Consider the following 142,756-nt stretch of genomic DNA (forward strand, 5'->3'; position numbering starts at 1 on the left):
ATCACGTAAATAAATGAGATTTTATTGTCTGAAAACACATGATTTGTTCCCAAAAGACTTCTTTTGGGAGATTGGCTAAATCGAGCAAATAATGCAACAAAAATCACCAGGACGCTCGAACCGTCAAACTTCCTTTATCAGCTCCGACACACTGGCCACGCCTCCAGTCAGACAGGCCCCGCCCCTAGCCGCTGGCAGACCCCGCCCCTCGGGGGGGTTCCTCCCCGGCCCCGCCCCTCCGGCCTAGCGCGCTCGCCCCGACCCCTACGCGCCTGCGCAGGGCAGGCCGCCGGCGGAGGCGATGAGGGTGCTGGTTCGTCGCTGCTGCGGGCGGCTGCCGGCCGGTGGCGGCGCGGGACGGAGGCCGAGCCCCCAGTGGCGAGCGCTGGCCGGGCTCGGAGGGTGCCCCGGCGGGGAGGACGGCCGGGGCGCTCGGGTCCGCGAGAGGCCGCCCTGGCGTGTGCTCTTCTTCGGCACGGACCAGTTCGCCCGCGAGGCGCTGCGGGCGCTGCACGCCGCCAGGTACCGGGGCCGGGGCTTGGGGGGGCCCGGCTGCTGGGGACGCCTATCTCGAGCCTCTGCGGGAGACCCCGAGGGTTTGGACTCCTTGTCGGGGAAAGCGGCGGCGCGGGAGAGTGTGGGCCCACATTTCGGCGTCTCCGGGCGCCCGGAAGGGGCGCCGCACCGGGCTGTCCGCCCTAGGGCGGCCCGGCGGGTCCCGTCTGGTCTACACCCCCCGCTCCGGGCCCTGTCTGTCCGTTCTTCAGGCGCTACCGGGCGCCCCGCGGAGCCAATCCCGTCCTCGCCGCTTTGCATATATCATCTCCGTCCAGTCCCACCACCTCCATGCACGTTTTGCCTGTAATGAAACCGGAGTTCAGAGAGGTTAAGCGATTGCCCAAGGTCATCAGCTGAGCTGATTGGGACTAAAATGGGGTCTGACTTCAAAGTCCCGTTTCCATTTCCTCGTACTGCTTCCTATTCATCTAACTTGTACCCTCCAATCCTTTGGGCTTCTTACGAGGTACTTGCATCCCTCTGCACCAAGGTCTCCTTTGCTCCCCGTCTCCTCCCCAGTTTTCTGGGACTGAGATGAGGACGGAGTCCAAAAACGAACTGTTTCCAAATGAGTAGATTTATAGATCAGAACTCTTGGTATACATTTAGTATTTCTAAAATTTAACAAACCTGGGAAAAAATTATTTGAGGTCCAACCTGTCCTGAAAGTCCATGGTAGGTGATGGTTATACCCGTGTATATCGCTCTGCGTACTTTCCCCCAACCTCCATTTTTTATCTCCCCACTCCGTTTTTTCCTGACGCACCCCCACGCTCGTTTCTGTCATCTCACTCCGTCAAGTCTTCCCTACAAATACTTCACAGCAGCCCCTCCTATTGACTCCCTCTTCAATCTCCTTGTATCATATTCCTCCCTCCACACACTCCCCTCTGTACACGCACCCTGGAACACTGCCTTCACACTTGTTCGCTTTGCACATCCTGCATAATGCGCTCTCCACTTGCTGCCTTCCCCAGGTTGCCTCCCGCATCCCTCACTCTTGTATCCTGACCCTTATGCTGATGCTTCCCTTGGCAGCTCCACGACTCCTGCACTTTCTCTTTAGAGCCCTCCTATCTACTCCTTTCCTCCTAACTCCTTAACATGTGATGCAATACCTGCTAAATAAAGAAATGAACAGCCCCTGGGCACTGGAATACTACGCAGCAGGTAAAAAAAATGAGGTAGTGCTACATGAACTGCCATGGAATGATGCCCATGGTATATATTTTTGTTTGTTTTTTAAAAAACATTTATTGTTTGAATAACACATGGTTATGGTACAAAATTCAAAAGATTCAAAGGATATACAGTGAAAAGTTAGTTCCTTCCTCCTGTCTCCTAGTTCCCAGTTCTTCTCTTCAGAGACAGCCACTGTTTTCAGGTTCTTCTTCTAGAAATGTTCGATGCATATACAAGCAAATGTATATTTAACCCATTGTTTTAAAAGACTCACATCATAGCTTATATACCATCATGCACCACATAACAACATTTCGCTCAACGACGGACTGCGTATACAACGGTGCTCCCATGAGATGAGTACCATATAGCCTAGCTGTGTAGTAGGCTGTTCCATCTAGGTGTGTGTAAGTGCACTCTGTGATGTTTGCACAACAAGGAAATCGCCTAAGGACACGTTTCTCAGAACGGATCCCGTCACTTAGCGACACATATAGTGTTGTTAAGTGGGAAAAAAAAAAATCCAGAGCAGTATATATTATATCCTAATTGTGTAAAATGTCTGTACTGTATATGTTTCTGTCTGCAAGGGGAAACTTCTAGAACCGTGCTATCCAAAGAGTAGCCACTAGCCACATGTGGCTCTTCAAATTTAAAATTAAAATTAAATAAAAAATAAAAACTCAGTCTTTCACTTGCATTAGTTTTATTCATTTATCAGAATGCTTCCTGAATTTAATCCTAAAAACATTGTAGAGGTCTGTGAAGTAGTTTAGCTTTGAGTCATTGTCATACTACTCTCATATTTTCTTTCGTTCTTTCCAACTTAGGGAAAACAAAGAGGAGGAGCTAATTGACAAATTGGAAGTGGTCACAGTGCCCTCCCCGTCACCCAGAGGACTGCCAGTGAAGCAGTACGCTGTCCAGTCTCAGCTGCCAGTGTACGAGTGGCCAGACGTGGGGTCTGGAGAATATGATGTTGGAGTGGTGGCTTCCTTTGGCCGACTTTTGAGTGAGGCTCTTATTCTTAAATTTCCCTAGTAAGTTTTATTTATAAGGAGATAATGGAATAGAGACCTTGGTCTTTATATACAGACCTGGCATCTAAAGTGTAATAACTTGAACTCTAATTCTGCTTTCTTTAATATTTTCTCTTAAAACATTATATTAGTGGCATGAATTGTTAATCTTTATCGCTATCTGTGGGCTTTCACCCCCATCATTTAAATTCCGTATACTGTATCTGCTGACAACTCCCACATTTGTCCCTCCAGTTCAGATCTCGCCCTGAACTCCAGGCCCTGGATACCCCCTGCCTCCTCCACAGCTCTACTTGGATGTCTGATAGGCACCTTAGATGTGAGATGTCCAAAACTACATTCTTGAACTTTTGCCCAAAACCTGCTCCTCCCCAAATCTTCATCTAGTAAGTGGCAATTCCAGCCTTCTAGTTGAATGGACCCAAATCCTTAGTCATTCTTGATTCCTTATCCCACACCACGCATCCAGTCCATCAGGAAATCCTCTTGGCTCTGCCTTCGAAATCTGTCTAGAAATGGACTGTCTCTCATCGCTTCCACTGTTGCTATTTCCATTGCTTCTGTCCTTGGCCCTCTCAGCCTTTTAACAGTCTAGGAGCCAAAGTGACCCTTTTGAAGCACAAGTCGGATCATGTCACTCTGCTCAGAATTCTCTGCTGGTTTTCCATCTCACTCAGAATACAAGTCAAAGTCCTTATATTGGCCTATAAGGACCTACCTACTTGGTTTGGTCCCCTGCTAGCTCTCTGGCCTCACCTCCTACTACTATTCCTCAGGTTCACTCCACTCCAGCCACACTGGCCTTCCTGCTGTGCCTTGAATCTGCCAAGCATTCACCTTGCTCGAGATCTTTGTGCTTACTGTTCCCTCTGCCTGGAAAGCTTTCTCCCATATATCTCTGTGGCTTATTCCTTTACCTCCTCATGTCTTGCCCAGGTGTCTTCTTATTGGTAAAACTTTCTTTGACCACTTTAAAATTGTAATCTCCCATCCAGTACTCCTATCCCCTTCTCTGCTTTGTTTTTCTCCATAGCTGTTAGCACCATCTGACAAACTTTTTACATGTTTTGGTTTTTATTGCTTATCTCCACTCTTTGCACATAAGCTGCCTGAGGGCAGAATTTTTTTCTGTTTGGTTCACTGTTGCTTGTATCCCCAGCACTCGGAACAGTGCCAGCACGTGGATTGTGCTCAGTCAGTATTTGTTGGATGAATGAGCCTGGGCTCAACAGTGGAACTTAGAATATAAGACTCTTTCATATATGCACACTCTTAAGTGCATACTCATGCTGATGGAGACATCATTAAACTAATGACAGATTAGTAAATTATTTAAATTGCTCATTAATGGGTGATAAGTGTATTGGGATAAACAGCAAAGGTGAATAGATCTTTTGATGGAGATTCAAGAAGCTTGTTTTAGGCATTCTGTATGCAAACTAAGTGAAGTGAGGATAATTATGTAACTAAACTATAAATATAATTTACATCATCCATGAGATGAACGATAGAGTTTGAATGGTTCTTCTCACATAGTTTCGTTTTTATTTAAAAACTTCCAGACATCATGAGCTTGTGTGGAACATCTTTGGAACAATGAATAGTTGTTCTTGCTCTGTTTTTAATTGAGTTTCATTGGTCTCTTATGGTAAGAGAGTGAACTTAGCTCTGGCTCCCTTTTCAGGTGGTACAAGCTAGAATTAACTGTTAGTGTTTCAAAATTTCTGGAAAGTTTAATGATGAAAAGTAGCATATTACTTTAGGTAGCAGTGACTAAGTGGTAAAGCCCACTTACATGCTAATTTCTGCCTTTTCTAACTCAGTGGCATATTGAATGTCCATCCCAGTTGCCTCCCGAGGTGGCGTGGTCCAGCCCCTATAATCCATACCGTGCTTCACGGAGACACAGTTACTGGAGTAACGATTATGCAGATCAGACCTAAAAGGTAAGAGCATAATTCTTTTCTTGAGACTTCTTGTGATTTTGAATGTTGGTATCAGTCTGTTTGGGGGGGAAATGGATGAATGGATGGTGCTCACCAATTTCTCCAGCTCCAGAGTCCTTCCTTGGCTTTTGTACCCTTTCTGTTTTTTCCTGGGTTCTAACATAAGCCATATGTGTTTTGGTATTTATGCAGTCTCTCTTTAAAGCCCTTGTGAAATTTTTAACTTGTTAATTGAAATAAATCCTATTAACAACTGGATTTCTATAAAAGACATTGTGTAAATGAGAGATGGATTTTTGTATATTAGTTATGAATTTTAGTTCTGCTGGCGTGGGTTTCTATGGTCAAACTATGGTCAAATAATTTTTGGAATCTAAAGTAAGAATATATTGTATATCAATGTGTAATATAATTGTCTTAAACATTTAATGTTTTTTATTTTACTTACAATCTAAGAAACAATTATTTAAAGTTGCTTCAGGAGTGTATTAAGCCTCTGCCTATTATTCACCTAATGTACCCCTAGAAACGAATAATTCAGGGGGCCGGCCCCGTGGCCGAGTGGTTAAGTTCGCACGCTCTGCTTCGGCGGCCCAGGGTTTCACCGGTTCAGATCCTGGGCACGGACCTAGCACGGCTCATCAAGCCATGCTGAGGCAGCATCCCACACAGCACAACCAGAAGGACCCACAACTAGAATATACAACTATGTACTGGGGGAGGCTTTGGGGAGAAGAAAAAAAAAAGATTGGTAACAGATGTTAGCTAAGGGCCAATCTTACAGGAAAAAGAAAAGAATAATTTTCAAGTTCACAAGAACAACTCAATATCTGGGATTTGCTTTAATTTACTTTAGAAAAAAAGAGAGTGGGGTAAATGAAACAAGAGTGGCAAAACTTTGATTATTTTAAAATCTGGGTGATGCGTATATGGAGATTCATTAGAGTAGTCACTCTGTTTTTGTGAATATTTGTGATTTTTCATAATCAATATTTTCTTAAAGTTCATAAGTTAAAAATAGAATTAACAGAACCACAAAGTTAAATATTCAAACTAAAGCATATTTCTAAAAAAAGCTGGCGGCCACTATAGAGCTTGATGTAAAATGTACGATTTGTGGGAATACAAATACACTTGCACCTATATAATCATCAATGATTATAATCCAGGCAAAACTCTTATCCTTTTAGAAAGGAAATATAGAAAGAAATAATTAGGGATTTCCTAATGGGACTTCCTTGGAAAATAAGTTCTTTGCTCTAAGCTTTCATTATACAAATAGAATATTTCTTTCATACTATTTATTACTGATGGTAGCATTATCTATTATTGCAGTTAAATCCCTGATACCCAACTTTATACTTTTTCCTTGAGGAAAAAATAAGTGTAAAATCTAAGCACAGGCCAGATTTTACTCTCCCTCCTTTCATGCTGACATTTCTCCCTTGCTAATGGCTAACAGTCAAATTCGTGACCAAGAGTAAACTATCCTTGTGGTATATAAACACTCATGTAGACAAACATTGTTAGTAAGAAATCGTCCCTAATCCTGTTATTATTTGCTTTTCCTTTTTTGGTAGGTTTGATGTAGGTCCAATTCTCAAACAGGAAACGGTTCCTGTGCCACCTAAGAGCACCGCGAAGGAATTGGAAGCCGTGCTGTCAAGACTGGGTGCCAACATGGTACAGTCCTCTGAGAGCCCACTGTTTTTTATTCATTTAGTAGGTTTCCTAAGTGGTTCTGATGAAAAGAGCAATTTTATGATATGTAATTTTAAGCTTCCTTTTTCCTTTTTAAGTGATTTCTATCCTTGGCTTCCTAAAAATTAGCTTGGTATTTGTGATCTCATGTAACTCTTTGAGAATTTACACAGAGTGGTTACCTAAAGGCTTTCAGATGAATCACGTGGTCCTACGTGGTCTCCTGCATTTCACAGTGAGGCCTTCTTTCTTCCCTGTTTCACTCTCCTTAGTCTCATAGACGGACCTTTCGTCCCTGTCAGAAGGCACCTATAGGGGCTGGCCCCGTGGCCGAGTGGTTAAGTTCATGCGCTCCGCTGCAGGCGGCCCAGTGTTTCGTTGGTTCGAATCCTGGGCGCGGACATGGCACTGCTCATCAGACCACGCTGAGGCAGCGTCCCACATGCCACAACTAGAAGAACCCACAACGAAGAATACACAACTATGTACCGCGGGGGCTTTGGGGAGAAAAAGGAAAAAATAAAATCTTTAAAAAAAAAAAAAAAAGAAGGCACCTATAGCATTTTGTAAGTGACTCTTAGCTTTTGTCCCCACTTCTGTGCCTGTGTTCCAGTCATTTGCATCCATACACACTGGGATTCTGTTGACCCCCCAGCTACAAATGAACTCTGTGGCGTTTTGTAGCTCATTGAATCTGCAATACAGTGGGGTCTGAGTAAATGCTTAATGAGCAGATTAATGATTTTCATTTGAACTAGTTAATTTTCTGTAGAGGAAAACTTTCCCCCCAACTCCCCTCAGGAATGCTATTATAATAGTAGCTGTTGTTCACTGAGCACTGGTTTGTGTGCCAGGACTGTTCTAGATAGCTCTGTAGGCTTATTTTTTTACCTTCTCAACAAACCTTTGAGGTAGCTGTTGCTGTGAACTGTTTTACAAATGATGGCATTGAAGGCCACAGACAAGTAACATAACTTTCCCCCAATGACACAGCCAGTAGGTGGTGGAACTGGGATTTGAACCCGGAACTGTGTGACTCCAGAGCACACTCTTCTTCTGTGAGGCTCCTCTGCCTTCTCCCCTGCGGGGTGCGAGTGTGGATAGCTGCGGGTAAGGCTGTTCTGACACTGAAGGCTCGCACAGTCAGGCAAAGCTCAGCGTCCTCTGGAGGCAGATCAGTAACCTGAACTCTGCAGAGACCAACATCGCCACTAAAGCTCTACCCAGCAGACACGCATCCTCCCAGCTTAAGCCAGTTTACTGCCTTATCTGCCACCCAGCTCTTTTAAAGCTGTAGCTCATTTCATGGTACTGAATTGCAATGTATTTCTGCTTTTGTTCTTTTTATCTTGAATATATAACGTTCTCCTTTTTTAGCTTATTTCAGTTTTGAAAAATTTGCCTGAAAGTTTGAGCAACAGAAGGCAGCAGCCAACTGAGGGGGTGACACATGGTGAGTAAGGGCTGCAGATTCTTACCTCTTCCCTAAGGTTTGTTTTTCCTGATAGCATCTGAACACTGTGCCTGCTTCACTTGCAATTTCCCTTGATTTTGACTGACAACTGAGTGCCCACTTGTGTGCCCTTTTCCAAAGAATGGTTGGGAAGCTCTCTTTGTCCCTCCTAACATGTAGCCTTTTGAAAGATTGGAAATTTTTTCCTATTCTTCATATTGAAAAGTACCAAACATAGAGATAAAAGACAGTGAATACCTCTTTCACCCAGAGTCAACAATTATTAATATTTGGTCCTATTTTCTTTCTCTCTCTATATATGTGGTTTATTTAGTATATATTTTTAAATTTCTCCTTAACCATTTAGAAGTATGCATCATGACCTTTCATCCCTAAATACTTCAACATACATCTTTTAAGAAAAATGTCCAGTTCCCTAATAGCATTTAATATCTAGTCCACATTTAAATTTTCTTAATTGTCTAAAACATATTTTATAGCTGTATATTTTTTCAAACTAGGATATAATTGTAATTAATTGTTATGTCTCTTTAGTCTCTTTAAACTAGAGTAATTCCTCCACTGTTTTTTTTCCCTCCATGTCATTGACTCTTTGAAGAGCTCAGGCCAGTTGTCTGTTTCCTTCTAGTGTTGTTTAACTTGTTTTTCTATCCCTTATATTTCCTGTGAGTTGGAAGTTCTAAAAGGTTGATTGGATTCAGGCTTAAAGTTTTTGGAAAGAATATTTCGTAGATGATAATTGTGTTTTAGTGATATTTGTGCCAGTTTGTTTTTAATTTTAAGGATTGCTTTTTACTTTTATCTATGATTTTATTTCTTGAATATGTAAACCATTTACATGATTCAGAAGCTAAAACTGGTTAAAAGGATATACTCAAAGAAGTCTCTCCCCTGTCTCCTCCAGGCTTAGGATGTCACATCAGTAAGCCATGATGCCAGATTGCATCAAGGCTAGTAAGCTAAGTTTGCTCACCTAGCTGAGGTGGTGATCACCAGATCTTTCCAGTGTAAAGATGTGTTTCTCCCTTTGCAATTGGCAGGTAATCTGTGGGGTACTTTAGCACCATGCAAATATCCTGTTCCCTAACAACCTTTCACATCACAATTTTAGCATGGATTGATGCTCCTTCCCTGAATGAATTATTTCATTAGAGATTGCAAAATGGTGATTTTCTAATTCCTTTTACTTTACTAGTTGGCATTGCTCTGTAAAGAAGAACTTTTCCTCATCAATTGATGAATTTTAGTTCATCCTAAAATGACAGAATAATTGTTTAAGCCTTTCTCTAATTACCAATTTTTAGAGTAAGGAGTTGGTGCCACAATTGCCTTCAATTATGGGTAAACAAGTTTTTTTAATTATCATTTGACTCGTGGATTCTCCTTTATTGTGTTTTACAGTTAGTTACATTCATAATGCTTATGCTGCTCAAGTAGTCCCAGATTTAGCCAGTGGGAGCCCCTTAAAGTTGGCTCCTGCATCTTTTTGACACTTCTCCACGCCAATTAGTTTTTGAGTGCTTTCTTGCTTTCTATTATAAGATGTCCCAGGCTCACCTTGTAAATTCTCTGTCCTCTGTTGGAATCAGCCATCTCTCCCTTGTTCATTTTAGTGGGGGGTGGTATTTAGAAACTATCTCGTACAACAATGTGTTCCAAGATAAGGTGACAATGGACAAGGCTAGGCATTATATTTTTTAAATAATACTTGAGTTCATATTGTTACTGATTCAAAGTTTAAATTACAGAGTTTTTCTTAGAGTATTTTCTCTTACACTGAATATCTTTTTTTGTATTAATACTAACCTATTTGTTTAATTGCTAAGCATAAAATAGTTTGAAAATTATGCCACCAATATTACTACAAAAAGTAAAACTACTGAGTAAGATTTAAGATTTCTCTGCAGGTTTTTTTGTCCTTAGAATATATCCTGCTAAGATTATGCAGTCAGAGTACTGTGTTCAAAACTTTCTGGAGACAATTCTTTTTTCCATGTGGTTTTGTTATCTAGTTTGATATATACTTAGGTTTATTTTTTTCCATTTGTGTTTAATTTTCAGAGTTGCTTTTTTCCTCTCTGATTAAATTTAATTTTTTGAATATGTAAAATATTTACATGATTCAAAAGTTAAAATTTGAGAAGGTGAACTCAGAGAAGTCTCTCGTCTATCCCTATCTCCTCCAAGCCTGTTTCCCTCCTTCTCTGGGTCAGTATTTTCCTTAGTTTCTGATTTCACCTTCTAGTTGGTTCTTTTTATCAAAATTAGCAAAAACACATTTTTAAGCAGATTTTTCTTTTCTTCCACAAAAGGTGGTATAAAATGTACACTCTTTTGTACCTTTCTTTCTTCACTCAGTGGTGTATCCTGGAGATCAGTTCCTATCAATAAGAGATTTCCCCCGTTCTATTTTTATGGTGGTCTAGTTCTCATTTGTGTGCATATATCATAATTTATTCAACAGAGCCCCTATTTATGGGCATTTGTGTCCAGTCTTTTGCTATTTCAAATAATGCCATTAAAAATAACTTTATGCATGTTACTTCCTAATCAAATAGATAAGAAACTGCATCTTGGAGTAGTTTTAATTTATATTACTTCTGTGAGGGGGGTTAGGATCTTTTCATATGTTTAAGGACTATTTGCATTTCTTTTTTCTGGGAACGGTTTATTATATCCTTTGACAATTTTCCTATCAGATTTCTTGATCTTTTTCTTCTCAGTTTTTAGGAGTACTTTATATAATAGATATAAATAAATCTATATAATAGATATAAAGTACTCCTAAATATAATCTAATTATATTAATATTATTATAAGATTACATAAATGTATATTTACAGATTTATATCTATATAAGCAGATACAGAGCACTGTAATACAAATTTTAAAAAGTACTTTCAGTTTGTCATTTGCTTTTTGACTTGTGACATTTTTTTTGTCTTGAAAAAGTTTTTTATGTAGTCATATTTATCATTCTTTTCTTTAATTACTTCTGTATTTTGAGTCATTGTTCAGTCATTTTTCTACTCCCAGGTTATAAAGAAATTCACCCATGTCTTCTTCTAGTACTTGTATGATTTATTTATTTACCTTTATATTATGGAAAGTTTCAAACATATTCAAAAGTTGAGGAAATAATATAATGAATTCTCTTGTATCTGTTCTTCAGCATCAATACTTATTAATTCATGGACATGGAACCTGATATTCATTCTTGCTATTGGCTTTATCTTGTAGCCCCTAAGATTTCTGCTGGTACCAGCTGTATAAAATGGGAGGAACAAACGTCAGAGCAAATATTCAGACTTTATCGTGCCATAGGAAATATAGTAAGTTCGAAGTCACATTGCAGTTTTACCTAAGAGAGTGTGTGTGTGTGCGCGTGCACGTGTGTAATTCACCTTTGAAATATTTTTATTCAGGAATGAATCTCATAAACTAAACCTAAGAATCCTGAAATTCATTTTTTTAAAAAATGGCTATTTTTTTAATGTGGTAAAATATACATAACATAAAATTTACCATTTTAACCATTTTAAGTGTATCGTTCAGTGGCATTAAATAAATTCACGTTGTTTTATAACCATCACCGCTATCCCCAGAACTTTTTCATTTTCCCAAATTGAAACTCTGCCCATTAAACAGTAACTCCCATTCCCCCTCCCCATAGTCCCTGATGAATTCTATTCTACTTTCTGTATCTATGAGTTTGCCTGTTCTAGGTACCTCATGTAAGTGGAATCGTACAGTATTTGTGCTTTTGTGTCTGGCTTATCTCACTTAGCATAGTGTCTTCAAGGTTCATCCATGTAGTGCTATGTATCAGAATGTCATTCCTTTTTAAGTCTGAATAATATTCCATTGTATGTATATACCTCATCTTGTTTATCCATTCATCTGTCGATGGATGTTTGGATTGTTTCTACCTTTTGGCTGTTGTGAATAATGCTGCTATGAACATTGGTGTACAAGTTTCTGTTTGAGTCACTACATTCAGTTCTTGTGTATCTGATATTCACTTAAAAAATATTCTTCAAACTTTAAGTTTTTGGAATTCACAAATCACTTTCAAATACATATTTTGCAGTTTCCCATAACCAAGTTCTATTATCCCATTTCATAGATTAAGGGAATGAAAATGAAGTGACTAACAGGGGTACCTAGTCACTAACTAATGAACTTAAATCGTCTAAGTCCTAATCCCACGCTTTTTCCAGTCTGTCTTTCTGCCTATGGCCCATGTTTTATAATTGAATTCTTAAATCCTTGATTACCACATATGGTACACAAAGTGGAGTTGTAATGTAACAACTCATTAAAATATCTGAGTTAAATTCTCAATTCTTTTGACAAATTTATTGGCTTTTTTCCTTCATGTTGGTGGCCTCTTGTATTGTTTAAACTCTGGGTCTAGCTTGTGTGGGTTTTTAATGGCCCTTCCCTGTTATTAATGTTGGGTAAAATGGAGAACTGCTGTTGAATATTTGTAGCATGCCAAGTTCTTCAGTGAGGATCACAATTGCATGTTGTGGGTATTATCCCATTTTAAGTTGAGGAAATTGAGCCTTAAAGTAGATACTCAGTGAATGGTTATGGAATGTTGTTCAAGGTTACATTGCTAATTAGTGAGAGTCAAGCTTTGAATCAGAACTGTGTGACTTCAAACCTTGTACTTTTCCTGCTACAGCAGAATGGCATAGGGAAAGCAACTTGGGACTTTACAGCCAGACAGAGCTGGGTTCCAGCTTGTCTCTGCTACTTCCTAACTTTGTAGACTTGGGAAGGGTACTTAACTTCCGAGCTTTAGTTTGTTCATTGGGAAATTAGGGCTGATATAATGTATATAAAACATCTAGTACAGTATCTGGCACAGAGTAAGTACTCATTAAATGATACCTATTATTATTCTTTTATCCATTAAACTAAATAGTTATTAAAGGCCTATTATGTGTCAGACACTGTTCTAGGTGCTAGAGATACAGATGGTGTAGGAAGAAAGACAATAAATAAGCAAATAAATAAGAAATAGTGTGATAAGTTCCTTGATGAAAATTAAAATAGGATAATTTGGGGCGCTGGCCCCATCGCCGAGTGGTTAAGTTTGAGTGCTCTGCTTTGGTGGCCCAGGGTTTCGTCAGTTCGGATCCTGGGTGCAGACATGGCACCACTCATCAGGCCATGCTGAGGCAGCATCCTACATGCCACAACTAGAAGGACCCACAACTAAAATATACAACTATGTACTGGGGGGATTTTGGGAGAAAAAGCAGGGAAAAAATAAAAAGAAGATTGGCAACCGTTGTTAGCTCAGGTGCCAATCTTAAACAAAAAAATAGGATAAGGTGATAGACTAACTGAAGGTTATTTTAGACTGGATAGATGGGGAATACCTCTCTGAACTGACATTTAAGCTGTCATCTGAAAGACGATAGCAACCAGCCATGCCAAGATCAGGAAAAGGGCATTCCAGGCAGAGGGAGCAGGTAGTATGAAATCCAAGGTAGGCTAATCCAGATAAAAACATCACAAGAAAAGAAAACTATAAGTCAATATCCCTTATGAATATAGAGGCAAAAATCTTCAAACAACATATAAAAAAGGACTATACACCATGACCAAGTGGTATTTATCCCATGAATGCAAGGTTGGTTCAGCATACAAAAAAATCAATCAATATAATACACCATATTAACAGAATAAAGGACAAAAGCCACATAATTGTCTCAATAGATGCAGAAAAAGCATTTGAGAAAATCCAGTACCCTTTCAAGATAAAGATTCTGAACAAATTAAGAATAGGAGGGAACTTCCTCAACCTGATAAAGAACATCTACCAAAAAATCCACAATTAACATCATATTTAATGGTGAATGACTGAAAACTTTCCCCCTAAGATCAAGAGCAAGAGAAGGATGTACTGGAGGTTATAGCCAGGGCAATTAGGCAAGAAAAAAGAAACAAACGGTAACCAGATTGGAAAGGAAGAAGTAAAACTATCTGTGTTTGAAGATGATGTAATCTTACGTAAAGAGAATGATAAAGATTCCTAAAAGATAAGAGCTAATAAACAGTAAAGAAGACCTAAATAAATGGAAAGACCTCCGTGGTCATGGATTGGAAGACTTAATATTGTTAAGATGGGACTATTCCCCAAACTGATCTACAGATTCAACACAATTTTTATGAAAATCCCAGTTGACTTGTTTGCAGAAATTGACAAGCTGATCCTAAAATTTGTATGGAATTGCAAGAGGCCCAGAATAGCCAAAAAATCTTGACAAAGGAGAACAAAGTTGGAGGACTCACATTTCCCGATTTCAAAACTTACTAGAAAGCTACAGTAACGAGGACAGTGTGGCAGTGGCATAAAGATAGATGTATAGCTCAATGGGATAGAATTGAGAGTCCAGAAATAAACCCATACATTTATGGTCAGTTGATTTTTGACAAGGGTGCCAGTACAATTTGATGAGGAAACAACAGTCTTTTCAACACATGGTGCTTGTACAACTGGATATCCACAATCAAAAGAATCGGTTTGGACCCCTACCTCACACCACATACAAAAATAAACTCAAAATATGTCAGAGACCTAAGTGTAAGAGCCAAAACTATAAAACTGTTAGAAGAAAACAGGGATAAATCTTCATGACCTCGAAGTAGGCAGTGGTTCTGGATGTGATGCCTCAAGCATAAGCAACCAAACTAAAAACTGAACTTCAAAATTAAAAACCGTTGGGCTTCAAAGTACACTATCAAGAAAGTGAAAAGGCAACCCACAGAATAGAAGAAAATATTTGCAAATCATATATCTGATAAGGGTCTAGTATCCAGAATATATTAAAAAACTTAACAGCTGTACAGTAAAAAAGACCATCCAATTAGAAAATGCTCACAGGATCTGAATAGACATTTCTCTCAAGAAGATATACAGATGGACAATAAGCACATGAAAAGGTGGTCAACTTCAGTAGTCTAGAGAAATGCAGATCAAAAGTGTCCTGAGACACTACTTCACATCCATTAGGATGGCTATAATTTAAAAAACAGACGACAACAAGTATTGACAAGGATGTGAAGAAATTTGGAACTCTCATACATTGTTGGTGGGAACATAAAATGGTGCAGCCACTTTGGAAAACAGTTGACAGTTTCTCAACGTTAAACACAGAGTTACTTTCATACATAATGATCCTTATCTTCTGCAGTTCACCTTTCCTCTCCACTGAGAAAAGCTTGTGCAGTAACAGAATGAGTACTTATCTTGGAGCCAGAAGGTGAGAGTTGATTCCTGGAGCTACCATTTACTAACCAAGAGCAATACCCTTATCTTCTCTGAGCTTCTGCTTTCTTACCTCTAAAATAGGGTTAATGAGCATGCCCACAACTGTCAAGATCAAAGGAGATAAACGGTGAATTTAAATCCCTGCCAACATATGATTTGGACAAGTAATGATGGTAGACACTGAAATGACTATATTCTCGCCATCATTTTCCCTTCTGCAATGCTCTGATGATAAGGTGAAGATGAGCTTTACCTCCTCAAGAACAAGAACTGCATATTCTGATTATATACCTAGCATATTTATCACTCTCAGTAAATATAAATCTTTTTTTAGTCAGTAAACATGTTTCAAAAATATTTTGAGTTCTGTGAAAGAAAAAAGTTACACATATGAAAATCATTTCATAATTTTTATTCGGAGCAGGTAAAGAAAAATAAATCAGCAAGTTATTGAAGAGGATACTGTACCAACAGAAGATGTTGTACCAATCTCCTCTTCAATATTGACAGATGTAAGGTTATGAACACTTGTGAACTTTTCAAATTTAATTTTTTTGATTTAATGTTCAAATATTTGCAACCACTTAACTCTTCTAGAAATTAAATGTCTTCTTTAAGGAATCTCATAAAAAAGCACTGAGCTGATAATGAGAAAACACAGATTCTGATCCTTGGCTCTGCCACTAACTACCTGGGTCTCACCTGGGAAAACACCTGCATTTCTCTGGGCCTCACTTTCGTCATCTATGAAATAGAAGATTGAATGAAAGTCTGAAAATAAATGTATTTAACTCAGAAATGTGACAGGACTTATTTCCTGGCATGTGTTAATTTTTATTAACAGTTAAAATCAAGTTGCAGGGTGTCAGGTATACTGGAAATGTGTTATGTGATAAAGGTGGCATTTCATACCGGGGGAAGGGGAGATGGATTAGCCAGTAAATAACATTGGGACAGCAGGTTAGCCATGAGAGGCCTACCTTTTAAAATGAAAATAAAATCTCGGGGGATCAAGAATTTAAATGTGAAAAAACAAAACCACAAAGGACTGGGGAAAAACACAGTTGAATACTTTTTTATAATATTTAATAAAGTGAGGCGTGGGCCTTTTTTTAAAATTTTTTTTTCTGCTTTTTCTCCCCAAGTCCCCCTAGTACATAGTTGTATATTTTAGTTGTGGGTCCTTCTAGTTGTGGCATGTGGGACGCCACCTCAGCATGGCCTGACGAGTGGTGCCATGTCCGCGCCCAGGATTCGAACCAGTGAAACCCTGGGCTGCCGAAGCAGAGCACGAGAACTTAACCACTCGGCCAAGGGGCCGGCCCATTGGAGTAGGTCTTTTTAAGCATGACATGAACCACTGAGGCCATGAGAGAAAAGAGTGATAAATATCACTCCATAAAAATAAAAAACTTAGACATGGAAAAAAAAATTACTGCACCCAAGTTCAAAAGTCAACATACTGGAAGAATATTCGTAATACATCCAAGAATTAAAGGGCTTATTTCCTAAAAATATAAAACACTTTTGCAAATTAATAAGAAAGAGATGAACAACTCAGTTTGTTTTTCTTTTAAACGGGTAGAGGGTATAAATAGGCAGTTTTCAGAGAAATAAATAAAATGTGCAAGAAAATATATGCAATGCTCCTTGGCCCCACTAATAATAAACAGCAATAGGTTGTCTTTTTCTTTTTTCTCTTAGCAAGGCAGTTTAACAATAAAATGTTGATGCTCTTTAAACTAGGTAGTCTACTTAAAAAAAACCATTATTCTCCAGAAATGTAAAAGTCCTCAAAGGTATATCTACCAGGCTATTTATTAGCACATTTAAAAATTTTATAATAGCAAGAAATTGAAAATGACTGAAATGTCCATCATAAAGGTATTGGTTACATAAACTATGGTACAGTCATAAAATGGAATGCTGTGCAGCAGATAAAAAGAGTGAAATAGATAAGCACGTACTGATGAAAAGGAGCCCATGGTTTATGGTTAAGTAAAAAGAGTTCCTTGCAGAACAGTATGTTCTAGATTTTTGAAATAATCTTTGTAGAAAAAATACAAGGAAATACACATCAAACTGTTAACAGTGGTTACCTCTGGGAATAGGAGTACAGAATACTTTGACTTTCTAAATTTTTTTAAACATAATTGCTGTAATGCTTGCATTTTTTTATAATGAACATATATTTTTAATTAGAAATATTAATAAAGATATAAACATTGATTTTAAAAGTGTTTAAGATCTTACAAATCTTGGAGGCTGATGTAGAGGATCATGTTTATGTGCTGTTCCATAAGATTCAGAGACTGAGTTCCAAATTCATCTTTAATTGGGAGAGAAATCAGACCAGATTAACACAAAATAGTAGTTGAAAAGGGTTTGGGGGCTGAATGTATTTCTTTATCACACCTTCTTTAATTTTGTTTGCAGATTCCGTTGCAGACACTCTGGATGGATAATACCATTAAACTCCTGGATTTGGTAGAAGTTAATAGTTCAGTCCTCACTGGTACTAACTTTTGAATAGCTGACATGGAAAATGTTTTCACTATAGTGTATTTGAAAATGTGTCTTTTACCATAGGTCACACACTAAAAATAAGGATTCTTTTAGTTTGTTTCAGTTCAATAATGATAATGCTTTACGTTCATTTATTGTCTTACTCTTTGCAGTGTCCATTCACATGTATTTTCTCATTTAATCATAAGAACCTGGGAAGTAGGCAGAGCAGTGGTACTATCTCATTTTAAGATCTGTGATTTCTTACATTAAGATTTTCAGGGAGTGCAAAATGACTTGGTTAGTTTCACTCTGGTGAATATCATAATGAAAATCTCTGGGAAGCTCAGCGAGAATCTTAGGCCCAGGTGTAGCATTCGTGACACAGATCCATTCTGAGGCCTAACAGTGCCCTCCCAACATGGTGGACTGAAGGACTCTGAGCCACAGAGGGAACTGGCATAGTTCAGAGGGTGTCCGAGTTCCTCAGGATCTAGGAATTGGGACTGATTTGGTCATGGATTGGAAGGGCCACCTTAGATCCTAAGCCTCCTGTATCTCTCTCTAGGAGGGAGACAGTTCTTTCCCCAAAATGGTCAAAACTTCAAGATTCAACATTTTAGGTTGATCTCTGGGAGACTGGGTGAAGGACTCATAGCTTCTTACGTGTACAGAAAGCTTCCCTTTGGGTTCGAGGTACACACAGAGCACCATGGCTCCATCATTAAGTTTTGGATTACAAAGTCGGGGCATCAGCAGATGTGTCTTCTCCAGCATTAGTACTGCTTCCCATGATGTTTTGATTTTTAAGAAGTGCCATGAAATTGCATGATTATTTATTCTCTCTCTCATATCTTTTTTATTTTTCCCCCATTCTTTAGATCCAAAATTAACAGGACAGGCTGTTATTCCAGGATCGGTGATATACCACAAACACTCACAGAAACTGCTGGTTTGTTGTAAGGTACATTCTCCTTTAGTTTCAAATTATCATACTTGTTGTACTGAGTTTATAGTTTATATTATTTATCATTTTTAGTTGGGACTTCACTCAACTGCCTGTCCACCAGATTGAGCCAACGGACAGTTTAATTTTCTTAAGAAATAGTAGAATCTCTAGTATAATGTTTTGAAAGTGCTGTTTTGCCAAGGCATTATTATTACTCAAACAATGAAAGAATATTCAATAACTTTAGTGCTGTCTTAAAAGAAACCTGAATATTCTCAGTAATCCAATTTAACAACCTCTTATTAATAGTGTTGTTTAATTAACGTCATCTTGTTAATATGACGATCATAAAAGATACTGACGTCCTATCGAAGTGTCTAGCTGAATTACTGCAGTGCATGTATCCTACTTACTGTTGAACAGTGGTTAGGAGATTTCTTAACTATTTAAAATGACTTTAAACCATTATTGTTTCATAACACCATGGCATTGTCCTGAGAAGTATTCCACAATCCTTCCATTTCCTGGGTATTTTCCTTCATGCAGTGTTTATGTGCAATATTCCATGCTCAGGAAAGTATATTTAAAATGTGTGATAGATTGATCTGAGCTACACAGACTGTAGATACAGAACTCCTACATCAACCTCCCTTCATCTCTCCAACTTATTCTGGAACAGCGTTGGGTGTGTATGTCTTGCTGTCCTTGTCTGTGGCTGTATATATCTGTATTGCAAATCTGGAGTTTGCTGTCAGAGAAGAAGCTGGGGTTGTCTGAACATGCGAGTTTGAGTCCCCCAGGTGTGTCACCTCAGACAAATCACTCACCCTCTCTGGGCATGAGTTTTCTCTTCTAAAATCAGTTTTCTCTGGGGGTGATATTGGATGTGCCTGCTTTTTAGAACGGCTGTATTTTGATGACCAGTAACAATAAGATACTTGGACATACTCTGAAAACCATAAAGCACTCTGGAAATATAACATACCTTCTTATTCTGCTCCCTTTGTGTTTAAATAGGCTTATATAGGTCTGCACATTTGTTATCACTCCTTGGTAATAAACTTTGAGAGTCAAAGAATCATATATGTCACTTAGTACTGTGCTATCTGCAGCTAGGCTATAGTAAAGATTTGTTGGTTTATTTGTTTTCACATTAAAAGTTTTGTAAACTAAAATTTAGCACCAGTTTTGCCACCACTGCCTGTTCACTATTTGTCTTTTGCCCTTTAGGATGGCTGGATTGGTGTTCGATCAGTGATGCTCAAGAAAACACTAACAGCTACTGATTTCTACAACGGATATTTGCACCCCTGGTACCAGAAAAATTCCCAAGCTCAACCAGGCCAATGCAGATTTCAGACTCTCAGACTTCCAACAAAGAAGCAGAAAAAAAAATTGTTGCTATGCAACAGTGCATTAAGTAGTTAGGAAGAAGATGGACAAGAACCTACTACATATTTGTAATTTATTAAAAGCCTTATTTATAAGGAATTACCTTTACTTGCAAAGAAGATGACACTGTTGGCGGAAGAGAAGATTATTGTCAAAGATGAATTACCTCACTTTCCACTTTTTGTTTAACAGTAGTTAAAAACAGCTTTTTCTATTTGAATGACAAAAGAAGCTTTAAATAAAATTTTTATCTATAATATCAAACTCAAGGAGATTGCATCTTTCCCTAAAAGCAAGTGCAGCTAACTGGTATGCTCATATATACTGAAGAGAGGTTCTTTTAAAAAGTGCACCTGTGGGGGCCAGCCCCATCGTCTGGTGGTGAAAGTTCCATGTGCTCCACTTTGGCAGCCCAGGTTTGCAGGTTTGGATCCCGGGCGTGGACATACTGCACTCATCAGCCATGCTTTGGAGGCATCCCATAAACAAAGTAGAAGAAGATTGGCACAGATGTTAGCTCAGGGTGAATATTCCTCACAAAAAAAAAATTGCACCTATTAAATTTTTACCATTAACTGTTATCATTTCAGCAGTATTTAATCTACATTTCTGATTTTCAACAAGTAGTAAAGTCAGCTGTTTAAATTTATCTACCATCTAGTTCTCATCAAGTATTAAGCATACATAATATTTAATACTCTGTCACATTGATCTGTACTATAAATTCACATTTTACATCTAGGTTTTCTTTTTTTTTTTAAAAGGTTTTATTTTTCCTTCTTTTTCTCCAAAGCCCCCTAGGACATAGTTGTATATTTTAGTTATGAGTCCCTCCAGCTGTGGCATGTGGGACACCACCCCAGCATGGCCCGATGAGCGGTGCCATGTCCGTGCCCAGGGCTGCCGAAGCAGAGCGCATGAACGCAACCACTCGGCCACAGGACCAGCCCCCTGGGTTTTCTTAAAGTAGGAAGATGCAGACATTCTTCAACTTATGTGTGCAGTAAAGGTTATTGAGCATCTGGTCTGTGCAAACTCATCTTCTGTGTCTCCAAGAAAGTCAAGCACTTCTGGAGAAGGAAGGAGGTGCAATGGACAGTTACATATCAGCTTTTCCTGCCTAGACTCTTATCAGTTAAAATCTTTCTCCAGGGGCCAGCCCCGTGGCCAAGTGGTTAAGTTCGCACACTCCACTTTGGTGGCCCAGGGTTTCGCTGGTTCAGATCCTGGGTGCGGACATGGCACCTACATACTACATAGTTGTATATTCTAGTTGTAGGTCCTTCTGATTGTGCTGTGTGGGATGCCACCTCAGCATGGCTTAATGAGCGGTGCCATGTCCACACCCAGGATCCAAACCACTGGAACCCTGGGCCGCCGAAGTGGAGCGCACAAACTTAACCATTCTGCCAGAGGCCAGCCCCCAAATTGAATCCTATTTATCAATCCTATTTATTGAACATTTGCTGTGTAACTAGCCTTTATGCTGGTTGCTGGAGATTCAGAGATTAAATAATATTTGGTATCTTAAATCTACTCTGGAGGCAAATATGTAAGCAACTAGACTGTTATAAATGCCATAATGGAGGGATAATGGAAGCATTAAGGGAGTCAATGCAGACTTTCCAGAGGTAAAGCTGAATCTGAGATTCCAAATGATGGGTTCACTATGCACACTAAGGCCTGGAAGGGCATTCTAGTATGTGCAGAGGCAAGGAGGCATAAAAGAACACTATCTTACAGGGGGTTTTGGTAATGTGGTTCCTAAAGTGGGTGGTGGGAGCATGATTGCTTTTTATTATCATTCTTTAAGCCATAAATTTGCTATAGATTCTCTTTAATGTATAAGCTAGTTAGATACTTAACATATGTATATGTAGCTGACCAGGGAAAAGCTAACAATGGATCATGGAAGAGAAACAAACATGTTAAACATGAGAAAAAAGAGCACAGTGTTTTGAAGAAACTGGAAGAGTTAATATGACAGGGAGAGGATGATGGAGTTGACGCTGGAAGAGCAAGACTGGAAGGTCAGATCATGGAGTGCTTTGAAAACCATGAGAATTTGGACCTTTGTTTTGTGTGCAATAGACTTAATCAGGGAAGTGACATGACCAGATTTGCATTTTGGAAAGTTAACTTTGGTAGTGGGATGGAAGGTAAGATTGGAGGTAAAACCTGGGGCAGGAAGATCTGTTGGAAGGTTAGAAATGTGGCGATCTGAACTACAACAGCTGTTATGGGGCTGGGGAAAAATTATTTAAAAGATTTTTGTTGTGGAAGTGAGAACTTGGGTTATCAGTTGGGTATTTTATTCTTATAGAGAGTTCTGGCTCCACCACTGATTAGTTCCTTGATCTCTAACAAGTCATTAACATCACTGAACTTCAGTTTCCTCATATGTGAAATGGGGCTATAGATAAAAAACAAATATGGGGCCAGCCCCGTGGCCGAGTGGTTAAGTTCTCGCGCTCCGCTCCAGCGGCCCAGGGTTTCGCCGGTTTGGATCCTGGGCATGGACATGGCACCGCTCATCAAGCCATGCTGAGGCAGCGTCCCACATGCCACAACTAGAAGGACCCACAACTAAAAATATACAACTGTACCGGAGGGCTTTGGGGAGAAAATAGAAAAATAAAATCTTTAAAATAAAATAACACTGCCAAAATAGTTTTGAGAATCACTTACTGTGTGAAAGTGCCTTTTTGTTGTTTTTCAGTTAATATGTATCGAGTACTTACTTCCCCCTCCAGGCACTAAATTCATGTTATGGAATTCAGAGAGAATGAGATTCAGTGCCCTCTGGGAGCTTATGGGTGTGCAGTATGCTGATTTCTGCAGGGGATCTAAGGAAGTGCCCACTCAGGCACTGCCATGGGAAGTGGGGAGCCTTACTGAGGGCACAGCTTTCTGCTCTTATTACCTAGTGGTTAATGGTCTCAGGTCTGCCACCCCATATTCTGGATGGAGCTTATCTGGTAGTTTAGCCAATTACCGTTGCCCTTGGTGGGCAGAATCTTTTCGTGCCAGACCACTTCTTGTCCTTGGCCAGACTGTGAGTCAAGGCCCACCCCAGTCCAACGATTTCAACTGCATAAAAAAACAGCCTAATACTGAGAAGGAGGCTCTAGGTAAGGCTGTGTGAGCTGGAAAGGGAAGCTGGTCATCATGACTGGCATGGTTGGTATACTTAGGATTCTATGAAACACCTTTCATACATATGAAATCTTGAGGCAAGAGTGCAAGGCCCCTCTTGTAGAGGGTAGTTTCCTGTCCAGGGAGCCTTAAGCCCGTCCTAGGACTGGAGGACAAACACCTGGTTTAGAAATGCCATCTTCATTTTGGCAGCCCATCCTCTGAAAAGTAAATGGTGCACATTCCAGATAGGCCTCGGGAAACTATATCACCCACTCTTTGTTCAGGCCCCCTATAGAAACTACAATCCAGTATGATTGAGCAATGTTTGTCATCTGAACCAGAATCACCTGGAGTACTTGTTTAAAATGTAGATTCCTGGGTCCTACCCCAGACCATGAATCAGAATCTCTGGATATGGGACGCTGCGTTTTATCAGATTCAACAAATAATTTTTATGCTAGAGTAGTAACAGCTTTAATTAGCTTAAGAGGTGGGTGTGGAGCCACAGGCTGGCCCTTAGGTCCAGGGTCCTCCCAGGAAGGGTGGAACAGCCTATTCTGTGCTCTGGCTGAAAGGATGGATTTGCAAACACATTTATTTCTTATGCAAGATTTTTCTATTTTGGTTCTTGTCCTTGCTGAAAAAACATCACACTCAAAACAGAATTCAGTTACTCATTACTAGTTGGGTGCCCCTAGAACAAGTACTTAAATTTTTTAAATTCTGATTTTTCAGTTCAAAAACATGGGTAACAACTACTTTGAAGAACAGAAATACATATAGCATATGCCCAGGGAAGTGCCTGGCACACAGTAGACACTCAATAAATGGTAGCTATTATTGTTACCACAGTCTAATACTGCGATAATGCTTTCTTTGGGCCTGCAACAATATTTTCTCCTCTGGATGGCAGCAACAGCTTGCTGAGATGCCTTTAGACTAACAGGCAGGGAAAGAATTTTAGCGTGGGAAAGGCTCTACGATTTAGTAACTCAAAAGTTCATTTTAAGGTCGGCCCCGAGCCCCGAGGCTGAGTGGTTAAGTTCGCACTCTCCACTTCGGTGGCCCAGGGTTTCACCAGTTCAGACCCTAGGTACGGACATAGCACCGCTCATCAGGCCATGCTGAGGCGGCGTCCCACATAGCACAACCAGAGGCACTCACAACTAGAATATACAACTATGTACTGGGGAGCTTTGGGGAGAAGAAGAAAAAAACAGAAGATTGGCAACCGTTGTTAGCTCAAGTGCCAATCTTTAAAAGAAAAAAAAGTTCATTTTAGGGGTGATGCAACAGGAGTCCAGCACAAGCTAGCTAGTGACAATACTAGGATTCGAACTTGAAGACTACAGTAGATTTTGTTTCAAAAAGATTTTCCTCTTGATTTGGCTTGACGGACAAAAGAAATGCTTCTGAGCATAAAACCAAGCTCTTGAGAAAAGCTGCCAAAAGGATGTTTACTGTTTTTATACTTTGTATTTAAGGCAGTACAACCTATTTTCACCATTTTTCTTTATATTCATCAAACAATTTCAGGGTAAAGATACATGATTTGAGAGGCAGAGTCTTAGATTCAACAAACACGGCATGAGCCTTGGCTCTGCCGCTGACCGTAATCCTGAGTTGGTTACTCACCCTCTCTGAATCTGTTTCCTTGAAATGAAATGAAAGTTGTACCTATGTTGCAAGGATTGTCATGAGGAATAGAAACAAAGAATGCACCTAGCATAGTGCCTGGAACACAGTAGGTTCTCAATACCATTACTAGCTACCATCTATTGAGTGCTAGCTACGTTTCTAAGCACTGGCCCTGAACTATCTTATTTTATCCTCATAATAACCCTGGGAGGAAGGTACTGTTATTGATAGTCATTTTTCCCGAATGTTAAACAGCTAATAAGTGGTAGAGCTAGAAGTCACAGAGCAGGAGTGGGACACCAAGCTGGGGGCCTACCCACTTTACTATCCTACGTGTACTTGCAAATGTTTGTATCCTCGATCAGGGAATTTACTGTGCTACGTCTTGGTGCTCAGAAACAAAGAAAGAGGAGCACGTGTTAACTGACTGCCCATTATATGCAGGCACTATGCTAGACAATTTCAAAAAGATTTTCTCATTTTGCTACTATTTAATCACTGTCTTCGTTACCTCTAAGAATTCATAAAGTCTTCTAGAACCCTACAGATAGAAGCTGCTTTATTTTGTAGTGTAATAGTGCAGCTCTTGTTTCCCAGGATTCTTTCTTGCAGCTCTTCTTCCAGAAGGTAGATTATCACGTTGTTATTTACAGAAGAAACATTAATGAAAGGCTAGGTTGGCACATGATACAAAAGATGTGGTACTTTTGCTTAGGAACTCCTATTTTAAAAAGTTAAAATGGATGAATGAACATGAACTTATCCAAGAAGTTCAAATACTGTCTCCATAAAGAGGCAGTTTTGTGTGCAGGCTACTTTTTTAAAGTTTGATTGGAAGGGAGAGGCAGTGAAGGGATTATCAGAGAAAAGGAGCTTTGAAGAAAGGCTATTATAAAGATTCCGTAAATATCTCTCATAAATATATAGAGTCTAAAATCTTAGACTTGGAAAGAACTTAAAAGATCATTTAGGGGCTGGCCCTGTGGCCGAGTGGTTAAGTTTGCGCACTCCGCTGCAGGCGGCCCAGTGTTTCGTCAGTTCAAATCCTGGGCGCCGACATGGCACTGCTCATCAAACCACGCTGAGGCAGCGTCCCACATGCCAGAACTAGAAGGACCCACAACAAAGAATATACAACTATGTACTGGGGGGCTTTGGGGAGAAAAAGGAAAAAAATAAAATCTTTAAAAAAAAAAAAAGATCATTTAGTCTAACCATGGACTCATTTTACAGAGAAGGAAACCATACCTAGAGAGAGGAGATGTCTTGCCCAAGGATAGAACTCAAATTTCTTAAGTCCTGGATGATAATAAATTATTAATTATAAATAACTGCATATAACTTGTTTGATAGGACTTTTAGGCAGCAAGCTATAGAACAGTCATGTCAGCATCTTTCTGGGTCAGTTCCAGAATCCCCACTCTGGATCTGATCCCTATAATCCAGTGTGGTGTGTATTTGACACAGATTGGGTCTGGTGATAAGGAAATAGCGTTCACTTCCAATCTTGGGGCTCAGCCTAATTTGATATGTAACACTGCAGCCAACTGTACCCTGGGAAGCTTTAAAAGGATGGTATTCCAAGAATTGGTATTAGTGTGAAAAACCAAATGTTTTATTCCTCTTTCGCTTTTTCACACATTCATTGTTTCTGGGGGTAAAATAGGGGTAACTCACTCTGGTGGGTCAAGTGGAGGGAGGCATTCTAAGTGGAGAGAAGAGCATAGACAAACGAGGTTTGAGACCTCATAGGGTGTCTGGGGCCCTTCAAGAGAGCCAGACCTGCTGTAGCATGTCGAACCTTGGACTTTAGCTTGAAGGCAGTGGAGAGCTATTGAAGGATTTAGAGAGAGTTTAATTATTTTTTTTAATCACGCAGTAATATATGAATACATTCTTACATAAATTCAAATACTAAATCTAGAGCCAAAGTTCTCCTTCATCACCCCTTCTATTCTCCAGGTTCTTCTCAAAGGTAACCACTGTTCTGTTTGGTGCGTATACATGCATAAGAGATATATCTAGGACTATCTTGCATGTGTATTTTAAAACAAATATGATCCTGTCAAAAGATCAATTTGAGGAATAGAGCTTGAGTTTCGGCAATTCTTAGGACCAGCTGGCCATCTGTTTACTTTGCTTGGTGTTCAGAGTATTTTGTGAACATTCCAGTTTTTAAGTGTGACTCTCACACAGGGATTGGTGCCGTGGGAACCATCTGGCAGACCCTAAACCTGACAGCTGCTTTAAACCCTCACAGCCGTATCCACCAGGCCTGCCTGCACTGTGGCCTGCCCTGGGTCAAAAGCTTGCTCCCTGCAGCGGTGCAATCACAGGACAGCTGGAATTCACAGCTATTGAATGTTCCTTGTGCAGCTTAGGGAATGGACAATGTGTTTGCCATGTGTTAGGGAGCAACTGAGGATCCAAACATAACCATGGGGTCCTTTTCTAAGAGAAACAAAGCATACATTCTTTTGGATTTGATCTTTTACATTGTAATAAAAGCACATAAAGTACACATGTAACAAAACATGTCTACATAGTGAAATGGGTTTTTATTATCAACAGTCAACTTAAAAATTACTATTACCAAACTAACAGAATTAGCACTTCTAATATATTTGGACATATCCAGAGCTTAAGTCTCATTAGGGCTGTCACTAAAGTGAGGTGTGTGGGTGTGTGATCTAAGGAATATAGTTTTAGGAATACATGTGGATAGATTTATTTATTCTCGCATATATTAATTCACTATGCATTTAGTACCTATTCCAAGCAAGATCACGTGCTAGGGCACCGGCTGAATCACTCTGTTCCCTGTGCTCTAAATTAAAGCTCCCAGCTCGCCTAGCGAGGCAGATACAACGTAATCAGCGCCCATAACGGGTTTACCTACAACCAGGGATTTGCCAGTTACTCCGTTCATTAAACTATACCAAAGTTTTGAGACAAAGCCCCAAGGTTAAAAATCTTCTGTGGAAACATGCTCTACACACCTATGTGGCACTTATAATGAAAGACTACTTCCCATGACTGACTCAAAATTCCAAAAGAGGTGGTTTGGGGGGTAGCGGGGAGGCATACGTGTTTCTGCTTGGAAATGCATTTGGGATTTGTGCAAATTCTAGACAGGGACCCTAGACTCCTGAGCAGGAGAGCAGAGGTCATGACCAAGGATGCAATTTCCCGAATTCTCCCCTGACCTTGATCCCATAGACAGTTGCCTGAATAAGGGCAAAATCCAAAGGCCTTTAAACAGGGTAAAAGCATCCCCTAAAACAGATTACGGAGAGGCACTTTCAACAGGACCTGGTTGCAGGATCACTAAAAACTCAAAACAAGGAGATTTACATATTTTTCAACCTTATACATTCTTTCAGCAAACCTGCATATTTTACTGAAGAGAGTCACGACATCTGCAACATCTTGCCTAAGAATAATGATTATGTTTATTAATATTCTCTATCCCTTTAATGGAAAGTGATGAAGGAGCGGGCGGCTCAGCGGGAGCTGTTCCCGGAAATCTCCCAGAACTTGAGCACAAGTCAGGAAAAGGAGGTGGGGGTGTTACAGTGGAGGACTACGGAGGGCGTCTGTAGTAGTGCCAAAGGAAAACAATCTTGCCAAGAAAAGAGTATACAAAGTCTTGTTCACCAAAACCTGGAAGCCAAAGGGGTCCCCTCAAAGCTTTACACGGCGGAGAGGGAACCTGCTTCCTCCAAGAGGGGCGAACCGAGGGCCGAGGCACGTCCCAAGGGGTCAGGCGCCCTCTTCTTCCACTCCCATAACCTCCGTCGGTGCCCATGTCACACAGGCGACCTGCTGCTCACCCCGAGGCAACTCGGGCCTCCTCCCCGCAGCCGCCACCACCGCCAGAACCGACGCCGGCTGCCCATCCCGAAGGACGCAGCAAGAGCGCGGGGAGTCTCTCACCTCTGTCTTCCACCCGCCCCGTCGCCATGGTGACCGCCGGAGGCACGCAGTCCCGCCCCTTCCTCACGACGTGGTCCCGCCCCCTCCGAACCCGGAAGCGCGAGGCTGGTGCCCGCTGCGCTAACAATTCAGAGGGAGCGAGCGCTGCGGCCCCGGCTCGCTTGGCCGCGCGCCCCGCCCCTCGGAGGCCGGTCTTGCAGCGCGCCCCACTGCCCTCTGCGCCTGCGGGTGCCGAGCGCTCTGGCCCGGGGTCCCCACCCGGGCCCAGCCGCCTCCACTGCCCGCGCCCGTCCTAGAGGGAAGAGCTGCCTTGGGGAAGGAAAGGGACGTGAGGGCGGACACGGCAGGTGAGGAGTGGAAGAGGCCCTGAGAAATGGGAGTGTGGATGTGTGATGTGTATGAAGTTGCCGGTGAGTGTGTATGTAGTGTACGTGGCTGCCTCTGTCGGTGTGACTTTGTGAGTGTGGCCCCGAGTGGGCTGGTCCATGTGACTATGCGCGTGATCTCATGTCCCTCTGTGTGTGTGTGTGTGTGTGCGCGCGTTTGAAGTCGAGGAGTTCCTGGGGGTGGTCTCTGACCCTGCCTTTATGTGGCTGCCATCGGTGGGACTGGGTGAGGGTGGGAGTCTATGTGTGGGTCGCCTGTGGGTGGGGGGAGGGGGCTTGACCAGGGCATCCTCCTGTAATTCCATCCTGGGGCTATGCAGCTGCACCCAGGAACATGTTTTTCAGTAAACTTTTAAGAACTCTGAGCAGAGGCCAGTTATTTTGGAGATTTCACCTCAGCCTGAAAGTGACAGATGTCTTTGTCATTGCTGAGCACGGCCCAGGTGGGAGGCTTGTGAATGGGGGATGAGGACAGTAGCAGGGCAAGTGTCTCACTTTTCCTCTTCTCTTTTTCCTGGGGAGTTCTAAATTCTGCATTTATGCTGCTGCTTTGTCTCCACCTACCATGTTCCAGCTCCTGCTGGCACAAAGATTCAAGAACTGAGGAGTAACTTAATAGCAGTGTGCAAATTTCCAAAAGCTTTTATACCAAGACAGAGCACAAGATGAGGTGTCACAGAAGAGATGTCAAGTAGGCAGCTTTTCCTCCCATGAGGTTTAGAAGATAATGGAATAAGTTCCTGAAGAAATGAGGGATAAATCTTGCCCTGAAGAGATCTAAAAAAAGGATAGCTGTGTCCTGGTGTGGTGAGATCTGGAGACTTGCATTGAAAAGCCAGTTGCATCGCCTAGAAACTCTTAGATTAGATCTAGAAACTCTAATATTTTGTTATTGCTGGTATTCACAGGTTGTCCATATGTGGATGAACCACAGATTGAGATAAAGGATCAGAAACCTCTGACTCATTAAGCTGGTTATGTGACTTAAATATTTGTAAAGGCAATTTCATTGACTATAAACTGGCAGGTTCTGTTGAAACCCTGAAGGGTAAGTGCGGGTCATTCTTGGCGCACACTTGCAGCTGGCAGTTTTATTGTTAAGCAGCACAAGGGCTGAGAAGACCAGGGATGCAAAGCACTCTCGGAGGAGGGGTTTTCTTAGGCAAGATTAAGGCTAATCTCTGCGCCTGTTTTCCCACCAGCAGGAACAGGTGCTTTTGTTTTTGTGAAGAGTTGAATTGTGAGAGATCAAGTCAATGTTGAGCTCATGGTCCGGATTCCTTCTTATTTAATACTGACCGACTTGGTCACAATCTCAGATAACCTTTTTTTGCTGCATATAGAATGTTTCTCTTGTGACTTGAAAAAGTATACCCCTTTAGTGGATAAAAGAGAGCTCGGAAAACAAACTTCCTTTTCATGCCGCTCACAGCTGCTTTCCCTTTGCAGCAGTGAGCTTTTTTCATTTCGAAGTCAGTTGGTCAGATGCAACATTTGGTTTCTGTCTTACCTTTCATGTACTGCCAAACTAGCACAAGTGTTAAACTCACTTGCCTCTACAAAAATTCAGTCACAGTTGGGTGGAATCTCTCCATCCAGCAAGATTAGTTATAAAATGTTGTAACACCGGGATGGTTGTGAATAATACTGAAGACTGTGGTAAGGAACATCTTTCTGTTTATTGCTATGGGAAGAAGTGGATGAATTTGTGTGCCTGTGTATGATGTGTATATGTGTATTTGTCTGGTAGTTTGGTTTGTACATTGCAACTGATTCCACACTGTGAATACTTAATCCCAAACTTTTATCCCAAGTTTGGTGAATCTAGAAGCAAACTTTCTGGCTTTAATTAGCTAAGGTGTTTTATAAATCTGTTGAGTCGATTTTATTTGCTAAACATGTTTGTGATATTTCCTCCGGTACAATAGAGTGATTGTTTATAGTAATGCAATACTAGAAAATATCACCATTAGGCAGTGGTTAGATGATAGAGGAATATTTCAAGTCTATCCAGGTAGAAGATATTCCAGAATTAATTATATGTGCTAGTTGCTTTCAATTAAAACTAATAAAATAAAAATAATAACCAGCTTAGCAAAAGGTTATATAGTTCAAATGGCTTAGATTTTTTAATATTTTAGTATTTGTTAAGAAAAAATAGATATGCAAAGAGTGATTTTCTTTATTTCAGTGTGATCATAACTACATCTGTGCACACTGATTTTCAGCATAAGACTAGCTAGTGATTTTCTTGGTACTTGAGAGCAACTTACGATTTTCACAAACTTTTCTAAAATTACCATCTTAGCCTTGAAAGAAGAGACTATTATTACAATGTCAAGGTTGTAAATCAGGTTTGATATTGGATGTCTACATTTACTGTCACCTTGGGGTTCAGTTTAGTAACCCCCCAAGCTTAGAGTTAACACTTGAGATCGCTGAGCGCCATGTTCCCGAGGGAGCAGATCTAGAGGGCCGAGGAGGAAGAGTTCCATTGGGTTTAGAATCCCCTCCTGGCCAGTCCAGAGAAGCCTCTCTAAAAGGACAGTTCAGAGGCAGCCCAGGAGTTCAGTCCTAGAGTCTTGAACTCATCCTAGCCCTCGTAGGAAATCCAGACTTACCCTGGGGTAGAGGGCAGGATGCAGTGCAAGTATTTGAATCCTTCCAGACCAGTGGGTGGAAGTTCCTCATTTGGCAATGAGAATCTGCAACAGGGAACTATAATTTCAGGTTCCTGTTATGACATAACACAGATGCCTGAACAAGAGGGGCAGCCTTTAAATTAAAGATACTCAACCAGTCCAACGCTCACAGGTGCCCGGGTTAGAAGGCACTCTAGGATTGCCTAGTTCAGCCTCCTTAGGACAGTCATTCATCTAGTCAACAGGTAATGCCTGCTGTGTGCCAAGCGCTGTTCTAGGCTTTGGGGAAACAGTGGTGAAACAGTCATAGAAGAGAGAAAAGCCCAAAGAGGATCTTTGACTTTTCCAATGTCACAGAACTATAAAAGCTAAAAATCGCTAATCTCACAACAAAAGACCACATTTTTTTCCTAAAGGCACATGTTTTGTGTTGTTGCTAGTTATAGTGTCTTCAAGTCTATTCTGGTATCTTCTCATACATCTTTCAGAGGACATTCTTTCACTTTTAATCACATCAATATGAACAGCAACTTTCGTGTATTTTCCATGAAGAACTATATGGGAGGTTCTGAAGTTATGTTCCACTAGAGTTAGATTGATGGCGTTTTGTGAATTGATCAGGAAGCAGGCTTACTTTAGCCCGCTTCTCTAGTGTGGCTTGTTCCCTATAATTCTATGAGAAAGGAACATCTTTATTAAATGGATTCTTAAGATATTGTCAAAAGGTAGGTGATGGGCCTGCAGTGTGGAATCGTTTAACTAGGATGGGCAGTCTAGCGGCAGAAAAGACTGTCCTGCGTGTGGTCCTAGCGTTGCAGTAGCCATGAGATCTCGGGTAAGTCATTTACATTTTCTAGACCAGATTCCTCTTCTGGAGGAACTAAGGGGGTTGGAATAATTCTCTCTCAGTGCCCCTTCCTGCTCTATGACAATAGAATTTCACCAATTTGTTTTCTGTAGTTTAAGACTATACCGACAAGGTAAAATAGCCCATTTCCTTGGTTTTACCCTTTAAAGTATTGTTGGTATAACTAGACTAGACTCTATATTTAGTTCCGATGTCACTGTGAATTCTTGACATGAAACATCACGTGCTTTTATTTCAGGATTAACCTCCATTTCCGCTAATCATGGGAGAGATTAAAGTCTCTCCTGATTATAACTGGTTTAGAAGTACAGTTCCCCTTAAAAAGGTATGTATTGTTTTATTATACCTCTTATTTGCAAAATCTCACGTTGTTTTTGTGTGTGATTTAGATGTTATGCCTTAGCAGTGCGTGAGAGTAAAGGTTTCAGTAGTTTAACCAAGTAGGTAGTGGTGTGCCCATTTCATAGATGAGAAAACTGAGGTTCACAAAAGTTAACATGTTAAAGGTCACACAGCCTGGTAGAGTCTGGATTAAAATCAAATTAGTCTGGCTTCAAAGCCGGAAGTGCTTGGCTGCCTACCAAAGGGAGCCCCCCCTTCCTTCTTGCTCCCTGGGAAACTACTGCCCAGGCTAAATGACACTTGGCTCCTGGGGTCCCTCTACTTTGTCCCATCCCCTCGGGTAACTCATGTGAGCGCCTCCTGATGGACTCACTCCCTCAGCGAACTGATCACCAGACCCCGAACAACCCAAACTTATCTACATTTTCTTAGTAATGGTTATAGGAAGTAGTTTCATTGATGTAATTTTCTTCAGTTGCTAGATCTCTTTGATCCACAAGTCATGATGAGTTTGCTTGAAATTTCGTGGTGCTAGATTTTAAATTATCAAATAATAGTGTGTCTTCTAAAGGAATTCTGACAAAATTGCCATTCAGAGAACTTGGAGAAAATTGAAGTGATAAACAACCTTTAAGTACATGGCTTAAATTCAGGAGCTACTATGTCAGTTATATCTCAATCAAACTGGGGGCGAGGAGAAATAAAGAATGTACCATTTTTGTTGCTTTTCTTCCAAGTGGGATTATTGAAATAATTTCCTAGAAAATTTTAGAGATCTGAAATCTTATCTCACATGAATTTTATTACTACAAGATTGGGATTTACTGTGTGCACTGTCAAAGGCCATTGAGATTTTCATCACAATCATAGCAAAAAGAAACATGAAAAGCAAAAATGTGAATGGGAAAATACAGAGGGCAGAACAGGAGCGTGAGATATTATTGTGACCATCCGTGACCTGGCGAAGACCCAAAGGGCATTGTCAGGGCCCTCTGGACTTTGCCTTGCCCTTTTTGTCTGTTCCAGTGACGTCAGTGGCCCCAGTTAGTGTGCTGCCACCCACAGTGACACTATGGGGCCCACAGCACTGCCAGCTAGGAGCTCTCAGAAAGTAAAACCTGGAGACCCTGAGCCTTTTAATGTAAAAGTAGGATAAATATTGATTTGTATTGGCAAAAGTTTGAGCAGTTAATGTACTTTCCCAAATACCACCAAAAATCAGCCAAAGAAAACAAAAATTAAGCTATGAGGTAGTGAATATTACTGATGGCTAACTCTTATTGAACACCCACTATCTGCCAAGCTCTGTGCTGAGCTCTGGGCTTGTCTCAGCTCACTTAATGCTCATCTTTTTCCCCTGTTGGGTCCAGAACCCCTAAATTAGGAAGGTTTCTGATGACTTCCTCTTCCCCACCCCCTTTTCCCAAAAAAAGCCAGTTTTTCCCTGCACCCACTTCTTACACCTGACTGAACAGTTTGAAACATTCTCCCAGGACAGTGACACCTACACCTGCCTCATCCCTCCTCTCTGGCAGGCTAGAGGCTTGGTGTTGGATCAGGTTTCTGAAGCATCTCCTGAGTGGTACCGTCTCTGCCCAGCTTCCCCCGTGAGCCTGCAGTCTTGTCTCCCCCTCGCCTGCTCTGTTCATACTCTGACCCCGCTGATCCCAGCCCTCCTCTGGGCCAGCACTGGAGGATGACTCTGCAAATTGCCTTCCTACACACACACACACACACACACACTCCCTGTCTCTCACACACACACACAGAGCCAGAAGTTTGGAGAAGAAACAAGATGCCATGTACAGAGTTTGCTGTTTAATGGTAAACAAAATAGACTTCCTATAATCGTGAGTGGGAAGGAAAATTAAAAACTGAAAGAAAAAGCAGCTCTTTGGAAGAGTATAAAGCAGTTCTGTGGAATATTTCCTTAGCACTAAAGAAGGAAAAGGAGTCTGAGGCAGTGTATTATACTTGCTAGTCTGGCTTGATCCAGGTCATCTTGTAACAAACAAGCCAGTGCTATTAAAACTGTCAGTGGAATTATAGTGTGAAGTAAAGTATAAAAACCAAATGCATACGGTTTCCATTTTTTTCTTGTAACTTTCCCACCAGATTATCGTGGATGATGACGACAGTAAGATATGGTCCCTCTATGATGCAGGCCCCAGAAATATCAGGTGTCCTCTCATATTTTTACCCCCTGTCAGCGGGACCGCCGATGTATTTTTCCGGCAGATTTTGGCCTTGACTGGATGGGGTTACCGGGTTATAGCTGTAAGTATTATTGATTCAATATTAAAATTCAGGTCCACATTTTGTATTTTTTTTTGTTCTTCTGTAGTAATGGGCACGTTTTTTATTGAGATAAGATATTTGTTTTCCTTTTTTTAAATGAGAATGAAGCCTTTTGAAGGAAGGGGGTATGTGTACACGGAGGTGCAGAGGGACATACCTCTGTTGGAAGCCTTCTCCACACCCGGCTTTTACTTGCTTTCTCTCCTTTAATTCTCCTCGCAAGTCTGAATAGTAGGAAGCATTGTCCTTGTTCACAGATGAGGGAACTGAAGTCCAGGCCATTTTAGTGATCCCACAGGTCACACAACCAGGAGGTGGGGGAGGGAGAACCAAGCTCAGTCTTCTGACTCCATTTCCAGGGGAGCTGAGCATGGAATATTAGACAGCAAAGGGATCTGCCAAAAAGTAGGCGACTGAAAGCTTGCTTTAATCTAAGTCTTTGACAGTTGAAGTTCATTGGTTAGCTCATATCCTTAGTATTTGGTTAAGAAATTTTTTGTTTTTAATTGTTATTTTATCTAAATCTAGTTCTGCATTGGTCCTTCTTGAATCACCTTCTCTGGGGGAAAGGCGTGGGCGGGGGGGGGCTCTGTTGCCTGCAGCTGAGGTCTTGGCGTGCCTTGACTTGTAACCACAGTGGAGGTCGGTCTCCTAACTTCGGAGGAAAAAGACTCCGGCTTTGGAGCTCGCAGTTGTTTCTGGGACCTGGAATATTAACATGTAAACGGACTCCCTGTGGAAGTACTGCTGTTATTATACATTTTATTTACTGTCTAAAGGAGAGAAAATGGGAGCCAAATCTCTTCTCTTGGAAAATATCTGGAAATTCTACAGCGGTTACCACCAACTGGAGCCACACAAAATGCATCCAATTCCTCTTCCTCCTGACAGCCCTTCTCTTTCTTCAAAAAACTAGTTCTTATTGGAGCCGCCTGCTGCCCTCCCCAGGTCGCTTCTTCTGTAGCTAATTTCTCCGGATTCTTTAACCCTTCCTCCTATGTCGTATGTGAGTCTCTGCAACATAATCCTCCCTGGTTCTAGGTTTTCAGTCATCCCTCTTCGTGGACAGCATTCCAGGAATGCAGGGTGGCATCTGCCCTTACCCAAGCCCTCTGCCGCCTAAAACAGGACAGTACCTTTCCTGGTGGCCACTGTTGATCAGCCAGGGGGCTAGAAACTGAGTGGCCCCAGGGTCTGTTTCACTTTAGAGTGCTGTTGAAAGCTGACTGTTTATTGCTCGAAACTGGCAGGTCACCATTGCCTTCGGCTGGATATTTCTGCTTTGCCCTCAGGCTTCTTGATGTGGGCTTTCCCCATTTCACTAGCTAGATAATGAATCAAGAGAAGACCAAAGGTGTCTTCAAAATTACTTTATCCTTACGGTTTGATCAAATGCTCAACCCCATGAGGTTTTGAAACTTACTAGGTATTTGTATCCAGCAGTTAAAATGCACAGATAGATCTTTTTTCATTTAAATTTTTATTGAAATAATTGTAGATTCACACACAGTTGTAAGAAATAATACAGAGATCCCTTTTACACTTTGCCCAATTTCTCCCAATGGTAACATTTTGCAAAACTATTGTATGATTTCACAACCAGGATTTTTTTTTTAAGATTTTATTTTTCCTTTTTCTCCCCGGTACATAGTTGTATATTTTTAATTGTGAGTCCTTCTGGTTGTGGCATGTGGGATGCCGCCTCAGCATGGCTTGATGAGCAATGCCATGTCTGAGCCCAGGATCTGAACTGGTGAAACCCGGGCCACCAAAGCAGAGCGGGTGAACTTAACCACTCAGCCATGGGGCCGGCCCCCGGGATCTTGATATTAATGCAATCCACTGATCCTATTTATTTATTTATTTATTTTTGATGAGGAAGATTGGCCCTGAGCTAACATATGTGGCAATCTTCCTCTATTTTGTATGTGGGATGCTGCCACAGCGTGGCTTGATGAGCAGTGTGTAGGTCCCCACCCAGGATCCAGGCCATGAACCCTGGGCCACCAAAACGGAGCATGAGAACTTAACTACTTTGCCACCAGGCCAGCCTCACTCATCCTATTTAGATTTCCCAGTTTTACTTGTACTCAAGTGTGTGTGTGTTTATGTATTAAGTTGTATGCAGTTTTATCACCTATCTAGGAAACAAATATTTTTAAAATAAGGCTTCATAAAAATATCATCTCCTTTCTTTTAGGTCATCATCTGCCTCCCATTCTCAAATTTTCTCTCCTAGGGAGGGTCTGTCCTCCATCCTATCTCAGAATAATAAAGAATAATTATCCACAAATGGAATTTTAATAGTACAACTAACATATTATATCAAATCTGAAATTATCCCATAATTTACATGGCAGTATCTATTCAGTAACAAAATGAGTTTAAGCGCTTAAAACAAGCCTGTCAGGTGGGTTTTACATATATTAAAGAGAGGGGAATTCTTAGATGACAAGCCTAAGTCCCCTAGAAAGGAGTTAGTGACTTGTATTTCTTTTTCCTCCTCCTCATCAACATTAATAGACTGCGTAGAGTCAAGCACCTGAATTTTTGGTCACAAATAAAAGTACAAGAAATCGATAGAATGACTCAATCAATTAAAAGACGAGGAACAATTTTATTGAATACTCCATTAAAGAAATGCTTCCAAGAAGAGAGGGAACTCTCCTTAGAACGAACTTTACTTCTAGTTCTCCTGAGCAATCATTCTGAATGAAATTGGATTTAAGGCGAAACAGAATTTCTTTACTTGGATGGGTTCTGCTCCGTTCACCCTTGAACCTCAGAGTTTCTGAGCTATTTAGAAAGGAAATTGATGTGAGTTGAAATTGTTATTCACGTAGTGTCACCAGAGTGTGCTTCCTTTTTATTCTTTTCTGATTGGTCTGTTAGGCAAAATGTGAATTATGAAGTTTAGGAGAGGGTGGGAGCTAATTTTCACATATTTTGAATAAGGAGCAGAACTTAAACACATGAGAAATGCTGTTGTGTGAGTCTTAAGTTTTTCATATATATATGAGTTGCATTTTACCTTTCAGTTTTTAAAGTAAATTAAAAATTATTGTTATTATTTCAGTTGCAGTATCCAGTTTACTGGGACCATCTTGAATTCTGTGATGGATTCAGAAAACTTTTAGACCATTTACAGTTGGATAAAGTGAGTACCCTGAGACTAATTACTTACGTGCGATTTTAATGTAGCATTTACATTGTAAAACCTGGTGTTGTCTTTCATTTTTTATTAACAGCTCTTTCAAGATATAATTTAAATATCATAGTGTTTACCCTTTTAAAGTCTATAATTCAGTGGTTTTTAATATATTCATAGATATGTGCAACCATCACCACAGTCAATTTTAGAACCTTTTTTCACCGCAAAAAGAAACCCCATACTCATAGCAGTCAGTCACTCCCCACCCTTCCCCCTACCCGCCCTGGCAACCTAATCTACTTTCTGTCTCGATGGATTTGCCTATTATAGATATTTGACATAAATGCAATCATACGATGTGCGGTCTTCTGTGACTGGCTTTTTTCACTTAGCATACATTTTCAAGGTCCATCTATGTTGCACCATACATCAGTACTCCATTCCTTTCTATTGTCCAATAATATCCCATTGGGTGGATAGAGTACATTTTGTTTACCAATCAGCAGTTGATGCACATTGGATTGTTTCCGTTGTTTAGCTATTATGAGCAATGCTACTGTGAACATTCGTGTCCAAGTTTTTGTGTAGACGTGTTTTCAGTTCTCTTGGATATTCACCTAGCAGTAGAATTACTCAATTACAGTTTTCTTAAACATAAACTACTAAGTGGTTTCGTTTTCTAATGTAATTTGTGAAGAATATTTTTTTTAACTTGCATCATTTGTATGCACAGTTATATTGTTTTCTTGACCGAGTATATAAGTTGCATTTAAATACAGTATTTCCTGTGTTCCTAACTGCTGTAGAACCATTATTCACTGCATAACAACATGTCAGTCAACAACGGACCGCATAGATGACTGTGGTCCCATCAGATTAGTACCGTACAGCCTAGGTGTGTAGTAGGCTGTACTGTCTAGGTTTGTACAGCCTAGGTGTGTAGTAGGCTGTACTGTCTAGGTTTGTACAGCCTAGGTGTGTAGTAGGCTGTACTGTCTAGGTTTGTACAGCCTAGGTGTGTAGTAGGCTATACTGTCTAGGTTTGTACAGCCTAGGTGTGTAGTAGGCTGTACTGTCTAGGTTTGTGCAAGTAACTCTGTGATGTTCGCAGAATGACGAAATCACCTAACGACGCATTTCTCAACATATTTCTGTTTTAAGCGATGCATAACGGTATTTTAGTCTAATGGCTAGTGATGCCATTATATTCTGTGGTTGAAGATAATTAAAACAACTTTTTTTTTATACTTACGTTCAGGATTGATCATTGTTTTGGGATCCTCCTTGTGTTTGTTTACAATTAGGTTCATCTTTTTGGGGCTTCTTTGGGAGGCTTTTTGGCCCAGAAATTTGCTGAATATACTCACAAATCTCCCAGAGTCCATTCCCTCATCCTCTGCAATTCCTTCAGTGACACTTCTATCTTTAACCAGACTTGGACGGCAAACAGGTAAGAATGTAAACATTCAACCAAAGTTATTATTTTTGTTCAGTGCAATTTTGAAAATGTTGGTTTTTGGTTTTTTGGTGCACTAGGGAGGGAGGGTCATATTTATTTCTGTCTTCTGAAACTGCCCTCGCTTTTAAAATTAGTAACAGTCACCTCTGCAAAAGAAAAGAATTGAGTGGGCTCTAAATTCAACTATTTCCATTACTCTAAATTATTCTTTTTTTAAATTTTTTGTTAAAGATTTTATTTTTTTCTTTTTCTCCCCAAAGCCCCCCAGTACATAGTTCTGCATTTTTAGCTGTGGGTCCCTCTAGTTGTGGCAATGTGGTATGCCTCCTCAGCGTGGCCTGATGAACGGTGCCAAGTCTGTGCCCAGGATTCAAACTGGCGAAACCCTGGGCCACCGAAGCGGAGTGCATGAACTCAACCACTCGGCCACGGGGCCAGCCCTGACTCTAAATTATTGTTTAGTTTTGTTTAATATACATTCATATGATTTTACAGTTTCTCTTCAGTGCATATGTAACTAATATTATGTTCTGCCTTTTCCACTTATTATTTTGTGTAAACAGTTCTGTGTGTTGACTGACAACAGTTTCTTCAGGCATTTGGCCTCTCCCAATTTTTCATCCTGTTCTACTGTAAATCTTTATACTAATTACATTTTTCCTTCTCTTTCCGGGTTATTTCCTTGAGATATGTTCCCAAAAATGGAGAGACTAGAGCCTTTAGTCTGTCAGCAGATGGTTTTAAGGACATATCATGACACTTAATGTTAGTCTGCTTTTCAGAAAGATGGAAATGGTGGAATGCTTTGTGGGGCAACCAGTGGGGTACCTGCTTCCTCTGAGCCATCCCTTGGGTGGTTTTATCATTTTAATTAGTTTGATAGGTGTCTAATGGTACCTTAAAGCTGACTTCATGTGCATTTCTTTCATTGCTAGCAAGGCTAGGCTCTACCATAAAAAAGCCCAGTGACTAAACATACAGTGTGAGCAGGTTGGTTTTCACATTGTTTTCATATCTACTTAAGATTACACTCTGATATTTTAAAAAACTTTTCCTGGGGGCCGGCCCGGTGGCCTAGTGGTTAAGTTCGTGCACTCCGCTGCGGCGGCCTAGGGTTTCGCTGGTTTGAATCCTGGGCGCGGACACAGCACTGCTCATCAGGCCATGCTGAGGCGGTGTCCCACATGCCACAACTAGAAGGACCCACAACTAAGAATATACAACTGTGTACCAGGGGGCTTTGGGGAGAAAAAGGAAAAAAATAAAAATAATAAAAACACAAACTTTTCCTGATCTTATCTCAGTAGTTTACTCAGCATTCCTGCAGCAATTTCTTGTATACATTAGCTAAAAATACTTCATGTCCAGATGATGCACTAAAGCTTATTGATTATTTTTGATGATTTTTCATGTTGTTTTAATTGTCAGAAGTCAAAACTGCCCCAGTTTGTTTGTGCTTTTACATATCGCCTACTTTTTTTTATCAAACATCTGAGTGCTTACTATATGGCTCACACTGAGGCTACAGGGGCGAGCAAAGCCAACGAAGTCCACCCCTCACAGAGCATACCTAGGCATCATGCCTTTAGAAGATAAGAAAACCTGGGGGTGGGGGGCGTGGGAGGCTGAGTGGAGAATTTAGAAAGGTAACTGAATGATGGCCAACTGGTCCTTGCGAGGGAAGCTCAACTTCCACCAAGCTATTCCATTGAGAATATGCATCAGAAGGCCATCTGCACCTCTTAAACGTCATTTTCAGTATAGGATTAGAGAAATTAGTCATTACCCTATGTAATGCCTCTCAGCATTTGTAATTAATAGAATAAATATCAACTAAAAATCACATATAGAGGGACCAGCCTGGTGGCACAGCAGTTAAGTTAGCACATTCTGCTTCAGTGGCCCAGGGTTTGCTGGTTTGGATCCCGGGTGCGGACCTACACACTGCCATGCTGTGGCAGGCGTCCCACATGAAATAGAGGAAGATGGGCACAGATGTCAGCTCAGGGCCAGTCTTCCTCAGCAAAAAAGAGGAGGATTGGCAGCAGATGTTAGCTCAGGGCTAATCTTCCTCAAAAAATAAATAAATAAATAAATAAAAATCACATATAGAAATCCATAAAGATGAAACTGCCTTGAATTAGCCCAGTTGAATCTAATAGAAGCAAACTTTGGGAGGTACAATAGCTCTTTCATTTTGCTATTTTGAAATCTATTTTGAAATAGTCAATCAAAAGGTGATATAAACCTGAAGGTTGATAATCTTAAATTTTCAATGGAAATAGTTTAGTCATTGGAAATAAGGCCAATTAGGAAAAAAAAATCTTGGGTTCATCAGAACGTCTACCTTATTAGTAAAGGTATTTTGAAATATTGCTTATAATTATTCCAAATCCTCAAATAAAAGTTTAATCATATTAAACTATAACTCTTTGGGAGCTTGGGAAAGATGCTGAGCTCTTTGAAAGAAGGAACTAGGTCTTTTTATCTCAAGATCCCAAGCTCCTAGCGAGTGCAAAGCTTCAGTGTTGAATGAATGTTTGCCATTTATGTCTAGTCTTGGAAATTTAAACCATCAGGTCTTTGTTTTACAGCTTTTGGCTGATGCCATCATTTATGCTCAAAAAAATAGTTCTTGGCAACTTTTCGTCTGGCCCAGTGGACCCTGTGATGGCTGATGCCATTGATTTCATGGTGGACAGGGTAAGAATCATGGCATTGGGGTGGAGACACCTTGTACCGGGAATTTTCACGTCTGCTTGGTTCCTGAAGATATGTCTGTCTCACTGAGTATGCATTAGAGGTGCTTGTTAAGCTGTCTTCCATATTAACTTTAATACATCCAAAGAGATATTCCTGCTGGAAAGTAATTCATCAGAATCACTTGGGGGAACTTTTAAAAATAAAGATTCCAAGGCCTCACACTAGACCATCAAACTGGAATCCCTGGGCGTGGGGTCTGGGAATCGGCATTTTTCGCCCCCTCCGCCACCTCCCCCAGGTGAAGGTAATGTAGCAGGTCTGTAGACGTGCGTTTAGGAGCTACTGGGCTAGATGATCTTTCTGAGGTCTCTGCCAGCAATGAGATCTCTTGAATGTTTCTCTCTCACCTTTGAGCTTCAGGAATTGGCCTGTTGCCCACAGGCACCAGGTTGAGGCAATTCAGGTTGAGGGCTATGGAATGCCAGGTTCCCGGAATAGAAAAATGCCACCACGTGAGAGGCCCAGTTTATGATCTCTCAAATACATTGTATTTCCTCACTGGTGACCTTTCTGGCCGCACCACACGTAGTACCACCTTTATAAGCACAAATATTATCTGTGGAATTAATGTAAATGTGAAAAACAAAATTAATTCCAAAACTTTACCTGCATTTCTTGTTGCAGCTGGAAAGTTTGGGGCAGAGTGAACTGGCTTCAAGACTTACCCTGAATTGTCAAAATTCCTACGTGGAACCTCATAAAATTCGGGACATCCCTGTAACCATTATGGATGTAAGCTTCCTTTCTAAATGTATATGTCAAGATCCTTGTTATAATTATTTTAGAATTTTTTAATGTGCCTCTTCAAATGCTGCCTTGGATTTTTTTATTTTACCTCCCAGCCTTCTCAATTCCAAAACAATTTGTTTATTAATTATCCTCTATTTTTCCTGGCAGGAATAACACCATTGAAATCAGAATAAATTTAAGCAAACATGGTAATCCTTACCCATTTTGGTGTATTTTTGCTATTCTCATCAATAGATATTGCACTTTAGCTATTACACATCTGAGCAGCAAAGAGAAGGGACCTCATGAGGGCAGAGAATCAAGAATTCCATAAAGTCTAATTAGCGCAAAACTTTGCTTCTTATATTCTTGAGTTATGGTAAAATATACATGACAAAATTTACCATTTTAACCATTTTAAAGCGTACAGTTCAGTGGCATTAAGTGCATTCACAATATTGTGCAACCATCAGCACTGTCCGTCTCCACAACTTTTTCATCATCCCAAACTGAGACTCTGTATGTTAAACAGTAGCTCCCATCCCGCCTCCTCCCAGCCTCTGGCAGCCAACATTGTACTTTCTGTCTCTGTGTATTTGACTATTCTGTGTTCCTCATTTAGGTGGAATCATGTAACACTTGTCCTTTTGTGTTGGTTTATTTCACTTAGCATGATGTCTTCAAGGTTCACCTATGTTGTAGCATGTATTCCTTTTTAAGGCTGGATAATATCCCATTGTATGGATAGACCATATTTTGTTTATCCATTCCTCTGTTGATGGACATTTTGGTTGTTGCCACCTTTTGGCTGTTGTGCATAATGCTATTCTGAACATTGGTGTATAAATATCTGTTTGTGTCCCTACTTTCAATTTTGGGGGGTATATACCCAAAAGTAGAATTGCTGGGTCATATGGTAGTTCTGTTTAACTTTTTGAGGAACCATGATATCATCTTCCACAATGGCTGCACCATTTTTACATTTCTACCAGCAATGCACAAGGGTTTCAATTGTTCCATAGCCTCACCAGCACTTATTATTTTCTGTTTTTTGATAATGGCCATCCTAATGGATGTAAAGTGATATTTCATTGTGGTTTTGGTTTATTTTTTTAGAAATCATATAACTACTTTATTTTGCCTCTTAATATGTATTCCTAAATTCAAATAACATGGTATTTTTAAGAACCGATTTTTTTCAGGAAATTGTCCATTACAAGCATATAAACAATATCTTCTTATCATTCTTCACTATAATTGCTACATTCCAACATCTACCATGACACAGAGCCAGCTTTTCAATACTCTTGGTGAAATATTTGGTCCTTATAGTGCATTTGCTCCACCTGCCCATCTTTCAAAGCTGTGCTCACCACTTAGGTACGTGGTCCCTGAGAACTGTCCACAAGCTTTAGCAAGTTGGAGATGCACTTTTACAAGTTTTTTTTTTTTTACTTTTAAATTACTTTTGAAAAACCTTCTTGCATAAAACATAAATTTGTATGGGCATTGAAAGAGGTCTGAATTCCTACACTCCAGACTGTTCCAGTGGCTCTCCCAGGAAAGGATCTGGACTTTTTATCTCATACTCTTTACAGTTTGAGGGAAATTTTTTTCGCTGAGCATATACTTACTACTTACGTAACTTTTTAACTAATAAGAAAATTAAAAAGTTCTTTTGGGGTGTCATGATCTTTTTAAAATTAATTGGCCTTTTCAATAATGATTGTTTATTATTAATATTTTGTTAATTTGGTCAGCCATGTTTGAGGAAAAAGGAAATTAATTTTTCCCCCCAAACAATGCCACAGACATCTGGCAGCAAAATCTGCAGCTCACGTCCTGCATTGGAGTTAGAGTCACCAGGGATCAGCAGGAGCAGGTGGCCCAGGCTGCACAGGGGTTTGGTGGTGTCTCTTCAGGAGAACGGAACACTTGGGGTGGCACTTTACATAATGCGAAAAGAACATAGTAAGATACTAGTAGGTTTCAGCCTTGTGTGTTTTTAAAGGTGTTTGACCAGAGCGCACTTTCAACCGAAGCTAAAGAAGAAATGTACAAACTGTATCCTAATGCCCGGAGGGCTCACCTTAAAACAGGAGGCAATTTCCCATACCTGTGCAGAAGTGCGGAGGTGAATCTTTATGTACAGGTAAGGCCCAGCCTGGAACCCAGAGCACTTTGAACCCAAAGTGTGTGGTTTGAAATATAAAGCCTTTTTTTGATGGTGGAAAACTACAGAATTCTCTGTAGGAATGAGGTATTGACTCAGTAAGGGCGGTTTACATTAATAATTTATAGGAGCATTCAGGCAGGTCTATGAGAGACACCCGCGGGACTCTGCCCACCATCCCTTTTCTGAGAACAGCAGGCCACCTCCATGCACTGAAGTAGCCACGTGGTATGACATGACCTTGCCTCCTGGACACAATAAATTCAGTCAGAGCAGGACTCCAGACCTCAATGGGGTCAGTGCGAGCCCCATGAAGCAACTTCTTGATCTATTTTTAATGCATTAAAAAAATAATATATATAAACTAACAAACACCACCTCTTCATCCTCTGTCTCAGTGGATTTTAGAATAGTGGTGAGAAATGATTGCTTTGGCACTTCGGCAAGAAGTATCAAGAACCTTAAAAAAGCAGTCACATTCTTTGATCCTGTCATCCACTTGTGGCAGTAGACCTAAGGGGAGGGTCCTAAATACAGACCAACTTGCTGCCCAGAGACATTCCTCACGGGGTGAGAAGGGCAGAGCAGGAGAAGGACCTGACTCGCAGCAGCAGAGGGAGGGTGAGCACCTGCTCGTGGAGCAGCGTGCCGCCATCTAAGATGTTTAGGAAGAGTTTGTAGGAACTTGGAGAGACCGGTTACATATTAAGTGATGAACAAAGCTCCCAAACTGGTTTTAAAAAATCCTCGACTTTTCTGTGTTTTCTAGTTTTTCTTTAATTATGTATCACTCTGTAATTTGAAAGTGTAAGACCTTTATATACCATGGCGACGTATGAAATAATGATCCTGCGTTCCTACAGATACATTTGCTACAGTTCCATGGAACCAAATATGCGGCCATTGACCCATCAATGGTCAGTGCCGAGGAACTCGAGGTGCAGAAAGGCAACCTCAGCATCAGTCAGGAGGAGCAATAGCTGCGGCTGTGGCTGTTCGCGACGAGTGATCCGGCGCGTCCTTGTACAATCAGTGACGTCAGCGCCCGCCAGGCGGCCTCTGTTGGGTTTGTCAGCTTCACCGGTGATCACTGTGTTTGGAAGCAGGACTGATTGTCATCTTCATGGCAGGCGGCAGCTCTTCTAAGCCAGTGTAACTGTTCCCTCTTCGGTTTTTTTAGCTTTTGAATTTGAAGAAGTACTTTTGAAGACTCCCATTTTAAGAATTGTGAAAATTTTGCTACCAACTGTCTTCCCCACTGAGTTCTTCAGTCAATGTTAATTTCTGAAGTTGGGGGTTTTGTGGGGTTTTTTCCGTTTCTTTCCTCTCTTCCTTTCTTTCTTTTTATGTTATTTGCTGCAAATGCAGCACATCCAGATTGTGTGTCAGAGGACGTTGGTTATTTTTACGCTTTCTGGGTTATAACCGTTATCCGAGTGCCAAGGCTGTCACCCCCATTTGCTCTCCTGCAAATCAACTACTTCTAATTTCCAGTTAAGCAAATTGTTTTCAGTTTTAGCTGTTGTCTTTCTAGCCATTACAGTCATTTGGAATAAAAATTCAATTTCAGTGAGTGATGTTTGTGATCATTGTAGCTGCCTGACTGGGCTCCCTAGACTTTCTGAGAAGCAGACCATGTTGCCAGTTCGGTGTGACTTTAGGTCAGTTACTTAATCTCTCTAAAGCGCAGTTTGCTTGCTGTAAAATAACAGCAGCTCTCATTTACTGAGCTGCTACTATGTGCCTGGAACTTTCCATACCTTAATGAATTGTGTCCCCACCACCTAGCTTCAAAAATTATCAACAACTCATTGATGGTCGTGCTCCATCTCATACTGCACCCTCACTTCGTCCACATACTCCCATAACTGGATTATTTTAAAGCAATTTCTGATACCATATCATTTATAGGTACCATCTGGCACCTATAAATATTTTTATAGGTACCTTCAAGAGATAAAATATCCATAATGCTATCATCATACTTAAAAATTCACCAATAGGGGCCGGCCTGGTGATGCAGCGGTTAAGGTCGCACGTTCCGCTTCAGCAGCCTGGGGTTCACTGGTTCAGATCCTGGGTGCAGACATGGCACCACTTGGCAAGCCATGCTGTGGTAGGCGTCCCACATATAAAGTAGAGGAAGATGGGCACAGATGTTAGCTCAGGGCCAGTCTTCTTCAGCAAAAAGAGGAGGATAGCAGCAGATGTTAGCTCAGGCCTAATCTTCCTCAAAAAAAAAAAATAATTCCTTCATATCATCTAATATCCAGTCAGTGTTCCCATTTGTGAGTATCTCACAAATGTCTTTTTATAGTTGACTTGTTCTAATCAGCTTCCATACAAAGTTCATACTTTATATTTGATTGAAATGTCTCAAGTCTCTTTTAAACTGTAAGTTCCTCCTCCCTCTGGTTTTTTTTCTTGCTATTTATTTGTTGAAGGAACAGGCTCATATGCCCTATAGAATTCCCCACAGTCTGGATTTGACTGATTGTAGCCTTGCGATGTCCTTTAATTTGCTTCTCTGTCCCTGGTGTTTCCAGTAAACTGGTAGTTACAGCTAGAGGTTCGATCAGGTTCAAGCTCAATCTTTTTGGCAGGAACGCTTCCTAGGTGGAGCTGTGTACTTCCCATCGCGTCACCTCAGGAGACACATAACATCTGATTGCCTCAGTTGTTAAGATTGTTCAGTGGGTTCCAACGCTGTTAGCCTGATCCAGTCACTGGAAGATCCCCCGATGGTTTAGCTGCCGCTGTTGGTCGTTGCACGGATTGGGGGCTGCAGAACAGTGACGATACTCGAATTTTTATCACTCTTTCTGCATTTATTAACTGGAGTTCGCTGATTAAAAAACCCAAAACACAGCTTTCCCTCATCAACTGTTTGGTTTCTCTAGGGTATAATTTAGACAAAATGAGCGTCGATGCTGCTTTCCCTGTAAGTTTTCAGAATATTCAGTTAACCATACTTGTTCAGATTTCGTCCCCACCACAACCCTGGCTAAACTGATTTCACAGGTGAGGTCCTGGAGACTGGCAGAGGTCAAGAGACTTGCTCAGCCTCACACAGTAAGGGGCCGAGCTGGGATGCCAACTTGGGTCTGGCCATCCCTGAAGCCTGTGATCTTTCCACAAAGGCCACAGTGTCTTCTCTGACCGCCTTCTGATTTGACAACTGTTGCAAATTATGGAAGCACTTGGTTGGGGCTAGCTCCGTGGCCGAGTGGTTAAGTTCGCGCGCTCTGCTGCGGCAGCCCAGGGTTCGGATCCTGGGCGCGGACATGGCACCGCTCGTCAGGCCACGTTGAGGCGGCGTCCCACAACCCACAACTAGAAGGACCTGCAACTAAGATATACAGCTGTGTACAGGGAGGGTTTGGGGAGATAAAGCAGAAAAGAAAAAAAAAGATTGGCAACAGTGGTTAGCCCAGGTGCCAATCATTAAAAAAAAAAAACAAAAAGGAAGCACTTGGTAAACCGAGAAGGTAGGGCTTGACATTTTTGACCGTTAGCATTGAGGCTTCCTTGAAACACACAGACGTTTCACTGTGTGTGTCCTGACTTCCCAGCTAACAGGGAGCTCTGTGGGCAGGGCCATGCCACACGTGGTCAGTGGTCACCACCTCACCTGGTGTAGTAATGAACCCTGGGACTGCCCTCCACTTTTTTTTCGAATTCTCCCTGTGTGAGCCACACCCGCTAACAACTTTGACTACTTCCTGACCTTACACCCTGATGACTGCCATCGTCAGCTCTGACTGATTTTGAGGGCTGGCCTTGAATGCCTATTCAGGCCTATTAGGCCAGGCTTCTACAGGCACCCCAGACTCTACCTGGCAAAAGCCACACCCATGTCCCCACTGCCCAAACCTGCCCTTTCTCTCCTAAACCCTATCATCTCAGTTTCTAGCGTCGCTGTTCCTCAGACTCCCCAGCTAGAGACTCAGCCGTCTTGGACCTCTACCCCCAGCCCTCCACTCCCATGTCTCAGGCTGAGGCAGATGCTGAGATGAAACTTTGGATGCAAGATGCTTATTAAGGATCAAAGGAAGGAAGCTTGTGAAAGGAAGATGGATTGGGCAGAGGGAGAAGTTGAGCTGTGACGCAGGCCCGACCAAGCACCGGCTGACGGGTGGGGAGCTCTGCAGCTGCTAGTGCCCGTTGGAATAGTCTCATGGAGGACGGAAACGTCCAGGCCTCTCTGCACACCAGGACTCTCAGCCCTCCTGCCCCACCAGCTCATCTCTCCTCCTCCTCCCATGCTTCCTGTGTTCCAGCCACACAATTCCCCAGATAGATAGGCCACACCTCTGTGCCATTATGTAGACTGCTTTTTCCTTGGAACATGCTTTCCCCACTTCTGTCTTCTCCATGAGCTTCTCAGACATTCCTCCCCCTTACCTTCCCAAGGAAGAATAAATCCCAAAGTTCTCTGCACACACCCATTACAGCACAGGCCACACTATGTTACATTTTGGTCCCCCCACCCCACCCCCCGACCACCAGCTTCTGGAGGACAGGAACCCCGCACTACTCAGCTCTGGGCCCTGGCTCCCAGCAGACAGCCTGGCTCTCAGTGAACATTGGCGGGTGGTGGCGAACTGAGTGATTGTGGTTACACAGAACCAATTCACAACAGCTTGTCGGATTTAAAATTTCGCCATAGAGCTCCCAAAAAAAGAAATGGATATTGAATTTAAGAGATGTATTTCAACATTTCTATTTTATTTAAGAACTTGCTTTTTTGTTGTGAGAAAAATACAAAATTCATTTTGCAAAATTCACCCAGATAAATGATCAAAGTCCCATGTGGTACAAAATACCTTTCCCAAATGGAATAGATGGAAGAGGAAGATTTCCACCCCACACAGCACATGCAGAGGAAGGATGCCACAAGGCACGGAGGCCGAGGTTGGGGGGGGAGCGTGGGAGAGTTCTGAATACAAGGCCAACTGTGAGGCCTCAGGCAAGACACACCTCTCAGGTCATCAGGTTAATGCCGGTAAAATGGGTTGGTTTCAAAGCCTCTTTTTCTTACCTTTTTTTTTCTTTTTGAGAAAGATTAGCCCTGAGCTAACATTTGCTGCCCATCCTCCTCTTTTTGCTGAGGAAGACTGGCCCTGAGCTAACATCCGTGCCCATCTTCCTCTACTTTATATGCGGGACACCTACCACAGCATGGCTTGCCAAGCGGTGCCATATCCACACCCGGAATCTGAACCAGCGAACCCTGGGCCGCCGAAGTGGAACATGTGCACTTAACCGCTGCGCCACTGGGCCAGCCCCAGTAGACTTTATTTTTAAAAAGAGTTTAAAAAAACTGAGCAGAGGGGCCGGCTCTGTGGCCGAATGGTTAAGTTCGTGCGCTCCGCTGCGGTGGCCCAGGGTTCGGATCCTGGCTGAGGACATGGCACTGCTCATCAGGCCACGTTGGAGCGGTGTCCCACATCCCACAACTAGAAGGACCTGCAACTAGGATATACAACTGTGTACAGGGGGGTTTGGGGAGATAAAGCAGAAAGAAAAAAAGAAAAAAAGGAAGATTGGCAACAGTTGTTAGCCCAGGTGCCAATCTTTAAAAACAACAAAAACAAAAAAAAAACTGAGCAGATAGGACAGAGTTCCCATACACTCCTCTCCCCAGCAGTTTCCCCTGTCTTAGCTTGATTTCGTGTTAGTACAATGTTCGCAGGTTTATCTGTAGGATAAATTCCTAGACATGGGATTGCTTTGGTCAAAGGGTAAATGCATTTGTACTTTTAGTAGATGAGTAGACGAGGGGATTGTCCCATTGTGAACTCCCACCGGCCACGTGTGAGAACGGGAGCCCCTTTCAGCTCTAGCGGTTTTTATTCTCTCTCCTTCCCAGGACTCAGGCCCAGTGGGTAACTTGGTGGGGAGTTTTTCTAAGATGTGGGCTCCTAAACTGGCCACAGCCAGCTGTGCCACATGCAGGAGAGCTCAAATCAGACAGAAACAGCTCTCAGGCAGAACTTCCAGGCCACCCTACACAGGCATCCTCCACGTTCTGTGAGACCCTGAGGCTTCCAGAATCATGTTTCCCTGGAACCACCCTCTCCTACAGGTGCAGCCGAGCCTCGCGATGACCTGTGCTTGCCTGGTACCTAAAAGCAAAGGGCCAGACCAGCTGTGCTGTCCACTACAGTTGCCACTTGCCCCAAGTGCCTATTTAAATGTCAAATAATTAAAGTAGAAACTCAGTTCCTGAGTCCCACCGGCCACATTTCAAGTGCTCAATAGCCACAGTTGGCTAGTGGCAAACATATTGGAAAGCACAGACCTGGAACATTCCGATCCTCGCAGGAAGTTTTACTGGATACTGATGCTCTAGAGAGGTGACCCTTTATTTGGGGCTATTAAAAACGAGAAGAATGACAACTAAATGCAAGGTGTGATCCTGGACTGGATCCTGGTCCAGAAAACGGACGTGAATGGCTCAACTGACAAAATTTGAATAAGGTCTGAAGATGGGTTAACAGTGTTGCATCAGTGTTAATTTTCTTTTGTTTTCTTTTGAAGATTGGCACCTGGACTAACAACTGTTGCCAATCTTTTTTCTTTTTCTGCTTTATCTCCCCAAACCCCCCTGTACACAGTTGTATATCTTAGTTGCATGTCCTTCTAGTTGTGGGATGTAGTGTTAATTTTCTGATTTTGAAAATTATATTGTGATTCTGTCAGATGTTAACATTGGGGGAAGCTGTATTGTGAAAAGTATTTGGAAATTCTTTGTACTATTTCTGCAACTTTTTTGTAAGTGTAATTTCAAAATAAAAAGTTTTAAAACTTCAAAAAATGTAAAATGAGAGAAAAAGGAGAGTGTGTGCCTCCTGGAACTGTCAAAGTGTACAGATAAGCTTGTGAAGAGAAACAGTGGTGGAGTAAGCGCAGCATTCATAAAGTCCCGTGAATGAGTTAAGGACGGTCCCTTCTGTAAGTGATGGGTGGAGCCCTTTCCCCAGGTCGGGGAGACAGAAATGCTGATGAGTTTGGCACCTGACCTCACCACCTGATTAGCTGCTTATCTATCCAGATCCCCAGTGTCTTCTCTGAAAAGAGGCCCCTTGCATCTCAGGGGACTGCTGCGAGGCTCCGAGGAGAGAATGGAGATGAAATTGAGCTGAGAGCTGCAAAGGACCATACCTGTGGGAAGGGATGAGCTGCAAAACCTGAAAGAGGGCCCTGGAGCAACGCTGGTGAAAAAGATGACGAACATGGGCTGCTCGTCCTGCATGACTGTGCGTTTCAGTAGAAGCAGCTGGAGATCTGTTAACAACGATTTTTAAAAAGCCCTTAAATGGTGGGCCTCTTCTGTTCGGTGGCCCCATTCTGAGGTCCTATGCGCCTGAAGGTCTGGCCCCTCCGGTTACATGGCTGTGCACCTCCTGGGGGCACTGGGGTCTGCATTTGCTTTCTTCCTGATGCTTTCTGCAAAAGACGAAAATCCTATGGCCTCATGTTGCCCAAGCTCTGCCTCACAGAGCTGGTTTTAGGTTTTAATTGCCTGCCAGATGTGTTAAAAGAAGATGCAACAATAATATTTAAGAACATTTTGGAAAAAGAAAAGAGTCATGCCCAACTCCTCCACTCTGAAATGACTGTTTTTTCACAGCTGCCGCAGGCAAGGTCGCCACCATGCAAGGGGCTTTCCATTCTCCCCTCAATAACAAGCTATCAGTGATTTTCCTGTTACCGCACGACTGCCACAGCCTTTATTACTATGGGTGACTGCCTAATACCCATCCTGTGGTCGCCCTGCAACCCACCCTGCCAATGGACATGATGGTGTTAAGGCTTTGTCATCATGAGCTGTTCTTCTTTAAAATGAGGGATTAGCACTAGACCCTTTTATCCCACTTGCCTGATGGTTCCATGGGATGCCCTGAATTCCAAGCCAGGATTAGAGATTGACAGACTCAAATAGGTTGTGGTGGCCTCAAAATTTTTATTTGACCAGATCTGATTGGTTCAACTGATATTAAGCTAGTTCTGGCCCATATGTCTTAATGTCTGTGAAAAAGAAGTCTGCTGGCTGTTCCAGCCTTACTCCAAATTGGAAGAAAAAAAAAGGTATAGAGGGCTGGAGAGAAAGAGATGATAACATCTGTGGCTTTGGGGCTATGAAGGTCACAGGTCCTCTGGGTCCTCTGGGCCAATACCTGCATTGCACAGATGGGGAAACCAGGGCCAGGAGGCACTGTGATTTCCCCAAGGCTCCGCCTGAGTTCCAGAAGGAGGTAGAACCAGGACTAGGAGTCTGGAAGGATCAGAGCTCACATCACATCACTGTGGTCTGAGGAGCCCTTTGGGGGCCCTGCTGCATTCCAGCAGGGCCATGCAGCTCTGACCTTGGGGCCTGGCCCTGCCCTGAGCAGGAGCCGGGCAGAGGACACTCTTACCAGCCAGGTCCCTCCTGCTAATGGCCACAAGGCCCTCGAACAGTGCTTTGCTGGGGTTCTCGCTGGCAGTGGTCACACCATGCAGCCAGATGAGCAGCATCCGGTGGCCATGCTCCCGGTAGCTCTTGGTGCCTGAGGACCATGAGAGGAAAAGGAGAAGGAGCCATCGTGGTGTGCCTTACAGGAGCCAGGTCTGAGCACGTGTCTTTGCCACCCTGTATGGCCTCCTGAACACCAGGCCCTTCTGAACATTAGGCCAGAGATGGGGAGGGGAGAGGAGGAGCAGCCTCAGATGGGGTGGGGGCAGGGGTTTTGTGTCAGGGACCCTAGAACCTCCCCTGCCCCAGGCTTTCTCTTGAGCATCCACCATATATCCTCTGGGTGTCACTCTGAAGAGAGAAAGCATTGGCATTCATTATGGTACCACGACGCACATTACTATACGTTTCACCTCTTTGGCTCCTCACAAAATCTGTGGCCCTATTTTACGGATGAGAAAACAGCTTAGAGACAGAGCTGGCCACATTCTTCCCCCTGCAGTAGTGGTTCTCAACTCTTAAATGCTCACTAGAAACGCCTGGTGAGTTTTAGAAAACACTGACACCAGCACCCCCTAGCCCCCGCCCGAGATTCCGATGTACTTGGGTCTGGGTGCAGCCCGGGGTCTGGGTGAGTGGTGCTAAAGCTCCCCGGGTGATTCCAATGGACAAGCATGTTTGGAAAATAAGCGCCCACACTCTTCAGAGTGGGTGTGGGGTTAACCTGCTAAATAAACTCTGCGACCAGGTCTGCTGTCCTGGCTGCGGACACACATGCTTGAGCACAGCTGTCAGGTCCACATCAGTCTGTTCACTGGTCCTCCGACCTTCCGCCACTTTTGGGCCCTCAGCAGACACTTCCTCATGGTGCTGCCCTTGGTGCGGCAGTCTCACTTGACCCAATTGTCTCAACTTCCATTTATTCACTAGCCCTTGCCCTCAGCCCTATAATATAGAAGTGCTCCTTTATCGTCCTTGAAAGTTCTTATCTGTTATAGAGCTTTTCTCACTTTTGGACTCCCTGCTCTATTCCACTAAGAGATTTGCATGTTGTTGTGTCAGGCGTCTCTCTAGGTTAATTATTTTAGCTTTCTAAGCAGTTAAGTCTGGTTGGGTTAGACGCTCTTCACTATTTTTCCCCAGAATGTTCATTTATATATTCCTTGTTTATTCTTTCAGAAGAACTGCAGAATCCTTTAGTCAAGTTTCAAAAACCTCCTATTTTCATTTGATTAAAACTGGATCAAAGTTTTAATCCAATTTGGGAAAAATCAATATCTACACGATATTTCTCTTAGGAATACAGAATGTCATTCCACTTACCCATCTTCATCTACAGTTCAACTAATTTTTATTGTATTATTCATATGTGGCATTCGTATTTCTTTTTAAGATTTTCCAGATGAAACTATTATAGATGGAATATTTTTTTAAATACCTTTATATATTTTGCCCACTTATTGATGGAACAGAGGAATACTATGGTGTTTGTATATTTTATCATATATTCAGCTATTTCATTGAATTATTTTATTCTGAGTTTTCACGACTCTGGACTTCCTATATATAATTATAGCATCTGAAATTAATAAATCTCTCTCTTGCTTTCCAATATTTACACTCCTTATTTCTATTTCTGCTTCATGCCTTAGTAGCAGGGCCAAAATTTCCAAATACATGTTAAATAATAGCGCCGACAGCAGCTCTTCTCCTCTTTGCAGGGAATGCCTTTAGCTTAGTGTGGGAATGATGGGTATCAGCTCGGGCTGATTCACAAGAATGTGAAGTTCACGGGTCAATGGGGAGGGAGAGGCAGAGGGCACAGCCTGCGCAAATGCCTGGAAGAGGGAACAGTCTCTCAGTGTGTTGGAAATGGCACGTGGTTTGGTGTGGCTGGGCTGCGGGTTGCACAGGCTTTTTCCACAGAAGCACAAAAACCTGAACCCACCTCGATCGCCCCACCCCTCCACCCTCCTGTTGCTCTGGTTGGGAGAGGCAAGGTGGTACCTGTCCACTGCTGCTCGATGGCGTGGACGTGGGCCTCGCTGAACTCCCAGCAATACGCGAGCTTCTTCCATTCATGGGGCCGCAGGTACCTGGAGGCCAATCGCCACAGTACCGAACGGAGCTGCTGTGTTTCCTGCCGATGGTCCTGCTTAAAGGTCAAGCTCTTCCCAGAGGGGTCACTGGGATCCCTGCATGAGAGGTGGTCCTGTGGGGCACATCCCAAAATGCAGTGGCCATCTGGGGGAAATCTCTCCCAGCCTCTCCCTTGTAAGCCTGGACAGAGAACTGGCGTCATCGCAGGCCTGGGGCTTAATGTCCACTACTCTGGTTTCTGACTCTGCGCCTTGCCGTGACCTCTGGAACCCGAGGTGCTCACACTGTTCCTCCATCCAGAATTCCTCTTCTCACCTCCCTGTCCTTAACCCCATTGTCAGAGTCAAAAGACCACCCACATGCCACCTCTTCCAGGAAGCCTTCCCAATTCCTCTCTTTTCTCTGTGTTCTTATAGCATGCGTGTCAGTAGAATGACTCAGAAGCTGTGGCTAAAATCAGGCGAGCAAGAATCAGGCACCGGACTTGCTGAACACCAATGAGTAGTAAAGGGTAGGCTACAGAATTCTTTCTATGCAAACCAGGTGATAAAATGAGAGGTTGCAAAAGGATTGTGTGATAGCATAAATTAAACCCACAAAAGCCTAAGTAAGCCCCTCTAAAGGAAGTGGATGCAGAGTTTGGGCTGTTAAAAAGCTTGGGATGGGGAAAATCACCATGGTGTCGGCAGCTCTGAATCTTACATCCTAGCCAACGGTGTCTGGCCAGTCACCTGTGAGGGGATGACCTGGGGGCTTGGCTGTTGCCCTGGGTGGTAAAAACCATTTCCCTAGAGCAGTGTTCTCAGCAGTGTCTACACATTGGGGTCATCTGGGAGCTTGAAGAACCACTGATGCTTGGCCCTCATCCCAGAGACTCTGACAGAATTGGTCTGGGGGTCAGGGGGGTGGGGGGGACTTCTGATCCTAACGTGCACCGCGGGCTCAGTGTGAGAACTTTTAAAGGCTGATGTGGTTTAGAATTAAGCACAGGGATAAATCATACGAGAATCTAGCATATCAGAGAAAGAGAATATCTTGTGATTCCTGTGGAATTTGTTATCGATAACTAATTTGGGGATAGTGATTTTTTTAATTTGAGAAGTGTAAGAGAAGTTTACTAAGTTTGTAAACAATATTGGAAGGTTTAAGAGATTTGAGATTCACTTTATTTATAGGTTTAATTTACTGGATTTACTAGGATAATTTAAGAATTTAGGAAGCATTTGAAATGCTTAAAAAATCTATTATATTAGATTTCATTCCATTTAAAATGTTCAGAGTAGTTTAATTAAGTTTAAACATGGCACTACACATTAATCAAAAAGCTTCCTTGAAAATAATTGTTATAATTTACTACTTGTGTAACTAGAATAATAAGATTTATAAAATGAATTTAAAAGTTTATGGAAAACTAGGTTTTGTAATTTGCAATTTAATATTAATTTTTAAAACTGAAGTAAATGCAAAAATTATTTTCTTTGTATAAAAACAACCCTCAAAGACACCAAAAAACTCCCCACCCAACCCTCATTGGCTGACAACTGGATTAGCAAAAGCATAGCCTTACATTCTGCCACTCCTCTTCCCCAACTCCACAGCAGACATCACTAATCAATCCCAGCACACTTTCCTTCTGGGCTCAGAAAGTTACCTGAACGCAACATCCCAAGCAGTAGTTCCAACCACCTGGAGATGGCAGTGAGAGGGAACCAACTAGCCACATCTTTATTCACACATGCATGCATGCATTCATCCACCAACTAGAAGCCACAGCAGTGCCCAGTAGTATCCCCACACTGGCATGGACCACAGTTGGCCTCGTTTCAGTGTGGTCTGGATGCTCACCCATCTCCAAATGCTCACAAACAACCCCGCTGCTAGATAAGGCAGGGATTATCACCCCCTTGGAAAGTGAGGGGCCCCTGAATTGGTCAGGGCTGCGGTCCAAAGCCAGTTTCACAAAGAGCCATGGCCGCTCCCTTTCCAACACGGAGAGACCAAGCTCAGGGTCTCAATACCTTCTCCCATCTGTAGAAACGATCGGCTTTTATGATAATGTCCACCAGGCTGACGTGGTTGCTGCGGGCGGCCACTGCCAGGGCGGTTTTTCCTTGCTGCAAGTAAGAAGAAGGAAGGGAAGCCAGAGTTTCCACAGGAGGAGGGTAGTGTAGCCTTTAGCACTGACTACAAACCCTCCAGACCAAAGAAAGTGGTCTCCAGCAGTCTACCCTGGAGAGCAGAAAGGCTTTCTGGGCATGTCGAGGCATGTGGGAAAGTCACAGGTAGAATAAGGCAATAACGATAATTCCAGCAACCATCTTGTGTGTTTCTGTAGAATTTAGGAAGTCTTAGAGCTTATGAAACTCAGCTCGCATAACTCTTCAACATCACCTGTGAAATAGGCATTACCAGTCCTATTTCTCAGATGCAACCAGAGCCCAGAGAAGGGGCTTGGGCTCATCATATCAAGTGTGCTGGCCTCCCCTCCCCTCAAGGCTCCCAGCCCTTTGCTCCAGGCCTCCTGCCTGGTGCTGGCCCCAACGACTCTCAGGGACCCAAGGGGTGATAGAAAGCTCCTCTTTGCATTGGGTCAGCTGCCCTGGGGCCCAGTTCAAAGCAGGGATCTCCTCCCAGGTCATGCAAGCACCCTTCTCCTCACGAACCTGTGACCTCTGTAGCCTCATACCAAGTCTTCACTCTTCTCTGACCTCCAGCCACCTGAGGAGGTAGCCACCCCAGAGGCACAGTGAGCTGGGAAGTTTCCCCCACCCCTGTCCCACCCGCAAGGTGTTGTAGGGTGACGTGCCCTCTTCCATTCCTTCTCCCCCGTCCCCACCTGCTGACTCAAGGAACTCAAAGTCTGATGGGGACCATGAAACAGAAGACAACCATGTCACACGCCTGGACCAGGAGAGGGGCAGACCGTGTGTTGAGGGACCTCAGAGGAGGCAGGGAAAGGTGGTGCAGGGGCAGGAGGTTTCCTGGAGGAGGCAGCATTTGAGCTGGTGTATAAAGGATAGGAGGCCTTGAATACTCTGAAAGCAAGAGACATTTGTAGCAGGGTCTCTGGCAAAGAGGGAGCCATGAACACTTGAAAGGGAGGTGGGTTGTGAGCAGAAGTACCTTATCTCTCAGGTTTAAGTTAACCCCAGCGACGAGAAGCATCTCAGCTATGTCCTGCCAGGCGTGCTCAGCAGCAAGGTGGAGGGGCGTCTGCTGCCTCTGGAGTAGAAGACAAGGAGACAGAGAGCAGAAAAGCATGAGGGTGGCCCGTGGCTCAAAGCCAGAACAGGACCAAGGTGGGTACATTCCCAACGGGGCTTAACAAAGTTTCTCTAAGAAATTATGGGGGTGGGGTAAACTGGGTTCAATCACAACCATAATATTCACCAGGGAAAATTTGGTAAAAACAAAAAAGTAAAGAGAATAAAAAATATCACTTGTTGATCCTAGTATGTTTCTTCTAGTCTTTTTTTTAATGCAGAATATTCTTAGTTGGTTGGTTTTACATATTTGAGATCATCCTATATACATACATTTGGCATCTATTTTTCTACCTAACATATCATTTTCCGCATGATATAAACTCTGATAAACGCTATTTTTAATAGCTCCATAATTACATGTCCGTACTATAATTTACCTACTACTCCTCCACTACTAAATATTTGGGTCATTTTCAAATTGAAGACTGATAAACAATGCTGCAAGGAATATCTTTGTGCACGAGCTTTTAATGTATTTCTTGAGGCTCAATTCCCAGAAGTACAAATACTGATCGTTTTAAAGGCATATGATATATCCTGCCAAACTGCTTTCCAGCGCTCGTGGTTGTGCGTTGGCTCTGAGCGCTGCATGGTTGGGGGTGGGTTGTGGGGGCAGGGATTTCAAAGGGCTTCTGACATCACAACTTCAGGACGTGGAGCCTCTTGTTACCCAAGGCTGGCCCAGTCACCCTGCTCTGGGAATTTTCCCTAAGGAAAAATAAAATCAATGAAAGGAAAAGGTTGAAGGTAGGAAGATGTTTACCGCAGGGTTATATATATCATGGCAAAAACTTGGAAATAACCAAAATGTTTAAAATTGGGGATGGTTAATAAAATAATGCTACTCTCAACAAATATTCAAATGCTTTTTACAAGCTAAAAATGCAATTCCTCATCTCTGGGCCACGCTGGTAGACTGCAGCCAAGCCCTGCCAGCTTGGGAGGGTGCCCAAGGCTCCTTGGGGCCCAGATGGTTTCTGCGGCCACTTACATTGTCGGTGGCATCCAGGTCACTGCCGGCGTCGATGAGGAGCTGCACCAGGGCAGGGAAGTTGTGCCTCACAGCGAGGTGCACAGGAGAGGCACCCTGCTGAGGGGGGAGACACAGGATCAACTGACGGGTTCCCCTCGGGTCCGCCCTGCTGCAGGCTGGTGCTGGGGGATGGGCTTAGGGACGGGTATGGTGTTTCTGGGTTTGGCCCCTCTCCTTCTCAGATGGGTGGCCTGAGGCATTTACAGCCCTGGAGCCTGAACCCCTGAGCCCAAAATGGATCCTCAAGGTGGGCGGGGACTTGAAGAGCCAAGTTTGAGACTTCCTATGCCAGGAACTCACAACGTGACTTCAGGCAAACCATTTCCTCTCTCTGCTACTCATTATCCGGCAAGTGATGTTTGCTGAGGTCCCTTCTAGCAACAACACCTTCGTGTTCTCTAATCTCTCATTTAATCCACACAGGAACCTAGGAAGTTTATAGCAATGGTATTCTTATTGGCATTTCCATCTTACAAACGGGCACTCTGAGTTTCAGAAAACTTAAGCAACTTGCCCAAGGACACGTAGCTAATAGAGACCTTGTATTATAAGACTTTCTACCCCCAGCACCTAGGTAGGTGCTGATAACTATTTAAGTATGAAATGAAAGAATGAGAGAGCAGCCAGGACCAGAACAGAGATCTCAGTCCAAGTCCAACACTCATGGCAGGCCTCGCTCAAGACGCCATCCCCCGTGGTCCCCGGGGACCCGACTACATGACAAAGTGGAGGTACTGCCACACCATCCCTCTCTCTAGGTGATACAGTGATACACATCCTGTGGAATAGTACAAAGCCAGTAAAATCAATGGTATAGAGCTATACTTATTGTGGGAAAACACCCTCACACATCGAGTATAAAAAGGTTACAGAACAGAATACACACACACACACAACAACAACAAGAATGCCCACTATTGCCATTACTAGTTTAGGCCAAAAAAAAAAGGGGTTAACAATATTAGAAAAGAAGATTTTAACAATACCATTATTTGTAGGCAATGTGATTGTATACCCAGACAGGTTAAAATAGTTATTACCCCCGCCAAAAAAAAAAAAAAAATCCTAGTAGAATTAATAAAAAAGTCATATAGAAGATAAAAACACCCAAGTCAATAGCATTCCTGTATTGAATGCCTACAAAAAATGACATATAATTTTAAAAATATATTCTATTCACAATGACAGCCAAAAAATATAAAGTCTATGAAAGATATCATTGGAAATGGATATGACAAAGGCAAACCAAAAGCTATATAATATCACTGAGGGATGTAAAAGAAGACAGAAAGAAATGGCAAGAGACCATGTTCCTGGTGAAAAAACAAAATATTATAAAGATGATCATTTTCTCTTATATTATTTACAGGTTTAATGTAATCCCAAACCCAAATTTCAATAAATGCCAAAAAGTATTCTAAAACACATCTAGAAAAAAATTTAGGACCAAGGTAAAACCACGATAGAATTTCAGCAGTGTCCTCAGAACACTGCCAGACAGTCGTGAAATCAAAATCAGGCCAAGAGAAGGTTCGTTGTGAGAGTGATGCATGACTCGATGAGCCTGGAGACTGAGAGCCACAATGTGGCTCCTGGAAGCAGCGGACGATGGAGTTACAATAACCAAATATGCTGGACATGGCCTCTGTCGTCCTGGAAACAGATCAGGGGGAATGTGGTGGGAAAGTGGAGTGGAAAGAAAGCAAGTATTGCCTATAATTCTTTTACATTTTATTTATAAAAACCAAAAGAACCAAAGGTATCTAGTGAAAAGCCTTCTTCCCGCGCCCACCACCCACCTGCTCAGTTCTCCATACTCCCCACTCCCACTGCTAGCCTCTGTCACTGCTCTTATCCTTCCAGAGACTTTTTTAATGTATATACAAGCAAAACCTTTTTTTAATTAAATTTTTATTTTGAGATCATTGTAGATTCACATGCAGTTAAGAAATAAGATGGAGAAATCTGGTGTATCCTTTACCCAGCTTCCCCCAGTGGTAACATCTTACAAACCAGAGGACAATCTGCCAACCAGGAGACTGACACTGACAATATCCACCGCCTTATTCAGATCTCCCCAGTTTCACCTGCACTCATTTGTATGTGTGTGTGTTTAGTTCTATGCAATTTTATCACTTGTAAGTATGTGTATTTACTACGTAGTCAAGAAATAGAAGAGTTCCATCACCACAAGGATCCCTTGTGTTGTCCTTTCATAACCACATCCTCTTCCCTCCCCTGCCCCAATCCCCACTCCTAATCCCCAGCAACCACTACCACTAATCTGTTCTCCACGTCTTTTTTTTTTTTTTTTTTTTGAGGAAGATTAGCCCCGAGCTAACATCTGCCGCCAATCCTCCTCCTTTTGCTGAGGAAGACTGGCCCTGAGCTAACAACTGTACCCATCTTCCTCTACTTTATACGTGGGACGCTTGCCACAACGTGGCTTGACAAGCAGTGCATAGATCCACACCTGGGATCTGAACTGGTGAACCCTGGGCCGCCAAAGCAGAACATACAAACTTAACCACTGCACCACCAGGCCAGCCCCTGTTCTCCACTTTGATTTTGTTATTTCAAGAATGTTATACAAGTGGAACCATACAATAAGTAACCTTTGGGACTGGCTTTTTTCACTCGACATAATCTCCTGAAGATCCGTCCGGAGTTGTTGCATGTGCCAGTAGTTTCTTCCTTCTTATTGCTGGGTTGTGTTCCACAGTATGGATATACCACAGTTTCTTTTACCATTCACCTTTTGAAGGATATCTGGGTTGTTTCCAGTTTTTGGCTATTATGAAAAAAGCTGCTATTAACATTCAAGTACAGGTTTTTGTATGAATATAAGTTCTCATTTCTCTGAGATAAATTCCCAAGAATGCAACTGCTGGGTCACATGGTAATTACATGTTAAGTCTCAGAAACAACTCCAAAACTGTTTTCCAGAGTGGCTGTGTCATTTTACATTCCCACCAGCAATGGAGGAGTAACTCAGTTTCTCCACATCCTTGCCAGCCTTTGATGTTAACGTAGCAATCTCTCAGTGTGGTTTTAACTTGCACTTCCCTAACAGCTAATAATGCTGAACATCTTTTTATGTGCTTATTTGCCATCTGTCTATCCTCTTCAGCGAAATGTCTCTTCATGTCTTTTGCCCATTTTCTAAATGATTTTTTTTTACTGTTGAGCTTTGAGAGTTCTTTATATATTCCACATGATTGCCTTTGTAAGATATGCGATTTGCAAATATTTTCTTTTGGTCTGTGACTGTTTTTTCATCCTCTTAACAAGATCTTTTGGAGAGCAGAAAGTTTTTAATTTAATGAGGTCTTCAATTTATCAATTTTTTCCTTCCACGGATTGCATCTGTGGTGTCGTCTGACAACTCTTTGCTTAGTCCTAGATCCTGAAGTTTTCCTCCCATGTTTTTTTCTGAAAGTTTTATATGTTTACATTTAAGTCAGTAATGCATTTTGAGTTAATTTTGTATAAGATATGAGGATTCGGTCAAGGCTCTTTTTCTGCCTGTGGATGTCCAATCGCTCCAGCACCATTTGTTGAAAAGGCTATCTAACCTTCCTCCACTGAATCGCTTTGCACATTTGTCAAAAATCAGTTGGGCATATTTGTGTGGGTCTCTCATCCTTTTTCTTTTTTTTTTTTAAGCATACTATTCATTGTTCTGCAGTTTTTTTTGTTTGTTTTTTTAAAGATTTTATTTTTCCTTTTTCTCCCCAAAGCCCCCCAGTACATAGTTGTGTATTTCTAGTTGCAGGTCCTTCTAGTTGTGGCATGTGGGATGCCTCCTCAGCATGGCCTCATGAGCGGTGCCATGTCTGCGCCTAGGAGTGGAACTGGCAAAACCCTGGGCCGCCGAAGCGGAGCGCGTGAACTTGACCACTCGGCCACGGGGCCGGCCCCTTGTTCTGTAGTTTTAAATAAACTTTTTATTTTAGAATATATTTAGTTTTACATAAAAGTTGCAAAGATATTACAGAGTTCCCATATACCCCACACCCAATTTCCCCTATCATTAACATCTTACATTAGTATAGTAATTTTGTCATAATTAATGAACCAACGTGACAGTTTCTCAGACATTCATTGTTTTTGATGACCCTGACAGTTTTGAGGAGTACTTATCAGTATTTGATAGACTGTCTCTCAATTGGGATTTGTCTGATTTTTTTCTCATGATTAGACTGGGTTTATGGGTTTAGGGGAAGAAGACTACAGAGGTAAAGTGTCATTTTCCTCACACCATATTAAGGGTACATAGTGTCGACATGATTTATTAGTGTTGATGTCGGCCTTGACCACCTGGCTGAGGTAGTGTTTGTCAGCTTTCTGTAAGGTTACTCTTTTTTCCCCTTCCCATACTGTATTTTTTGAAAGGAAGTGGCCATGCGAAGCCCACACTTAAGGAAGCCGGAGTTATGCTCCAGCCCTTGAGGTCGGAGTGTCCACATAAACTATTTGGAATTCTTCTGCATGGAAGATGTGTTTATTCTCCTCCATTTACTTATTTATTCAGTCAATCACTTATTTAAATCAGCATGGCCTCATACATACTTATTCCTTGGAATATAATTATCTGTTTTGTTGCTCAAATGGTCCCAGCTTTGACCACTGGGAGAAATTTCTGTTAGGTCCTGGGCCTCTTTGACATAGCCTCATCCTTGTGGAATTTTTTTCCTAATTATTTTTTAGAGCAGTTTTAGGTTCACAGCAAAATTGAGAATGTAGATATTTGCCATATACCCCCTGTCCCCCACACATTCATAGCCTCCTCATTATCAACATCCCCGACCAGTGTAGTACAATTGTTACAAGTGAGGAACCTACACTGACACATCATTATCACCCAAAGTCCATAGTTTACATTAGGGTTCATTCTTGGTGTTATACATTCTGTGGGTTTAGATAAATGTATAAGGACATGTATCCACCACTACAGTATCATACAGAGTAGTTTCCCTTCCCTAAAAATCCTCTGTGCTCCACCTACTCATCCCTTCTCCCCCCTAATCTCTGGCAACCACTGATCTTTTTACTGTCTCCATAGTATTGCATTTTCCAGAATGTCATATAGTGGGAATCACACAGGATGTAGACTTTTCCAATTGGCTTCTTTCATTTAGTAACCTGCATTTATGGTTCCTCCACGTCTTTTCATGTCTTGATAGCTCATTTCCTTTTAGCGCCGAATAAGATTTCATTGTCTGGATGTACCACACTTTATCTGTCCGTTCATCTACTGAAGGACGCCTTGGCTGCTTCCAAGTTTTGGCAATCATGAACAAACCTGCTACAAACATCCATATGCGGGCATTTCAACTCCTTTGGGTAAATACCAAGGGCTTGATTACTGGATCCGATGGTAAGAGTATGTTTCGTTTTGTAAGAAAGTGCCAAATTGCCTTCCAAAGTGGCTGTACCATTTTGCATTCCCAGCAGCAGTGAATGAGAGTTCCTGTTGCTCTACATCCTTGTCAGCATTTGGTGTTGTCAGTATTCTGGCTTTTGGCCATTCTAGTAGGCAGGTACCTCACTGTATTTTTTTATGGAGCACTTCTTTAGTTTCTGTCTCTACAAAATGCTCCAGACTCATGCTATAGATTTCCTGACCCAGTCCTAGAATCAGCCATTTCTCCAAGGAGCCCAGATACCTTTAATTGGAGAATGTGCATCTTGCTTTTCACACATAACTGTATCTTTAAGATCTTTCCATATAAGCATATATTTTTTAAAACACCCTCATTCTTTTTTATAGCTGTATAGTATTCAATTGCATGGATGAACCATAATTTATTAAATTGTCTCCTATTTAAACGTTAGTTCCAATATTCTGCTATTACAAACAATACTGAAACAAAAATCTGTATATATGTCATTCCACACATGTGGAACTATATCTGTAAAGTAAATTCCCAAATTTGTTGGGTCAAAGGGACACACATTTGCACTTGTTTTTGTTTGTTTGTGTTTTGTTTTGGGTTTTGTTTTTGAGGAAGATTAGCCCTGAGCTAACATCTGCTGCTAATCCTCCTTTTTGCTGAGGAAGACTGGCCCTGAGCTAACATTGTGCCCATCTTCCTCTACTTTATATGTGGGACGCCTGCCACAGCATGGCTTGCCAAGGAGTGCCATGTCTGCACCCAGGATCTGAACTGGCCGCAGAAACAAAACGTGCACACTTAACTGCTGCACCACCATGCCAGGCCCACATTTTCACTTTTTATACATATTGCCAAATTGCTCTCTGTATGTATTGTGCCAATTTATACATGCTCCAGTAATTTACGATGTTACCTATTTCCCCACAGCTTTGTCAACACATTTGGCAAAATTTTTGGATTTGTGCCAATCTGATGACGGAGCAATTTTATCTCCATGTAGTATTAATTTGCATTTCTCTTAAGAGTCTTCTGTATTTTCTTTTCTACCAAATGTCTGTTCATATCCTTTGGCCATTTTTCTCTTGAGTTGTTTATTTTTTAGTGATTTGTAGGAACTCTTTATATATTAGAAAGACTCAGCCCTCTATCTTTGCTTCTAGTTTGTCATTTGGCTTTGACTTTCCTTACAGTCTCTTTTGCCAGTCAAAATATTTGTTTTTACATTATCAAATTTATCACTCTTTTATGGTATGTGGATTTAGGCCGACTCTCCTACTCCACTTTTCTCTTTCAAAGTGTTCCTGGTTATTTTGAATTTCGATTGTTTAAGAAAAAAAAGATAAACAGATAAAACAAAACAAAAAACCTGTTGCCATGTGAATAAGCCACACCTTGCAGTAATCTGAAAAGACAAGGAGCGCAGGGCATCCCTAAAAGAGATCAGGACTAGCCCCACACGGCAGATATCGGCTCAGGATATTGGCTCTACAGCCTCCCATCAGTGGGAGGGGACCATCCGTGCTGGCGGATAGCAAGGCGTTGGGACCTCCTGGACCAGCAGATAGAGGCAGCTGGAGGTGAACGTGTAACTGGTATTCATTCATTCAGTGAGTACGTATTGAATGTCTACTGTGTGCCAAGGACTGTTCCAGGTATTGGGGATCCAGCAGCGAACACAACAAACAAAACCTCTGTCAACATCAGCAGAACCAACATGGGGTTTGCCTTCTACTGAGGAAAACTGACAAGAAACATCATCAACAAAGTAACCTAACAGTTAGTGCCAGAAGCTAAGGAGAAAGCAAAAGCGTCAGGGATGGGGGACTGATGGGAGCGTCTGCTTTTCTAGAAGAAGGAACAGAGCACGCCTCCGACAAAGAGATTCTAGGATGGCGGACTGTGTTAATTATTTGGGTCAGTCCTCAACTGGGGCAGAAATCCACATACGAAACAGTTCATTGTGACAGAATCATCTGTTAAGAAACAGAACCCAATAAATTTAAGTATTTGCTTATTTAATAAGAGGTGTTGAGACAACTACTTCGTCATTTCAGAGGAAAAAATACGCATTGGTCCCTGTTTTATACCACGGATATTTAAAAATTGATTTTTAAAAGTTGATTTTTAAAAATCAATTTACGTAAAAATTGGAAGGAGATAAATTATTTTGAAATTATGGGCAAGGAGATTCATTTTCAAAGCATAGAAACAATGTAAGAAAAAGCAAAGAAAAAAATCATCAGGTTTGATTTCTTTGGGGAAAAGAGCATTTCTGTTTGCAAAAAAAAAATAGAGCCAGAGGAGAGAAGTGAGGGCCTTCACTTTTTAGGTCTGTGTCTTTTGACACTATTACTACCAGCAGGTTACTTTTTGATATGTAAAAAATGCAAATATAACAAATAAAAATAATATAAATAAATAGGGGCAAAACTAGTCAAAATGAAAACAGCCTACTAAGAAGAAATCTTTATCGTTGACATGGGAGGCAGAGGGCTTATATATATGATAAAGAGCCCAGGCAAACTAATTTAAACATCATTTTAGATCCCCACATATAAATGGGCAAACAGTTTGAAGAGACAATTAGCTACAAATGGAAAAATGTTCACTTTCAATAATAATTGAAGGGATGCAAATTAAGACAATAATGAAGGATGTTAGGTATTTTTTTCAGTTGAGAGAAAATGTAAAACATACTATACAACACTGGTGAAAGGACTAAGAAATGGCCAACCCACACACTGCTAGTGGCCGTGCAGACTGCCACAGGACCTTTAGGAGGTGACTTGGTTTACACATCAAGAGCTGGAAAGCTATTCACAATATTTGACCTCAAATTTCCACCTCTGGGAATCTTCCCAAAAGAAAATTTATAGGCATAAAGCTGTGCTACTTGTATTGGCAAGTAAACTTGATGCTCTACGATAGTTGAAAAGGTAATAAATCATACTGCCTCCATTTGACAGGCAAAACTGTCAGCATCAATAGCGATGCAGGAACGTGGAAATGCTCGTGATTACCTGGGCACAAGATTATACGTATATGATCATTCTAACTATGCTAAAGTGGGTAACTTTTTTAAAAGATTAAAGTAAATATAGAGTAAATAAAAGAGAATATTTGTGCCAGGGTAGTAGAAACGTGAGTGATTTTGTTCTGTTTTCTAAAATTCCTTTTATGTTTTATTACTTTAATAAGTTTTTAAAGTCTAACTTTGTTAGTAGTTTTAAATTAATATCTGAGTATAGAGAGAGACATATCATGTTCCTAGATGGGAAGACTAAATATTAAATTCATTTTAATTATCTATAATTAATTTATACTTTAGTGATTAACATAAATTTTAAGTTGATTTTTTTGAATTGACAAAATTACTTTAAAATTCAACTGGAAGGGGCTGGCCTGGTGGCACAGCAGTTAAGTGTACACCTTCTGCTTTGGCGGCCTGGGGTTCACCAGTTCGGATCCTGGGTAGGGACATGGCACCACTTGGCAAGTCGCGCTGTGGTAGCCGTTCCACATTTAAGTAGAGGAAGATGGGCTGGATGTTAGCTCAGGGCCAGTCTTCCTCAGCAAAAAGAGGAGGATTGGCGGCAGATGTTAGCTCGGGGCTAATCTTCCTCAAAAAAAAAGATTCAATTGGAAGAATAAACATGTGAGACTATAAAAGGATAAAAGATTACACTAATAGAGAAGAATAATTAAGGGAGACTAGCCTTTATGACTTTAAAACAAATCATAAGGCAATAATAATTAAAATAGCATGGTACCAGCTCAAGAAAAGACATAAAACTTACTAATAGAGAATCACTCACCCACAAATAGAATGCATCATATATCAAAATGTAAATATATGATGAAGGAAGGAATGAAAAAGCACTAAGAAATGTTAGAATTATTTAACAAATGCACTTAAGATAGAAATATAAAAATTTGGGGGAAAAAATCTGAGTAATATATCAGACCATACACAAAAATACATTTTAGGAGGATTAAAGAGAAACATCAAAAATCAGGGGCTGGCCACATGGTGTAGTGATTAAGTTCAGCACATTCTGCTTTGTCAGCCTGGGTTCACAGGTTCAGATCCCGGGAGCAGACCTACACCACTCATCAGCCATGCTGCAGCGGCGACCCACATGAAAAAAAAAAAGAGGAAGATAGGCAAAGGATGTTAGCTCAGGGTAAATCTTCCTCAGAGAAAAAAAAAAAAATTAAATCACAACTAGAAGATTAAAATTAAAATAAATTAAAATTCAAAACGTGTCAAGAATACCATTGATTACATAAAAATTTACATCTTTTCAAAAAATTACATTATATTATTTCAAAAAATTATATCTATGTCAAAAAATGGTAAGAAGTGCTGGCCCCGTGGTGTAGTGGTTGAGTTTGGTGCATTCCACTCTAGTGGCCCAGGTTTGAGGGTTCAGATCCTGAGTGCAGACCTACACCACTCGTCAGCCACACTGTGGCGGCATCCCACATAACGAAATAGAGGAAGACTGGCACAGATGTTATCTCAGAGCTAATTTTCCTCAGGAAAAAACAAAAAATTGTACGAGCAAACAACATATACGATTCCAAGAGTAATGACCTCATGGAAACAAAAAGCCACCAACAGAGACAAGGGATCTAAAGAAATAACTCACAACAGAAGACCCTAAACTAGAAAAATGAATTAATAGGAAAAGTACAGGCCGAAAGGAATCAAAGAGATTCAAAGTAAAATAATAACTAAGAATCATTTAACTAGAAAATTAATAAAAATATTACTTTTTATTGATGAAAGGTCAATATTGATGAAAAGTCACTCATAAATTACTGGGGACTATGTGGTCTGACCTTCTGGGAAGCAGTTTGACAACTTACATCAAGAATCAGAAAAATGTTTTTACCACCTGACCCAGAAATCCTGCTTGGGGAATTCATATATAAAGCAAATGAAATAAAAAGTTACGTACTATAAAAACGTTCATGAAACCATTATTCATCGTGGCAAAGTCAGAACCAACTTAAATACCCAACAGTAGAGGAATTGTTAAGTGTGATGTGGTCACTGGACCACATCTGGCACTAAAAATGGGTCCTAGGAAAACTATGCAGCAACAGTTGATGCTCGGGCTGGGTCAACTCCACCGGACTGGAATCAAGGTTCTGGTGTCTTGATGAGTAAGATAAGTATGCTTCCCCCTTTCCAGAATTCTGCCTTAGCCTGGATTCTTTCTCGCTGGAGATGCTACTCTACAGGAGGAAGAACTGGGAGGGAATGAAGTCAAGTCATCGCTTTTCTAGGGGGTTGGGATTAAGGATGCCTTTTGTCTCTATATTGCAATGAACTGTGGTATACTGTTTTTACAGTAATTTTAAATATAGTACTTATTTCAGCTGTAAGAAATGACCTCGGGGCCAGCCCGGTGGCGCATCGGTTAAGTTCACACGTTCCGCTTCTTGGCGGCCCGAGGTTCACCGGTTTGGATCCCGGGTGCGGACATGGCACGGCTTGGCACGCCATGCTGTGGTAGGCATCCCACATATAAAGTAGAGGAAGACAGGCATGGATGTTAGCTCAGGGCCAGGCTTCCTCAGCAAAAAGAGGAGGACTGGCAGTAGTTAGCTCTGGGCTAATCTTCCTCAAAAAAAAAAAAGAAAGAAAGAAATGACCTCTTTCTAATTTAAACAATAAATAGTTCCTCACTTATACAATGGGAATAATAATAGTGCCCATAGTTAGGGAAAAAGGCCCAGGGAGGTCAAAGCAGCTTGCCCGAGGTCATTCGGTTTGCGAGTGGCCTCAAAGCCAGGTTGTCTGGCACCAAAGTCCATGTCTTAACCACAAGGTTTTATGTTGCCTGTGTGTGCACCACAACACAACAGGAGAAAAATGAACAACCAAGAGCCTAGATCTGTAACATAAAGATCGTTACTGAGACCCAGTGGATAAATGAGTGGAAAAAACGAGCAGATAATTCACTCTGGAGGAAATGCAACCTCGGTTTCTAATCCTGTTCCAGCTGGGAGCTTATTTGACTCTCCCTCGTGCTGTCAGCTCCCCTGGTCCTGGCCCCGCCCCAACCCCAACGGGCCTGAAGTGCCTGAAGTGCTCCCTGCTGTACTCCAACGGTGGGGTCAGGGGACACTTTGCAGTGGGGACCCCCTTCAATCCAGGACCCCGCACTTACATGATCAGCCACATTGGTGCAGCCTCCTGCATGGATGAGGGCCCGGGCCACGTCCTCGGAGCCACTGAGGGCTGCATAGTGGAGGCAGCTCTGCTTTTTCTAGAGGGAAACAGGCATCAACGCAGTGTCCTAAGGACCTCACATCATGCAGTGGGGTTTACAAAGCACTATGGGATTCCTTATCTCATTTGCATCTCACAACCTCCTGGGACTATTATCCCCATTAAACCCTGACGCTGGAGGCATCAGTGACTTGCCCAGGCCGGGTGACTAGTACCAGGGGCTCACTATGGCCTCAGCCTTTTCCTTGCCTCCTGTCACAAACTCTGGAACATAGGCCAAGGCCCGAACAATTCCTTAGCTGGTAAAGACATGCAGAGTACAGACTCTGAGGAGATGGTTTTCAAAGAGGGGGACAAATCAGATTTGCCCGTACAGAGCAAACCCCACCTGGCGTGGACTGTCCGGCTGGAACAGGCCTCAGCGTGTCCAGGCAGGAGACTGGCAGGGCCAGAGCGAGGGCTTCATGCCGGACAGGCCTTCTAAGCGCTCTCCGTTAGCCAGAGCCCACCCCTGAGGCAACAACGATGTCACATGCGATACCTCCCCACGCTGCCAGGCAAGCCCCATAGGTGACCAACTGTCCCAGATTGCCGGGACTGAGGGTTCCTTAGGATTTGGGATTTTTGGTTTTAAAACCAGGACAGTACGGGGCAAACCAGGACAAGTTGGTCACCCTCCCAAAGTCCCATCTGAGGGAAGTGCACTGGGTGGATGGGAACCAGTCCACCCCTCAATGGGAAATGCCATCACACTGGACTTGCCGCCTCCTCAGAGACCCTGCTGCACCGCATTGCGAGGGGTGGGAGGGTTTCTGTGCCTCTGCCAGAAACCTCAAGCCGAGGCTGGAGCACAAGGCCCAGTGCAGTGGGCAGCTCCAGCGCCACCAATGACCACCAGCTGGACACAACCTCCCCAGTCTCTGCTACTGTTGGCATTTCACTTCTTTTGCCCCCTCCCAGCACCTAGTACTGTACTGGGCACAGAGAAGGGACCTGCTAACTGAAGAGCAACACCAAGCCAATGGGAGGACATAGCTGGGTGCCCTGGGGCAGCCGCCTTTCCTCTCTGGGCTCTGGTGACCCCCACACTCCTGGGGTAGTAGTTCCCACACCTCCAGGGGACTTCTGCAAATTAAGTGTTTTGTGGCTTATAAAGCATTATTCACATTTAGGGGATATTAACACTGATATTACGATTAAATTTGCATTTGCCATTTTGCTATTTATTTCCTATATGTTTCCTGTCTTTTTTGTTCTGTTTCTCCTTGACTGTCTCCTTTTGTGTTAAATAAATATTTTTGAGCATCCCATTTTAATTCCTGTTTTTTAACTATTTTCACTATTATTTATATTTTATTATTTATTATTATTATTTTTGCATTATTATTGAAATTTAGAATAGAGAATTCCAGAACCTGAAGCCCTTCGGCCAGCTAAGACAAATTATTCCTCATCCATCTAAAAATAAAAAGCAAAAACAAAAAAAGTGAACTCCCTACCTAGAGAAAGACCACACCTTGTGTGTCTCCAGGACACAGCGGGGACTGTCCTGGGGCCGACTTGAGGTAGACAATGGGGAGGGAGAGAAGAGCCCTGTCCCAGAGTCCCAGCTCCAGCCTGAGGGCTGGGTGGCCCCTGCACAGGTGTGATGAACCTTCCAGGCCTGAGCATTGCAGTCAGGAAATGGGCTTCTCAGACTCAGCTTTGTTTCTTACAAGCTTGTGACCTGGGAAAGTCAGTGACCCTCTCTAAACTTCAATTTCCTCACCTGTCAAATGGGGAGAATTTCTCTAAGGTAATAGTCACAAAGGGGCCTTGTGAACCACGAAGTGCCCAACAATAAGAAGACACTGACAGGTGGGGAGCTGCTATTATGTCTCAGGCACCGTACTAGGTAGTTAATCCTCACAGAGTGTAAAACAGTAAGTATGCAGCCTCCTCATTTCATAGTTGGGAAACGAGGCTCAGAGAAGTTAGGTAACTGGCCCAAGGTCACAGAGCTCTGCAGCAGAGAAGCCAGACCAGAACCCGGGCCTGCTGCCTCATAGCCTCTATTCACATAATATTCAGGGATGATGGTGGCTGCTACTGTTGACGTGGTTATGGTTCTGCCACAGGCAGATGTCAGTGGTGGGGAGGCCTGGTTACCTGGGTGAGGGTGTTCACGTTGCTCCCAGCCCCAAGGAGGAGCCGCACACAGTCGGGGTGGATCCCTTCAGCAGCCGCGTGCAGGGCAGTCAGACCCTCCTGAAACACCAGAGGGATGAGGACGGCGGGGAGGCTGAGGCCAGGCCTCAAGGGGAGAGGACACCCCTTCTGCCATGGCTCCAGGGCTCTTTAAGCTCTCCTCTGCCCTGCTACTGAGGACAGCGACCTTAGTTATTTATGGTTCCCTGAGCCCCGAACCTGACTGTCTCATTTTGAGGGGCATGTGGTACATTCACTCTCTCCTATGCTTTGCTCAGTTCTCCTCACCCTCCAAGCTGTCTCACCCCCTACTCTCTGTCTATTCCCTCCTACTCCAGGAAGCCTTCCCAGATCATCCTGGCCGCAGCGACTTCTCCCTTCTTTGAGTACACACCATGGTATACTTCTTGGTGATCCCTCATGCCTAGAGCCTTCACCAAGCCTCGAGTTTTGTGCTGCTGCTTATCTTTTCCTGGTGGACTGTTAGTCTGAAAACATGTCCTCAGCTTCCCGGCTGCAGGGGCTCTCCCAGGGGAAAATCAGGCCATACCTCAGGCTGTAGGTTCCTCAAAGGCAGGGAGCAAACGAGCCTCATGCATCTCTGCATCCTCTGGGCATGACTCACCGCATTCCGCTCATCCAGGTCCAACCTGATGTCCACGAGTCGCTGCAGCACAGCCAGGTGGCCCCGGGCGGCAGCCAGGTGAAGGGCCGTGTTCCCGTCCTTCAGGGAGAAGGGTTCCTGAGGGGCCAGTAGAGTCACAGACCCCCGCAGGCCCTGGGGACAAGCTGGAGCCGCCCCTCATTTTATAGACGTGGCAGCTGAGGTTCAGAGAGGGGAGGTGACACGTCAAGGTATGTCCCTAAGAAGGAACCACAGACGGAGGACCAGGGCAAGGACCCCTGAGGAACCCACAGAAGCATCCAGAAGGGAAGATCCAACTTTGGCCATTCATCATGCCCAGAAGGCCCCTGGGACATAGCTAGCTGACCCAGTCGTGGAAGCCTCCTGGCTCAAGCTCTCTCCTCTACCCGGCCTGTCTCACTGCCCTCCTGAGGAAGGAATCAAGACCTTCGCATTTAAGCACAGATCCTTAAAGGGCCCAGTGAGGATGTGAACACACAGCATACCAAGCCACAGCAGCACTGACGACAGATAGAACATACCCGCCATGGGAGACCCACACATCCATCAAATAGCTCTAACTATCTGATGGGATCGAAGATGAAAGATTTAAATTTCCTTTACGATCACTGTCATATTAATAAATAAAAATTGTTTAAAATATCCCCTCACCAGCCGTTCCGCTCCTCCCCCACCCTCTGCAGATGCGCACACAGTGACCTGGTTGGCTCGCTGCTGCAAGCAAGCACCAGGCTGTGGGAAATGTGGCCACGGTGTGAAGTCTCTGTTCAAGAAGACACGAAGGAAGCGGGTGAACCGTGGGGGCTGCAGGTGCCCATAGGTAGCAGGCTGTGGAGACAGGGTGGGGCTTTCTTCTTCCCTCTAGGTTATAAATACCCACATACTGCCCTTTGAAGCTGCAGGTGGCATGGACCCCCTAACAGGGCGCTGGGACTCTGCCTGGGGAGGGCAGCGGGCTCAGAGGCAGGAGAGCTGGGCAGAAGGAGGCCTTGACTTTGGGCCTAGTGCCCTCTCCCCTCCGCCCATGGGGATGCCCAGCCTCTCCACCTCTCTGAGGCCCTGTCAGCATCTCCCTGACATTCCCAGGGGAACTAATGACTCCCTGGGCTCTGTAAGCCTCCCTACCTACAGCACCTGTGGCATGACGTGTGTTGTCATCACTTCTGACAGCTCTACCTCCCTGTGCAGGCTGTGGGGTCCTAGTAGGAGCCAGACCTTCAGTGGCTCAAAGCCTTGAAAAGCATTCTGAACCCCTCCTCAAATGAAATTCAAAATGAAGACGCTCCTCATCTGAAAGTACAAAACTTAACAGGAGCATGCAATTTTAAAAGCTTCCTTTTAGAATTTCTGATTGCAAGATTCTGGGTAAGTTCATCAGAGCTGGACTTTTCTTGTTTTCTAGTTTGGGAGCTCCTGTTCTCCTAGGGCCCTGAGTACAATCATTTTTGCCTCCTGGGTGGACATGTCCTGGCAAGGGCTGTCCTTTACACCTCTCCGTACTCCCAGTTCCTGACCCCGTGCTGGCACAGAGCATGACGTGCTCAGGCCGTGTTTCCGAAATGAAGGAAATTGGCCTGATCTCATTCTCGGAAACTGACTCAGCCTTTTCATCCTGAAAGGATGAGTGTGGACGACAGATTCAGTACAGACTCCAAGGGCTCAGTGCCCCAGGAGGCAGCCTGGTGAGAGGGAGGAGCACAGCGCTAGGTATCAGGATGCTGGTTCCAAATTCAGCTCAACCTTTGTCTTGCTGTGTGACCTTGGCTAAAGGATCCCCCTCTTTGGGCCTCAGTTTCCACATCTGTAAAGTGAAAAGGTTGAACTTGCCCTTGATGAAGGGGCTTCCATTTCTAAGACCTTGCAGTGCCTTTCTCTGTGAACTCTCTGTCACTAGCTTATAAACAGAGCTCCTCTCCTGGCGGAGCACATTAATCAGAAGATTAAAAATGGAGTTTGTCTCTTTGTTGGAAGCATTGTTTAGAATTTGCTGCAACACATTTGCCTAACGATTCAAAATGGTCCACTGATACGAGTCATTTGTAGGATAGCCCCCTCTGGTCCCCATCCCTCACCCCTTCTCAGATTGGAGAAATCCTGCTGGTAAGCTCCCCACCCTAAGTGAACTGCTCCCTCCTCAGCGCCCTGACCCTGCTTTCACCATAACCATAGTAGATTACTAAAATACAAAGAAAGCAAATAACCAGCAGGTGTGTGGCTACCAGCCCCCAACCCTTTCCCACACCGCCTAACACCAGGCATCCCCAGCGACACCACAGTCCCACTCAAACCCACTCCAGGCAGCACTACCGACCAGATTTGCCATCCTGACTCCCCACTTCGGATCATAGCTCCTTACTAGGACTGTGGTGTTGAGTTCCTTGAGTAAGAAACTATGTCTTGGGCATCTTTGTGCTCCTCACCCATAGCACAGGGCTGGCCCATGGCACGTGCTCAAAAATTGCCTGCTGGATGAACATCAGACACACTCTGGTCTTTGGGCCGATCCAGCCCCTCCAGGATGCTGGAGTCAGAAGTAAGCACAGGTGAGCTGCCAGCACCCGCCCTGGTCAGGAGCCCAGAGCCTGGGCCCTCCCCTGGGACCCATGGTTACAGTACCTTGTCTTTGACACTGTGGTCACAGCCAGAGCCCACAAGGAAGTCCAGAGCATCCAGCTGCCCGTGCTCAGCAGCCCGGTGAAACGCTGTCCTTCCCAGCTGGAAAGAGAAGAGAGTGAACCTTCCATGCCCTGCCCCCCTGGCCTCTGTTTCCCCAACCACTCTGGGTTTACAGTGACCTTTCCTGCCCCTCTCCTGCTCCCCCCTCCCTTTGCCCTACACACCCTGGCTGGAAAGCCCAGACCCAATATCCCAACAAGACCCCACTTGGGGTGGGGGGGACCCTCCCCCACTGAAATCCCTCTGTGGCTCCCTGATACCTACTGGGTAAGGGACAGATTCCTGAGGCTGAGGGTCAAGATCTCCATGACGAGCCTCAGCACCTCCTTGGGGCCTCACTCCCAAGATTCCAGTCCATCTGAACTCACACACCATGGGCCTTTCCCACCTCTAAAGCTCTAGCGATGCCCTCTCCTCCATTTGGAATTCTCCCCTGCTTTCCAACTTTGCCCACAAAATCCAGTTCATTCACGGAACGCCACCTCCTCTGGGAAGCAGACAGGAGTGGCCCCCTTCTCTATCTTGTCTAGTCCTTAACAGAACCTGTCTGAGGGAGCTGACCATGTTCTGCCTGCGGCCTGCTATTTGTGCCCTCATGTCCCTTCCAGACCAGCAGCTCCCTGAGGTGGGGTCCAGTCTACACCACTCATAGCTCAAAGGATGCACTCAAGGAATGGGCAGGAGTGGTCCCAGGAGCCCCTGGCCCAATGAGAAGGACAAAGAGCCTTGAGGCCACTCTCACCTTGTCAGCGTGGTCCAGAGCCACGTCCTCCAGGTCCTCCATTATGAACGCCAGCACTGGCACGTGGCCTTTTTGGGCTGCGCAGTGCAGTAAGGTCAGACCCTCCTGGAAACAAGCCAGGGTGGTCCCTGCAGTGTGCGAAGGGAGGCCCTTCTCACACACTGGCTGTCTCCCCAACGGTGAGTGTTCATGACCCAGAACTCAGCTTCCCCATGGAAACAACACTGTAAATGGAGATGGGCCCCTGGGATAACTCAGCCTCACAGGGGCGGGTGGGAGTCAGGATGCCAGAGTTCAAATCTGTGCTGCGCTCCAGCGTTTATCAGCTCTGTGGCCTAGGGCTAGTTACCTCTACCTTCCTGAGCCTCCACTTTCTCAGAGGTCAAATTAGCTTAATAATCTTGAGCATCACCTACAGGAAACGTACTTTATAAACTGAAAATGATTCGAGGATGTAAGCTGAGGCTGTATGGCACTAACAGTCCCAGAACATCCCCACAGAATGTTGTTATGGAGGTTCTAGCATCTGCTTTCCTTGATAGAGCAGCAAATGAGGAAGGCGGTGGCTAAGTGCCCAGTGTCTGTCACTAGGAAGTCACCCCCTAACCTTCCAGGGAGGACTGAAAGCAGCGTGGTCTGCAGGGACTAGGGACTAGGGGATTAGTGGGCCAGGGGGAGGAGGTGGTAGGGTGGGGGGTGCGGAAGAAGGTCTCTTGGCCCCAGAAGCAACAATTAAGGAAGGAGGTTTGCAAACCCTATGTTCACAGCCCAGAGCTTCCACCCTGGCCTTGCATCACAGCTAGATTATTTGGAACACTGATTTTCAAGTAGATGGCAACCATCGATGGGTCATGATCTTGCAGCATGGGTTACACAGGAATAGCATTTGTCAAATCTCAGTGAGTATAAACTTAATATTTGTGTATTTCATTGTATGTAAAGAAATGAACTCTAGTTAATGACATGCACACTGAAGTATTTAGAGGGAAGTACATTGATGTCTGCAATTTCGAAATGCATCCAAAATTTATAAAGAACTCTAAAAACTCATCAATAACAAATTAAACAACTCAACTAAAAAATAATTTGGGGGGGCCAGCCCATGGCCAAGTGGTTAAGTTCATGTGCTCTGCTTCAGCAGCCCAGGGTTTCACTGGTTTGAATCGTGGGCACGGAACCGCTCATCAAGCCATGCTGAGGTGGCGTCCCACATGCCACAACTAAAAGTACACAACCGGGGGGCTTTGGGGAGAAAAAGGAAAAATAAAATCTTAAAATAAATAAATAAATAAAAATAATTTGGAGACCAAAGAAGATATATGAATGGCAAATAAGCACATGAAAACATATCTGACATCATTAGTCATTGCTGAAATGTAAGTTAAAACCACAAAGAGTTTCTAACAATAGAGTAAGGAAAGGGAAAAATGCTAACATTACAGTGGAGAACCTGGACAACACCACTTTCACCAAGAGATCAAGGGTGATATTGTGATTTATAATAAGAATTATATATTTGGTCTTCATCGTTGTCTCTGGCACAAAGCTCCTTTAGGTTACCCTAGCAGTAAGAGCCAGAAAGGAATCTCTTGTTATGTTAATGAGGGGCCTGGGGAAGCCCTAGGTAACCTAAAGACAGGGGCTGGTTGCCTGGGAACCAACCAGTGATTAGAGGGTTGGAACTTTCAGCCCCACCCCCCTGACCTCCAGAAAGAGGAGAAGGGCTGGAGGTTGAATCAATCACCCACGGCCAAGGATTTAATCAGTCATGCCTAAGTAATTAAGCCTCATAAAAACCCAAAGGGACGGGGTTTGGAGAGCTTCCAGGTTGGTGAAATAGAATGCATCCACGTGCCAGGCCCCAAATTCCATAGGGACAGAAGCTCCTGCTTTTGGAACCTGGCTCTACGTATCTCTATATCTGGCTATTGATTTGGTGGGGGATCAGAATTAGTCACCCCAAAATGTGTCTCTTTGGCTTGATTATCTTTAAGAACAAAAGACTGAAAGAAACTTTGACCTTCCCCCTCACTGTCTAAAAGAATTTAGGATAGAAGGGCCTGTTCCAGGAAGGAGCTAATACCTCAAGATAACCTTGTCTGTAGCTGGCCCAGCAAACACTTGATTAACAAATATTTGCATTTTCATCTCCATGTAAATTGTCTTCCTCTCCTTTGAGGCCCCAAACCACTACTCCCAGCATGGGCCTTTGTCTTTAGCTGAAGATGGTATTTAAGGTGGCGGCTTTGGCCATTCTAGCCGGCTACTCAGTTTTCCTGGGTTTCTCCCATGTATACATGTTATAAAGCTTTGATTTTCTCCTGTTATTCTGTCTCATGTCAATTTCATTCTTAGGCTAGCCAGAAGGACCTAGAGGGTAGAGGACTTGTCTTCCTCCCCTACAATTCCTATCCTTTAATATCCTTTGTAATAAACTGATAATCTAGTAAGTAAACTGGTTTCCTGGGTTCTGAGAGCTGTTCTAGCAAATTAATCAAAACTAAGAAGGGGGGTCATGGGAGCCTCTGATTTATAGACAGTTGGTCAGAAGCACAGGTAACAATGTGGACTTGAGACTGGCATCTGAAGTGGGGGCAGTCTTGTGGGACTGAGCCCCTAACTTATGAAATCTGATGCCATCTCCAGGTGGACAGTGTCAGAACTGAGTTAAATTGTGGGACACCCGGTGAATGTCCATGGAGAATTGAGTTAATTGCTTGGTGTTGTGGAAAATACATCACATCAGAATTGGTATCAGAACTGGATCAAGGTAACAACCTCACTAGTGTTATCACTAGATACAAATCATGTTGGTGTGACACGCCCCCTAATACGAGGTGATGAGAAGGGCACTTGACCTCTGTGGTCTTCTTCCCAAAATTCCATAACCCCAGTCTATCTAATCATGAGAAAAACATCCAACAAACCCAAATTGAAGGGCATTCTACAAAATAATTGACCACTACTCTTTAAAAGTGTCAAAGAAAGTGTCATGAAAAACAAGGAAAGACTAAGAAATCGTCTCAAGATTGGAGGAGACAAGATGACTAAATACTGTAGGATATTAACAGGAAAACTGGTGAAATTCTAATACAGTCTATAGCAAAATTTTAAATATCACCAATGCCTGGCAAGGTAGAGCCAGGTAAACAGCAGGGCAAAGAGAAAGCTTTAGGGCAGAAGCAGGAAGGGGTGGATGGATTGTGGGCCTGGCTCAATCCTCATCTAAGATGTGATGAATATCTTTGGGGAAGACCTTCCACAGGGATGGAAAGGAAGGCTGCGATGGACTGTTTACAAAGACGGCTGCAACTATTCCTCCCACCCTTGGAAGCACCGTAAGTTACTGGACTGTGCTACCCTTCTCATCCAGAGGGGGAATCCAATATTCTCCTCCCCCTGGATCTAGGGTGGCATGTAATGGGCTTTGACCAGTAGAATGTGGTATGATATCATGTGACCTTCCAGCCTTGAACTCAAGAAACCTTGCCACTTCCTCTCTTGCTTTTTTCTATGCGTGGGGTAGCAACATAAGGAAGGCCAGCCTGCCCTCCGTGAAGATCAGCCACCACCTGGAGAAACAAGCCACACCATCCCAGACGTTCCAACCCTCCCTGCAGAGGCTGCAGACATGCAAGGGAGGCCACCCAGAGAGAGCTAGCCCCCAGCCCAACCTCCTGCTGATTGTGGTCTCATAAGTGAGCCCAGGAAAGACCACAGGAACTGCCCAGCCAATGCAGAATTATGAAAAATAATAAATCATTGTTATGTTAAACCACTAAGTTTTAGGGTGGTTTGTTACTGAAAATAGAAAACTAATACAGAGGGGATCTGCTTAGCCAGAAGAGTCCGTTATTCAGAGCCCTGCCCCTGCCCTCAACACACACCCAAGACCCCGCCTCCCTCATTCTAGAACAATGAGGCTCATTCACAGCTCTGTGTTTATAGCAAATTCCATCAAGACAGCTACTGGATTCCCTAGGGCCACTGAGCTTCTCCAAGGCCAAGCAGGCCAAGCAGGCAGGACAGGACAGAAGGACTCTCAGCTGGAACCGGGGTGCCATCCTAGGGTCCCTCCTGATAGGCCCTCACTCTCTCACTCCCACACTCTGGGCTCAGATCCTGTGGTCCATAACCCAGGGGCATCCTTCCCTGGGAGCTGTCAGACATTCCCACCAACAACAACAAATCCTGACAATGGCATAAGCACAACTCTCATGTGCCATGGCCCTTTGTGGTGTCTAGTGAAGCCTACGGACCCATTCTCAGAAAAATGTTTACTTAAATGCATAAAATAAATTATATAGGAAGAAATTTTAATCAAATACACAGGCTTACAATGGTGTATTGTTTCATATTGCTGCTGTAACAAATTACCATACACTCAGTGGCTTAAAACACCACAAATGTACTATCTTACAGCTCTGGAGCCGGAGTCTAAAATGGGTTGGCAGGGCTGTGCCTCTTCTGGAGGCCCTAAGGGAGAATCCCTTTCCTGGTCTCTCCAGCTTCCAGAGCCTGCCACATTCCTAGGCTCGTGGCCGCATCACTCCAACCTCTGCCTCCTCCATCACATCTCCTTCTCGGACCCTCTGCCTTCCTCTTCCTCCTCTAAGAACCTTTGTGGGCCCGTGTGGATAATCTAGGATAATCTCCCCGCCTCAAGGTCCTTAACCTAATCACACCTGCGAAGTCCCTTTTGCCATGTTAGATTCTGGGGTTCACAGGCTCCAAGGTTAGGACATGGACATCTTTGGGGGCTATTACTCTGCCCACGACAAAAGGAAACCAATTATATTGAAACAGAATTAGCAAAAATATCAAAAAGCAAATTTTCAATCTAGTAACATACGTGCTTTATTGATCCATTAAACAACAAGATCTAGTGAAGGATTGGTAACTGCCATAATTTCTAAGTAATGATGAACATAAATAGTATTTTGATATACCTTAAAAACTGTAACGTGATATGAAAATAGCTACATTTTCTATAAGTGATAAGTCACAGGTAATACTAATACTACCCACATTCATCACTGAAAGAAATGCTAAATTTTCAAGTAGAAGTTATGTTAAAAAAAATACATACTTTTTTTCCCATCCGAGTCGCTGGACCCCTGAACTCTCTCTAAGGACCAAGGCTGAGAACTCCTGGCTGAAGGTTTTTGGCCCGGAAATGACTGCATTTTCCTAAGGGCCACTGAGACACCAGCGCAGGGACTCCAGGCACTCCGACTCGCGGGCCCCGCCTCCCTCAAACCCCAGGGCCCACCAGTGAGCGGCGAGGCACTGCCAGGCTCCCCAAGGGACCAGGCACCGAGCCAGGCACTTCGCCCACAGCACTGTTCTTGTTTCTCCCTCAGCTCAGAGGGGGTCCTAGCATCCCCACTTCCAAATGGGAAAACTGGGGTTCAAAGGGTGAAGTAACTTGCTGAAGGCCCCACAGTTCGGTAAACGGTGCCTTCCTCCTTCCACACAGACCACAAGAGAGGCAGGGGCCGGCCGGGCAGAGGAGGAGGCCACACCCCATCTCATCTAACCTTCCTAAGACCCTCAGAGGGTGTTCCTTCGGTTCCTCTTGTGTAAATAAGAAGGCTGCCCAGAGGGCTGGGGACTGTCCCCACACCAGAGGGTGGTAAAGGGTTGGGGGGGGATCAGAAGAAAGAGGCTTTCAGTGTTGATAGAAGACATACCCCAGACCCTTCTCTCAGCCCCAGGGGAAGCAGTGAGGGTGCCAGCTTCACAGGGCTGAGCTTAGCTGGGGCTTCGGGAGGGTTCTCAGAGGGCCAGGGCAAGCTGGAGCAGGCAGAGGCTCATGGCGGGCAGGAGGGGGCAGAGATGGGGTAGACCTGTGCAGCTGGGGGCAGGAGGAAGAGAGGAGGCAGGGGCAGGGGGGCCTTACCTTGTTCTCACAGTGGATCTTGGCCCCAGAGTTGACCAGGATCTGCAGGATCCTTAAGTGGCCGAACCAGGCAGACAGGAGAAGCGCGTTCATCCCAAACTGGGGGAGAGGACACAGGGGAGGAGGGGAGGAGAATGTAAGGAGGTGTGGTTGTGCCACCTGGGCCCTATCTGCACTGCATAGTCATACAACCATGAGGGACCATCCAGGCCAGGGAGCTTCCAGCTTTGGGAACTCAAAGTCCAGAGGCTGGCCCTGTGGCTGAGTGGTTAAGTTCACCCTCTCTGCTTCAGCAGCCCAGGATTTCATCAGGTCGGATCCTGGGTGTGGACCCAGCACTGCTCATCAAGCCATGCTGAGGTTGCGTCCCACATAGTAAAATTAGAAGGACCTACAACTAGAATATACAACCACGTACTGGGGGGCTTTGGGGAGAAGAAGAAGAAAAAAGATGGGCAACAGATGTTAGCTCAGGGCCAATCTTTAAATAAATAAATAAAGTCCAGGAATTTTTTTGTTTTTTGGTGAGGAAGATTGGCCCTGAGCTAACAACTGTTGCCAATCTTTCTCTTTTTGCTTGAGGGAGATTGTCCCTGAGCTAACATCTGTGCCAATAGACCAGAACATATTTTCTCACAGAAAGTGTCATGTGTGGCTCTAGGTCTCCTGGCAAGGCCAAAAGCCTGTCATACGTAGAATGAACCGACAGTGTGGTCTCCTCTGATAGGCCAAAGAATCTCCCCAGCAGCATAAGAAGCAGGCCTGCAGTGGGCAAGTGCTCCCACGTGCAGCTGGGAGCTGAAATGCAGAGCCCACCTCAAGAAGAACTAGGGGTCAGTGTCCCCTTTACCTATGCCCACCCTCGGCATGTTCCAAGCTGCCTGGGGCCTAGGGCAGGGGCCACAAGGACAGGGTTGGTCAGCTCCTAGTCCTGAATCAGCCTCAATTTCACAGTCGGACCTCTAGGAGGGAGAGTGCCCCACCCAGCACTTGCACGGAACACCCCGGATCATAGCTGCCTCCCCACTGGCCCCACAAAGAGCCTTTGTGAGGAGCACCAGGAAAGGGGGTCTTAGTGGCTGGCACCAGAATTCCTCTTAGGGACGGAACTCCGTCTGGGTAAAACCTTTGACAAGTGGTGGGAGTGAAAGGTGAAACTGATCAGCAGCCACTGGGCATCCAAAGACAGTCTTGTGGCTCTGCTTTAGAAAGGGCAGGAATTTGGAGGCAGGAAGGCTGTGGTGCAGACAAGGAGCATTGGGGTGGGGGGACAGACGCTGAGGCCAAGACAAGGAAGAGGTCAAGGGACTTAAAGAACAGGAATGCCAGAGAGGATTTTAGGATTTGTAGACTGTTTTCATGTGTGACGTAAATCCCCTCCATCTCTTATTTTGGAAAGCCTGCCCACACTGGAAGCTTTCTGTAAATAGGGTCTCTGTGGAAACCAGGGAGAAGCACTGAGAGCCACAGTGGGGGTGATGCCAAGGTAGCGATAAGGCACTATTTGCAAAATTTCAAGAGGACGGCAAAGACTGAGCAGAAGCTAGAAGTAAGAGCCAGCACTGACCACAAGAACCTAAGCCCTTCCTGCTGAAATCTCGGGGAAGGTGTTGGACCTGACATAGCAGCTCAAATGGGGACTGGAGCTGTTCTCAGCTAGAGCCAAAGAGGCCAGGAAACACAGCACCAGCTCAAAGCTCAGCCCCGGGAAGAGTTATCAGTAACTGTGGGCTGGCTGGACGAGGCACAGGGTGGAGTCCAGAGGGAGAAACCCACAGCAGGTGGGAATGATGACGGGTGTCAAGGCTCAGGGCTGGGGGAGGAGGGTCATGGGAGCCAGAGCCTCCTGCCAGTGGGAACCCCAGGGATATTCACAGTCCTAGATCCAGGAACCTTCCAGGACAGAGCCGTGTGGCATATCACTAGAGACCTTCCCTCAACAACAGGATTTCCCTCTCCAGTATCTCCTCCACTCTCCTGTTACTAAACTAGGCATGCCCACCAGCCTTCTTACTGCTCCAAATGTCTTTATTACTGCTCTCAAAGGAAATAGAGAAGATCTATAAAAGGACTTTGTCTTCCTATTCTCCCTCATATCTTCCTTTCTCACTCAGTCCCTCAAGGAAGAAATAACAGAGCACAGTGGTGAGAGTGGCGTCTTTGTGAGCAAAGGGCTGATGCAAGAGGTTCCAGTGTTTTATTGGGAAACTCAGACTAAGGATCCCAGACACTCTCCTTCCAGAGTCCCCTCTAAAGGAGGCCGAAGCAGGTACGGGTAGGGGTGGAGAGGCAGGTGCAGCTGCCCCACTCACTCCCAGCCCCACTCGAAATCAAGCCCCCTCGAGGTGGGGCCTGAGAGCAGAGAGAAGCCAGGCCAAAGAAAAGTATTTCTATGGAAGCTAAGTCTCTGCAGGGAAGTTTATAATTTTTTTTTTTTTAATTTAAATTCAGACTTTTTCGGGTATCCCTGTCAAAATTCAGACCTCTCCCCAAACCTGTAGAGATAATTTTGCAGACCCTGTTATTCTTCAGTGCTCTCTCTCAGCAATGTGCTGCCTGCCAATTTGTTAAGTAAGACTGTTAGTCTTTATCCAGGTTGTTGGTTAAAGGGTTACCCAGGACAGAGCCCTGTGGCATCTCATGAGAGACCTTCCTCCCAATGGCTTTACAAATAAGGCCTTTGTCAACTCACCCAATTTTCCGTTCTACAACTCATATCTCTCCCTGTTCATAGGGTATCACGAGGGGCTGAAAAGGCTCTCTGAGAGCTGAAAGGCCCTTGAAAATGGAGAGATCTTTATGACTGTGCAAGGGAAAAATGGGATCGGTGCAGTGTCACTGGCGCCCGAAGACTTGACTTCCTGCCTACCCTGCACCTGTGCATCTGCGTGTCAGCAGCGACCTCGGCAAAGACCCCTGGCTCGTAGACCCAGAGAGAGCTCGATGCCCCTCCATCACCCTGAGACAGACAGACAGACAGACACGCACACACAGACGCGCCTCCACGAGGGGTCCCGTACCGCATCCTCATCGTCCACAGCAGCCCCATGCTCCAGGAGCAGCCGCACAGCTTGCTCATGCCCTGCGCCCGCCGCCCAGTGCAGGGCCACCCTGCCCACCTGCCAGGATCGAGAGGAAACCTGTGAGGAGCCTGCCGGCTGCCTGGCCCACCTCCCACAGCGCCCCCCACCTCCCACCTCCTGGCCAGGACAGCTGGCCTGCAGGGTGGAAGGGCCTTTGTCAGCTCTTGTGACCACCTGGCAGGGGCCCCAGCCACATTCTGGCCCTTCCCCATGGCAGCAGCTGAAATGAACATAGTAAAACACAGGATTAGTCCATGTGTCCCCAGCTAAAACTCTTCACAGCTTCCCGCTGCTCCTGGGATACTCCTGACCCCGGGGCCTCGGAGGCCCTGCCTGTCCCGCCTGCCCACCACTGCTTCTCAGAAATGCCAGACAACTTCTCCCCTCTGTCTTTGTTCCTGCTGCTCCCTCTGCTGGACAGCCACCCGTGTCTGAGGATACTCTCCAAGTCCCTGAGGGCCCCGTTCTGTCCCCTCCTTCCCTCAGAACAGGCCTGCTGGGGCCTGACTCCCCACCTCACTGTCACACCACCCTGGCAGCTCACCATGGTCTCTGGCCTTCACACATCTGAGCAAGCCTAGGGGAGCCAACCCACGGCCCCCTTCCCTCCGGAGGTTTCCGCTTGTGAGAGGAAAACAAAAGGAAGCTAATTTTCTGTGTGGTCTCCCTGGGGACCAGCTATTCCTTCCTTCCTCAAGCTTCTGCCCACGCTGTCCCCGCTGCCTGGACCACTTTCCTTCTTCACCTGATCCCACGAAAATGCCACTTCCCTGGGAAGCCTTCCCTGACCCACGTAAGTGGGGTGGGCCCCCTCCAGTCCCCACATGCTCTCAGCTTATCACAGTGGGAATGAATTGTTTGCGCGATGCTGTTGAATGTCTGTCCTTCCCCACCAGACTATCAGCTTCAAGGGGCCAGGGACCACGTCTGCTCTGCATCCCCAGCACTTAGCACAGCACTGGCAGAGTAAGCCGGTAAAGTAAGTAAGTAAATAAATATTTAATGAATGAATCAATGAATGAACAAATGAATGGATGAAGGAATCTAGCATTAGCATCCTATCATCCTGCAAGTCCATGCTTCCTGGCAAGTGCTTGTCCAGGAGTTAAGACCAAGGCTCCAGTCACCAATAACATGCTGTGTTACCTAAGGCGACTTGCTACTCCCTCTGTGCTCCCCTCAATCGATAACCAGGACTAACGCTTCCTGCCCTCCTCCCCTCTCCAGGAGTGAGTGAGGACCCCCAGGAAACTGGCAGAGAGTGCTCTGGAAATCAAAATGCACCAGACACACCGTAGAATCTGTTACTATAACTGAGCCGCAGGCAGGCTCTGAAGACCCAGTCATACCCCTGTCGTGTCACCCCAGACAGAGCAGCCTCTGCTGCAGTCAGGAACGCTGCTCCCAACCCTTTCAGCCTCCACTGACCTCCACCCGGGCCAGCATCTCCTCTAAAACGCTCCTGACAGCCAGAAGCCCCAAGACGGAGAGAGGCCACCCCAGGTGGTACCCAGGCCTATCCCCGGTGTCCCCCACCAGAAGAAATGGCTGTTCCCTCTGTTGCCTTCCCCAGCAGGGCTGTGAACCACCCTACCTGTGGCCTTCCCTGAGGCCTGATCAGCAGGGCCCAGGTCTGCCTCCCTGCCTGGTCGTTGAGCCACAGAGGGCAGATCTGGGCCCACAGCAGGTTTACACACTCAGTGGGCACAGCGGGCCCTCAGAGAACTGAACTAAATTGCTGCCTCAAGCATGCTCAGCCTCTCATGGACTGGCCTCTCTTAGTCCTGAGTCCCTGGACTTCTGACCACAGGCACCACTCCATCTTTGTCCTTCCAAGTGTCTGCCCCTATCTGCCTGACTGTCAGCCTCTAACTCCTGACCTTTGACCCCCTGCCCTCTTGACTTTAACCTATGTTCCTTGGGTGTGCCTTTCCCATGAGTCACAGGGGTTAAGAGTATGAGCTCTGGAATTGCCCAAGCCTGGCTCAGAATCCTGACCCCGACTCTGGGGGAGGCCTCAGAGACCTTGAGACAATGTGGACCACCTGAGCCATCCCCAAGTTAACACATGCCAGCGCACCTGCCTTAGTGTCCGTGAACTGTCCCTCCCTTGTGGAGGCGTCACCACGGCACTATCCCTATCCCAGGGTCCCCAATTTGGAGGAGCCCCTTTACGCACATGGTTTCTGGCCCTGACATTGACTCTCCTCCCGATCAGCTCCTTCATCCTCCCGACGTTGTTCCGGCGGGCGGCCTCGTGGAGCTGCCTCTCCAGAGGAAGCACTGGGAGGAGAAAAAGGGATGCAGGATGAGCAGGGAGGGCCCCCCACCCTGCACAACAAGGAGTGAGGAACAGCCCCTCCCTGGCCCTGAAAGTTTCCGGGCAGAGGGTCTTCCAGCTACGAAGGGTGGATCTGAAGATGCCCCTCCTCCCTCTCCATGGTGGGCACTTCCACAGACAGACTGCTTTTCCTTTCAACACACCACAGGTCCATACAAGCAGGACTCTGAACCCTGAAGATGGGAGAGCATCGGCAGACCATCCACAGGAGCCAGGTGTGTGCCCCTCACCCCCCCACAGTGCCCCGCCATCCAGGTTTCATGTCCCCTCCCCGAGAGCTGCTCTCGGGGAAGGGAATGGAATTCATTCCCACCGGAGTCACGGTAGTCCCATCACCTTTTCCTGGCTCTGTCCAGGGTAGAAGACCGCAGGAGTCATGAGCCACCCACTGCATCAGGCCCGGGCGAGGCCAGAGGCATGTTTACCCGGCTTCCACCTCGTGACCCTCGTCCCTCCACCTCTTCTTCTCTCCTCATCCCTAACCAGCTTTCGCCTCCCAGCTGTGGGGCGCACTCTGATGTGCCTTCTCTGCAGTTTCTCTCTGCACTCCTCTCGTGCTCATCACTGCATCTTTATCTCAGACAGTCTCAGACCAAAGGGAACCTCAGAGCTCCCCCACCAGCCTCCTGGCATGGGCAGCAGTGGGCTCAGAGTGTTGGCGGCCAAGCCAGGAGGACCCAGGTCTGAGCCTGATGATGTGGTCCAGGGCTCATCCCACCAGACCCCCACGATGCCATCATCCTGATCGCTCTTGGCTTGTGAGGATGTCTGGTCTCCTTGGCTGGACCACCTACTCCTTGGGGGCCCGGGCTGCACCTGACCCTTTCGGATCCACCCACAGCTTACAGAGGGCCCAAAGCTGGCTAATGGTGTTCTGAGACCAATTCCAACATGTGTGTGTAGGGGGGAGGGTTTCCCACACCAACAAGCAATGCTCCAACACCAGCTGGGAGTCCTGTTCAGCTCGATTCTGACACTATCTACCTGGAGAGAGTATCAGATGCCACAGGTCAGGATTCAGTCCTAAGAGACTGCCCCCCAACACACACACTTCAAACGTACATTGCAAGCCCAGGTTGTTACCTGTGCTCCTGAACGACTGGCTACAGATTGGAGGTTCCAATGATGCCCCCCTCAACTCAGAATACCAATCGAAAGTCTAGGTTGTTACCTGTACTTCTGACCAACTGGCTTTAAATCAGAGGTTCCCACAACCCCCTTCTTGGGTTTGATTTATTTGCCAGAGCAGCTCACAGAATTCACAGAAAGAGTTTACTCACTGGATCGCTGGTTTATTATAAAAGGATATAACTCAGGAACAGCCAGATGGAAGAGCTGCACAGGGCGAGGTGTGGGGAAAGGGCACGGAGCTTCCATGCCCTGTCCTAGCGTGCCGCTCTCCCTGCATCCCCATGTGTTCACCACCCCAGAAGCTCTGGGACCCTGTCCTCTTGGGTTTCTATGGAGGCTTCATTACACAGGTATGATTGATTAAACCATTGGTTATTGGCAATTGACTCAGCTTTCAGCCCTTTCAATCCTCCCCCAAGAGTTCCAACCCTCTAATGACACAGTTGGCTCCACTGGCAACCATTCCTTTCCTTAAATCACCTCATTAACATAACAAATGACACATTGCTCACACTTAACACTTAGTAAATTCCTAGGCTTTTGGGAGCTGTGAGCTGTGGATGAAGACCAAATATATATGAGAAATATATTTTGGTCATCTGAATAATCAAATATATATTTCTTATAAATCACAGTATCACAGCTGGGCAAAGGGAGGAAGCCACAAAACTCTGCTTCCATGAGTGACATTAACAATCCCCAGACTAATGGCTACCTGTCCCTTCTCCAGAAAGGCTTAGACACACTAGCACAAGGGACAGATAATTTGCCGGCCCTTTGCACAGTCATTACGGGACAGGTGATCTTCTGATTTTATTGCTGCCAATACTCACATTCTGCATGTTTGGCCCAGTGAGAATGTCCAGACCCAGCCCCTCTGTGTATCCACAGGTGGCCAATGTCTTGGCAGGAAAGGCTAGGATGTGTTGAGGTGACAGATAGGCTTGCCATCCATTTCTTTTTCCAGGTAAATTCCACACAGCTTTCCATATGTGGGAGAGGGTCTTGGGCTTTCTGGGCCTCATAGACATAAGCTGTGGATCCCAGAGCTGCTGCCCCAGGGCAATCACAGGTCCCTGGGTTCAACTCTGGCTAAGCCACCTCCTGGCTGTGTGACTTAGTTACTTCATTATCCTGTGCCTCAGTTCCTTCATCCGCAAAATGGGGATGTGAGCTCTCTGGCAGGGTTAGTCTATTGATTAGATACAAGATATGAAAAGCCGCTAGCATGGCGTTTGGTAAATAGTGCCATCATCTTCATCATCACTATTATTCCTCCAAGGCAAAGAGTCTGAATAAATTCTGGTGGCCAAAGACCTGGAGATGGTGGGGCCTCCTTCATTGAGGGCCCTCTGAGCCAGGGAAGCCCCAACCAAGGAAGGCACCCTCCCCACACAACTCCCCACATTGTTTTTCTCCATAGCACCCCTCACCGTAGGCGTACGCTATATTTACATATTTATCAGGTTTATTTTCTGCTTCCGCCATTATAATATAAGCTCATGAGGGGAGAGATCTTTGTCTAATTTGTTAACTGCTATATCCCCAAATTCAGGCCCTGGCACATATTTGTTGAATGAATGAGTGACACACAAACCACTAAAACTCTTCAGGAGCCTTTGAACTATAAGATGCTCCCCCAATTAAGACTCATGAGTCGGCTGGAAAACCAAACCACAAGCTCAGGGAAACGGCAGGAAAGAGGCTCCGCAGAGAAGGGAGCTTCAAGTCAACATTTTCAAGGGAAGGGGAGAAATACTACCTTCCAAGTGTGGTCCCCACTGACAGCTCCACCCTTGCCCACTCCAAAGGGGTCTGCCTTTCCTGTAGGTGAGGAGAGGGCCCTTCTCAAAGTAACATAATAGGCTCTGGAAGAGCCCCTCTCAGATCCCAAACATCTTCAGGAAGTACTGTGTTAACCGAGCTTTTCTTTCCCTAACATCTTAGCTGAACACCACCACGACCCAGGATCAGGAAAAGGGCTGGCACTTCAGGTGTGACTTAGAGAAGCTTGGGTTCTAGTCCTGACTCTGCCACTTTCCAGCAGCAGGATCCTGGGCTAGTCACGTCCACCTTGGGTGTCTCGGTTTCTTCAGTTGTAAAATTGGGGAGGGTGACCAAAGTAATCTGTAAAGATCCCTTCCAGCTCTGACACACTTTGTCTTAGCTGAAGCCTAGGAGGAGCGGCCTGGTTTGTGTCGGCATACAGCCAAGAGTCCAAGTGAGTTCAAGAGCACAGAGCATAGAGCCAGTGAAATCAAGCCCAGTCTCATCTCTTCCATCCACCTGAACCCATGCACCCTCCTTCTGGCCACGTCAAAGACACACTGCCCTCTGGCCTCTGAGCCTTTGCCCCTGCGGGGTGCTCTGCCCAGAATTCCCTCCCATACATCCCAATGCTCCACTGCTGCACATTCTTTTCCCATTCAGGTGATTCTCCACCCCAGAAGAACCCTGCACTCCTCTGACAAAGTTATCACCTTGACAGAGCCCCCTACCCCATCCCCATTCCCATCCCCATCCCGATCCCAGTGAGGTCACTGGCACAATGCTCTCCTCTCTCCCAAGCAGTGCAGCCAAAGCCCCCCAGGCCAGCTGCTGCCCACACGGCTGCTGCTGCCCGGCCTAGAGCCACTGGCACTGGGCACACTCCCTGGAGGCGGCTCTGAGGTGCCCTCATCCCACGGGCGGCACGTCACAGCTCCTCTCCTCCGGGTTTCAGTTCCCCCACCTGATACGGTCTTCACTCCTCATCCAGCCCCGACATTGCGGGGGAGCTGGGGCTTTCAGCCACTTAATGGCTGTGTGACCTTGGGCAACTTATTTAACCACCCTGGGCCTCAGCTTTCTCTTCTGCAAAATGGAGATAACAGTAGGTCCTCCCCGTAGCGCCGCTTTGAAGACCAAATAACGTGCCCGTCCTGGCTCGGCCCACACACAAATTAAGTACTGAATAAAGGATCGTATTACCATCTTATTTCTAGCTAACGTCTCCTCCACCGCAGCTCCCGGCTCTCCGAGCAAGGAGCGCCCCCGAGTCGCAGACGCACGGCCAATGTCCTCTCGGCCCGGTGCGCGTCCCTCTGGGCGCCACAAAGAAGCCCGGGACGGAGATGGCCTCGCGGACCGCGCCAACCGCAGCCTTGGCCATCCCCGTGGGGATGCCGGGTATCCTCTCGGCCTCTGGCCGCACCCGCCCCCCGGCCCCGGGGCGCCGCGGACTCACGGCCGTCTGTCTCCCACGCCAGCGCCTCCTCCATGCCGCCGCTCTGCGGGCCCTGCGCGCGCTGCTGCCCGGGCGCGAGCCGCGCGTCCCACAGGGCCGCCAGGGAGCCGAGGGAGGGCGCGCTGAGCTGCCGAGGAGGAGCAGGGTGGGGGGCATGGTTCCCTGGAGAACCGGGGTGCAGCAGCCCTCCTCCAGACCCCTCGTCCGCGCCTAGCCCTGCGATCTGACTAGGGCGCAGCTGCTGCGGCCTCCCCTGATCCCGAACCAGGCTGCAGATCCCTCCTTGGCCCCCCTGACCTGCCCACAGCTAGGCGCCTTTCAGACCCTAGTCTGGCGGGTCTGGGCCACTCTGGGCTTCTCAGGTACCCCTGGGCATCTCTCCCCGGAGAGCTGTCCCAGCCTCCCCGCTTGGAGGTGCGTGCAAGGCCTCCGGCAGGCCCCACCCTGGGGACTCCGGACCCCGGTCCAGCTGACCCCAGGCGCTGAAAATCAGACCTCAAGGACTTAGGCAGACTTTTTTTTTTTTTTTAACTTTTTATTGAGATTATGGTAGTTTACAACCTTGTGAAATTTCAGTTGTACGTTATTGTTTGTCAGTCGTGTTGTAGGTGCACCCCTTCACCCTTTGTGCCCACCTCCCACGCCCCCTTTCCCCTGGTAGGCATTTATCTGTTCTCTTTGTCTACATGTTTAACTTCCACTTATGAGTGGAGTCATACGGAGATTGTCTTTCTCTATCTGGCCTATTTCACTTAACATAATACACTCAAGGTCCGTTCATGTTGTTGTGAATGGGACAATTTTATCCTTTTTTATGGCTGAGTAGTATTCCATTGTATATATACACCTATCTTCTTTATCCAATCATCAGTTGATGGGCACTTAAGTTGCTTCCAGGTCTTGGCTATTGTAAATAATGCTGCAATGAACATAGGGGTGCATGGGACTTTTGGAGTTGCTCACTTCAAGTTCTTTGGATAGATACCCAGTAGTGGGATGGCTGGGTCATCGGGTATTTCTATTTTTAATTTTTTGAGAAATCACCATACTGTTTTCCATAGTGGCTGCACCAGTTTGCATTCCCACCAGCAGTGTATGAGGTTTCCTTTTTCTCCACAACCTCTCCAACATTTGTTACTTTTTGTTTTGGTTATTTTTGCCATTCTAATGGGTGTAAGGCGATATCTTAGTGTAGTTTTAATTTGCATTTCCCTGATGATCAGTGATGATGAGCATCTTTTCATGTGCCTATTGGCCATCCGTATATCTTCTTTGGAGAAACGTCTGTTCATGTCTCCTGCCCATTTTTTGATCAGGTTGTTTGATTTTTTGTTGTTGAGTTGTGTGAGTTCTTTATATATTATGGAGATTAACCCTTTGTCAGATATATGACTTGCAAATATTTTTTCCCAATTGGTGGGTTGTTTTTTTGTTTCAATCCTGTTTTCCCTTGCCTTGAAGAAGCTCTTTAGTCTGATGAAGTTTGGGCAGACTTTTAAGGAACAAAAACCCCAGCAAGCCTGCAAGCATATGAAGAGATGGTCAGATTTATTCGTGATCAGAAAAATGCAAGTTAAAATGACAAGATATCGCTTACACCAAGTAGACTGGCAAAAACTAGACAGCTGGTTAATGCCAAATGTTGGTGGGGAATGTGTCACAGTCAGGTACACTGCCGGTGGGAGTAGCCTGGGGCAACCATTCTGGAAAACAGTCTGGCAGTAATGAGGGAAATGAAACACAGCGAACAATGACCCTAAAATCCAGCTCCTTCTCTTACAGTCTCACAAAGGAACACCTTAGAGGATGTTCATTGCTGTGTTGTTGTTTTGTGGTTGCTGGGAGCTGGAGGTAAGCAAAGTGTCCACATTTAGGGAGGGGATGGGTAAAACATGGTACTATGAAACTACAGAAGGGAGGGACCAGATGTATTCACAGCAGCATGGATTCAACCACCTAGTGCTGAGCAGAAAAAGTGAAAAAACTGAATGTGGGCCAGCCCCAATGGCCTAGGGGCTACATTCCTCGCATTCTGCTTCAGCAGCCCAAGTTCAGAAGCGCAGGGTGGACCTACACCACTCGTCTGTCAGTGGCCATGCTGCAGCAGTGCCTCTCATACAAAAAGAGGAAGATTGGCAGCGGATGTTAGCTCAGGGCAAATCTTGCTCAGGAAAAAAAGAAAACAAAACCTGAATGAAACCTATAACATGATACCAATAAAAATATTTAAGATGCATGCATACAAAACAACACAGATTTGCAAAGACATGCAAACAAAAAGATGCACGTTAAACACATCATAATGGGTTGCACTTCAGACCATTGGGGATGCCCATGTCTTCTCTTTGCATTTTAGGTTTTAAGGCATTTCCAGCCTCTTTAGATTTGGAGATATGTAGCAGGGTCCCAGGCAGCTCTACCCCAAAAGCAAGAGGACATTACCAGTTCTTCCAGGATCAGAAGAGGAAGAATATCTTTCAGGTATTAGTCTATGGAGAGTAGTTCAAGAAGGCTTCCCGGAGGAGGAGGTATTTGGGATGCCCTTTGAAAAATAACACAATGATAATAGTTAATTAATGAGCCCCACACGAAGCACTTTGTGTGGATTATCTCATTTTGTCCCCCAAACTACCCTATGAAGTGGGTGTTACCATCACCATTTTATGGAGGAGGAGCTGAAGCACAGAGAGGTAAATAAGTCTCCCTACCTCACATGGGTAGGTGGTGGAGCCGGGGTTCTAACCTAGGTGGTCTGCTTCCACAGCCAGAGCATGAGCATCTGGCAGCTGGACAGGCCCCTGTTGGCGTGAGACAGCAGGTGTCGGTCATTCTCCAAGCCCTGGCCTCCTGGGCGGATGCAAAGGTGCCAGGGAGCAGCTGGCTGGCAGAGCTGCCCAGCTGCCATCCTTGAGCTCCATGGCCCTGGGCTAGCAGAATGAAGTGGCTGCTGCCTTATCACCTTTTCCTACAGCCACTGCTGCCTGGAGACTGTCCACGTCTACTCCCTTTCCCTGGGGAACCTGGAGGTGAAACCCAAATGACCATGAGTTAGCCATACAAAAACCCTGGGGAAGTGGGGTGTGTGACAGAAGTCTGGCCACCCCCACCAGACCAGCCACCCTGGCCCAGGCTAAGCCACACCCATCTGGTGTTTCCAGGTAAGCCCAGAAGGTCCTATGGGCTTCATCTAGGGGGCCTCCCCAGCCTTCAGCGTTCCCACGCTGGCCAGGGATTTTTTATTCATTATCTCAGGTAATCCCCACGACAATCCTGCAAAAAGATATTGTCATCCTCATTTAATGGATGAGGAAACTGAGGCTGAGAGAGGGCCGGTAACTTGTAGAGGTCCCAGCAGCAAGTGCTAGAGGCTGGATTCAAACTCACTGCACACACTGCCATTTCGACCTGGACCCAACTGGCCCATTCTTTCCAACTCCCTCCCATCCTTCACGTTCAACTGCTTGGCACCCCTCCCTAGCCCCCAGCCTCCCAGGAAGCCTTCCTCGATAGACTCTATAACTAGCTGGTGATCTAGGTCAGCCCTTTCCCCTCTGTGGGCCTCAGTCTCCCCATCTGTAAAACTGATGGGCTGGAGGTATGAGCCACCCAGCCCTGATGGCCATGGCTGGATGTAGCACAGTGACCTCTCTCAAGATCACTCTGAGAACGGTCGAGGGCCCCCTCGCACCGGTGGCAGGTTTCTCCACAAGATGGCCCTCCTGGCTTTCCTTTGTTCTTACTTCATGTCTTGAGAAATTATAGAGTTTTTACAAAACAGAACTGTGACTTGTGTTTTCCAATCGACCTAGTAGATTTCACGCTCCTCTGCTATTTGGGTGACATTCTGTTAGAAATGCAGAATCCCAGGCACCCCCTCAGACGCACGGTACCAGAACCTGCGTTTCAACAAGACCTCCCGTGATTCCCGGGCACATTAAAAGGTGAGAGGCACTGCTTTGGGCTGTCCACACCACTTCATTCCAATCCATTTTTTTTCAAGCTTTTTTGTCTCTGTTTTCCCCAGGCAGGTCTAATCTCTTTGAGCTATTATCATTTATTGAGCACCAACTGTGTACTAGCCATCGTGTCAGTCCTTTATCAGCATCATCTCAGGTATTCTTCCCAGCCGCCCTGTGAGCCGGACTCTGTTATCAACCTCATTTCCAGGGAGAAAACTGGGATGTACAGTGAGTCACAGGCCCGAGGTCTCACAGCCAGTAAGTGGCAGGTTCAAATCCAGCATGTGTCCCCAGAGCCATCATCCCTGGGTCCTAAGCTACACAGCCATTTTCGTTGAAGGCAAGGCTGCGATGCCTGCTTCTGTGCATTCCCTGCCAGGAATGGGCAAAAGCCAGTCTCAGGAGACAGCCCGTGATGGCTCTTGTCACCTCATAGTGGTGGGCACCTTCCCCTCAAAGCCCCCAGGGCCACTCACTGGAAGTCTGGAGGGCTCTGCGGCCTTCTGTCCTCAGAGAAGCCCGGTCTGCAGGGCATACTGCCTGCTGCCCTTCCTGAGATGCCTTAGTCCTAGACATCCCAAACTGGGATGCCCACACCCCAGGGCACAGGAAACCAGTCAGAACCTCCATTTACACGATGCCTAGGAGGGGGTGGAAAAGTTCCATTTTTATTAAAACAACCATGTTTATATAAGCAAGAGAGTAAGATGCAAAGCTCAGTGGACCCCTGGGACAAGGCCCCACAGCTTTGGGTGTTCACCCTGCCCTACCTTTGAGGGTATTTGGAGGGAGATATTTGCAGGAGCCAAACCCTGGCTCTGCCCTTTTCCTGTCCCAGATAGGATGCAGAGCCCATTGTCACCCTGCACCTCCAGCCTTCACCTCACACACACACACACACGCACACACGCACACACACTAGTGATCCCTAGCTCCTTCTCCCAGCACAGTACCCAGCCTCACACACGTGCTGCCTCCATTCCTTTGGTATCAGGGACTGTGGGGTCGAGGGACAAGAAGGATGTGTAATTCAGAGACCACCAGGGTTGATGGGGAGGAGAGAGGGCCTGAGTGCACAGTGCTGGGGCTTGAACTGGGGCATACGGAGTAGCTTCAGGACCTTTGTGAATGTGTGTGACAGAGGGATGCGATTGACCTTAACATCGGTTAGAAATAATGAGGAAATATCAAAGTGAGGAAAAACAGATGGAAAACTTGGTTTGACTCTGGAAAAATAATGCCTATTATAGTCATTTATGAGCTCTACATATCATTTTAGCCTATCAACTTTATAGCTTAGTAATGATGCATATCATTTCAGATCTCTTCTTTTTTTTTAATCTTCAGGGAGAAAAAAACAATAAAATTAAATGTGTGAAAGTTCCTCCAACAGAAGGAAATTTCCTCTTTCCTGCCTCAGAGCCTTTGCACTTGCCATTCCCCTTTGCCTGAACAACTCTTCCCTTCCCTTTTTCCATGGCTAGCTCCTTGTCATTTTTGAGACTGGTCTAAGTGTCTATTTCCCAGTGTTAATGGTGCCACCCCTCCCCTCACTGTCCCTCTCATAGCAGCCTTTTCCTCCAGAGCACAGTCACAATTCGTAATTCTGTGACACACAAATAGCGCTGGGTCCACCTAGTCCCACTCAGAGCTCACTGCTCTGTCATTTCACACTCAAAAGAAAAATTAGCCTGGTTCCAAAGCCTTGAGAAATAGTGCAAGTCATTATTTTTAAAGTGGCAAGAAACTGAGGAAAGTTCAGACACAGCAAAACTTCCTAAAAACGGTATTTCAACATCTCTTTCCCCAAAGGTCCGCTCATCCCAATAGGGCCCCTGGCCCCCTCCCAAGGCTCCTTTGCCTCTCCTTTCCTAACCAGGCTCTCTCTCTCTGTAGCATCCGAATGTTCTCTGCCCAGCCTCGTTTTTCACACAGAATAACTTTGTCTGCATGCCCCTCCTGCCACTGGGATCTCCCCCATCACCCAGCAGCCCTATGAGGTGCGCAGAGCAGCCAGTCACCTCCCCCAGAGGCTGTAAAGACGCTCGGTTTAGTACTTTTGAATATGTCACGTGAATATTTATTTGTTTACTTACTTGCTTGTTACTTACCTCCCTCGCTTCCCTTTAAGCACTTTTGTTTGCCATTAAATCACAGGGAGACAAGGAGGGAGGGAGAATGAGAGGGACAGTGGAAGGCAAGTCTCAAAGGCACATGACAGCCCAAGTTGATGGGAGCCATGAACGGTGTAGGTCTGAAGTTCCAGGGGCCCCAGGCAACATTTGGAAGGCGTCCAGATCCCTCTGGACTTTATTCCTTGCGCTGACCTTTCTGGATTTGGGGGCTGCTCCATCTAGTGACCTATGACCATAAGACCACTCAGTCCCAAAGGACTGCTCAGAATGGTCCCTGGGGCCCCAAGGTCTGGGCTGTGAGGCCTCCTGCTGGGGCAAAAGGATCAAGACAAAGAGATGGTTTTCTTCTCCTAATGTTCTATTTAGAAAAATTTCAAACCTACAGAAAAGTTGAAAGAATAGTACCACGTGGTAGTATTTTGCCATGTTTGCTTTATCTAAGAGATATGAGTTTTGTAAAAAAATTTTACTATGGAAAATTTCAAATACACAAAAAGATGGAATAACATAATGAAGCCCACATACCTACCATCCAGCTTCAGGAATTAACAATCCATGGCTAACCTCCTCCTTCTCCTGACTTATTTTGAAGCAAATTCATAAATATAATTTTATCCATAAATATCAGTCTGTATCTCTATAAATGAAACCTCTTTTAAAAACATATCCACAATATCATTTCCCTAAAAATTAACAATAATCCCTTAATATCATCAAATATTCAGTCCGTGTTCAACCTTCCCCAATTGTCATATGTGTATATGTATCTATGTAATATGTGTACTATAGTTTATTTGAATCAGAATCCCAATAAGCTCCATACATTGAAATTGGTTGATTTGTCTCTTAAGTCTCTTAATCTACAAATTTCACTCCTCTGTCTCTTGCTCTCTCTTATATTTGTTGATATACTGGGTCGTTTATCCTGTAGAGATTCCCACAGTCTAGATTTGCTGATGACTTCCCCGTGGCGTCATTTAACATGTTCCTCTGCCTCCTGTGTTTCCTATAAGTTGGTAGATTGATCAAAAGGCTTAGTTTGGGAGAAGCTCCTTTCAGAGAAGTGATGTGTATTTCCATCAGAAAGCACATAACATCTTGTCTCTCTTTGTGTGATGTTAGCGGCCACTGATGATTTCCTAAATCCATTTAAGAAACCAGTGTGACATTGTGATTTATATTAAGAAATATATATTTGGTCTCTGTCCCTGGTCCTGGAACAGAGCTCCTAAAACCCTTGGAATCTCCAAAGGGTCAAGAGGGACAATGGTTGTCTTTTGCTATGTTAGTGAGGTGATTTGGGAAGCCACTGGTCACCTAAGGATGAGGGCTGGCTGCCTGGGGAACCGACTGTGATTAGAGGGTTGGAACTTTCAGTCCCCACCACACACCCTGGGGAGGGAGGGGGCTGGAGGTTGAATCAACCACCAATGATTAAGTCATTCCTACATGATGAAGCTTCCATAAAAACCCAAAAAGTGGGGGTTCAGAGAGCTTGCAGGTTGGTGAACTCGTGGAGATTCAGGGAGAGTGGCCCCCAGAGAGGACAGGGAAGCTCTGTGCCCTTTCCCCACACCGTCTCTGTGCATCTCTTCCACCAGCCTGTTCCTGGCTTATATCCTTATATAAGAAACTGGTCAACTTAGGGAAGATAATTGCTACCGGGTTGGTCTTCTTATTTCTAGGACCGTTCAGTGGATAGAGCTAGGAAATGTTTGTTCATTTGTTTGTTTTCTGGTGAAATGCATCATGGGTTCATACTCATGAATGAGTATCAACTCAAAATTCAAGACAACAGGGTTTTATCTAACGTTATTGAAATTACATCTGTATCTTCTTTCTCCCACGTTGGAAATCCCACTTTTCAGAGACTCCAAGAAAATTCCTCCTTCACTTTACCCTATAATATACTCACAACAGTCTCAGAATAACAATTTCAACATAATAACCAACAACATGATTCCTGAAAACTAAGTATTTAAAAAAAAATTTTTTTTAAGATTTTATTTTTCCTCTTTCTCCCCAAAGCCCCTGAGTACATAGTTGTATATTTTTTAGTTGTGGGTCTTTCTAGTTGTGGCATGTGGGATGCCGCCCCAGCATGGCCTGATGAGCGGTGCCACGTCTGCGTCCAGGATCCAAACCGGCAAAATCCTGGGCCACCGAAGCAGAGCACGCGAACTTAACCCCTCAGCCACAGGGCCGGCTCCTAAGTATTTTTAAAAGTTGGTCTTGTCTTTGGGTATATCCCATTAGGGACATATAGTCACATTACTGTTTTAAAGTCACCTGGAATAGTCCTCCTCTGTGTAGTTATGCTACCAACTCAACATGTGTGGGTTTATTTGCCTCATCTTGCTTTTAGATAGTTTTTAATGTTAATTTTGTTTTAGAATTATATAAAATATAAGTTTCAAAGTCAAGTCTCTGAAGGTTGTCATGCTCAGTTATCATAGATCAGTGGCTTCCTTCTTGTCCTCACTCTCCTTCACTTCATATCCAGCTTTTATTCCCAACTGATGACCCAGCTGACCAGCAGTGGTCCCAGGCCACCAAGATGTTCACAGCAGACCCAGAGGCACCCTCTGCACAGAGGAAACAGCTTCCCATAGACCTCCCACAGCTTCCCCCAAGGTTCCATTTTGGCAGCTGGGCATACTCGGCTTCTCAGACTGACTAGCCAGTGACTCCTCTGATCCTCTAACTCCCCTCTGGGTCACTGTCTTCCCCAGCTCCTTCCGCAGGTGTGAAAGCGGATTACTATAAGGAAGCCCCTCTCCCACAACCTCAAAGCAATTCTGCTCCCTGACCGCAGCCCGACTGACACCATAACCTTTGTGGTTGTTGTTGCTTATCCTTATACTGTTTAATTCAATCATATGCATGTATATACAATATAGCATAATGTATATATTTTTTCTCCTTTTCCTACAGTAGCATACTCTACTCAATTTTCTCACCTTGCCTTTCTGGTAACAGCTTTATTGAGATATAAGTCACATACCATACAATTCACTCATTTAAGTGCACAAGTCAATGGTTTTTAGTATTGTTCAGAGTTGCATAATTATCACCACTAAATTTTAGAACATTTTCACCACCCAAAAAAAAGAAACCCCAGGGGCTGGCCCCATGGCATAGTGATTAAGTCTGGCGTGCTCCACTTTGGTAGCCTGGGTTCACTGGTTTGGATCCTGGGCACAGACCTACACACCGCTCATCAAGCCATGCTGTCACAGCGACCCACATACAACATAGAGGAAGACTGGCACAGAGGGTTAACTCAGAGTGAATCTTCCTCAGCAGAAAAAAAAAAGAAACCCCATGCCCTTTAGCTCTCACCTCATCCCCCATCTTCCCATCCCCCCGCAGCCCCAGGCAACCAGTAATCTATTCTCCTTCTCTACGGGTTTGCCTCACCTGGACACGCACCTTGCTTTGTTCACAGAACAATCCTCCACTGAGATCTCTGCAGTAGCATGTCCAGCTCTGCCTTGTTCCTTCTGCAGCCTCAGGGTCCTCCATGGGGGGCTTATTCAACCAGTTTCTGCTCACGGACATTTGCACTGTGTCCAGTCTTTTGCTGTTACAATAGAGTCACAATGAGTAGCCTCCTCTTTATCATTTGGAGTTTTTACCAGTGCATCTATGGGATGTGAGAGGTAAGAAGTGGCAACTTAATGTGATTTTAATTTGCGTTTCTATCACGACAAGCAAAGTTGGTTCTCTTTTTCTATGTTTAAGGACCATTTTCATTTTCTTTCTGAGAACAATAGGATCTTATCTCCAGCTCATTTTTCTTTATGATTGTTGGTCGTTCTCTCAGAATTTTGAAACAACTTTTATTTCTTGTCTATTAATAAAGTAACACTTGTTCAATATCAAAGAAAATTTAAAATACATACAAGGAAAAAAATATCCACAATTCACCCACCCAAAGATGCCACTGGGACTCACTTGCTATATATTGTTAGCCCCTTTCTCACAAAAGAAAGAACCCACACACGCACACAAAAAGGGGTAAAGTATTTGCTGGTCTTGTGCCAGCACTCGGGAGCCGGAGGCTGCACTGGTCTCCTTTCTGCTTAGAGCATCAGCCCTGAGAGGGGAGCAAGGCCTGCAGAGCCTAGAGCAGGGAGAGTAGAGGGTGGCAGAAGGTCCTGGCCAAGTGGGGTCAGAAGTGGCCAGGGGGCAGCCTCTGGAGAGGTGCCTGTACTGAGCCAGCAGTTTGTGGGTGGGAAGGAGCACCCCCTATGGAATTGCTCACCCAACAGGCAGGGGTGGGTAGAGCAGCAGGAGCACAGGGCTAGGACTGAGCTCCGGTCCAGTTCTGTGTGGTCTGGCCATGTGACCCTGACACGTCTCTCCCCCTCTCTTTATCCGGAAACAGGCCTGAATGGTCTTGTAGGTCCCTGCCCACAAAAGAATTATACTAAGAAGGGATGAATAATCCATTAGCGGAAGAAAGCATTGATTAATGACCCACAGGGAGGCAGAATCAGGCATTACTATTATTTCTGTTGAGGAAGATTCACCCTGAGCTAACATCTATGCCAATCTTCCTCTATTTTGTACGTGGGTTGCTGCCACAGCATGCCTGCCAAGGAGTGGTCTAGGTCGCGCCCGACGGGAACCCAGGTGTGAACTGCAGTCCACTGAACTTAGCCATTAGGCCACCGACTGGCCCCAGAGTCTGATTAGCTCTGAGCTAATACAGGTCACCAACCCTCCTCCTTTTGCTGAGGAAGACTGGCCCTGAGCTAAGATCCGTGCCCATCTTCCTCTACTTCATATGTGGGAGGCTGGCCTCAGCACGGCTCGATGAGCGATGTGCAGGTCCGCGCTGGGATCCAAACCCGCCAACTGGGCATCCGAAGGGGACCGCGCCAACTTAACCACTACGCCACCTGGCGGTCCCTGGATGATACTTTTTTATAGGGTCATTTCACAACGGCCCCGGAACAGGCCCCCCGCACACAGTGAGTGCCTGTTATCGTGGCGATTATTACCCTCCTGCTCTCCACCTGCCGCCTATACTATCCCGTTGAAGCATCTTTACAACCCCGGGAGGCAAATACTAGTAAATCTAAGCTCCATTTCACAGAGGAAGGAAGTGAAGTTCAGAGAGGTTAATGTCTCGCTCGGGGACACACTGCAAGCGAGAGTTCAGATGGAATCTAGATGTTTCCCTCCAAAGGCGAACTCCGTGGTCCCCGTGCTGCGTTCCGGGCAGGGCCGCGGCCGCAGGCGAGGCCCGAGGACGTCCCTGGGGCCAGCGTCCGCTGGGGCACCCCGACGCTAGGAGGCGACTCTCTCGCAGGGAAGGAAAGCGATTTGGGAGAAAGCCTCAGAAAATATGGCAAGCAAGCAGCCCGATGCAGAGGAGCCAGACCCGAGAGGCACGGAGCCGGCGGGCGCGCGGCTTCTGGACGCTGAGCCTGGTCCCGGAGCTCCCCGGGGAGGGGCGGGGCCGGCTGGGCCCGGCTGCAGTTCCAGTTGTCGACACGCGGGGGAGCCAGAGCCGGCGAAGAGCCGCCGTCAGGAAATACCGTAATTCCCCAGCTGTGCGCACACGTAATCTGTGCCCACCTCGGGGACGGCGGGGACGGAAGCCAGACGGGCGAGGCTGGCTAGGTCTGCCGGTGAGGGAGGAGGCTCCGCGCGGAGAAACGCAGTGCCCGCCCGCTCCGAGTCTCTCCCAGCGGGGTCCTCTGCTCTGGGCTTCCTGCTGCTCTGTTTTCTGAGGCTTTCCCCCAAGTTGCCGGTGAAAGGCCTTGAATGCCAGGCTAAGGACTTTGGCCTGTGAGGGAGGGGTGAGGCGGTAAGAGTTGCAGCGGGTAAATGGGGGGTTAATTGCCAGTTTAATTCCCACTCCCCTTCACTAAGGCCCTCCCAGAGAGCTCGGGCCTTCCTAAACGTGAGGGAAAAGAGAATAACTCTATCCACACAGAAAGTTTAGGAATTACTATGGGTTCCTGTCAGAGCAGTGTGCATTTTAAAGAAATGCAGAACAGGGCAAATGCTTAATCCAAAAGAACTTCTAAAGGCCTGATTTCCAGAGGTGTTTGCCTGGAGAAGAGGTGGGATGACCCAGGATTCCCGGGCTGGAGGTGAGCAGCTTTGTGTGGTCTGGGTTCCAGAGCACAGCAGGGTCCAGCCGGCTGTGAGCCCGGTCCACCTGGACCCTGGGGTCCGGGTCCCAGGCCTCTCTAAGAAGGCCGCTCAGCCATGGGCTGTGTCCACAGGCAGTGCCCTTGGCCCAGGGCTCTGCCAGCTCAGCCAGCAAGGCTCAGGATGGGGGGCTGGGCATTGAGGGGGGAGATGATGGGGAAGCAAAGAGGAAGGGAAAGGGGAGTTAAGAGCTAGGAGGCTGGAGCTGAGCAAGACCTTCATTCTCCAGGCCTCAGTTTCCTCTTCTGGAAGGAGGAGATAATAATACTACCTAACGTCAAGGGCTGTTGTGAGAATTCAATGAGTTGGTGTTCTAAAAAATGCTCTGTAACGAGTGCAAAGGCTAGGCAGGAAACCTCCTCTGTGGAGGCCTCCCTGATTGCCACAGGCCCAAAATGCTGCTTTTTGCTGGGGGCTCCCAGAGCCCATGGTCCGGCCTTTGGTGCCAGCCCTGGCCTCGATGCGGGTACCTGTTTGTTTTGCAGCTATCATCCCTACTGCACCGCCCTCCCCACTCCAGTCCCTGCCAGACTGTGGACATTTCAGGGCAGGCACAGTGGCTGATTCATCCCTGTATTCATTCAAAGGCAAGGCCTGACAACACTTGGCAAAATGATACTAAAATTCGTCTAAAATATATATATATGTGCAAACAGACAGCAAAGTTATAAAAATGAAAGCAGTGGAGGGGAAAATGTGACCAGATATTGAAACAATTTGACGAGAGCTCTCAGAGCTTTTTTAAATGTACATATACTTTATGCTTAGCAACTCCATTTCTGAGAATCTACACTACAGAAATAATAGCACTGATAGGGCAAAGATAAAGGGACAAGGATGTTTGCTGCAGGATTGTTTGTAACTGTAGCAAAGAACTGGAACCAACCCAAGAGTCCGTCACTAGAAGACGGTGAAATAAATTGAGGTGCAGCCATACAGTGCAATGCTGAGCAACTGGTAAAAAGAACTGAGTGGGTCTGTAAGTGCAGAAGCAGCAAGAATCTCTAAGAGAGCAAGACGTAGAACAGGAAGTACAGTGTGAGGCCATTTATTTAAAAACATTCTCTGACCCCTGCCTTCAAGCCTTTATTTGTCAAATCTCCCTTCTCTGTCCCAGGATGGCAATCTAGCAGACCCTTTGCTGTGCAATCCCTTTGGGATATTAAAAGTCTGGTCCAACTCAATTTAAACTGCAAGCTCTTTGCATCTCCAGAATATATATGCACAGATACACACCAGGCTTGTCAGTTTAACTGGTTTGTTTCTCACCACAGCCATCTGAAGTAGGTACTATAATTATCATCCCGTTTTACAGATGAGGAAATTGTGGTATAGAGAGAGGTTAAACAATTTTCCAAAAGTCACACAGGCCATAAATGGCAGAGCCAGAGTCTATAGCTCCAGAATCTATGCTCTTAACTACTCGTTATGTCACTCTAGGCTCGTAGGGTCATGAATGGGACTTTTTCTTGTCTCAGGCCTTTGGCAGGCACAGTATATATCATTAACTAGATATATTAGAATTAATTTAGCCATTCCCCTAAGGATGGACAGATAGACTGTTTCCAGTCTTGTGCTCTCACAAACAGTGCTGCGAGGAACTTGTTTGTTTCGATGTTCTTGTGTGCTTTGTAAACATTTCAGTAAGTTAGGTTCATAGAAATGCAATTGCTGGGTCAATGGGGAAAATTTAAATTTGGACAGCTGTTCCAGATACCTATGGCCAGACAACACACTACTCCAAACTCAGTGCTGCGAACCACTATTTTATTTTCTTCCCAGTTTTGTGGGTCAGGAACTCAGGAAGGGCTCGGCTGGATGGCTCATCTTTGATTCTCTTCCAAGTTGGCTTCATCACTCGCTATACTGGGCCTCAGTGCTCCTTGACCTGTCTCTCCACATGGTGTCATATCCTCCAGGGCTTCTCACAGCTCGGTGACATCAGGTAATCGCAGTTCAGGTAAACTGGCAGTTGGCTTGCAAGAACTGGAACCCCCTGGGCAAGGTAAGGGATACACCTGGAACTAGGACATTATCACTTTTGCTGTATTTTATTGATCAGAGATCTCATTGACCAGCTCAAATTCAAGGGAAGGGGGCATAGACGCCACCTCTCTATGGGATGTGTGTCAATTTGTGGCCACCTTTAGTCTGCCATAATAGCTATTTCCGAATTGCCCTCCAAAATGCTGCTCAATTTATATTCCCGCCAAGAACGTAAGAGCCTGCCTTTCCCCCACCCTCATAACACTATACATTGTAAAACATTTTAATTGGTGCCAAGCTAGAAGTTGAAAATGGTATTTTCTTGTTACTTTCTTATGCGTTTCTTTAGGAGTGAATTTGAGCATCTTTTCTCATATTTACTGTTCCTTTTAAATTTTTCTTTCCTTGTGAATTTGTTTATATACTTTGCCCATTTTTGAATTTGGTTGCTTTTTTAATATTAATTTTTAAAATGTGTATATTAAGGAGATTAGCTCTTTATCTGACATTTTGTTACAAATAGTTTTTTCCAGTGTGTGGCCTTTTGACTTTGTTGTTTGATAATTTTCCCCATTCAGGTTTTTAGTTTTTATGTGTTCAAATTATCAATCTTTTACTTTAAGACTTCTGGGTTTTGTGTGGTATGTTTTTCAGAATTTTCCTGCTAGTTTCAAATGTTTATTTTTCCAGTGGAAGATTAGTATCATTTTGCGAGGCTCCCTCCACAATCCTATTGGTGTTTGCATTGAAACAGCTGCCAGCTGAAAATGCACAACTTTACAACTGGAGGGCAAGTCCGGACGTCACCTTGTTTTGAGTCTTCTCTTCTGTAGGACATCAAGTCTTATTGAGGGGGTGGCAGTGTCATCTCAGGGAGGCCCTAGTCCCCTGACTTGTAGGGGAGGGAGTCCAAGAGCCCAGCAAGGAAGCCCTGAGTTCAGGTAGGCCCCACACAGGCCTGTCTCTGGGGACCCGAGCGAGGCCTAGGACACAGCACAAATGCCTACAACTCCTGGATCTCCACTGCACGGAGAGTTCAGGCCTCCTTGCAGGAAACATTCTGTGCAGCCCCAGGAGAGGGGCCAGGTGTGCCTCAAAGAGCTGATTCACAAGGTAGGAGATTTCACAGAGGGGAGCCTTGTTCAGGAGACCAAACACAGGAAGGTCTTTGCCAAGGACAATCCTACTGGCCTCAGTGTCACAGCCTTGGAGAGAGGCAGGGAGCTGCTCCGGGAGCCACAGGTTTGGGGCTGCTCTGGGCAGAGGCCTTCAGGCCTGCCTTCCTCCCCAGCCAGGCTCTGCCGGCTTCTCTTCCATCCTGGAGCCCCAGACAGCAGCATCCACCTGCCCCTCCCCTAGGCAGGGGCCCAAAAGGGCCCAAAGGCTTTCCCCCAGGCGCCCACGGTGACTGAGTGGGCATTCATTGACTCAGGGATTATTTATTGAATGCCAGCTATGTGCCAGGCAGTGTTCTTGAGATGCAGCAGAGAATAAAAGGGACCAATCGAACTTACAGATAATAAAAATAACCACGGTGAATATGTCAATATGTTAGGAGATAAGTGCCACGGAATAAAATAGGGCAAGGGAAGAGGAGGGGGTTGGGGGCAGGGGTGGCTGAGCTGGAGCCTGTGCAGGGGAACTTCTGCTTGCCCTCCCGCCTGGCTCATCCATGGGACGCCCACGCAGGAGAGCCGGGAAGGAGAGGGAGGTGTTTATTCCCCCCCCCCCCCTCCGCTCCCTCCCTGCGCAGTCACAGCTCCTGTCATGTGGTCCCACAATTCTCTCCTTCCCGGTTGCAGTAGTCACTTCTTTCCCTCCCTGCTTAGGCCTGGGAGGAGCAGAGGGGCCCCATGCTCCTGGGCACTGCACTCTCCCTTGGGGCTGCCTTACATCCCGTCCACCCCTTGTAAATCCTCCTCAAATAACCCTAATTTGAATGCTGTATTCTGCTGGAATGCTGAGAATTATAGTGACATTTGAGCAGGTTGGAAGGCAGGAAGGTGGTTCGCTGTGCAGAGGTCAAAGGGAAGAGAGTTCTGGGCAGAGGGAACTGCAGATGCAACAGCCTGGAGGTGGGGGAGGGTAGGCCTGATGGCCTGTGAAGAGAAGCCAGAAAGCCAGAGCGGCTGGAGTGGAGTGAGGGACGCCGGACGGAGAGGAGTGGGAGATGGAATCGGAAGTGTGTGGGCGTGGCGTTTGCTCTGAGCGAAGTGGCCACTGTGGAGTGACATGATCTTTCACACTATGGCTCTGGCTGCTGTGTTGAGAACAGAGGATGGAAGTGGGGGGGGGGGGGGGGGGGCGGGGGGAGGGGGACGGAGAGGCCGGTGAGGGGGTGACTGCAGCCTCCCAGGGGAGAGACAATGGTGGCTCAGATGGCAGTGGGGAAGGAAGGAGCCGGCAGGATTTGCTGACAGACTGGATGTGGGGTGTGAGAGGAGGCTGGGGTGCTTTAAGAATTCTGGCCTGTGGATTTGCAGCTACCCAGCCTGGCCCTCATACCCTGTCCCTCTGGAGGCTGTGTGTGTGTGTGTGTGTGTGTGTGTGTTTCTTCAGTCCCCAGGGCTGGAGACTCATCTGTTCTCTGGCAGGCCTAGACATCTGCCAGTCCCTGCCAGGAGGGGTCCTCAAGTCACAGTCCCCCTGCTTGGGGCTGTCTCTCTGCTGGTCCTGGTCCAGGGTCAGGAGTGGATTCAACCCCTGGGTCACTAGGAAGGGAGGCTAAGCCAGATCCCCAGAGGCAGCCCCAGTGAGATGACTGTCACCATATCAGTGACCTGCTTTCTGGGGCCCTCCCAGACCCACGCTTTTCAGCCCAGCTCCCGCAGGTCAGCCAGACCCGAATACGGCCTGCTTCCTCTCCCATCACTGGCTGGCTTCCTTTCAGCCTCCAGTCCTCTGTGGGGGCATCTGACGCCAGGAGTGAAGAGCCTGCTCAGGGGTGGCCCAACCCCATTCCTCAGGGCCCTCAGCAGCCTCCACCCCTCCTGCTGGATGTGGTCTTTCAGAATCCCAGTTTGGAGGGCCTCCTCCCACAGCATCCTGTGGGGTCACTTGGCTGGACTCTCACTGCCCCAGACCCTGAATTTAGGCTGTGAGTACCTTCCGGGCCAGCCAGGCCTGGCCTCCATTGATAACAGCACCGCTGTGGAGCACTTTTGCCAAGCCAAGCCAGCTCCGTGCTGAGCTCTCCACAGGTCTGTCCTCACAGGCCCGCTGGAGTCTGTCAGTACAGAGGGCTGGTCGGGTACAAGCTCTGCCACTCACCTGCACGTGATCCTGGGCAGTCACCTAACTTCTCCAAGCTTCTATTTCTTCAGCTGAGCCCATGGTGTCCCTCACACACTGGAGGCCCGGAACTTTCTGAATAGGTTAGGACTTTCTGAATAGGTTACTACATGCAAGACACTCAACACAGTGCCTGACCCATAGTAAATGCTCAATAAAAGTCGCTGTTTAAGTCATCCCCATCTCCAGATGAGGAAACTGAGGCTCAGAGAGGAATGGGACTTGTCCAAGGCCACAGGGCTAGGAAATGGTGGAGCCAGGTCCCCCTGTGCCCTCCCCCATCAGTCTGCCCTCCCCCTGCATTTGTCCCCTTCTTTCCTGCCTCTGTGAGGCCAGCACAGAGTACGTATCAGCCCACAAATGGAGAAGCCAGGAGCTTACACTCTGAGAACCCCCGCGGGGAAGAGAGGCTCCTGTCGTCATGGGAGACACAAAGATGAATGAAACAGTCTCAGCCCTCAAGGGGCTGCCCATTCTGGAGCTGGGACCCACGGAGCCCAGCATCCCTCCCTCCAGAGAGGATCCAGGAAACCTCCAGGGATGGGTGACACCAGGGTTCCAGACACCAGTTGTCTGGCTTGTTGAATCATAAAGGTCACAAGAAATGGCGACAATACAATCTGAATATTTAAAGACAGTCCAAGTTTCAAACATTTTGTCCCACTGTTGGAATAAAGCAACAAGAGCCCCAGCGAATCCAATATGGTGGCACCTAAATGACCTCTCACAGCCGGATGGGTCACAAAAATCCATGTTACTTCAATGTCCTGAGCTCAGCTTGGAGAGATAGGGTCCCCATGAAGCTGGGCACACAGATACCAGCTGTGCCAGCCTTGTGGGTGTTTGTACGTCCACACAGACACTAACACCAGCCAAGGCTAAGGGTCACCCCCTCTCGGGCCATTAGGTGACTCCGTGATTTGAGTGAGCGCCCTACCCCCACCTTCCAGCAACGATCCCAACCCCAGTGCTGGGCACTGTAATAATGTCTAGAGGGGCCTTTGGAAGCCTCAGAGTCTCTTGCCCTGCACACGCCTTGTCAGCAAGAAGGGCAAGGCCTGCTCTAGGCGACACTGAGGTTGCAGCTAAGGGTCCCTGACCAGGGCTGCTGCCTTCAGACAGGGCGGCTTTGCTCCCTCAGCTCGGCTGTGCAACCTTAGAGACTGGCTGCAGACCTGCCTTTCACTTGACTCCTGCCGGGACTTTTGGTTTCAGTTTCTGAGGGCAGAAACAAGTCCTGCCCTTTCCTTCTGGGGCCCGCTACACTCTCCTTCCTCCACCCTTGTCTCCGTCCTTCCTTCCCTCTCCTACCCTGGTGGGAAATGGCCCCCTGGTCCCTGGCTCTGTGGGAAGGGGTGAGGGAAAGAAGAGAGCGGATAGAGAAGTGAAGAAAGTTGCCAGAGAACTCACTCCATTTTCAAGGCTGGGCGATCACTCACAGTTGTTCAAATTGTGCACTGCACAACTCTAGGGGGCGCAGTCACCTCGATATCACCAAAATTTGAATAGTTATTAGAGCACTTTTCAGGCAGATAGCAGTAAAGTGTCCTGATAAGGGACATTTTCTCCTGAATTGTCTGAAGTTCTCCAAGTGGGAAGAAGGGGCTGAGTGCATTGTGGCTCTCATCTCCCAGAAGCCCCAAGCCAGCCCGTGTCCCACAAGCCACCCCCACCCTCACCCCAAGTTCTCGCACTCTAACCCACTTGTCCCTCATTGCTCAACTTCTCAGCTGGGCTAGAGCCCCAGTGAGAGACTCTGCTTCAAAAGAGGCGGGCCAATCACCTCTAGAGCCATGGGACCCCAAGAAAATCTCTTCCTTTCTGGGCCTCAGTTTCCCCATCTGTGATATGTGGAGTGGACAAAATGATCTCCAAGGGGCCTCCAGATGTAACATTTGAGTCTGTGCTGAGGGTGCCTGGGAGGCAGATGAGTTACATTTGGGCACTTCAGGGTCCCCTTTACCCTGAGGAAAGGGGGTTATGGTTCCACTGACGGAAAGCAGGGCTCAGAGAGGATTCCTCTGTTGGAGGATGAAGGTGGGAGCCCCACGAGGTCACCCAGAGGGGCTGTGTGACCTGGGGCAGATCCTCTAACCTCTCAAAACCTCAGCTTCCTCCCCCATGAAAAGGGGGTGAGAATACTCACTTTGCAGGTGCCTGTGAGGTTTAGAGGGAATGCCGTGTGCAAAGGCGTTGGCACAGAGGAGACACTCAGGAGGGCAGAGGAAGGGGCCCTGCAAGACTCAGGGGAGTGAGACCCTGACCCAGGCCGGGCCTGTGGAGCACAGCAGCCCCGCAAGGCCTGGCCGCTGCCTGAGCTCAGGCTCCAGGGCAGGAAACCTACCTGGTTTCCTCTGATCCCAACGGGCCACCCCCTGTCCTTCCCCCCCACCGTGGGCTCCCCCGCCCTTTGCATGACTGCACTTTGGGGAGGAAGCCCAGGGCCTGCACAGCTCTGCAGGAGCCCCAAAGAGCCCAAACCCCTTAGCCTGGCATGCAAGGCCCTCCCCTATCTGCCCCCTCTCCCCGCCCCTCCCCAGCCACCTTGAGTTACCCGACAGCCCCAAACAAGCCATGCCCTGTCCACCTCCATGCCTTTGCCCATGTCATATGCTTTCTGTGTCACATGCCCTTCCTTCTCCCCTCTCCCTGCCCCCCAAGAGAGCTAAATCCAGCTCATTGTTTAGGGCCCAGCTCATATGTCACCTTCTCTGGGAAGCCTTTCCCTGTCCTTCCAGTAAAGAAAATAATCACCCTTCCTGTTGGCTCCCTCAGCCCAGGACTCAGTCAGGAGGGCTGTGGAGCTGCGTCAGACACATCCCCACGGGACGTCAGCGCCTTGATCTGTAAAATGGAGGCAAATCACCTCTACCTAAGCAGGAGGGTGTTGGAAAAATTCAATGAAAAGGGACACGTAAAGCCCCTAAACACAGTGTGGGCACTCAGTCTGTGCCGGATAAACCCTAGTTGAAATTTCAATGCCAGCCAGCCAACTCGGGGGGAGCGGGAAGGGTGTGGCAGGCACGTTTCCATCCGTCTATTCCAGCTTTTTCAGTGGGTCCTCAGGTTCCCGCCCAGGGACACGGCCAGCCCACAGCTCATTGGAAGAGCAGCAATGATTGACGGGCTCCAAGCCCAATGACTGAGTTAGTCCTTCCTGGAGCAGGTTGTGTGCCCCGCTGCGCGGCTTGGGGTCTCCACCTGAGGAAGGCGGAGGCCGGCAGTCATTCTGGGTATAGGTCTGATTTCCGCAGGCAGCCTTGTGTCAGCTGTGCGGCCTGCCCGCTGCACTGATGACTCAGGTCTACTCCCCACCCTTCCCCTTCAGGAAGAGGCCCTGTCATCATCGCAGTCGTGCTGCATAAAAATAGCTTCAGTTCACAGATACATGAACACCAGTCCTTTCCATTGAGGGAAGAGGAAGACCGCTTCCCCACACACATTCCCCCGTGGCCCGCTTCAAAAGCGGATCCTCTGGGGTGGGGTCCTCACACTTCTCAGCGGCTGGCTGCCTCCTCCCCACTGTGGTGCAGTCTTTTCGCTGCTTTGCAATCTGCTGCTCACATTTTCTCATTTGTCCCTCATATCAGAAATGTGGGGCAGAGCAGCTGAGGTTAGTGTGCCCATTTTGCAGGTGCGGAAAGCCAGACCAGGGAGGGGAAGTGATTTGCCCAAGATCACACAGTGAGCTGGTGGTAGGGGGCCCGAGTTGTGGGCACGGGACTCCTCTCATGGTGTTCTTTCTGCTCTGGCTTATGCCTCCTCCTTGGAAAATAGTGTGGCCACAGCCAGGGCAAAGAGAAAAAGATGATGAGAGGAAGGCTGGACAGCGCAGATTTGAGGGGAGGATGTTCATGCCGCAAACACAAGCTCCTCCTATGTGCCAGGCACTACACCAGGCACTAGGGATACAGCGGAGGGCACCAAACAGGTCCACTTCCCTTCCCGTGGAGCTTACAGTTGAATGGAATGAGAGCTAACATTTACTGAGCATGCTCTTTATACCAGCTGCTTTCCTAAGCACTTTTACACGGAACGTATCATTTAATTCTCACCAACATCCACGTAAGCTAGCATATTGGACATTTGTCATTCATGTTGGCCACCCAGCATCTGAAAACCCTTCCTATGTGTGGAGAATTCTCCACTTGTGAGGAAAAGCACAGCTTCCACTACTGAGGCTCAATATGCCAGATACTCCCTTTCCCAGACTCCCTTGCAACTAAGGCTGGACATGTGACCAGGCCTGGCCAATCAGCACGACCACTCCAGACTCCATGTGGAAGCAGTGACTGCACAGATCCTTCATGGCAATCAGTTAAGGCAGTAACAACAAGAGCCCCATCTGGCTTCCAGAGGCACCAGCAACCATTTGCAAGGGCAGAGACCTTCATTCACTGCTGGTGGAGCCAGTGTCTGTGCCCAGGGGTGGTAGCTAGTGTTGTCCCTGCAGCTCTGCAGAGATTGAGCATTGCTCCTTAGCTAGTGGAGAAAGGAGAAAATCCTGCCCTGCCTGCATGGAGGGGTCCCTGCTGCTTCCTCCCAGGGGAAGTGGTGTGTGGTGGGCAGACCCTGGAAATGGCAGGGAGTCTGGGGCAGGGACGAGACTTTCTCTGAGGCCCTCCAGCCTGAGCCCAGTGGCCTGGCCTGGGGTGGAGGTGGACTGGGTAGCCTCAGAAGCCTCCACCTAGCAGCTGCATCATCATCCCTGCCTGAATCCCTCTAGAGCCCCTAGCTATTCTCAGGCTGTCTCTCTTCTCCTACCCACCCTCCACTCCATCCCACTGCTCCAGGCCTGGGTCCACCCCATGACCTCTGCCTGGACACCTGCTTCCTCAGCCTCTCCTCCTTGCATCCACCCATTACCCTCCTTCATCCTGGAGTCAGAGCGAGCCTCTGGAACACAGGACTGCTGGAGTCACACCCCTCCTTGAGCACCTGCCAGGACATCCTCGCACCCAAATGCCTTTGTCTCGCACTTGAGCCCCTTCCAACCCCTCCGATCTGCACATCAGTCCTACAGCCCCATCCCAGAGTTCTGACCACAACCTCTCTGGCCAGTTGCCCCCTGCTTCATTAGCATGGCACCGTATCCTGCCCCTTGTACCTTCTTGCACTGTCTTTGCTCGTGCTGTTTCCTCTGCTAGGAATACCCTTCCCTGTCCCCTCCACTCTTTTTAGTAAAATCTCATTCACTCTTTTTTTTTTTTTTTTTGAGGAAGATTAGCCCTGAGCTAACATCTGCTGCCAATCCTCCTCTTTTTGCTGAGGAAAACTGGCCCTGAGCTAACATCTGTGCCCATCTTCCTCTACTTTATATGTGGGACACCTATTACAGCATGGCTTGCCAAGCGGCGCGTAGGTCCACACCCAGGGCCCAAAAAGGCAAACCCCAGGCCGCTGGAGCAGAACGTGTGAATTTAAGTGCTGCACTACTGGGCCGGCCCCTCATTCATTCTTAAAGCAGCTTCAAATGCCAACTCAACCACAAAGCCTCCCTCAGCCCCACCTAGACTCCCAGTAATATTATTATTATTTTTTTAATAAAGATTGGCATCTGAACTAACTACTGTTGCCAATCTTTTTTTTTTTTTTATTCTTCTCCCCAAAGCCCCCCCAGTACATAGCTGTAGATTCTAGTTGTGAGTTCCTCTGGTTGTGGCATGTTGGACACCACCTCAGCATGGTCTCACGTGCGGTGCCATGTCCGTGCCCAGGATCAGGACTGACAAAACCCTGGGCCACTGAAGCCGAGCGCACAAACTTAACCACTTGGCCACAGGGCTGTAACATGATTTTTTCCTTTGTTTTGTCCGTGAGAAGTCCTCTGGCATTTTATCGGTGTGCAAGGGGCTGCAGCCTGGATCCGCTGCTTCAGCTTAAAGAAAGGTGTGCCTGTGTGACCAGGAACCTGGGCTCTTGGTCGAATAGACCCAGGTCCAAATCTAGGCTTTGCCATTTACATGCTGGGCCGTTGTGAACAAGTTGGGTAACCTCTCCAAGGCCCCATTTCTTCAGCCTCACTGGGCCCCCGTGACAAATTGGTGGTTTCCCTGTCCGTCTGCCCCATGAACTATGAGCAGCCCCTCCAGGCCCAGGACTGATGGGCCTCAGCCATGCGGCCTAGCCTGGGGTATGGTGGCCTTTGCTGCCCACTGAAGCCCTGCCAGGTCCTCCTTTTCAGCTCCTCCCCTTCAAATCCACTGTCCACTATGAAAACGTAAGGCAGGTCAGAGGGCACAAGGTGGGAGCCTCCGATTGGGCATCTCCTGGCACCAGGGAGAAGTGCACAGGTGTGTCCCATCTGTGTGCCTAAATGCCCACGAGTATGAGCAGATGGCTCTATGTATGTGCACACAGCTGTCTACAAACGTGGGGGCGGGGGAGTGTATGTTGGGGCACGTATGCTCGTCTGTGTGTATGTGTGTAGCTGCTGCGGTTGTCAACTCAGAGCAAAAAAGCCCACACTTCCTGTTAAGAATCAATTAGAGCATTTTTTACAGAAGCCCCAGATCTCCCCGGAAGTGTCATCAGAGCTGGGAGAGGAGTGGGGGAAGGCAGAGCAGGAAGGATGGGAGCAGAGGGCAGCACTCCTAGGTCCTTGTCCCACTCTGCTGCCAAGTCATGGCATAATCCTAAACAAGCCACCGTACTTCTCTGTGCCTCAGTTTCCCTTTCTGTAAAAGCAGGATGGGAGATTAGACTAGGTGATCACTGAACCTTCCCACCTCCTCATTTTTGGAGACCCAGATTAGTATCCCGAGTACACTCTTCAGAGGGAGATAACACACACAGTCCAGATGTCCCCCCTGCATGCCCCCACCCCACAGGCCATCCTTGGAAACACCTAGACTCTTCCTTGCGGTTGTATGGGGGAGGGGAGTGGGAGGAAGTGTCCAGTGGGGAAGGGCTTGTTGCCAGCCAGTCTCCCACCCTCCTCAGCAACTTCCTCTTCACCCCATCCCCACCCTGCCCTGCTCCCTCCCAGTTCCCACATCCTCAACCAGAAGAGAAACAAATTAGTTACTCAATAGGAAGTGGCAGGAGTCCCTACCGCTTCCCCCACCCCATCTGCGGTGGAGGAGAGTAACTCAGGGAAAGGTGGGGGTCACAGTCAGAGCTGGGGCCCTCATTTTACAGATGAGAAAACCCACGTGCAGAGAGAACCAGTGACTTGCTCAAGGCACGAAGTGAGACAGTTGCAGGATTGAACCCCATAAGCCTTTCCACACATCAGCCTGCCCCTCTGCGAAGGAGGGTCCCTAACTAATTCTCATTTCCACTGAGGGTGGAACACGAGAACAGGAGCCGACGTTGCAGCACGGGGTCTTGGGGGTGGACACCGGCAAGCACTTCCCCCTGGGATTGGTAGACTCTGGGACAGGTGCCAAAGGAACACTCACCTCCTCCCAGGCACTTTTAGAGTAGGGTACCCTGGAATGCAGTAGCTCCTTGTGGTTAGGAAGACGGCTGCTGGAGAGACCAGGCTTCCTGCTTAAGTTATCCTCCTGGGAAGGGAGGCAAGATTCCAGGAGGAGGAAATCTACCATGGCCGGACCCGTGCTCAGTACTCACACACATGCTCATGACAGCTAGGGGAGGGAAGATCCCCATTTTACAGATGAGAAAACTGAAGCCCAGAGAGGGTAAATGTCTTTTCCAGGGTCACACAGCCAGAAAGTAGTAGGACCTATGTGATATGACCCCAAAATCTTTGTCTTTCCACTAAATAGTTTCCCAAAACCTGGACCACAAGATAAATTTTTAAATGGTCCATACGATGAATTTAGAGGATATGTGGGTGAACTGTTTTTTGGGTTTTTTTTAACAATATAGTGATTCAAATGTAAATCAAGAAAAAGTAAATCAGCTCCTCGAACTTGTGATTTCACAGATATTATTGCTTGGGACTGAGTTTTAAGGGAATTAATTTAAAGAAAAATATTAAATGGACAACAGTTTAGGTAGCAAAAATTGACGCACAAATGGCTGAAGCTTTAGAAACAAGGCTTGAGACCTCCTGGTCAGAGGCAATGAAATGGGCCTCTGTCGGCCAACACTGGGGTGACTCCGTGTGCCCCACTCCAGGCCAGTCCTTCTGGGGAGTGCTGCTCCTGCCCTGCTGTGTGTGTGGAGGGGGCAGTGCCTCAGGGCCATGTAGATGGAGGAGAGCCAGGGCAGAGCTGCTGGCCTCCGGGGAGGGAGGGGGCCGGAGGAAGGGCAGGCCTGTCAGCGCTCAGACACGCATGAGAGATGCAGCCCCTCGGCACCTGGAGCCAGCTCTGAGGAGAGCCGAAGTCCCCGTGGGCGCCCCTTCCTCTCTCAGTTTTAGCTCCTCATTTTGGGGCCTGGTTCCTGCTCTCCTCTGTTCCTATCAGTTTCAGGCTTGCTCATTTTCTGAGGAGCCATCCGGGCAGGAGGGAGACTCGGCCTCCCTGAGGAGGCAGCTGCACTCCTGGGCCCTCACTCACCGGTCTCCAGGCCTGGCCCGGGGAACCAAGTCCGTACAGCTGAGTGTCAGGCCTGGCCGCCAGCCAGCCTCCTGGACCCAGGGGACTGAGGGAGGACCAGAGCCCAGCGAGGGCCTGGCCAGCTGACCCTGCAGTCTGGGGTCAGCCCCACAGGGACAGGCCATCGGGGAGGTCAAGTGCACTCACTCCAAGGCCTGACACAAAGGAACCTCAGGGGCAGCATCTTCCCTGTCACTAGGAAGCCTTGGGGGTGGGGGCTGCGGGCATCTATTTTCCTTCAGCCCCTTTACCACACTAGTACTTGGATCTGCCCAGCCCACCTGAACTGCTCATGGCCTATTCACTCCCTCAGGATTTGAATCCTAAATGATCATGATGATATTCATCAATAAACATTTTTAGGCTGTTTCCCCCCAAAGCTCTGGGCTGAGTGCTCTTCACACAGGACTTTACTGAATCTTCACAACAACACTGGGGGTGGATCCTGTTATTATCTCCACTTAACAGATGATAAACTGAGTCTCAGGAGTGAACCATCGTGCCCAAGGCCAGACGGTAGGGCAGGGAAAAGCCGGGATTCAATCTGCCTGGTTCTGAACCTGCGCTCTTTCTCCCAGCCTGGTGAAGGGATAGCTCACCAGTGGAAAAGAAGGTCTGTCCTTCAGCCTACACTCGATCTCCAATTTAAATACAAAGCCCACTGGGAAAGCTACCTTGAAGCTTTATCAGTTGCTTATACCTCAGTGTGAGTGAGTTGATGGTCATTATGAGCTCGTTCCATAAACGTTTTCTCACCATCTCATTTGGCCCATGCCAACATGAGCAGATATCATTACGCCCACTTTATAGCTGAGGAAATCGAGACTCAGGGAGGTGCGGTGATGGGTCCTGCAATGCCCTGGCCAGCACCACAAGCAGCCATTCCATCCATACCACTAGCCCCTCTCTCAGGACCTTTCTCCCAGAGCACATTTTGGTTGGAGGGAGGGGAGCCAGCATGAGGAACCGGGCCCCGGAGAGGGAGGGTGATGAAGGGGAGAAATGGTGGCAAGGAGAGAACAGAGGCCACCTGGACATTTGCTGGCCATCCTGATTTCCAACCTCGTGTCCTTCTTGGGCTTCCAGAGCTGCAGGCAGGGATGTAAAGCCTGCCCTTCATGAAAGCAAGACAGCTGTTGGCATCCTCTCTCCGAGCCCTCCCCCGCCAGCCTCTTCTGTGGCCAAAAGACCTCTGGTTCCTTAGAAATTCCTCTCAGCACATGGCCTAGTTATGGTGAGAATACACATATATGAAAAAAAACATGCAGAGGACTCAATGTTGTTCTTAGTTAGGTTAAACAATGTAAATGCCTGCCAGGGGAAAGATTTTTCTGCCAATAGACTGTTAGAAGTGTTCGACTGGGGAGCTGTGGATTGCTCACTGTCCGGTGATGGTGGGGTGTTGAATTTCACTTGATTAAGTAAAATAACCAGATCAGCATTCAACTTTCTGCTCTAACTGGAAAATAGTCCTTAAAAAAATCAGGATCCCTTTTTAAATATGAGTCTTTCCCCAAATACTGCAGGGCAGACCTACTGGGTGTCTTAACCTTTGTGTGAGTATGCACAAGGCCTCCTTTGTCATCTGGTGAAGCCTGAAGATCCCTTCCAGAATAATGTTCTTAAATGCACAAAATGAAATAATGTAGGCTTATAAAGGAAACCAACTATATACGCATGCAGTTATCAAACATTTTTCGAAAACAAATTTTTTAATACAGTAATATAGTGCTTCCTAATTAATGCATGAAATATCAAGATCTAGCAATAGGTCTAATAAGTACTGTAATGTTGACATAGTGATGAATGTAAGCCATATTTTGAAATATCTGAAAAAAACTGTAATATGATTTACAAATATCTGTAATTCTATCAGTGACACCATCACAGGTCCTGCTAACACTGCTGTGGTTTGTTGCCACATCGTTGAAGAGAAAACATTCAGGTATGGGTTGGTGAAAATAAAGATGTATTTTTTCTCTTCCAAATTTTTAAACCCCTTGAATTCTATCCTTAGGTCTCTGGGCGTCTCACAGACCCCAGATTAAGAACTCCTGGTCTGGGTCTTTTTTTTTATAGTATGTATATGTAATTGTATCAAAGGTAGTTTTCCAAATCTGATTAAATTTACAATTAAATCAAGTGCCTGGCGGGTTGTAGGTCTCAGTAAACGGGGGTCTCCTGGGGCTCCGCTGTGGCTACTCCACTCAGTGTTCTTCTAGGGAAAATAGGGTCTCTGTTTGCTCCCCCAGAAAGTGGATCTCCTGGGGCTGCATGCAGGCGCCGTGCCCCAGACGCCTTCAGACAGCTTGGCATGAGCCAGGCCTTGCTCCACCAGGATGGTCCTTGTGCCCCTCCTCACACTATGCCGCTCAGCAGGGGAGCAATGAGCTAGGTCTGAGGCTATTTTGACTGGCCCTGCATCCTGGGAGGAGGGTGGCCTCACAGCCCAGCCCCGGGAAGCCCCAGCCTCCAAGGCACCCGGAGCCCTTCCTCACCCAGGACCTGGAGCTGCCTGCATCCCGGGAATCCCCCGGAAGCCCTAAGGCGCCTGCTTCCTCTCTTGACTCATTTCTGGTCTCATGAGGAGCACAGTCACGAGCCAGCATGACCAGGTCAGTCCTGACAGGCTCACAAGACACTCGGCTGGCCAGGAATCAGGCAGCAGGCATTGGTGGCAAACTGGGAGGCCCTCGGAGCCCGGAGAGCAAACGGCAGCCTAGAGGAGAGGCCCACCCCAGCCCCTCAGGCTTCAGGACCAGCTGGCCAGAACTCAGGCTTTGACTCCCCAGAGCTTACCCCCCACTCCTCCTCTGCAGACTCCTCCTTTGCAGACTCCTCCCCACTGCCAGGCGACCCTTCCCTCTGCTCCTACTGTCAGTGCCCTGGGACTCACACCCTCCCCTCTAGCCAAGGTCTGCCATCCAACTCCCCCTGCTCCAGAACCTTTTCCCCTCATTCATTCAGCTTTCCTATCAAAACCTGCCTGTTCTGTGTCCCATGAGCCTCTGTTCTCTAAGGCAACTGCCAGTTCTCTGAGGTACATGGAATTTGGAGTTAAAGACCAGTATTCAAGTATTGGCTCTGATTAGCTGTGAAGTCCTCTGCCTCTCTGAGCCTTGTTAAGTTGCACAGACATATTTAAATTGCTGCCCTACCTTCCACAGCTGTTAGGAGGATCAAAAACATTTTTAGAAGTGAAATTACTTTGTAAGCTATAAAGCACTTTTATAGCTATAATATGGGACTCATGGCTGACAAGTTGCTTGATGTGTTTCAATTATCAGAATCCTTCTGAAGAAATGGCACAAAGGAATGGCTTTAGTGGTGGTGTATCAAGCTGGGGGAGATCCATAACCAGAGGGCCCCGCCACACATTCCCACCCTCTCCCCTAAGTCATATCCCAAGCAAGAAATATTCTTGTAGGCAGAGCCTGGTCTTGAATCTGGGTGGGAGTTTGAAAACTCTGGAGGAGTGACCCCTCGACCCCAACACCGGAAACTGCCCAAGGAGGTGCTGGAGTTGTTGCAGACCTGCTTTTGCTGTAGATATGATTCGCCCGTTTGTCTCAACCGTTGAGCCAAGAAGGCAACAGAAGGATGAAACATCTGTTTCCGAGGAGGAAAGCCAGGAGAGCTGCCCCACTCCAGGAGCAGAGCCTGTGGCTCATAGGAGGGCATGCTGTAACCATTCGTCCGCTTGGGGGCCTGGAGTGACCTGCTAGGAATCACGCAGGCGTTAGCACCAGAAGGCCTGGATTCCAGACCTTGCTCTGCCACGTCCAAACTGTGTGATTGTGGGTAAGTCGGGTCATCTCTGGGCCTGTATTTCCTGTCTGTAAAAGGCTTGTGATAATCCCCAGCTCAGCAGGGTCTTCGAGGACTCATGGTTCCTAAGACACAGAAATGCCTGCAATCTGGATGCAGGGCGAGGTGCCCACCCCGCAGGGCCACCCAGCACAGCACTCGTCTGGGCCTCCCCTGTGTCTGCTCCTCACGGGGCTGATTCCTGCAAGAGAGAGCAGCGCCTTCTCCCCTTATTCTCCCAACGTGGGGCACCTGGTGCACACTCACTGTGCACACTGGCTGAATGGAGGGAAGAAGGGTGGTGTCCCTGTAATTATTATTCCAGAACTCACATTGCGGCAGGGCCAGAAGCCCAGGAGGCCCCTTCCTCCCTGTGAAACTATGACCACATGTCTGCATTTGTGTTGTTCCAGATATCTCATTTGGCTTTCCCCTCTGGGATCACAGAAAACCTCAGCCCCAGCCGGCAGTTGCCCCAGTGTCTGGGAATGTTTCGTTAGTGCCCTCTCTCCTTTGGGGCTAGACTATGTGGTTCAAATTCCAGCTCTGATACTTAAGGGCTATAATCTTGGGCAAGTCACTTAATGACTCTGTGCCTCAGTTTCCTTATCTGTAAAATGGGAATAATAATTCAACCTACTGCTGGGTAGATGTATATTCAGCTTACAAGAAAATGTCAAATTGTTTTCTAAAGTGATCATGCCAATTTATATTCCCAATAGCTGTATTTAAGAGATCTCATGGTCCATATCCTTTTCTACCTTTGTATTGTCAAACATTTACCAGCCAAATGGATGTAAAATGGTATTTATTATGGTGTTTATTTGCATTTCCTTGAATGCTAATGAGGTTGAGTATGTCTTCATATGTTTATTAGCCATATATATTTTCCCTTTGGTGAAATGCCTATTCATATCTTTTGTGGATTTTTCTATTATTTAACTTTTTGTTGATTGATTTGTAGGAATTCTTTATTTTTTTCTGTAGATTCTTAATACTAATCCTTTATTGGTTATATAAAGTAATTATCTTCTTCTAGTTTGTAGCCTTGTCTTTTCACTTTATTCAAGCAGAATATTGATGAGCAGAAGTTCTTAATTTTAATAAAGTAGGATATCAGAAAGATAATCACCAAACATTTTTGCTAAAGGTTTTAATGTTTAACGTTTAAGTCCCTGATCCATCTAGAGTTGATTTTTTGTGTATAGTGTGAGGTAGGGATTTCTTCTTTTCTATATGGATAACTAAATTATCTATGTCCATTTGTTGAATAGTCCTAGAGCCAATCTTTTTTTTTTCCCCTGGAGCCCATCTTAACAGATCCTGAGGGGGGCAAGGAGGGAGTCTGGAGAGAATTCCCTCTAAGCCTGACTATGGACTTCTGGAAGGGGTCACATCACCAGAGACTAGAGATTAAAGAAGCCACACTGCAGGTTTGCCCAGGCAGCCCCTGCCTGCATCTGAGCTCGGTATTAACTATTTTATTAATAGATGCAACATATAGATGTGGCAAATAATAAAAATAAATCAAATCGTACTGAAAAGTATCAAATGAACAGTTAAATTTTCCCATCTCCAGAACCACTGCCCAGAGGTAATCACTTGAGTAGTGAATAATTTTTAACCTCTGTGAATTTCCTTCCTGACTGCAACTAATATGCTTATTAATGCCTCTATCTCATGATTTATCAACCACAGAATAACTCTAGTTATTTTCTGCTGGAAAAGTTAGTTTTCTTACATCTACCCCATCTCTCCTCTCTTCTCACCCCATTCCCAATATTTAATTTTTTAAAAAATGAACGCTAAACGTCATGCCAACTCCTGCAGCTGCTGCCACAGCTGTGTTTCAGGAAGCCCGGCCCTGTGAGGTTGCCTCCCCCCATCAGGAGGATGAAGGCAGGACACTTCCCATCATGCCGTTTCCTGAGTCCAGGCATCAGCACTGAGCTGGACAGAAGGAAAACAGTCTCTGCATGTCTGGGGCTCTTCCCAACAATGGTGAAAATGAAAGGCCCGGCCCGTTTCCTGAGTGGGGGTGGAGAGCTCTGGGAGAGGCCGGGATAAGAATGTGGCTCAGGGATTCCACCCGCTTGATGCCCAGCCACAGGCTCCTGTGTGGCCTTGGGCAAGTCTCTGTAAAATGCAGGTTATGAGGTCCCTCCCACTGTAGACTTTCTAGCTAAGGATGCGAGTAGTGGCTCTAGGCAGGACTTTCTGATCGAGTAGAAAAGGCTCTCCTGAGAGATGATAGGATAATACAATGATGGTAAGAACAGCTGCCGCTTCCTGAGGGCCTCCCCTGGCCAGGCAAGGCCTAGGTATTTCACATGCATGATCCTATTTAATCCTCACAACTCTCAGCTGGGCATTATTCTCCTCATTTAACAGATGAGAAAACTGAGGATCAGAGAGGTTAGGCAACTTGTCAGAGGTCACAGGGATGGAAGGTCTGTGCCACCAAACCAATCCATTGCCTAGCCCTGTTGAAAAACTTGCATGTTTGAAAAGGATGAGAAACTCCAGAGTCCCTCTGGGCATCCAGAAACAGGTTGGAAGGCGGGAGCTTAACCCTTCCTGAGCTCATGGAGACCCTGCCTCCCAAATCCACTGCAGGGACTGACCTGGCCCAGACTCAGTAGGTGATTCTGAGACTAGTTCCTTTCGGGGGCCTTTCCATAGCCAGAGAAGAGTGGGGGTCTGTTTGGCCTGGGGACACCTTTGCTTACCCGCAGCAAGCACCCCAAACAGTTCAGAATGATTTGGGGGCTATTCCGCTCCCCTAGCCCTTCCCAGAGGCAGGGCTGTTCACACACTCCTCATCCCACTGACAGGCACACTCTTGGCCACACCATGTCCTGGGGACTCTGAGGACCCACGGGCCTTCAGCCTCAGCATGGCCCGGCACTGGCCAGCAGGCCTGCTTCTCTTCAGACCCAAGGCCACAGGCCGGGAAGGAAATAAAGGTGGGAGGGACCCAGAAATGCTGACTCGGCTGAAAGGCTGCCCTGGAGGGAGGAAGCACAGAAAGGCCCAGCCCAGCGCTGTGGGCAAAGCCAGCAAAGGCACCCTGGCGTCTCTGCAGATTCAGGACCACAGGGACTTCACCTTGGCCACCCAGCCCTGGCTTGTGGCCATAAGGCAGGGGGGAGGGTCCTGATTGGGTCACACTGTGAGTGACGGACTGAACCAGAACCTGGCCCTGGCTGTCCGGACCACAGGGCTTTTCCCCTCACCAGTAGGCAAGCTGGCGGCTGATGGGCAGAGAAATGCCCATATTTTAAGCCCCTTCCCTAATTGTCCAGGCTGGGACTCTGTGCTTCTGAGCTCAACATCAACACAGGAATGAAACAAAGAGACACAAGCAAAACAAACAAACAAAGGATCTTTGTTTTTATATGAGGGCCAGAGCCCCTCTAAACTGGGGCAAATCTGACAAAACCCCAGAGCCTAGGTCTGAGCTGCTGAACTCCCATGACGTTGCGGCCTGCCAGGGACAAGTGTCTGGCATGCTCACAAGTGACTCGTCCACTCACTCTGCATGCTCTCCTGGTTGCAGTAATGGGACTATACATTGTCCATCTAGGTCAGGGTTTCTCAACCTCAGTACCACTGACATTTTGGACCAGATATTGTTGGGGGCTGTCCTGTACATTGTAGGACATTTGGCAGCATCCCTGGTCTCTGCCCACTTGACTCCAGTAGGACCCCTCCCAGCTGTGACAAACAAAAATATCTCGACGTTGCCAAATGTTCCCGGAGGGCACCACAGCCCCCAGGGTAGAACCACTGCTCTAGATGCATTCTTCCCTTCTTTGGAAATAAGACTTTTGACTTTTAACTAGCACATAATCACCAGGATAAAAGACCAAGAACCCGCAAGACCCCCTTCACAGCTATGTGTGGCCATGTGACTGAGATCGGGCCAATGGGAGGTAGGCAGAAGTGCAACTTCCAGGCAGTGTCTTTAAAGGGAAGACGTGCATCCTTATGACTCCTTCTCCCTTCTCATTTGGTTGGAATACAAGTGTGGTGACTGGAGCAGAGTCACTCATGAGTCACCAAGTGGGAGTCAAGTGCTAAGATGGCAGAACTATAAGAGAGAAGGTGGCTGGGGCCTGGATGACCGTGGAGCTGCCATCGTACAGATGGACTCTACTGCTGGACTTAGCTCACATGAGAGAGAAATGATCCTATTTAATAGGATCATTTTTAATTCCCCCAGAGCCTAGATTTCAGCCTCTGATGAACTCTCCTGACACCATGGTCTCTTGTCAATCACAGTCAAATCAAATCGTAAGTAACACATAATTCTGCCACACTTGTGGCTTCAATCACCCACCACCTAGATGCCCGTGACCTTCGGATTTTCCCCAACCCAGTTCTGAGAGCTCTCCGGACCCCTTCTCACAGTTGCCATCCCCTCTCCAACCTGCCTCTCCCCCAGTGCTCCCTATCTCAGGAAAGGTCACCTCCACACCCCCCATACTCTGTGAGTCATCTCTGATTTCCTTTCCTCCCACTCATCTCTCCCACTTCCCTGAGACCCCAAATCCCCTATTCTGCCTCCTAAAAAGAACCTTCTCCACTCCACCCGCAATGGTAGTGTCCCAGCTCAGGCCCTCACCACTCACACCCTTGCAACCACCTCCTAACTGTCTCCCTGCCTCCAGGCTCCACTCCACGCCTGTCCCGGCCCCCTTTAAACTCTCCCAAAACTCCCCTTGGTCTCTAAAACAAAGTCCAAGATTTGTGGGTGAACATCATGACCCCCTGCCTTCTGCCACCTCATCTCCCAGTGTCCTACCCCTCCCTCGGCACCTCCCTCTACAGGATACTACACAAAGAATTGGCCACAGTTCCAGAAACATGGTGTGATTCTCTTGTTTTTGCACACACTGTTCCCTCTGTCTCAAATGCCCTTCCCCCACGCCTTTGTTTGATAGACTCTTACTCCTCCTTCAAGGCCCAGGCAAATGTCACCTCATCCACGAGGCCTTGCCTGATTCCCCTAGCGAAAGCAGCCTGTTGATGTCTGCTCTGTGCTGCTGAACTCGCCTTGTCTAACTCAGTGATTATCCCACTGTGTTCGCTGAGTCTGGGTGTCTGTCTTCCCACTGGCAGTGAGCATCTTGGGGAGAGATCCCATTTTATCGTCCTTGGAATCTGCAGCACCTAATGGAATGTTGGCACAGAGAAGGTGCCCAACACACAGCATTGCTACCCATTTACTAAGCCTTTAGTCTGTGCCAGGCCCTGAGCTAGATACTTTAAATTATCTCATTTTATCCTCAAAAATCACTCACTGGGAGAGTTGAGACTGAGATTCAGAGAGGCTTAGCAGCTGCTTCAGGTCACACAGCTTGTGCACAGCAATGTCCAAGACTGCTTCTCCATCTGCCACTTTGTTCTCCCCTGGGATGTGGCCTCATCCCACTGCCAACCCCAGACATGGTCTCCAGGGAAGTACCAACCCCAGAGGTAACCAGACCTGGGAGTGGAAACGCCCCTCCCCCTCCCCATTTTGTATATATACATTTTTAATTTTTAATTTTATTTTTTACAAAACAGATGGGCAAGTACAGGTCCTCCCTCTGAGCTGTTACTTCCTCCTCTCTAAAACCAGCAGAAGGGACTAGATGGTCTCAAAGATCCTTATCAGTCCTGATATCCCATGATTCCATGATCAGGTTCCCAGATGGATAGTGGGCTTGTGAGTTTTGTCGGAGAGGGCGGTACACCAGGGACAAGCTATGGAAGGAGGATAGGGTTGTGCTGTGCTGCGAGCCAACCAGCCCCCACCCCTTTGTGACTTGACCTCAGAGGTCCAAAGGGAGAGAGAGAGATGTCCAAGAGCCTCCTCCCGCCTCCTTGCTGGCCCTCGTCTGGCCCTGACCCATCTGCAGGTGGAGCAGGGGACAGATAGGCCTACAACTTGGGGTCCAGACTGTGTGCTTTCTGTTGGGCCTACGTGAGTCCTGTCCCCTCTCAGCCTCAGTTTACACATCTTCCCTTCTGGGGCTCACCCACTCTGGCCTCCCAGGCTCTGGCTCCTCCTCCCGCCTCCTGCCAGTGGGACCCTCTGGAAAGCCCCGCTCAGCGCTGACACAGGAAGGGGCGAGGGGAGGCTCGTGGGTGAGTTCCTGCGGAGGCTCAAGCTCAGCTGTAGCCGTTGGAGCCTGTCATTTCCCTTCCCCCGCCCACCCAGCTGGGAGGCCGAGAAGTTTCATCACAGCAAGTTGTTGTCCTTATAAGGGAAGGGCCTCCCAGGCCTCTCGCTGGCCCATGGCTGGCTGGGGGTGAGCCAGGCCAGCCTCGAGGTATGCTCCAGGTGCCAGCAAAGGTGGGGATGCTCCAAGTCAGCTGGAACTCCCCTGGGCTGAGTGTCCATCTAAAGTCACAGGCTCTCTGGAGAAAAATAGGAAGCAGTCAATTGTGACCCCAGGCCAGAACCCTAGGGGGTCAAATCCCATGTCCTGATTCTAACTTGTAGTCTCCTAGGCTCCTTGTTTAAGCCTCATTCCCGGCTGGGGTTTGAATCTAGATGTGTCTGCCTCCAAATCAAAAGTCGTGTTTTTTCTACTTACACCCTGCTACTTCCTCCAAAATTTTTGTTTCTTTAACAACCTTATGACAACAGGGAGGAATTTCCACTGTCGTCTTTCCATCCTCCACATTCCCCCCCAGAGCCTCCTTATAACGTCACAGAAACCTCCACTTGAGTGAGTTTATGTGGCCTTTTCTGACAGCCGGGTCTCATCTCTCATGTCAGTGAGATGAGAGTAGGGCTCAGGGAGGCAGGAGGACAGGACTTGGAGGGGGGCACAAGACATGCTGGCTCCAGAAAGGCACAGGGAGCTTCCAGGGCCTAGGCTCAGGTTGGGGCAGAAGGAGAGGCAATCTGGATGCGCCCCCGCCCAGGTGCCCCCTTCCCCCCACCCCACCCTCAGTCCTGTCTGGAGGCAACCATCTCGTGGTTTGCAAAACCCTGCATTCTGACTACTCACAGGCCTTCGGGCCACTGAGATATGGCAGCCCCTATTCAAGAGGAAGGCTCTGTTTCTCTGCACAGGCCTCCAGCCCCCAGGACCAGAGGGAAAGAAAGTTCTCACCACATCCTTGCCATGTGGCTGGCCCCTGACACCTTCCCAGCTGCTGCTCCCTTCAAGGAGGCCTTCCAGAGGGGACCTAGTTCCTGGGTGAGGCTGGGGGGACACCCCCATCCACACAGGGACTCCTCTCTCTTACCTTGTTTCCTCCTCACAGATAAGGGACCTGTGAAGTGATTCACCTGGGGTCCCCCAGCTTCTGCAGGCCACTCACTCGATATGGCTGTCACACATCAGGCCATATTGGAATTCAGGGGAATTCAGGAGGGACACAAGGGACATGAGGGTCATAGCCACAGTTGATAGGCCGGGGTCAGGTGCTTCCTGTTATGTTGGCCACCAGCCCGTCCAGCAGCCCTCACAGAGGAGGAAGGGAGCATCAGGGAGTGGGGGCATTGTAATCCCCCTTTTGTGGGTCAGGAAACTGAGGCCCCCTGAGGCTGAGACTCACTGGGGTGCCTGGGTGGGACTTGAACCTTGGCGGCTCAACCTGGACCTCTGTCCACTGCCCAGGAGCTTCCAAAGAGTGCTCAGTGAAGCCCTGGGGTCCCACTGAGCTGTATCAGGGGCGCCACAGGTATAAGGCAGGGCCCAGGCTCACCCCTAACCAGGACCAGAATCTGCGGTTAAAACAACAGCTGGAACTATTTTGAACCATCATAGGAAACACCTGTTCAGGCAAGAATCATCAGTGGAGACTAAATCTAGGGGGAAATTTTGATGAGGTGCCACATATTTGTGCATGGTCTTAAAATGTCTCCCAGACTGCTTATTAGTTACAAGAGAAAAAAGCATAACTGTACAGTAGAAAAAGTCTTGACTAGTTGATCAAAATAACATCACTAATGAAGGGTGGATGGAGGTTGTGTGGCTCCAGCTGTGAGGCCCTGAGAAAGACCCAGTGTCATCTACGTGGCTTTCTGGCTAAGAATCCATAACCTCAATCTGATTATGAGACAATCTCAGACAAACCCCAAATGAGGGATATTCTATTAAAAAAGTGGGGGAGGACTGTATTCTTCAAAAATGTGCACATCATAGGGGCTGGCCCCGTGGCCGAGTGGTTAAGTTCGCGCGCTCCGCTGCAGGCGACCCAGTGTTTCATTGGTTCGAATCCTGGGCATGGACATGGCACTGCTCATCAAACCACGCTGAGGCAGCGTCCCACATGCCACAACTAGAAGGACCCACAACAAAGAATATACAACTATGTACCGGGGGGCTTTGGGGAGAAAAAGGAAAAAAAAATAAAATCTTAAAAAAAAAAAAAAATGTCCACATCAGGAAAGATAAAGAAAAGCTGTGGAAACATTTCAGATTAAAGGAGACTAAAGAGACACGTATGCAATCTGACCCTCCACTGGAGGACAAACGTGATAAAGGATATTGTTGGACACAAATGACAAAATGGGAATATGAACAGTATCATATCAGTGTTAAATTTACAGAAGTTGATAATTGTACTATGGTTAATGAGAGAATATACTTATTTTTAGGAAATACACACTGAAGGGGTAAGGGGCCATGATAACCAACTATTCAAAGATTCAGAAAAAATTGTGTATGTGTTAAAGAAAGTGCTCAAAAGATAAACCAATGGGTCAATCTGGGTAAAGAGTATATGGGTGTCCTTTGTATTCTTCTTGCAGCTTTTCTCTATGTTTAAAATTACTTCCAAATAAAGTTTTTAAAAACTGAAAAGCATTGCTCCTTATGACGGCCTCCAGCCTGGAGAAATGTGTGTGAAGGTGAAACTGGAGGGCCTGGCTGAGTTTAGCAAAGACGGAGCACTGGCAGAGGGCACTGGCCCGCCAGCCTACAGGAAGGGAGCCTGAAAACACGGTTTGGACCGGTGATGCCACTGATCCACCACCCCCCACCTCTGCTTCCTTGAGGACAGCCCTGGAGCTGGTGCCCACACCAACAAATAAGCCTGTGGCAGAGAAGTTCCATAAAAAGGGATTTATTGCCAAACTTCAACAAAGGCGCTTCATAAGCAGAAGACATGGAATGCCACCCTCCTCAAGGAGGCAGGCAAGGCAGCCCCTGCACTTTGCTGATCCTCCTCCCCCTTCCCTGGAAGCTGGCTTCCCCTGGGGGCCCAAGCTGCCAAGGCAGAGGAACCCCAGAAGAACCAATGGGATTAGGTGACTGAGCTCGCCCCAGAGCTACTTGCTCAGCCTAGTCACTTATCAGAGGAGGAAACTGAGGCTCAGGTCCCTGGAAGCAGGTGACTTGGCTAAAGCCCCAGCCAGCCCAGGCTGCTGGTGGGGAAAAGCTATTCCCCAACGGAAGACAGCAGGGGGCCACGTGACTGTGGGCACCTGATGACACTCTTGCACTGCAGACAGATGGAGGGCCAGGCAGACTGTGGCATGGGAGCCTACTCTGTCCAAGGAGTGTGGTTGGGGATGCCAGCGGGGGTTCACGAGCCATGACACTGCTGCTCACCGCCACCTCTGCCCAGTACAGGCTGCAGAGTGCACATCAGCCCCTCCCGATCCCTGGCCGCTACCCTCAAGAACAAAGTGGCAGTACAGTAAGAAGGCATTGACCTATGCTGGCAGGCCTCAGTGGGCACGACTAGTGGCTGGGGGTGGGGCAGTGGGCAGAAAAACCAGAGCACGTAGCTGTGACACTCCCTCTCCTTCAGTAAACAAAAGTGCACATGCAGAACCGCCCGTCCCCCAGCAGGGCTATCAGAAGCTGCTCCCACTCCCACAGGCCCCAGGGAGAGTGGCTGCGGCCCTCGGGGCCTCCGCACCTACAGGCTCTGCCTTCAGTCTGGCAGCTGCAGCAGGATAGAGACTGGATGTGCTCCTGGAGCCAGGGACGATGGCGGTGGGGGTGCTAGGGAGAGGCTCAGGGTGCAGGCATGGACCAGGAAAGGGACAGGAGAAAATGCTCCTTCCACTAGGACGTTCAACAGCAGTCCATCGGGGGCCTGAGCTAGAGGGATGAGAGGAAGAGGGGAGATGGAAGTAGTTTCAGGTCCCAACATACCACCATTAGCACTTGAAGAAATGCTGGTGATATGGGACCTGTTTGAGTGAGAAGGAACCAGAGACCCAGATATAAATCCCATCTGGGGAGGCACAGAAGTTGGGACAGCTTCTCTTCTGAAGGTTGATTTGTAATGAATCACATACAGGATTTTCTGATGTCGACTTTGGGGCCATTCTGGGGTTCGCCTCTACAGGAATGTGCAAGGCTGGACACAAGCTGGTCCGGGGGCAGGGACTAGACTAGGAGACCCTTTGAGTTCCTCCTCCACCCTGGAGTCCTCCAACCACAGCTCCCCAGAGCGGAAGGCCTGTAAAATAGGAAACAGGCCCAGAGAGGGGCCACACAGCATATGGCTTTCTCACACAGATGCCACCCACCTGCCTTCAGAGGCCCTAGCTGGGTCCTAGGTCTCACTCAGCTGAGGGCTGGACCTATAGCGTGGACCCAAGGCCTCGGCAGCTGCTCGGAATAGGTGGGTGGGGAGGATTGGTCATGGCTTGAAGGTGCCTCTGCCTTGAGGCTCTCCGCCTGGGAATATCTGGACATGGAGGCTGCAGGGGGCTCAGCTGTGCTCTATTCAGGAGTCAGGAATGTAAACTACTGGGGTGAGAAGCAGAGATGATGCCACCTCCAGAAACCCCAAGTGCTGTGCCAAAACCCTGGGGCGGTTTGGAACAACCACGCAAGCACAGAGCCCAAGTGTGTGCTCCCACCCCAAGCCCAGAGGCCAGGCCAGAGAGAGAGGCAGTGGCCCTGGGTGGCACCTAGCACCAGGGCAGGGCAGAAAGGATACCAGGAGTCTCTGCAGGTCCTGGCTAACCCCCAACATGCCCGATGGCCCTTCTACAGCCTGAGCAGAAGCACATTTCTCGGCAGGGCTGGGCTCTGATGGACTGGGCCGCCAGGAGGGACCATGCCCTGGCCCAGCAGGCCCTAGGGTGCACTTCTCCTGTAGAGGGTCACCAGCTCCTTCCGCTTCTCCTGTAGCCCAGGTGCCTCCTGGCTCAGCTCTCCCAGATCTCTGATTTCCTGCAGGACCTGGGTGGCCTGCCTCAGCTGCTCCACGGCCTGGCTGAGCAATGTCTCGGCGCTCACAGGGGCCGGCTCACTGCCCAGCACCTTGTTCAACAGTTTCTCCGTCTGTTCGGAGGCCACCTTCACCTCCAGCTGGGCCCGATACAGCCGTTCCACAGGCTTCCGTGGACGCCGGGGGCCTTCTCCAAGCAGGTCCCCCAGGGAGGAGCAGCGGGGATGGAACTGAGGTGGTGGGTCCCAGGGGGGCAGTGCTGTGGATGCTGCTGTGTCCTTTGGGGGAGTTCCTGGGATGCCTGAGGTCTGAGATGGCTTGACAGGCTCGGGACTGTCATCCACGCCATTCACTGAGACCTGTGCTGGGCCTGGAGCAGAGGTCTCAGAGGTCCCAGGACTCTGGGCTGGCCCAGAAGCCTCCACCCCACTCATGGAGGCTCTCAGTTTCTCCGATAAGATCTTGGGTGGGGGTGTAGGGGGCTTCCCACCCTCCTTGGGTGCAGCCTCAGAAGTCTCAGAACAGGGTACCTGGAGTGGTTCTGCACTCTCAGGGTCAGGCGGCTCCTCGGGGCTGGGGTTCTCCCAGCTCACCTTCAGTTTGTCAGGCAGGACCCTGTTGGGGGGCTGCTCAGAGCCACTGTCCTCCCCCACTTGAGTCTCTGAGTCCTCTTGGTTCTCAGGGTGGGCCTCAGAGCTTGCAGAGACGGGGGTGGGGGCTCTCTCCCCGGCAGGCACTTCCACTCTGTCACCAAGGCTCGTCGTTTCAGTTGCTGGGGACGGCTTGATAGGAGGCATGGGGGGCCGGGGTGTCTCCCGGGGCTGGGCTGCACTGACATCATTGTTGGGGGCAAGCACTGGCGGCCCGCTGTCAGGAACATCGAGGTCCAGGCGCGAAAGCCCCTCAGAAGCTGCGTTGGCTACCTGGTGGGGGCAGTACACGAGTGTCATCTTGGATGACTGGTCTTTGGGTCAGATGTGCCCACCTACAGGGGTACTCGAGCCCTCCCATCCAGGCTGCCCCGGCCCCCAGATCCCCAGCCTCCACGCCCTCTGCCCTGGCTTCCAAGGCCACTTGATTAGAAGCTGAAGTGATTCTCTGATAAATCCTCTTCTCTCCCTCAATCCCACAGAATTCCCTGTTTTGGAATCAGAGGCCAGGAAGCCCGAGCCAGGGTGTCCTCTCAGCGTCCCCAGTCTGGCTTCTTCCAGCCAGTGAAAGAGACCACTCTTTTTAGCGGCAATTGTACTGGCCTGGGCAGCAGGGGACATGGTTCCAGCCCTGCTTCTGACCTTTTCCTGGCTATATGGCCTTGGGAGGGTCCTTTCTCTGTAACCACCTACTCAGGGTCCCCACAGCCCGTAGGTGACAGGGCCTACCTCAATGATAGGTCTCCTGAGTTGTCTTGACCTCACTTACTTCTGCTTCCACTCCCTTAAGACCTCTGTCTGTCTGCCAGCCCCACCCCAACCCCTGCGGCCCAGCTCTCCAGCCTCAGCCTGCCCAGCTGCTCAGCAGCCTGTGCCCACTCTCCTCACGCCGTCAGATGTGGCCCCAAACACGGGCAGCCCCAGACCACAGCTGACCGTCAGAGGAGAACAGCTGCACCAAGCAGGCAGCTGCCTCCCACCTGGCCCCAAGGACCCATAGGGACACCCAGCAGCCCCATAGTCATGAGGCTGCTCCCAGGGAGCCTCAGAGGCCCTGGAGCAGAGCTGGGCAGGAGGCCTCTCCCAAGGTCCCTCAGGTGGTGGGGGTCCTGGCTGGGACCTCCATTTGCCCAGTCTCCAGGCTTGGGGGCACCTCTGACAATCCGCCCTCTCTGTCCAGTCCATTTCCCCTAGCCCTGTATTCAATCACACACTTGGGTGGCTCTTGCTTCCCAGTGTCCCTCCCACTGGCCCCCACCTTTTCATCCTCTCGGGAAGCCTGGAGACCCTGCCTCCCCCTCTATTTCCTGGCCCCCTGCCTTTCCCTCCCTCCACCCAATCTGCCTTATCCAGGGCCTAAAACTGACCTCTGGAACGCGCCCTCCCATCCATCCTGTCCCCAACTCCAGCATCCAAGGCCTCGACAATTTCCTCCCCATAACCTTGCCTTCCCAGACCGAACTCCCAGTCAAAGGGACTTGGCACCTTGAATTCTCCTGCCTTGTGCCTCAGTTCATGCCATTCCCTCCACCGGGAATCTCCCTCACACCAAGTCTGCCAATTGAAACCCTTTCTGACCTTCAAGTGTCAGTTCCAGTGCCAGTGGGTCCTCTGTGGTCCCCCCTGTCCTGGCCTCCCAGAGCCCTCCTCTATACAAAACTTAGACACAGCTCTGCTCGGAGCAGTCTTTTCTCCAGCTGGAAGCTGCAGTCTGAGAGGCAGGGGCTGGTCTCAGACACCAAGTCTGGCTAAGGCCAGTGTGTGCACTCAACAAGTGAGGAGGACATCTGCACACTGAGCACATATAACACACACGCCTCCACACACAAACGTCCATCTACCACTCAGGAGTCCTCAGGAAGAAGGTGGCCTCAAGCCTGGCTGCCACCCTAAGGAGCTGGGGTCCTAGGCTCAACTGACCACCTACCTGTCCAAGCTGGGAGCAAAGACTTACCTCCTTCAGGTGGATTCTCGTGGGTGGCCGGCGCCGCTGGCCCCCACGCACCCGGTCCCGTGTCACGTGCTCCAGGGCACAGCTCTTGTCCACCTTTACCTGGGAAGGAGAAAGAACCAGGTCAGTCTTTACCAGGACTTGCGGAAAGGAGGAAATGTCCAGACATGAACCTGCCTCAGAGGCAGGGTCTGCAGCCACATCTTCGCTTGACAGGATAAGCGCCCCACTGCTGCCTCTCTCTCTGAGGCATTCCCCATGTCAGACCTCTGCTCTTCTCCCTGTCTCTACATTGCCTCTCTCGGCTCTGCACCTGAGGCTCTCCCTGCCTCGGCAGCTGCCTCAGTGTTTGTCTCAGTCTTCCTGCCCGAATATGCACCATCAGCCCTTGCCCCTCAGTCTACTGCAAAGATATAAGCTGCCCTGAGGCTGCTTTTGTGTTTAGCTGGGGGAGGGGAAGAGAGCCCACGATCCCCTGGATGATCCTCTGGTACCTGGCTTCCAGCATAGGCCTGCCCTGGCCCCAGTCACTCTCCCAGGACCCCTGGGGACAGCCCAGGAAAGAGCAGGGCCTCTGCCCCTTTGCGGTGAGGTATCTGGAGGGCTTATCTCCTCTCTGACAGTAAGGAAAAGGGGTCAAGAGTAGCTGGGAGACCACAGGGTAAGATTCACATGGGAAATCCAGACTCTGAACCCCAGAGCAGTCTGTCCCTGTGATGGGGAGTGGGGCTAAGACTCTCCAACTCCCAGGTCAGGCTTAGGCCCACGTGGAGGTCCAACCGTCTCTGTTCCTCAGTGGAGGAGCTGGCCCTGCTTCGCCAAGACTGTGGGCTGAGGCCCAGACCATGTTCCTGTGGCCTCTAACACCCACAGTATGGCCCATCAGCCCTGTCCCATGAAATGGGGACACTTTCCCTAGATGGTAAATGGTTGAGAATGACACAGTCACATAAGATACAACATAGGAGCCATCGCTGCAAGTCAGGGGCCCTGGGTTTTAAGAGGGGACTTGCTTGGGAAGATCACTTCCCTCAGGTCTCAGCTTCTGCAACCCAAGAGGTCACTCCAGGCAGCCCTCAGGTCCATTTTATCCCAAACAGCTATGAATCCATGATGTCGAGACAAATCCTCCCTAGGACTCTGGCCCCTTGGGACACCCGCCTGCCCTAAGCCTGATCATGGCCACTGTTGCCATTATCACCACTACAGCACAGGGGGTCGGGCAGCCACTGCAGATAGAAAAGTGAGCTTTCAGGGTCCTAGCTCACCCCATACACCTCTCTGGCCTGGGCCCACCCGCTGTCTCCAGCTGAGGCTGGGTTGGAAGGGATGCACGGCTGTAATCAGTTAAATTCTACCCCACCACTTACCCGTGTTTTTATTTAAAACGAGTTATTTTACTTCCTTACACCTCAGTTTCTTCATCTATAAAATGGGAACACTATCACCTACTTTGAGGGGTGTTGTGAGGATTAAATGAAATAAGAACAGCAGATGCCCCAGTGTTTTTAGCAGTGACATAATCAAGGGGTTGTCTGGGTGAGGTGGGGCAGGGTCCTCTGAGATCACACACGGTGGGAAAGGGGACACTGAGCCACCCACAGGACTGCACGCACCTCATCGAAAGCCTTGTTTTTGCCTCGGTTGATCCCTTCATTGAGGGCTTTGATCCAGGATTCCTTCTCCTCCCCACTGGGTGCCTGGAATTTGATGTCGCTGACCTGCCGGGGGCATGGGTGGGATGGATGGCAGATGTTTAACAGGGCTCACATTTGGGGTCTTGAGAAATCTTCCCACCCCAGATCCCACAGTCTGCCGCGGCACCACTGGTCAGGAGCAAACCAAAATGACCTCACAACAGGTCAGATGCCAAGGCTTCAGGGCAAGGGGGGACAGATCCAGCAGGGAAGGGCTCTCTCCCTGCAGGCAGCTGCCAGAGATTTGGATTAGAGTCAGCCTTGCCCTGTGGAAAGAGCCCAGAGCTGGTCTTGCTCCATATGACTCCTCCGGGCCAGCTGGGCTTCAGTTTTCTCTGTAAAGTAGGAGTAGTCCGGTCGACATCACACCAGGCTGAGGACAATGACAGAGGTGACAGGCTTGAGGGGTGTCCATTGGTGAAGGCCCACTGGAACCAGGGCCACCTTCAGCTCCCCTCTGGGCCCCACAACCAGCCCTGGCCCCAAGTGGAAAAGCCCTAGGGTCTCCTTTCTGGCCTTGAATCATAGACTGTAAAAGAGAACGGGCATTGAGGGTCAATTCCAATCCTCAGCATGCAGATGAGGACACAGGGGCTCACCAGATGGGATGGGACTTGGCCAAGGTGGCCTGAAGCAATCCCATGACTCCTGACTTCACCCCCCATCCCACCCCACCGGTCCCTTCCCATCTCAGGCAGGAGCTCTGAGCTCCTATATTAGATTCAGAGGGTAGCTCAGAGAGCCCCCTCCCCGCCAGGCCCCAAAGTCAGACAGGAACTGGTGGAAGGAATGAGGCCATGCAAACTGAGGGGCCGCTTTGCACGATGGACACAGCAGTAGGGCCTCTGAGCTGCACAGACCCCCACTTATAGCTGGCTGACGGTGAGCCTATTTCCTCATCTGTAAAAGGAGACCACCACCATGACCTGCCTCAGGGAGCTGTGAAGATCACTATGTATCTAAAGTGTTGAATGGATCTAATGGATCTAAAGTGCTCAGTCTGTGCCCAGCTAGTAACCATCACCATTGCCTCCCTTCTGGAAAAAACAGTCTCAGTTTCCCCATCTGGAAACAGGGATAACAGTGCCTATCACAAGGCCGAGGGAATTAAACTTGACTCAAGCCAGGGCCTGGCACATAGTAGGTGCTCAGTAAACAGCTACTGAATGAATGAACCAATAAATGAACGAACTGACCCAACGTTCCTTCCCTTGCCCCGTTTTTGGCCCACTGCCCACTCTCTGACCTCAAGATGTCCTGGTTCTTTGGCCAGCTGGTCGCCAGCCTGCCCATCCCCCACCTGGTGTTAGATAGCGCCTTCCCTCTCGCCACTCTCCCAGTTATGTAACACCACAGTTCGCCTGGCCCCCTCAGCATCCTCGTTATATAACTTCCTCCTGGCTGCCTCCTCTTTCTCCTCACAAAGGGCCCTGGGTCCCACCCACCTCCCATGCCAGGCACAGCCAAACGCTCATTTGCATGACCAGGGTAAATTCGATCCTGGCAGCAGATCTGCGGTTAAGTCAGAAACCCCAGGGCACCTTGGCAACTGCCTCTTAGCCCAGCCATCAGGGCTGCTGGGGGCTCAGGGAGGGACAGCACTGTATCCGGGCCCTGCAATGGCCCACCCAACCCTGTGATGGGGGCTGTAAGAAAGGCGGCCCAGGGCCAGCCCCTCTGAGCCCAGCTGCTACTCCTGCTTGCAGGCCCTGAGTTGATGGGGTCCCTGCCTAATGCAGGACTTAGCATCCCAGAGAGCTTGAGAGGCATACACTTGAACTCAGCAACAGATGCAGCAAGAGTGGGGCGGGGAAAGAGCACTGGTCTGGGAGTCAAGCTCTAGTCCCACTACCCACAACGGCACCCTGCACAGGTCTCTTCACTACTCGGGGCCTCAATGGGATGAGAACAGAACCACTGGACCCAACCAAAATTGTGGCCCTTCCCCATTGGCCAGCCTACCTGAGGCAAGCTGAGGGGAAGGTGTCAGCCAAAGGGCTCCCCTAGGAGAGGGAATATGAGGTTAAATGGGACCCAGCCCCACCCTAAGGAACCCTATAATCCTGGCTGAATGAGCAGGCACCCCCCAAGGGAGATCAGAATAGGGACAAGGAGATCCCAAGAAGTTGCTCCTCTTGCCCCATCCCCATGTCCTGAAGAGCCACAGGCTGCACAGGTCCCTCCCCAAGCCCTTCAAGGAGTCCCAGGGGCACAGGCCCCACTAGGAGTTTAGGAGCCAACATGACTGGCCACAGGATAGGCCCACATGGCCTGGGAAAGGCGGCGAGGACAAAATGGCAGAAAGGAAAAAAGTGGGAGGGGGAGACAGGAGGCAGGAAAGAGGAAAGGGCCAAGCTGGCTGAGACCAGCAGGGCAGCAAGGCCCAGCAGAGGCCACCCTGCTTCCTGGCAGCGACTGCCTGTGACCTCATGGCAGGGGTGTGGGGATGGGGAGGCAGGAGGGAGAGGGGCATGCAAGACACTGGAGTCTTTGTTTATTTGATTAGAGGGAAAAAAAAGGCGGCCTCAGGACCAGACAGCCAGGGTCATGTGACCTCCGGCCAGCCGCGGGGCCTCACTGAAGATGGGGAACACCCAGGGCGATAGGAGAGTGAGAGGATGCTGGACATGGTGCTCTGGGCGGTCCTCCATCTGCCCTGCAGCCCCCACCAAGTGTTCCACAGCCCCATCTCCCTGACTGATCGCCCTGTTCCTGGAGTCACCCAGAGCCAACCTGAACTCTGCAGGATTGGGGGATGGAAGGGAGGGTGTTGGCCGAAGCAGCTGAGATTGCAGCTGCACAAACAGGCCTCTCTGAAGGTGATGTCCCACCCTGAGCTGGGCCTGACCCACCCAGCCCCAGCTGATTCTCAGAGCTGGGGAAAGGAGGTGGCCCACAGAACAGCACTGGCAGGAGACAGAGAAGCAAGGCCCCTCCACCCCACATCCCCATGAGCTCCCTAAGAGACACACAAAGACCCAGACAGACCCCTGCCAGGCAAACACCTCTCTGCACCTAAAGAGATGCACACAGGCACGCCAGGCACAGGCAGCAGACCATCCCACACAACAGACTCTGCAGGTTTCTCAAACACACATACACAGATACAGCACCCACTCAGACAGAAAGCGGGTCTCCAGGACAGGGTAGGGGCTCCAGGGCCTGAAAGACCAAAACGTGGCTCTCCTCTTCTTCAACGAGCCGTAAGCAGCAGATATCAAGTGAAACCTGGGCCCAGCCCCATGAACCCTGACGACACTATAAACCTGCGCCTACCCTGGGGCACACCCCTATCCCCAGGATCAGAGCTCCACAGTTGCTTCTCTGCCCCTACCCACTGCAGGATAGGACAAAGGGTTAGTGAGTAAAGTATCATCATCTCCTCCAGGACCCAGAGCCCTGGGGACTACAGAGGACTGGACTGCAGGCCCTTAAAGCTGGGGAAGAAACAGAATGGCCCCC

General features: G+C 46.8%; 4 protein-coding genes across 11 annotated transcripts in view; 2 read left to right on the plus strand and 2 right to left on the minus strand.

The window, feature by feature from the left end:
- The first annotated feature begins 263 nt into the window (after positions 1-263).
- On the plus strand, positions 264-20,299 carry MTFMT (mitochondrial methionyl-tRNA formyltransferase). Its single transcript, XM_023655384.2, is given in 10 exon segments — positions 264-522; positions 2,571-2,780; positions 4,604-4,726; positions 6,307-6,409; positions 7,805-7,880; positions 11,142-11,233; positions 17,626-17,704; positions 18,576-18,658; positions 19,874-20,036; positions 20,039-20,299. Coding segments are annotated over 10 exon segments (1,179 nt in total). The 5' UTR covers positions 264-301; the 3' UTR covers positions 20,068-20,299.
- An 8,389-nt stretch (positions 20,300-28,688) lies between these two features.
- On the plus strand, positions 28,689-47,131 carry SPG21 (SPG21 abhydrolase domain containing, maspardin). 2 transcript variants are annotated; one of them, XM_001498388.7, is made up of 9 exons: positions 28,689-29,094; positions 32,882-32,968; positions 35,101-35,262; positions 38,360-38,440; positions 39,739-39,884; positions 42,488-42,596; positions 43,281-43,388; positions 45,397-45,537; positions 46,422-47,131. In XM_001498388.7, the coding sequence occupies exons 2-9, from the start codon at positions 32,906-32,908 to the stop codon at positions 46,536-46,538; spliced, it is 927 nt and encodes a 308-aa protein (XP_001498438.1). In that variant the 5' UTR covers positions 28,689-29,094; positions 32,882-32,905; the 3' UTR covers positions 46,539-47,131. The 2 variants fall into 2 exon arrangements, with proteins under 2 accessions (XP_001498438.1, XP_023511174.1); XM_023655406.2 differs by lacking the exon at positions 35,101-35,262 and having other exon boundaries at positions 28,835-29,094.
- A 5,720-nt stretch (positions 47,132-52,851) lies between these two features.
- ANKDD1A (ankyrin repeat and death domain containing 1A) lies at positions 52,852-94,052 on the minus strand. Of its 6 annotated transcripts, none has more exons than XM_070270696.1 (15): positions 93,996-94,052; positions 89,477-89,580; positions 87,235-87,333; positions 84,215-84,313; positions 78,313-78,417; positions 77,511-77,609; positions 74,874-74,972; positions 74,210-74,308; positions 72,000-72,098; positions 60,377-60,475; positions 59,243-59,341; positions 58,138-58,233; positions 56,027-56,231; positions 53,982-54,113; positions 52,852-53,010 (listed from the first exon to the last, which is right to left on the minus strand). In XM_070270696.1, exons 1-15 carry the CDS (start codon positions 94,027-94,029, stop codon positions 52,949-52,951), a joined length of 1,530 nt encoding a protein of 509 aa, XP_070126797.1. In that variant the 5' UTR covers positions 94,030-94,052; the 3' UTR covers positions 52,852-52,948. The 6 variants fall into 6 exon arrangements, with proteins under 6 accessions (XP_070126797.1, XP_070126820.1, XP_070126790.1 ...); XM_070270719.1 differs by having other exon boundaries at positions 93,740-94,032; XM_070270689.1 differs by lacking the exon at positions 52,852-53,010 and having other exon boundaries at positions 53,506-54,113; positions 60,377-60,472.
- A 38,858-nt stretch (positions 94,053-132,910) lies between these two features.
- PLEKHO2 (pleckstrin homology domain containing O2) overlaps positions 132,911-142,756 on the minus strand; it is a 21,383-nt gene continuing 11,537 nt past the window's right edge. Inside the window, exons 4-6 of one of the 2 annotated variants that reach the window (XM_023655420.2) lie at positions 139,214-139,318; positions 137,601-137,699; positions 132,911-135,919 (exon numbers count right to left, since the gene is read on the minus strand). In XM_023655420.2, the coding sequence (XP_023511188.1) occupies positions 134,903-135,919; positions 137,601-137,699; positions 139,214-139,318 (1,221 nt within the window). In that variant the 3' untranslated portion in view covers positions 132,911-134,902. The remainder of the gene's footprint in view (positions 135,920-137,600; positions 137,700-139,213; positions 139,319-142,756) is intronic. The other variant, XM_070270744.1, reaches the window with a different exon arrangement.

Source organism: Equus caballus, chromosome 1, assembly GCF_041296265.1.
Source record: "Equus caballus isolate H_3958 breed thoroughbred chromosome 1, TB-T2T, whole genome shotgun sequence".
NCBI lineage: Eukaryota > Metazoa > Chordata > Mammalia > Perissodactyla > Equidae > Equus > Equus caballus.

Excerpts from the sequence above, each read along its gene's own strand:
- SPG21 (XM_001498388.7), top strand. The coding sequence starts at position 32,906 with ATGGGAGAGATTAAAGTCTCTCCTGATTATAACTGGTTTAGAAGTACA. Across the intron at positions 39,885-42,487 it reads CAGACTTGGACGGCAAACAG|CTTTTGGCTGATGCCATCAT; the intron begins GTAAGAATGTAA and ends TTTGTTTTACAG. Across the intron at positions 45,538-46,421 it reads AGGTGAATCTTTATGTACAG|ATACATTTGCTACAGTTCCA; the intron begins GTAAGGCCCAGC and ends GCGTTCCTACAG.
- ANKDD1A (XM_070270678.1), bottom strand. The coding sequence starts at position 94,029 with ATGGAGGAGGCGCTGGCGTGGGAGACAGACGGCC. Across the intron at positions 84,314-87,234 it reads CTGTGGACGATGAGGATGCG|TTTGGGATGAACGCGCTTCT; the intron begins GTACGGGACCCC and ends CCTCTCCCCCAG. Across the intron at positions 54,114-56,026 it reads CATCGAGCAGCAGTGGACAG|GCACCAAGAGCTACCGGGAG; the intron begins GTACCACCTTGC and ends CATGGTCCTCAG.